This window comes from Grampus griseus (assembly GCF_964374135.1).
Source record: "Grampus griseus genome assembly, chromosome: 1".
Taxonomy (NCBI): domain Eukaryota; kingdom Metazoa; phylum Chordata; class Mammalia; order Artiodactyla; family Delphinidae; genus Grampus; species Grampus griseus.
The window spans coordinates 167,511,517-167,651,535 of NC_139017.1; the positions used below are offsets into that span (position 1 = coordinate 167,511,517).

Consider the following 140,019-nt stretch of genomic DNA (forward strand, 5'->3'; position numbering starts at 1 on the left):
TGGGGATGGGGGTCAGGGAGGAATCATCCAAAGATAGAACTGATGTGGGCCCTGCCAGAGGGTACTTGGCCTCAGCGGCAGTGGGGGTCCATCCAGGGAAATAACGCTAGTCTAAGGCAATGGCCCTGCGGTGACTGACGACGGATCTGGGTATTCCCCTGTATAAGTAAACTTGACAGACAGGCATGAATCTACCAGATTAAGACAGGGAGCAAGTTCACTTTGGATGAACTTCTGTTCCTGAGGCAGAGGCCAAGTCATGAGTCTGGGGGCTGCCCTCTCCCCCATCTGGGGAGGGGATGTGACCGCTCAGCGTCTTGAAAGTAACAGACTTCTGACTCCTGGAAGGAAGAGGGCAACCCCAACGGAATAAAAAGAAGGGAGGAGCCTCAGAAGCTCAGGCCTGGTGTTCCCAGCTTACAACCTCCGGCTCAGCAAATGGTCTTGGCTGGGGCCTAGTCACTCTTGTCACAAGGGATAGGAGGAGGCTGTCCTTTGGGGGCTCTTTTCACTGGAACCACAGTACTGATTTTATACTGAATGTGAGTGGGAACCCAGCCTCATTTTACGGCCATTACTACCAGAACCCATCTCCTCCCTGGGCAAAGCCCTGGTCCCTCGTGGGAGGCCCCAGGCTCCCATTTCCCTGGCAAGGAGAGGGGTTTGGTGACATGGGGCCCAGGATTACAGCCCTGGAGTCGCACACATTTAAGAAGACCTGATAACTGGTCTTAACCTCTGTAAGGGATGGATTTTGTTGCACAAGTTATCTGTGTGGACAAGGTGTCAGGAATGTTCCCAAAGTACTTTAACATTCCTTCGCACAGCATTTATGGATCACACAGTACAAAGGTTTTTGACCCACATGTGCAGACGCCTCAATGTCTCAATTGTAGACCACAGTTTTCTCTGTTCCAACCAGTGCCCCCTGGGTAGCCCAGCTCTCCTTACTGTGTGGACTTGAAATAAATAAAATGCATTTCTTCGGATTGTATAGTACAGACTTTTCCTTAGAAAGGCGAGGTCTTTGTCCGGTTTGCCGGCTTCGCTTCTGTTTGCCAACCATACCTTCCACTGCTGCTGAATGATGAACCAGACAGAGATACTGTCCTCCGGGGCTCAGGAGGTCTTGAAGGAATTGGGTAGGTAGATTCAAGCAATGACTCTACTGCTTAAAACCTTCAGTGGGTATTTCCTACGGGAAAAAGACTCAAGTCCTTATATTCTGGCCACTCGGGTTTTCCTTCTGCTCCTGCAACGTGCCACAGGGTCTTTGCACAGCCTGTACAAGCCTCCTCGTCTTCCTCTTCTTCCTTTACCTGATTAACTCCTCAACCTTACCATCTCTCAGTCTCAGGAAGCCTGCCCTGACTGCCCCCTGACCCCTGCCCGGCCTGGGGGAGGTTTCCTGGCTAGATATTCCATAAAACTGGTCCTTTAGTTTGTTAACACTCTTATTTATGAGATTTTTGTTTGTGGGACATTTGTTTCAAATGTCAGCCTCCCCCACTAGACTCTGGGCACCTGGAGGGCAGGGACTGGGCCGTCTCGCGGCATCTATCACCGTGCCCGGCAGGCACGTAGCTGACAATTTCTGTGCAAAGGGGAGCGTAGAGGAGGTGTGACGGCCGCTATTCTGGAGGGACTTGTGCTCGGGGTGGGGGTGGGGAGAGAGGCCAGGTAGCCTCTCCAACCAAAAGACCAGCTTTCAAAGTTTTTTGTTTTGTTTCTCAATCTTGAGTCTTAATGAAAACAAGGGGCAGCGTTAGAGGGAAGCTTTGCTCTGTCCCCGGGGCTGTGATAGGCTCTGGGACAGCCTTCCCGAGTCAATACAGGGATGTGGATAAAGGGCAGCAAGGTCCTGTTGCCTTTCTCAGTAGGTCTCTAATCCCCGGATGAGGCCTCTCCTCTAGTATTTCTCTCCGAGGTGCAGTCAAGCCTGGCCTCCCCTGGGCCACCTCGGGCAAGCTGCTTAACCTCTCTGGACTGGGACTGTGGGGACTGGAGAAGAAAACGGCTGTGCAGCATCTGGCACCGAGCCGGCAGATGCTCCAGCAAAGCCAGTGCCGGTCCTCCCCGACGGCCGCCCCCGCGCGCCGGCCTCCAGCCGGAGGTTGCTCTCGGGGCCTGCCGGGCGCGGAGAACGCGCGGAAGTTCGGGAGGCACGGGCTGTGACGCCAGGGGCGTTGCCCAGCAACCGCGAACGCCGTGGCGGCGTCCGTGCTAGCGGGCGGCTGGGGCGGCTCCGGGGACTCTGGTCTTGCGGCGGCGCCTGCAGCGCTGATGCCCCACTGCCCGCGCCCGGTCTGGGCCTCAGGGACGGGCGAGCCCGGGAGCGGGAGGAGGCGGCGGCTCCGGCTCGGGTCCTGAGACTCCCCCGCGGCCCCTACCCTCCTATCGAGGCGTCCCCCAAGGAGTCCGGTCGCCCCGCCGCCGCCCCAACCCCGCCCGCGAGGCCCCGCCCCCCGGCCCCGGCGCCCCGGCGGCTCCCGCCCCGAGGTCCTGTGTCCTGGTCGCGGCGTCCACGTCGGGCCGCACCCCGGGGACCCCCGCCGCGGCGCCATGGCCTCGGAGTCGGTGAAGGTGGTGGTGCGCTGCCGCCCCATGAACCAGCGGGAGTTGGAGCTGAACTGCCAGCCTGTGGTGACGGTGGACTCCGCGCGCGGCCAGTGCTTCATCCAGAACCCGGGCGCCGTCGACCAGCCCCCCAAGCAGTTCACTTTCGACGGCGCCTACTACATGGACCACTTTACCGAGCAGATCTACAACGAAATCGCCTACCCACTGGTGGAGGTGAGGACGCCCGCGAGGCCGCCTCCGAGGACCCGCTGGGCAGGACCTGGGGGACCTGGAACCACTCGGAGGGATCCTGAGGGACTGCCCTGCCCGCAAGCAGGGCGGGAAGGCCCTTCTGGAGGGGCGCGGGTGGACAGCAGCAGGTTAGTCTGAAGACTTCTGTCAGCAGACAGCTGGAACCCGTCTACAATGTCTCCACTGCCCCCAGTGCCAAGGCTGGTCCTCACCCCCATCCTTCCAGCCTGCTTCCCACAGGAACTCCAGCCCCCAAGACCACTTGCCCTCCACCCTCACCCAACACCTTCAGGACTTCTCTAAAAGCTCCAGCCACTTCCCCAGCCTCCTCCTCTTAAGAGCCCCAGGTCTCCTCCCCCTCCCCCTCCCCCTCTCCTTTCTCCTCCGCCCCCTCACTAGTTCCTTGCTTCTGCAGAGAGAAGGCTGCTGGCCTGGCCTTGGTCCTGGAGAACTGGAAACCCTTTACCTTTGGTCTGACTTACCTTCCTCCTTGGCGGTTGAAGAACAGCGAGGCCACAACAGTTTCTGCCCCTTATAGGGCTTTTACTTTTTTTCACACTCTCACACTACGTAGCTCCTTGGCGCTGCATGACAGGGAGGTTCACATTTCACAGATGGGGAGACTGAGGCCCATAGGGAGGAAACATGGCAAGCTCCCACAGTGAGTTTCTGGCGGAGGTGGGGCTGGAGCTACTCCTGGCCCAAGGGCTCTTTCCTTGCTACCACCATCTCCCCAGCTGTGCATCGAATCGCTAGTGAAGTGAGATGTCACAGGTTGTTTCAGGAAAAAAGGAAAAGTTTGGGAAGTGCTGCATACACCCTCCCTCACTTGAAGCTGCACATTAGGGTACTTGAGGCTCTGGGGAGTCTTGCGGTGGAGAAAATAGTTTGGCTTATTTAACCCAGCATTTCCAAAAGGTATTTGCCTGTGGAACCTTTTTGTTTTGGCCGGCAGGCCAGTTAGCATCCCCCAGAGCACCTCCTTTGGCCACAGTCAAAACCGCCTGTGAGGGTGGAAGTGTTCTGGAACCCAGAGCCCCCCAGTGGTGAGGGCGTGACTGTAGAAGATGCCCAGGGAAAGAGGGCAGCTCTCCCCAGAGGGTGGTACCACGCTCTGGGGATGGCCAGGCTGTCCTACCATCCTGGTCTCCCAGGCTGGAAGGGACCAGAATCGGTCCTCTGGTCCAGCCGCCCCCCTACCCCGGGTCCTTGAATGTCCACCTTGAATGGTCCTTGGATGGCAGGAGCTCTCTCTTCCCAGAGCTGCCTGCTCCACCTTGGCTTCTTAGCTCCTAGAAGACCATTCTGCACGGTGAGTCAGAGTCAGCCACCCTGATGCTTCCAGCAACCTGCTGTAGCTCTGTCCCCAGGGCCCCTCTGCTTCCCCGTCCAGGGTCGCCCCTCAGAGACTGGAAGATTCCGAGATTGAGTTCTCCTTGGCTTTGCCTTCTCCAGGGCCTCAGCCTTGCTCATGGGTTCCCCTCCGCATCGTGGAAATAATTCCCCTGAGCAAGCCTCCCTTGGTTAAGGTTCCCAGGAAGCCCCAGCCCAGAGGGGGAGACCTAAGGAGACAGTGGCTACCTCAGATCTCCAGCTCTCACTTCTGTCCCGAGTTCACTGCTACAGGGGATTCTGTCAGACCCCTACCTCCAGTCACCCCACAGAGCCTCAAACTCAACATGACATATGTTCCTTTTCATTCATTCATTCATTCATTCATTCAGCTAACAGATAGTATTCTCATACCAGGCCCCATCCTAGGCGTGGGGAGCACCGCCCTCAGCCAGCTCATGATCAGGTGGGGGAGCAGCTAAGCTAGTAGCTACAAGCCAGGGTGATGAGTGAGAGGAGAATCCTGGGGGACTTTCTGGCAGCATAGAGAAGGCTAGCAAACCTGGGCTTGGAGGGGATGGGAAAGCAGGGAGGACTTCCTGGAAGTGGTGAGATCTAAGCTGAGACAGGGATGAGAGGAGTCAGCCAGGCAAGAAGGTAGAGGAAAGGGCCTTTCAGGTGGAGACCAGCATGTAGCATTTGATCTTCACCAGACATATGTAGAGCTGGAGGGATCATTCCTGGCGAGGAAACGGAGACCTTGAATGTCACAGAATGAGTTACTGGTGGTTTTGATCCCCAGCGCAGTGCCAGGTCCCCATGCCCCATCCTGCTGCCTCTATTAAATGAGCGGCATGTGAATCATATGCAAAGCATGGTTCAGCAACTTGGAGCCAGGAGTAGCTGCATCCTTAGGCCGGGCGGCTGTGTGTCTCTCCTGCTGGGCTCTGACCACCTCCAAGCAGCCTCCTGCCCAGGCCCTTCCCTTCAGTTCCTACTGCACGAAGCCCCCAGCACTTCGGACTGACCCTTCCCTTCCCCACCCCCACCCCCACCCTTAAATCCAGGCTCTGTTCCTGATCTCCTCTGTCACTGGGTGACCTCTTCCACTGTCCTGGGAGCTGTCCACCTCAGACCCACCTTTCAGCCGACTCAGCATGTCCTACCCTGAGCTCCTCGCCTCCACACCTGGCCCGCTGCCTGGTCTGTGGGTTCTTTCCCAGCCAGTGGCTTTGCCATTTCCCCGTCCTCCCCGCTTCACACCCATGACCTTAGAGTCGCCTCTGATGACCCACCACCCAACCCACGCGGGGACCAGGTCCCATGGCTTCTACCAGGACAGACTGAGGACGGGCCTGGTGTCCAGAGACATCGATGCAGTAGAATTTGGCCCCTGGATGGAACACAAAACTGTTCGTTTGGGAGAGGACAGAAAGGGGACGTGAGGCAATTTAGCACAGATGCTGTTATTTCAATTTCAATAGTTACGCGTTGATTTTAATGAGAAGTAGAAGAAATATTTAGCATGTCCAGCCTGTAATGCAGCTTCACGGGAATTACTGCTGAGGATGACATCAAGTTAACAGGAGAGTCAATTAACAGTTTGATTTCATGAAAATCATTTAGTAAATAATAATACGGGGAACATGGCAGAACCCGGGGTGGACAGTGGCTGGCGTTTAGGACCTGCTCCGTGTGTGCGCACGTCTCTGGTGGGTCTGGAGGTATCAGTTGATGGGTGAAGCGTTTCTGAAATCTTATGTTTTGCCTTAATGCGTGTAAAGTTGTCTTCTACTTCACAGCAGCGTGGTTCTGCAGAACTTTCTGCAGTGGTGGAAATGTTCCGTATCTGGGCTGTCCAGTTAGGGACTACCAGCCATATGTGGCAAGTGAGCACTTGACATGAGGCTATTGCTTTTGAGGAACTGAATTTCAGTTTTATTTGATTTTTTTTAATATAAATTTATTTATTTATTCATTTTTGGCTGTGTTGGGTCTTCGTTGCTGCGCGCAGGCTTTCTCCAATTGCGGCGAGTGGGGGCTGCTCTTCACTGCGGTGCGTGGGCTTCTCATTGCGGTGGCTTCTCTTGTTGTGGAGCACGGGCTCTACGCGTGCGGGCTTCAGTAGTTGTGGCATGCAGGCTCAGTAGTTGTGGCTCGTGGGCTCTAGAGCGCAGGCTCAGTAGTTGTGGTGCACAGGCTTATTTGCTCCCCGGCATGTGGGATCTTCCTGGACCAGAGATCGAGCCCATGTCCCCTGCATTGGCAGGCAGATTGTTAACCACTGCACCACCAGGTAAGTCCCTGAAATTAATTTTAATAATCCATTTTATTTGACCTTTTATTTGACCCAATAGTATCCAAAATATTATCATTTCAATAAAACATAATAATAGATACTATCATGGTATAGTAGCTATTAGGGAGATAGTTTACATTGTTTCTTCATAATAAGTCTTCGAAATTGGGTGTGTGTTTCATACTTATCGCACATCTCAGTTCAGGTGTTTAAGTGTCCATAGTTCAAATGAAATGAAACACAAAAAAATAAAGTTGTGTTTGATGGGAAAATATTTTACACTGCTTCAGTTTTTAAATGTAAATTAACATAAATTCAGTTCCTCAGTCGCATCAGGCGCACTTGTGGTGTGGCTGGTGGCTGCCCTACTGGACAGTGCATATAAAATATTTATTTTGATATAGAATCCCTTGTCAGGTCTGGGTGACACTGATGGTCCAGGCACTGCACCGTGTTGTCCCTGGGGCTTCGCGTGCCCTGCCTCTGAGGCTCCTGGTTGGGTGACTGGTCTGCCACGGCTCTCCCACACCTCAGGGGCCTCATCCTGGTGTGTAGCACCTGGCCCTCTGATGAGCTGCGGATCGTGACTTCCAGTCTTCCTTCCCCAGCAGTCCCTGGGGATCCCGAGCCCCGCAATGGTCTACAGGATGGGTCTTTCTTTTTTTTTTTTTAATGTATTTTTTTAGAAAGGGTCTTCGTTGGGTCTTTGTTTCTGTGCAGTGCAAGGGCTTTCTCCAGTTGCGGCGAGCGGGGGCCACTCTTCATCGCGGTGTGCGGGCCTCTCACTGTAGCAGCTTCTCTTGTTGCGGAGCACAGGCTCCAGACATTGTGGCTCACGGGCCTAGCCTGTCCACGGCATGTGGGATCTTCCCGGACCGGGACATGAACCCACGTCCCCTGCATTGGCAGGCGAACCCTTAACCACTGCACCAGCAGGGAAGCCCTTTCTTTAATATTTTTAATTAAAAAATTTCGGCTGCATCGGGTCTTAGTTGCAGTACCCGGGATCGTTGTTGCGGCATGCCTGTGGGATCTAGTTCCCCGACCAGGGATCGAACCTGGGCCCCCTGCATTGGGAGCATGGAGTCTTACCCACTGGACCACCAGGGAAGTCCCTACAGGATGTGCCTTTGCAGTGGAAACGGGCACAGATGCCACCTGGGCCCTGGGGGCCTGGGCACAGCTCTCTGGGCCCACATTCTAACACAGGATTCCCCTGCCCCCATACTAAGTTCTAGAATTTGTGATCTCATGAGCTGGGTGAGGGCAGGGACTAGGGTGTCTTCTTTGTTCATGGCTCTGTCACCAGCCACAGTCCCCCTCAGAGGAGAGAGTCGGTACCTATGGAAAGAACAATCGCATCAGTGAATGAAGGATGCCCTTGGGTATGCCACCTGGTTTGCCTCCTGCTTCTTCCCAGATTCGTCTCCATCCCCCTCGCCCAAGTTCCACCTGCTCTCAGCCTCTCACCTCTCTGGTCTTTGCTCAGGCTGTCCCCTCAGCCTAGAATGCCTTCCTCTTCCTGTCACCTGTTAAAATCCAAGCCACCCTTTCTGCTCCCCCTTTCTCCTCCACCTGCCCAGGAAGCTTTGCCTGGCGCTTCCTGCACCTTCTGTCTCCCCCTCTTGGCACTCCCTCTCCTTGCCCGTCCTGTACGCCATCATTACATGCACCTCCGCCTCATATGAGGATCACGTGTATATGTCTTGTCTCCCGCACGTTCCAGGCAGACATTTAGGGAGCACCTACCTCTGTGTGCCAGCACTTCGTGTGCCAGCACGTGAAATAATTCCTGTGTACAGCTCCCGACAGCCTCAGGGGAGGTGCTGTTCTTACCCTTTGTTACAGATGAGGAAGCTGAGGCTCCATGTGCCTGAATAAGGACAGGCCAAGGGCACAGTCAGTAAAGGATGGCGGCCAGGCTCTTAGCCATGCACAGGGACAGTCTCCCACCCCACCGCGCAGTGACCCCCTTGAGGACAGAGCTGTGCCGCGTTCATCTCTGCACTGCCCTCCCCCAGCCCTGTGCCACCGTGGTGGGAGAGCCAGGGAGGGGCCCTAAGTCTGTGAGTCAGGAGGCAGCCCTGCAGCCCCGGGCCTGGCCCCAAGCCTGGCTGAGCTCGGCCAGCTGAGCCCTGGGCTGTGTCCTCCCACACAGGGCGTCACCGAGGGCTACAACGGCACCATCTTTGCCTACGGCCAGACAGGCAGCGGGAAGTCCTTCACCATGCAGGGCCTGCCTGACCCACCCTGCCAAAGAGGCATCATCCCTAGGGCCTTCGAGCACATTTTTGAGAGCGTCCAGGTATGGGCCTGGGGGATGGAAGGGGCAGGGTTGGGCTCCCCAGGCGTTACCGTGAATGATCCCAGAGCACTTTTGACCTGGGCAGCGGTTGTGGGATGCGGTCAGAGCGGGCTTGACGCGGCACAGATGAGCAGACAGACGCAGGCTCTGGTTTCTGAAGAGGTGATGGGAGAACTTAAAGCTGAGAAAATTCTACCTGCTGTGTTTTCCTCCTGCCATTTTTGGATTTTAACATTTCGTATAACACTTCACATGGATATGATGACCAAGAGTGCTGGCCCAAGAAATGGCTGTAAACAATCATAGCTTCCTTTTTTAATTGAGCAGCTGCTACAGGCCAAGCATTGTGCAAAGTCCTTTGCATAATTATCTCACGACCACCCTGGCCCAGGAGGTAGCTGTTATCCTCATTTTTGAGATAGGGAAGCCAAGGCTTGGAGCCCTTATGGGCTGGGCCCAGACCAGTTATCCCAGTGTCCGGGCTGCAGGTGAGACGTGCCCTGCTGACCACTCATGAATGCGCAGAGATTCCTGCATCTGGGAAATGGCAGAGCAGGGACGAGCCAGCTGCAGAGCCCACTGTACTACACCTGGGACTCATTTTGATGACCCACAGGAACATCAGGCAACTGGAAGAACTGCCGGGGATTAGCCCAGGGCCAGTGCTTGGTCCCGGCCTTCCCCGTGGCCTTGGTCTCTCTACCTGAACAGTGGGGAGGCCTCTCCCATTTCCTTTCCCATGAGGCTTGTAGAGAGAGCATGGGTCCATGGCAGTAGGAAAATGATGCCCCTCTGAGAAGCCAGAGAGGAGGGGAGAGCTGGCCAGGCAGGCGGGGTCAGGTGAGGTTGGGGACACCTCCTGCCACGATGTCCTTTTGTGATGTCCAGGCAGCGGGTGCTCAGGTATCTGTGCTCTCCCTGCAGTGTGCAGAGAACACCAAGTTCCTGGTCCGGGCCTCCTACCTGGAGATCTACAATGAAGACGTCCGTGACCTGCTGGGTACTGACACCAAGCAGAAGCTGGAGGTGGGTGCAGCCCCGGCAGGGGTGGGTGGGGGCAGCTAGAGGGGGAGGTTGGCATTGGGGGTGCTCCCTCAGAAATATGGGGAAGGGTCCTGAGGACACAGGCGCTGGTTCAGACTAGAATGGGGAGTTTTGAACTTGAATTTTGGAGTAGTCTCAGAGTCTGTGAGGCAGGGGAGGGGTTACTGGGCCTCTCCACACCGCGCAAGGGGAGGGGAGGCCTTCTCTGGGGCAGTGCCACTTACATCTGTTGAAATAGATGGAATTTGGTGACGGATTTCATTTGAAAAAAGGGTTCCACTTCTAAAAAATTATTTTGAAAAATTCTAAGGGACTTTCAAGCTTAAAAGGTAATAGTGATCATTTTTTGAGCACTTACTGTTTACTCACTGCTTTAGGCATGTTATCCCATTTAATACTCCCAGTCACCTCGTTAGGTAGATACAGGTTTCCCCCACTCTCAGAAAGCAGAGCGAGTGTTTTGTAAAAGCTGAAATGGCATAAAGGGAAGAGTATCCCCTGCTTTCCAAAGTTTTGATTCCACTTTGCTTTTATGAAAGACTGACATTAGTACGATAAAGGCTTTTTTGGTAAAAGTGAAAATCGGATTTCTTTCCGACTTGAACTCAGAGAAAGTTGGGGATACCCATATTATTATCCTCAGTTTACCGACGTGGGAAGGGAGGTTTACAGAGGGTAATTAACGTGCCCAAGCTTCAACTGCAGGGAGCTGGGCCAAACCTGGAGTTGAGCCCAGATCTGTGTGACATCAGGTTCCTGCATCGCAAACATGCGATGGGCTCAGATTCTGGGACCTTGTCCCCCTCTGAAAGGGGTCTGGTGTGGAGGTGTCCAAAGATCGATGATATGACCTCAGAATGTTGTTGTGAGGATTGACGAGGGTAACAAGGGTGAGCTGCTGAGCAGAGGGTCAGCGCATAGTAGGGGCTCGATGTGTGAGCCCTTTCGTGCCATTGGGATTCCAAGAAAGGATGAGGAATATGATCTGGGGGTTGCAAAATGGACTCAAGACAGAAAAAACTAGGGCTGGCCCAACTGGTCACTGAGCATTGCTCACCTCGTAAATTGTCCTCAGTCTCCTGAAAGGCTAGAATCAGAATGAAAGGACATCATTTCCCAGCTGGGTGAAGCAGAATTAGATGCTTTGAGGGCTCTATCAAGATAGGCAGAATGGGGCTTCCCTGGGCGCAGTGGTTGAGAGTCCGCCTGACGATGCTGGGGACACGGGTTTGTGCCCCGGTCCGGGAGGATCCCACATGCCGCGGAGCGGCTGGGCCAGTGAGCCATGGCCGCTGAGCCTGCGCGTCCAGAGCCTGTGCTCCGCAACGGGAGAGGCCACAACAGTGAGATGCCCGCGTACCGCAAAAAAAAAAAAAAAAAAAAAAGGCAGAACATGGCTGACCCTTTGGGGAGCCCAGCGAGGTCAAGTGACCTGCCAGGACTGGACAGCCAGGTGGTGGCAAGGCTGGACCAGGTCCGGGACCTTTGGGCAAGGCTTGGTTATGTCTCCCCTCTGGGACTCTCTGAATCCTGGATGGGCCAGGTCAAGTCCAAGGAGGAGGGACTTCCCTGGTGGTTCAGTGGTTAAGACTCCTCACTCCCAATGCGGGGGGCCTGGGTTCCATCCCTGGTCAGGGAACTAAGATCCCGCATGCTGCACGGCGTGGCCAAAAAAAAAAAGTCCAAGGAGGAGCCCAATGAGGGGAGACTGACCCAGATCTGTGGCCAGCATGCTGGTGGCTGCCCCCAGACTCTGGGGCTTCTTATCTGACCAAGAAACCAATGCCCGCCTCCAGGCCCCCCACAAGAGGCCCACAACCAGCGGTGGAGGTTGAACTGCCTCCTTCAGAGTCAGAATGCCTGAGCTGGGGGAATGTCAGTCATTAATGAGCATCAGTCCTGGGAGGTTGCTGTGGAGGTTCCCATTCTGCAGATGAGGAGAGGAGGCTGGGAAAGAGGAGGTGACTTGCCTGTGGCCACTAGGTTAGGAAGCCACAGAGTCAGGGTTGGACATTTTCCGTGGCCCAACTGCCTAAATCTCCCCAGGGAACAGGCCTTGACAGCCACGGGAGGGGGCGCAGAACCAGATAAAGGGGCTGCTGCCGATGCCCCCCAGTCTTCCAGACCCTCCCTGACCTCTAGATTGGACAGGACGTTGGGATCACCTGGGTCCCGTCCCACCCCATGCATGTGGGGCAGGGCTGTTTCCCTGCTCAGATCCAGAGCCCCCCACTTGCCCCTAGGCCCTCCAGTTGTCCTGGCTTCATTTGGAGGGACTGTGAGTTCCTCTCTGACCCGCAACCATTGTATGGCCCAACTGAACAAATCCGACCCCAGGGAGCAGCCGTTTTGAAAAACAACTTGCTTGTGCTGGCCAGATAGTGGGAAAATCCTTAAAATTTTGAGCCAGAAAGACCCTTAGAGAGCTTCTAAGTCCAGTCCTCTCATGGTACAGTTGAGGAAGCTGAGTCCCACGGAGGGGAAGGGACTTGGCCAAGGTCACACAGCAAATTACTAGTAATGGCGCTAATACCAGAATATGTGGGATCTGAGTCGTCAGGTGCTTTCCTCCCAGACTTTTCCGGGTGGGAAGTATAGGAAACCCGGGGGGCAGTGAGAAGCGAGTAGTGGGGTTCCATGTGAGGGAGGAACATTCATGAGTTGAGTCATCCATTCAACAGAGACTTACTGGGAAGGCCCTGGAGGTCAGGCCACAGACTACAGCAGGCCCACAGGGGTGTGAACTCCCCCACCCCCAGTCCCCGTCCAGACCAGGACGGGCCCCCAGCCCCCTCCTCCTCACCTCCTCGCAGACACAGCAGTGCTCTGCCCTTTCTACGCAGGCACCTCCAGCCACCCAGCTGGGGTCTTTCCACTGTCTTCTCTCTCCTGGAGCTGGAGCAGCTGAGTCATAACTCAGCCCCCAGACGGGGACATGGGGACGGGAGCAAGGCACAGGGAGTTGCTCCTGCTTTTCGGCCCCGAAAGGCCAGCCTGCAGCATCGGGGCCCCTGCCAGCCCCCTCCACTTCCTCCATATCATGGACCCTAGGATGGGTTCGGTTACCCAGGCCCTGCGGGCCCAAGGGCTGGCAGCTGCCTGTACGTGGTCCAGCAGGACCACAGGCCTCAGGCTTGGTGAGCCAGGCCGCCAGTGACAGATGTGCTCAGAGACATTGCCCATGGGTGCCTGGAGCTCTCTCAGAGCAGGGACAGCTGGGTTCTGTATAACCCTCACAACAGCCTTAGGAGGAGCTGCTGTTCAAGAACCAGCCCAAGGGCACAGTCAGTAAAGGGTGGAGATAGAATTTGCACCCAGGTGGCCAGGCCCCACAGCACAGCCCAGGGCCTGGTAATTCTGCTAATGAGAGTGGTTAGATCAGCGAGGGCCAGCAAGGGATTTGGGGAAGCCGATTACACCCCCTCCCCCAACACCACGAACCACCATCACGGAACCCAGCTCAGTGCTGGGTGGCGGAGGTGGGGCCCTCAGGGGCCTCTGCAGTTGGTTCCCGCTGCAGTTGGCCCGGCGTCGGGCCAGTGGCAGGACCCCGCACCTCCATGGGGGCGTTTCCCGGCCGGCTGTGGTCCCGTCCTGCATGCGCGCCGCGCCCCCGCACTCGGCCGCATCCCAGCTGGTTGCCATGGCGACCGCGCTCCGCCTGGCATCCGGGAGGAACAGTTACCAAGGAATGCGGGGCGGGGCTGGCGCCTGACGCTCGGGAGGTGGGTGGAGGCCGGAACAGCAGGGGAGGGGTGGAGGGATCCAGAAGGTCGGGAGGTGAGGGGGCGAGCCCTCCTGGGCCTAAAAATAGGGTGGGAGGGAGACCCCTACATTAGGTGTTGCCTCCCCTGACCTCCTTTCCTGCTCGTGAGGTTGCTCAGGCTGGAGAGGACGGCCTCATCCTCTTGGTATCTGTGTTCACCGAACCCCCTCCAGAAACCCCCACAGAGCTCCTTTCACATCCATTCTCTTTTCGATCCTCCCAAAAGTCTTGTGGAAATAGGATTTATCATCCTCATTTTACAGATGAGGAAACCGAGGCCGAGAGAGGCAAAATGACTTCCCCAACTAGCAAGTCACAGAACCAGGTTTCTAACCCGGGTCTGTCTGACTGGATAGGAAACTGCGTTCTTCCTGAGGCCAGGAGCAGCCATCCGTCACCTGCGCCTAGCATGTACCAGGCAGGCGTCTAGCCTCTGAGAGTGTGGCAGTGACCAAAGCAGGCACACAGCATCCCAGGCTACCATCAAGCCCTGCTCTGTTTGCAGGCTCTCCTGCTCCTGTCCTTTGAGCTCCGTCCTCACAGCCACCTTCTAGGTCAAGGTCAGCCCTTTGTCGTATCAAACTTCAGTTACTCCAGGATGCTGCAGCCTCTCTCCAAGCCCTGCCTCTGGAGTCTTCCACTGCCGGTGACCCCAGTGCTGCCCTGCCACTAATAGCTGTGTGACCTTCAGAAAGCCACTTAACCTTTCTTTGCCTCCGTCGCTTATCTGTTCCGTGAAACCCAGTCCTTCGGTCTGGGTCTGGCTCTTTCTCCGGACTTGGGGAGATAGGGCAAGCCTGTGCTTGCCCCCCTCTGCCCCCCGCCCTGCTCTGCAGCAGGGGCCCAGCCCCACCTGGGACCCTGAAGCTGCCCCGGGGCAAAGCATCTGAGCCTACTCTGGCTCAGACCAGCGGACAGATGACTTCTGTCCTAATTCATTCTGCTCTTCCCAGAGTGGTTTTATTTCCTCTCACATTGCTTTTCACAGCTCTGTGTCAGCAACAAAACGGCTCAGCTGCCTGGAGAGCAAGCACGCAGCAGTCAGATAAATTGATTTACTCGCTGCCATTGTGCTGAGGGCTGGGGGCCAGTGGGAGTTCTGGGCGCAAATGGCCCTTCACCCGCCATGATCCAAGGGTCTGGGAACATTCTTGTTGCCGTGGAGCCGCGGCAGGGAGGCGAGCAGAAGCCACGTTGGCAGGTCAGGGGAGAAGCACTCAGAGCCCTTGGGTGAATGACTACAGACAGGGTCGGCCCCCGGGAGCTGAAGCCCCAGACCAGAAGCCGCCTTCACAACCACAGCACTAACAACAACAGTGAGACCGCGGCTGCCATTTATGGAGCAGTAACCATGTGCCAGGCATCATGCCATGCGTTGTACGAGCCTTAGTTTACAGAATCCTCACCACCTCCCTAAGGGATAGGTATCTTGTACCCATTTTACAGATGTGGAAACGGAGGCTCAGAGAGATGATGTCACTGACCCAAGGTCCCACAACAAGGGAGAGGCGGGGGTGGGTTTGAGGCTGGTTCTACCTAGGACAAACCCCCAACCTGTGACAGGGAATCCGAGGTGCCAACCCGCCCTGCAGGAGGGCAGAGGTGGTGGGAGCTGGGCCCTTCCCTCAGGTTCCCCAGGGAGCCCTGACCCGTGCCTCTTGCCCGCAGCTGAAGGAGCACTCGGAGAAGGGGGTGTACGTGAAGGGGCTCTCCATGCACACGGTGCACAGTGTGGCCCAGTGCGAGCGCGTCATGGAGACGGGCTGGAAGAACCGCTCGGTTGGCTACACGCTGATGAACAAGGACTCTTCCCGCTCCCACTCCATCTTCACCATCAGCATCGAGATCTACGCGGTGGGTATGTGGGGCCGGGTGGGGACGGAGGGGGCCGGACCACCAAGCCGGGTGCCTGCTTCTAGTAGCCCAGACCCTTCACCACTCGGAGCCTCGAGGGTCGCAACTGGGAAGAGATGCTGGGGTTGCCTGGAGGAAACACAAGAGGACTGTCCCTGTGCCAGGACCCACGTTTCCAGGATAAACAGCATCATCAACAACAACAATAATAATACTGGTAGCTACCATTGAGCACTTTCTACGTGCCATGCAATGTATTTGCATTAGCTCATTTGCTCCTTCCAACAACCCCATGAGGTGGATACTCATATCATCCCTATTTTACAGATGAGTGAGGAAATCGCGGTCACACAACTAGAAGGTCTTCGAGCTGGGCCTCTATCCCAGGGGTCTGCCCCCAGAGTGTGTGCCACCCAGAACTTTAGGATTCTCCTCTTTCTTTTTTTTTTTTTTTTTCTTTTTCGGTACGCGGGCCTCTCACTGTTGTGGCCTCTCCCGTTGCGGAGCACAGGCTCCGGACGCGCAGGCTCAGCGACCATGGCTCACGGGCCCAACCGCTCCGCGGCACGTGGGATCTTCCCGGACCGGGGCACGAACCTGTGTCCCCTGCATCGGCAGGCAGACTCCCAACCACTGTGCCACCAGGGAAGCCCTCTCCTCTTTCTTTAGCATTCTCTACTCCAAAGCCATCTCACTCTTTATTTCTGGAAGAGTTACTGAGAAAAAGAAGAAGGAAAGGAACTCGTTTATTTCAGGCCACCTATAGACGCTGTGCTGAGTCCTTTACACACCTCATTCTATTTAAAGCCCACAACAGTCCTAAATGCAGGCATTATCATTCCCATTAACAGATGAGGAAACAGAGGCTCTGAGAGGTCAAGTGACCTGCTTGTTCAAGGTCTTACTTAAGTGCTTCAAGGTACCGCTTAACTGCTAAGTGGTAGAGCTGGGATTTGAACCCAGGTTTCTCTGACATCTGGGTTTTTCCCACTAACACTGCCGTTGCCTCCAAGTTTGTGGTTCATCACAAACAGAACTCTGGAGAGCAGTGGAGCAGGAAGCAGCCTCAGCCCAACTAGGAGCATACTTGTGGAGAGATCCCAGCCCAAGGTCAAGGCCTGGGTTGACGGAACCCCCAGCAGCACACTGCCCACCTGTGTGGTGACCTGGCTCCAGGCCAACCCCCTGGTGCTGGCTGGGTCAGAGTCTCCCCCAGGGGTGATGATATGGGGAGGGCGGGTGGTGTGATCACCTCCTCATATGATGATGCTGTAGGTGGGGGCAGGGACTAGGGCCTGAGAGGACAGATCAGGAGGAAGGAGGAGAGAGTGGCCCTGTGGGGTGCCTCTTGGTCTCTGCAGATGGGTTTGAAGGATGAGGCAGGCTGCCTGCAAACAGGCTTTTTAAAAATTTTAAAGATGTTTTTTATTTCCATTATAAAATAAGTTCAATAAAGATTTAGGAGTTAGAGAAAGGTAGGGGAAATTACTCGTAAACACAACCATTAACATTTAAGCATATGTTATTTTGATCCTTTTTTCCCCTGTGCAAATTTTAAACACTCTTAAAATCTTCTGTTCTATATAAAGTTTCTTCCCCATGTTTCATTTCCCATGCCATCCCTAAGAATGTTCCCACATCGTTCCTGCCATGTCTTCCTGACCATGGAAGGTGGCTGAAGGACCGCGCATCAGTCAGCACCCTCCTCTACCCGGCCCTCCACAAGCTCTTTTTTTTTTTTTTCCTACAAGCTCTTAATGCTGTTTCTGGTTTCTCAGTGTTGTAAGTAATGCCATGATGAACATCTTTGTGTACAAAGCCTTTTCTGCTTTTATTTATTTATTGTTAAAAATGTATTTATTTATTTATTTTTGGCTGCGTTGGGTCTTCCTTGCTGCACACGGGCTTTCTCTAGTTGCGGCGAGCGGGGTCTACTCTTCGTTGTGGTGCGCAGGCTTCTCATTGTGGTGGCTTCTCTTGCTGCGGAGCACAGGCTCTAGGCGCGGGCTTCAGTAGTTGTGGCTTGCAAGCTCTAGAGCACAGGCTCAGTAGTTGTGGCGCATGGTCTTAGTTGTTCCGTGGCATGTGGGATCTTCCCGGACCAGGGATCGAACCTGTGTCCCCTGCATTGGCAGGCGGATTCTTAACCACTCTGCCACCAGGGAAGTCCCCTTTTCTGCTTTTAGAGTCATCTCCTCAGATTAGATTCACTGGAGCAGGCCTCCTGGGGCACGGGTACAAACCTGTTTAAGGCTCCCGGTACATTCTGCAAAGAGCTTTCCAAAAGGGCATTTCCAAGTCCCTCCTTCCTGCTGCTCCTTAAGAAAAAAATAGCCCAAAGAATCAAGCCCCTTGCATGTCCAAGCTTCCACTGGATGCCAGCCAGACCTTTTTACTTCAGGTAGCTGTGCTCATGGGCAAAACCAGGCCAATTCTGGTTTCAGCCAGCAGGAAACTAAGGAGGAAGCCCCTGCTCCTCCCCCCTATTTCATTTGGAACCGTTTACCATGTCCTCTGGTGACAGTAAGAATTATTAATAGTATCAAGAGCCGCAGGCTGTCATTTGAGGAGCACTTGCTGCGTGCCAGGCATGACCCCGAGCCCCTCACGCCCGTGCTCTCTGTGTAATCCTCACAACAGCCCTCAGGGTGGGTCTTAGATTCCCATGTTACTAAGAGAAAGCCGAGGCTCAGAGTTAATTTCCCTGAGTTCCACAGCTGCCGAGGGATAGAATCGAGACCAGATCCCTCAGGTCTCTGCCTTCAAAACCTGTGCTCCAGGCCCCTGCTGCCAGCCAGTGCCCGGCTCCCGTCAACCCCAGAACACGGGTCTGCCCTGCCAGCACAGCTGCGGTCGCTGCAGAGCTGGGCTCGTTCTCAGGGCAAACGAATCCCTGCTGTGTGCTGGGCCCTGTGTGGACTCCGTACAAGCGTGCTGTCCGTTTGCTCCTTCCAACAACCAACGCTGGTGGGGAGCTATCGTTAGTCTCATTTTGTTGATGTGAGAACTGAGGGTCAGAGAGGTGCGTGGCTTTGCCAAGGTCACACAGCAAGTAGGAGGCAAGACTTGGATGGGAACTGGGTCCAAGGCTCTCCAAAGCGAATGTTTTTTGCATTGAGGGATTCAGCTCCCTGGTGACCCAATCATATCCCCTCACTGCCTCCCACTGCCCCCACCCCGCCCCGCCCCGCCGTTGCCTCACAAGGAATCTGTAAGAGCTGTCTCGATAGCCGTAAGAAATCCTGCAGCACTCAGAGAGCAGCCTGTGCCTCCCAGCCCCCGCTCCCTGGAGTCAGTTGGCCCTGGCTTCTGCTCTTGGAAGCTGTGTGACCTTAGGCATGTTAAATGCCCTTTCTGAGCTTCACTTTTCTCAACTGTAACGGCACAATCCTAGCACCCCCTTCATGGGGCTCCTGTGCAGCTGAAATGAGACCCTCGGTGGGTGGGGAGCACCCAGGGTCTCCTTACCGTGGGGCTCACCCCAGGGCCCTCACCCCTCTGCCTGGTCTGTCTGCAGATGAGCGGGGCAAGGACCACCTCCGGGCAGGCAAGCTGAACCTGGTGGACCTGGCAGGCAGCGAGCGGCAGTCCAAGACGGGTGCCACGGGGGAGCGGCTCAAGGAGGCCACCAAGATCAACCTGTCGCTGTCGGCGCTGGGCAACGTCATCTCGGCCCTGGTGGACGGGCGCTGCAAACACATCCCCTACCGGGACTCGAAACTGACGCGGCTGCTGCAGGACTCGCTGGGCGGCAACACCAAGACACTGATGGTGGCCTGCCTGTCGCCCGCTGACAACAACTACGCTGAGACCCTCAGCACGCTGCGCTACGCCAACCGAGCCAAGAACATCAGGAACAAGCCTCGCATCAACGAGGACCCCAAGGATGCCCTCCTGCGCGAGTACCAGGAGGAGATCAAGAAGCTCAGGGCGATTCTGGCTCAGCAGATGAGCCCCAGCAACCTGTCAGGTGGGCGGCAGGGGGAGGGAGTGGAAGGGAGGGCCCGGGATGAAAAAGGCCCTCTCCCTTTGTCTTCCGGGGCATGGAAGCAATGTCCCACCTCCTCGCAACTTCACGTGAGCATAGAGTTTTGAACAGCCGGGGAGAGCCCTGGTTGGTGACGGCCCAGATGGTTTCTGCTCGCCGATGACCCAGCATGAGGCCCGTCTGCCTGGCCTGTCCCATCAGCTGGAGGCTCTGTCCCCCGTTCCTTGCCTCTAGGCTGCACATCCGTCCTCCCTCCTGTCTGCCTGCTATCTCCATGGCAGCGTGGTGATGCTGTGCTGCTTAGCAGCTAGGTGACTCACCCTCCCCCGACGTCACACGCCCACTCCCAGTTAGGCACTTGTGATGACTGCTCTCACACCCAGGTGTTTGGCTGTCCTCTGGCAGGTAGAAATCTATACCTGGAGCATGGGCCTGCAGGGTCCTTGCAACCAAGGGACTCCAGAGTTTTCTTTATCTGAGAATCCCTTGGGAGAAGGGAGCACTAAAGAGACTGAGTCCATCTGTCCGTTCATCCACCTCCCTACCCACCTTCCTCTCTATCCATCCATTCTACACACCCACTGATCTACTCATCCACCCAGGTATCCATCCACCCACCCAGGTATCCATCCATCTACCCATCCATCCACCTACCCACGCATCCGTCCATCTACCCATCCATCCACCCATCCACTCAACCCACCTGTCCTCCCACCCACTCCGTTGTTTATCCATCCACCCACCCATCCATCCTACCGTCCACATGTCCACCTACTCATTCACTCTGTCCTGTCATCCATCCTTTTATCTATCTTTCCTCTCACCCCGCCCACATCCATTCATACCTGCTCTGTGTGTGGACCTGTGCTGGGCATGGGGACACAGAGATGAGTCAGATCCAGGCTCTGCCTCGTGGGTATACCTGGTTTCCCGGGGGAGAAGGACACTCCAGCAGAGCGTCGTGTGCATCTGGCGCAGAGATCTGTACAGGGCACTGCAGGGCAGAAGGGAGTGTGTGGCCAAGGCTACCTGGGGTAGGGTGTGGTCAGTCAGGGAGGGCTTCACAGTGGAGAAGGGGTGATTGATTGAACAGAGTCTTGGGGGATGAGAAGTCTCCTGTTAGACAGGATGAGAGTGGTCAGTCTGTGCAGAGATGCACAAGGTCTGAGGTCTGTTTGGGGACCCACAGGTAGTTCTGCCGACTGCCTGGCGGCTCGGGTGGTGGGAGATGGCTATGTAGGGGCTGGCCGGGCCTGGAGTGCAGAGGCCCTTGAACACCACTGTGAGGGGTTCCGCTTGGGCAATCTGCCTTCCTCCTCTTTCCCTCCTGCCCCACCCCTGACCCTGCTTAGCCCCCCTGATCAGTGAGGGGAAGCTAGATGGAGGAATGGCGAGGGGAACCAGGAGGGAGTTGGGGCTGCTCTGCCGGTGGCTCCCCTGACCCAGCAGCTGACATGCCTGCAGACTTCCCATGGTTATCACGGCAGCCTTGGGGGGTCAGGGCTCTTAGCATCCCCTCTTCCTGGATCTGGAGCATGGAGCCCAGCAAGCTGAAATGGCGGAGGCAGGGCAGGCAGGGAGCTGAGATCAGGGCAGTAATCACCGGTTCACGTCCTGGCTCCTCGGGGAAGCATCTTAGCCCCCCTGAGCCTCAACGTTCTCATCTGTAAAGTGGAGGTAATGACAGCACCTGCCTTGTTATTGCTGTGGGGTGGTTGAGAGGATTGCACGAGATGATTCACGTGTGGGCTTAGCACGGAGCCTGGCACGTAAGGCTCAACAGACGGTACCGGATGCTTGAACGTTATAGTTGGGTCTTGAAACCAGGTGTGTCTGACTCAAAGCTCCAGGTGTTTCCAGCACAGGCCCTTAACTGTTAGCGTTGCCCTCTCAGCCCTGGTTCTCCCTCTGGTCATTGGCATATTTCTCCCTCCCCACTTTCAGCAGAACTGGAAACATTGGTCTGTTTTCACTGGCCCTCTGTGCTCGGCTCTCCTGCCCCTAGTCCAGGCAGGCCCTGCGCCCCCATCCCACTGAAGCTGCCCTTGTCGTGGATGCCCTCCTGGTTGTTAAATCCAGTGATCGGTCCTCAGGAGTCCTCAGCTGTCCTCTTAGCATCAGCTGACTCAGATGACCCCTTCCCTTCTCCTTGAAACCCTTGCTTCCTGGACCCCCTTTGTCCTAGTTCTCCTGCCTCTGCGGCCACTCCTTCTCAGCTCCCTTGAGTGAGTCTCTCCATCCCTAACCTCCTGATGTCAGGCTGTCCCAGGGCCGGTCCTCTAGTCTTTTCTCTCTCTACACTCCTAAGGTGGGCTCATCTGGTCTCATGTCTTTATTTTTTTATTATTATTAATTTTTATAAATTTATTTATTTTTGGCTGCATTGGGTCTTCGTTGCAGTGAGCGGGCTTCTCACTGTGGTGGCTTCTCTTGTTGTGGGCTCTAGGCACGCCTAGGCACTCTAGGCGCGTGGGCTTCAGTAGCTGTGGCAGGCGGGCTCAGTAGTTGTGGTTCGCGGGCTCTAGAGCACAGGCTCAGTAGTTGTGGCGTATGGGCTTAGTTGCTCCACGGCATGCGGGATCTTCCTGGACCAGGGCTCGAACCCGTGTCCCCTGCATTGGCAGGTGGATTCTTAACCACTGCACCACCAGGGAAGCCCTGGTCTCACATCTTTAAACACCACCTCCGTGCTCATGATTCTCACAGCCTGGCTGTGTGATGCGTGTCCAGGTCTTAATTTATAAAGGTGACTGAGTGGTGACACAGAGAGGTCAATGTCATTGAAAGAAAGGGTAATGTTACTCAGTTACCCTGGAAATGAGAGGCACGCCATGCAGGGCCACAGGGGGAAGCACCAGTGTGGGTCAGGAGGCAGAGAGGAGCGAGGGACAGCCGGGTTTTGGTGGAAAGACACAGCCATGCAGGAAAAACAGCTCAGGACTGGCTAGCTTGAGTAAGCCCGACAGGATTGGGGCATAAGGGCTGTCCCTGCTTGCCTGGTCCTGGCCCCGGTTGACTTTGGGCAGGGGAAATACTGGCTGTGTGGGAGAGTTAGATAGAGGTGGGTGTGGACTCAGAATTGGTTGGTTTGCACATGAAAGGGTTGCTCCTCCGGACAAGCTGTTTACTCCCTCTAGGAATTGGCTGGCCCTGGGAGGGGCAGTCTCTTCCTGGCCATCAAGTCTCCCAGGATGTCAAAAACATCAGGAAGTAAAACCCAAACCTGATTGATAAACCATGTCGTCTGATTTCCAGACTTGGCCATCTGGCCATCTATCTAATTGTCATTCCAAACTTAACATATTGGACACTGAACTCTCGACCTTTCCCAGACCTGCTTGTCCTGCAGCTGTCCCCAGCCAGTGACACCGCTCTCCTTCCAGGTGTTCAAGCCAGAAACCTTGGGGTCATGCTGGGCTTCTCACTTTTGCTCAAACCTCAATCCAATCCAGCAGTAGATCCTGTTGTCTCTACCTTTAAAGCAGGTCCAGAATCTGTGCCATTGTCCCCCCAGTACATTCTCCACACAGCAACCAGGGAGCTCCTGTTCAAATACAAGTCCTTTCGCTGCCCTGCCCAAACCCTCCAATGGCCTGGTTTAACCCAGAGTTGAAGCTAGAGCCCTCGCCACGGCTTGCGAGTTTCCCTCTCTGACCTGCTCTGCTCTTCGCTCGTACTCTCCCTCGCTCACTCTGATCCAGCCTCAGTGGCCTCCCGCCTGTTCCTGGAACAGCCACAGCCCCTGCCTGCCCCAGGACCTTTGCACTCACCATTCCTTTCTGTCTGTCCCCAGGATCTCTGCCTGCCCCACTCCCTCACTTCCTTCAAATAACTGCTTTCCTCCCACCTTGTCTAAGAGGTCTTTCCTGTCCACACTATTAAAATTGCAGCCCTTCCCCCTGATCCTTATTTCTCAGCACCCTCCCTGCTTTCCTTCTCTTAGAAAATATTACCTTGTTAACATGTTATGCATTTTGCTTACCTTTCTCCCCCAGTTGAAAACAACGTGTGTGTGGAGTCTTGTCTGTTTTGTTTAGTGCCAAACCCCCAGGCCCTGGAACATGTAGGTGCTCAAGAAATACTTGTTGGATGAGTATATGAGCATCTTACACAGAGACATGCTTGAAATAAGTGCAGTACTTTGAGTCTTTTTTGAATGAGCACGCAGTTGCCTTTTTATGGATTTTTGCTTAGTTCCTCCAAACCATGTGCACCTTGGCCTCAACCCCTCATTTCTGCTTTTCTCCCAGCCCTGCTGAACAATCAGGTTCCCCCAAACCCCGTCCAGATTGAAGAGAAGCTGTTGCCCCCATCTGTGATCCAGCACAACACGGAGGCTGAGAAGCAGCTGATCCGGGAGGTGAGACCCTGGGCAGGTGGAGAGGGGCAGGCAGGTGGGGCCCAGCAGGAGACCGTCTCCAGAACGATACCATTTCCCCGCCACCATCACGTGGGAGTTGGTACTCCAGTCTCCCTTTGGAGCTCAGAAAGCTGAGGCTCAGAGAGGTGCCATGACCTGCCCAAGGTCACACAGCCAAGGAGAGTCTAAGCCGGGATTTGAACTCGGTTTCCTGACTCCAGAGTACAGTCCGTCCCCCGTTGGTGCCTCTGTGTGCAGAACAGAGAGGGCTGTGGGCGTCTGCAGGGCCGCCATCTCTCATCTGTGCTGCATGAAGAGCTGGCTGTGGATTGATGGCAATGGAGAGGGCATCCCTGGCGGTAGGGATGGCCAGTGCCTCGGTGAAGAGGCCAGGGCGGAAGGGCTCTGGGCTGAGAGCAGGCAGCCTGGGTGGGCCGTGGGGACCCCTGGGCACCCATTTGACTTGACCGGTGGACAAGTGGGGCGTTAGCCTCCCAGCAAAAGCTGTCACCTCGGGGCACCTGGGTCCTCCCACAACTGTGGCTTCCAGCACACTGGGACCCAGCAGGGTAGGTAGCACCCTGATTTACAGATGCGGAGCTGACCCCAGGGGCACTTACACAGCCAGACACGCAGCGCCTCCTACCCCTGGCTTAGGCTCTGTCCTGACTCCAGTCTCTGTTGATTTCTGGAGGTTCCTGCCATTAGAGGGCTGCATTCTGAGACCTGAGCATGTGGTGGGGTTTGACATTCGATGGTCCCTTTAAGTAGGGCACTGGCTTCTTCCTGGTGGAAAACCTAATGCCAGGGAAGGACAGCTCTGTGGAGACTGGGGCCTCGACGTGTCTGCAGCTGGGCTACTGCCACTCAACTATGACCTCAGATGGGAGCAGCCCTGGGCAGGCTGCACGGGCCTGGGGCCCAGCCTCTGGAGGCAGACCGGGTAAGGCCTGGGGGAGTCTCAGTCCTGTGGGCTGGAGGGCTGGGAGGAACCGACCAAAGAGCCCCCAGGTGCTGCCACGACAGGCGGAGGCGTTTACTATTTGGGGAGAGGCTCAACTGTAGCTCCTGGACGGCCCCATCCAGGCCCCGTCAAGGTTCTGGGAACTCAGCCACTCATTCTGCCTTTTCCTCTGCTGCTCTGGGAGCTCCTGGGGCAGGGGCAGCGGCAGGCTAGCTCTGGGGCCCTGGGCCTGGCTCCCCGGGGCGGGGTGGGGAGGTCCCGGCAGGAGGGGGCCTTTGGGGATGGCTGAGCACAAGCCCACAGGATGAGAGGCTGCGCTTCAGGGTGTGTTTTGGAATCTCATAGGGACAGGTGGACGTTGGTCACAAAGCAGTACGGGGAAGGGGGGCGTGGGGCAGGGGTGCTGACCTGGGGCTGGGATGGAAGCCTCCTCCCTGAGGAAGCCGGGTTGGGTGGGCGGGCATCCTGGCTGTGTGATATGCAGGGCGCTGTCGCCCCCTAGTGGTCATAAGGGAGAAGAACGCTGTTCTGGGCCGGCTGCTGGAGTAGCCAGTGATTGGAGGGTCCTTCTGCTCTGGGGATGGGGGTCACCTGCCTCCTCCTCAAGGGCAGCTTAGTGGACGCTGTGTCAGACCGCTGTCCCCTGGCGCTGCCACCACCAAGTCTATTTTATGGCCCTGGAGTTTCTTCTGCGAGCCATACTCAGAGGAAGAGTTGAGGGGGTCTGTCCTCCCTCCCGTTTGTTCTTTCACTTAAGACTCTCTGTGTGCCTAGACTGTGCTTTCCTTTCCATTCCTGAGCCAGTCAGGATGCTGAGGATGAGGGAGGGGGCCCCTGTGTGTAACAGAGGGTGCCGGGCCAGGAGTCGGCTCAGCCACGGGCTGCAGCTTTGACTCCGTGGGCTTCCGTCTCTAGCTGCACCAGGGGATTTGGACTAGAAGATTCCTAGGGCTCATCCAGCTTTTACATTCTGTGAGTCCAGTTCTTACAGGCTCTGTGCCCGGGCAGGTTGTTTAAGCTCTCCAAGCCTGTTTCCTCATCTCTAGAGTGGGTATAAGGCGGCTTTCCTGCTGCTGGAAGAGGCTGGGCTGTGTAACAGGTGCCAGCCGGGGCTCGGAGGTCTGGGTTTACCCCATTTAGTCATCAACAAGCATTTTCTGAGCACCTACTAGGCGCTGGGCGCTGGAGCCAGAGGCGCAGGTGGGCCCAAGGCAGAGTTTTATTGTTTTTAATATTGGAAGTAGCATGGGAATTCCCTGGCGGTCCAGTGGTTAGGATTCCGCTGCCAGGGCCTGGGTTGGATCCCTGGTTGGGGAACTAAGATCCCGCAAGCTACACGGTGTGGCAAAAAAAAAAAGGAAGTAGTAGAGCATGTTTTGTGGATTGTAGGGAGTGATCTAGAACCGAGGGAGAAGTCCGAGGTATAGGAGGGAGGGGGACTGAAAGAACAGAGTCCTCCTACGGGGGGTTCGGCTTTGGACGGTTTGTCCTCCGTCACAAGAGGACACAGAGCTTTCGGGCAGAGGGAGGGTGAGGGAGTTCACCTCTGCCCTCTTCAGGGCTCTCTGTGGAGGACCAGACAGGAAATGGGGGGAGCGGAGGGTTTCGGAGAGAGGGAAGGTGGAAGGACTAGGAAAGGGTGGGACACCACTTAGAGGTCCTTCTGAGATTCGGGGTCACACATTTACAGGTTAGAAAGGAAGCCTGTGTGTGCGAGTGTGCAGGCCCGTGTGTGCGGGCCCATGTGTGCATCTCCAGCCAGGTCTTGCGGGGGTGTAGGTGCCATTGGGCCTAGGCCTGGGTTTAACTGGGGTCAGGGCTGTGCTGGAGGGAGTAGGGGCGAGTGCTGAAGTGAGGGAGCCAGGGGTGCTTGCTGAGGGATGGATGTAGTGCTGGGCTCTGGGATCCCAGCTGGATGAGGAGGAAGGCGAGGGCGGGCGCAGGGGCAGGAGAAAGCAGGCGGGGCGTGGGCTGCAGGTCTCCATGAGGCCATCAGAGAGCTGCGTGGTTCTGGGCAAGTCTGGACCCTCTCTGGGTCTCAGTAACATTGCAGGTATTGCCCTGAGGCTCAATGCATCTCAACTGTGCTGCATAAACCGTTACATTAAAAATATATATTTGTTTATTTGGCTGCGCAGGATCTTCGCTGCCGTGTGCGGGATCTTTAGTTGCAGCACGTGGGCTCTTTAGTTGCGGCATGAGGGATCTAGTTCCCTAACCAGGGATCGAACCCAGGCCCCCTGCATTGGGAGCACAGAGTCTTAACCACCAGACTAGCAGGGAAGTCCCAGAAAACGTTAAATTCTAATGGTGGTCAGTCTCCTCTTCCACCCCGAGAGCCCAGGTCTTGCCGTCTGTGCTGTTGCTGTCTGTGCTGTTGTAGGAGTCTGTGCTGGTTCTGTACTTCCTGGGGGATCTGCAGGGGTGGGCGTGTGCAGGGGCTCTCCCATCTTTAACCCCGTCCCGCCCCTCTGGCTTACTGCCGCTGCAGGCCCCTCTGTCAGGAGCAGCTCCAGAAGACAGCGGGTCACAGACGAACATTAGTTCATAAAGGCCCGGCCCTCCCTGTGGGGGACGCATATCAGACACCTGAACAGCCTGCCTAGCAGTTCTGCTTCACGCACTTGCTGATTCAGCGGCGATTCCCCGAGTCCCTCCTCTCTGCTAGGCACCGAGGCTGCAAGATGGGAGGATGCGTGTTCTCTGGTGGGGAAGCTGGACGGTTAATCTATAGTCAAATAAATGCAGAGAATGATGGAACTTATGATCCAGGCTAAGAAGAAATAAGCGAAGTGACAGCGGTGGTGGTGATCTTCTGAGAGGGTAACCAGGGAAGGCCTCTCTGGGAGGTTGTTACCAAGCCGAGGCCTGAAGGGACGAACTTGCCAGGGAGTGAGGGCAAAGGCCCTGAGGCTGGCGGGGTGGGGGGCATGGGGGGGAGTGGGCGTGTCTAGGAGTGGAAAGCGCCTGGCGTGCCCAAGGGTGGCAAAGATGGAGTGGGCTGTCCAGATCACTGGGGACTAGAGGTCAAGTTGAGGAGGTTAGATTTTTATCCTCCAACACGGGAAGCCATTGAAACATGATCTATGGATGCGTAGCTGCCACGTGGAGAAAGGTTTGGAGCAAGAGTGGAGGTGGGGAACCAGGTCAGACGAGAGCTGGTGGTGATGGCAAAGATGGAGAGAGAAGCAGATGCATACAAATACATTTCGTCTTCGATGGCTTGAGGACTATTTGGTTAAAACATATTTGTTGATGCAGAAAGGTGTTCATGATCTGCTGCTTTGTGGACAACGTAGATTACAGACAGGTAGGCATACTATTAGCCCGTTAAAAATGTATAGAGAAAAGTGCAGAAGGGTCTTCACCAGCCAGGAATCATCCTAGTGCTGAGGAGGAATTTTAATTTTGTTCTTTTGGCTTATTTGTATTTTCCGGATTGTTTGAATGACAAAAGAGGATTACTGAAAGCTGCGTTTTGAAGTGGCGATAAATGCTGCCCCTCTTGTTATTCCCCCGCCTCTGCCAGGAGTACGAAGAGCGCCTGGCCCGGCTGAGGGCCGACTATGAGGCAGAGCAGGAGTCCAGGGCCCGGCTGGAGGAGGACATCACTGCCATGCGCAACTCGTACGATGTGAAGCTGTCCGCACTGGAGGAGAACCTGCGCAAGGAGACAGGTGGGCCCCCGCCCCCCAAAGCTGTCAGGAGGGAGGCCAGCCTGCTCTCCTCCTCACCCCTCTGACTGACATTATAGAGCACTTCCCATGCACCAGGCTCAGTTCTATTTAGTCCTCACAACAGCCCAGCCAGGCAGGCACCACAGTCACCCTCACTTTGTAGATGAGGAAACTGGGGCCCAGAGAGGGTAAGTAACTTGCCCATGGTCACACAGCTGGTAAAGTGGAGCCAGGACTTGAACCCAGCAGTCTGATTCCAGAGCCAGTATTCTTACCCACAGCACTGCCTCGTGATGCCTTGGCCACAGGCTGGATCGCCTCCCAAGGTTGACTTAGAGCTGTAACATATCACCCATGTTTTATGGATAAATCCTTTCCCACAGTTTCTACATTTTCTACAGTCTCTTTTCACATTTGAGACCATTTGTTACCAAAGCAACCACGTCCCCAAATAAGCATTTAATCATTAGCAAGAACTTTTACCTTCCTGGAAATTTTTATCTTCTATTTGACATTCTAGAACGTTCCATCCCACCACTATCTTTCAGACACCTGTGCTGCCAGGCAGCCCAAGACTTCCTAATACTCAAATACTGTACTCAATTACTATAACATCCACCTCATAATGATGACAATATGTTCATATCATTGGTACCGTTTATTGGGCATTGCGTGTGCCAGGTACTGGGTAGGTAGGTGCTTCTCCCGAACGCCCTCAGTGAGTTGGGACTCACCGCATCCTCACAACGCAGGTGTGCAGACTCAGGCTTGGAGAGGTTTAGGCCATGAGCTAGGGAGTGGATGTCTCTTTCAGCAAAGGGGACATCAGGACTCTCTCAGGGGAGCCCAGGACACGGTGACAAAGAAGAGGTTGAGATGTAAAGGAGCTGGTCTACTGCCCATGAGCTGGGAGCAGAAGGCCTGTGCGATCATCTCCCATCCCAGATGGCGGGGAGATGCCCCTCTTGGTGTAGACCTGGAAGAAGAGGGAAGGGCAGATTCTAGCACTTTCTGTCCTTGGGGGTGTTCCCTCCATCCTCTTTGAATATCAGGCCTCCAAGGGATTTTATTTGGTCTCGCTAATATCCATCCACAGCATTCATTATATCCCACGGCTCTAGCTTATCCTGTGGACAAGGGCCCTGAGATCCCGGCGAGGCCCCTGAGGGTCTTGGGTGTGGAACCTGCTGATTGGGGGCTCTCTGCCTTGGAGACAATAATACCTGCAGGGAAGTCAGTTTATGTATTAAGAGCAGACCCAAGGCGGAGTGGTAAGAGCCCAGCATATAATGGCCGGCTGGGGAGGCCAGAGAATGGAAAGATCATGGAGCTGGTCAGGGAAGGCTTCCTGGAAGAGGTAGAAGGAGACAGGGCTTGAGTTCTGATGCGCAGACGGGCAGAGATGGGAAGCCAGTATTTAGGGGCCTGGGAGGCTCTGACTCTTAAGCTGGTCTCTCGGAGATGGTGAGCTTGGGGCCAGCTTCCAGGGAAGGGTCCCGCCTGTCCACCCTGTAAAAAGCTAAAGGAAGGTCTCTATTTGCAGAGGCTGTCCTGAAGGCAGAAGTCCTCTACAAGGCCGAGGTCATGTCCAGGGCTGAGCTCGCCAGCAGTTCTGAGCACTCACCTACTTTCCAGTACAAGATGGCCGTGAAACCCGAGATCTACTCCATGCCTGACACCCTGCCCAGTGAGGGTGTCTTCAAGACTGAGGTTTCTTCCAGGTTTGAGGAACTGCCCAAGGTGGAGGCCTCCAAGTCGGAAGTTTCTCTTGGGTCTGATGAGTCTTCCATGCTCGAAGAAAATTTCATCTCCACGGCTTTCCCTGGGCCCAGGGAGCCCTCCAGCCTGGAGGTCCCTGTGCCTGAGGTGGAGGCCCCGAGTGGACACTTCCTAGATGAAGATGTCAGCCGGGAGGCCACGGAGCCCCTGTGGGAGGAGGAGCCCTTCCTCCAGGGAGAAGAGCCCCACCTGAGGGCCCTGGAGCTGCTTCCGGGCCTGCACAACCCACTTGCCGTGGAAGCCAAGCTGGCCAGGCTCTCCTCCACGGGGGCCGGGCTGGACGTGCCCCAGGCGGACGTACCCAAGGTCACCACGCAGGTAGCTGATGTCATGCAGGATGCCATGGGGGCAGAGCTCAGCTGGGGCACAGAGGTCATGGGGCATGTGCAGACGTCTAACCTCTGCTGCTCCGGCACTGCCGGCACCATCTCTGCGGTGTCTCTGGCGTGGCGACAGCTCAGCTGTTCAGGGGTCTGGGAAAGAGAGGCTCTGTCTGATCCTCTGTAAACCAGTAGGAAGGTTGGGATTGAGATCCCAGGCGATGCCAGCTGGGCACCTGTTTTGCTGACGGAGGGACATCTGTGCAGGGAGTTTGCTGGTTGCCATGGTTACACTGAGCTCCAGGCCTGAAAGAGCTGGAGGTGGCCTTGGTCAACCCTCATGCTGTTGTCGGGGAGGGGGTTCTGTGAGAATCCAGCTACCTTTCAGGCTACCCAGGAATCCTGAGATGCAGCTCTTCCTCCAACCTGCCCCTTTATCCTGTGCCTTCTCCCTTTTCAACCCTCTGTTTTTATGTTTAAAAATCTTTTTTTCTCTCTTCTTCCCTTTGTCCTTCCCTTCCCTTCCCTTCCCATATGTGTGATTGTGTGGGTATAAAGACCACAGGCATTTGACTCAGACCTGGGCTCAGATCCCAGCTCTACCACTCACTCAGTTGTGTGACCTTGTCCAGTCACCTTTCTGGGCCTCAGTTTCCTCATCTATAAAATGGGGATGCTGACACATGCTTCACGTGAGGTCATGCAGGTAACGCTCCTGCAACACAGCAGTGTCTCTCCTCTCTCCCCCATTTCCTCTCTCCCCTGTTCTCCCTCCTCATCTAGTCTCCCCTCCTTCCCTCAGGAAGAGGTGGTGGGGTTGGTGAGCAGGTGGGGAGCTGAAGGGGCAGGGCAGGGCAGGGCAGGGCAGCAAAGGATGATTCTGGCCCAACCACTCCTCTTCCCCCTGCCCCTGTTCTCCTGCAAGCACCCCTCCCAGACAGATCTGCTGGAGCCTGGTGACCTCAGGTCTGAAGTTGAGGCGGCCGACGACCTCCTGCCCAGGACTGTGAGTACTGACAGGCGGGGGCAGTTCCAGGGGCCTGATTCTTCCCGGATGCTTCTGCTTGTCTCCTTCCTCTCTGGCCTCAGTTTCCTCACTCGTAAAACTGGAACAACAGGGACTTCCATGGCGGTCCAGTGGTTAAGACTCTGCGCTCCCAATGCAGGGGGCTCGGGTTCGATCCCTGGTCGGGGAACTAGATCCCGCACGCCGCAACGAAGGTCCTGCACGCGGCAGTGAAGATCCCACGGGCCACAACTAAGACCCAGTGCAGCCAAATAAATAAATAAATAACAGAAACAAAACCAAAAAAAACCAAGGACAACAACCCCAGCCCTCCCCCAGCTTATCCCCATCTCAAAGCAGCGTGCAAATCAGAGGAGCCGTCACCTCTCTTTTTGTCGATTTGCCAATAAGAGGCCGCTGATCCACAGCGATTTTCAAACTTTCCTCAGCCGTGGAGCCCTTGTCTAGAGCAGAGAGGCCCAGCATGTGCGGTGGACGAGGGCCGCAGAGCAGGGGCTGGGGGCCTCGGAGGCACCATCAGGGAACCCCCCCGGGGGTGGGGGACCCGTTTTGAGCTCTGCTGCTCTCAGACCCCACCCTTGTTTTCTCTTCTGCTTCAGAGAACACAACCGGCCAAGGGCACTGGGAGGAAGGCTTTAAATCTGCCCACATTTGTGGAGAGAGAAAGCGATCTGCCAGCTTCTGGACCTGATCTCTGGGTAGGAGCCGGCGCTGCAGGTTCTTAGGAGATGGGAGACAGGGAGGTCGGGACACCCCGGCCGGCAGGTGACATTGAGATGGGACCGAAGCAGGAAGAAGGCGCTGGGGGGAGCACCAAGCAGGGGTCAGCAAGTGTCAGAGTCCTGGGGTTGGAAAGATCTTGACTTTCTCAGTGACAGAAAAGGAGGTCAGAGAAGTGGCAGTATGGATGGGGTTGTGGGGAGAAGGCAGGGAGCGGGCACAGAGGGTGCGGCAGCCCATGGAAGAAACTGGATTTTACTGCAAATGTGATGGGAAGCTGTGAAGGATCAGTTTATATTTTAAGAAAATCCCGCTGGCTGCCGTGTGTAGCCTGCATGGTGAGGGGTGGGAGAGGGAGCTGGGGGACCGTTTTGGGGGGATGTTGGTGGAAATGGTGCATTTTTGTATAACTGGGTGTGCCCGAGCCAGAAGTGATCCGTCCCAGACTGCCAGGGGCCGGGCTGCCCCCGTCTGGGATTGAGGCCGCTGTGAGCTCGTGTCCAGGAGTTGGCCTCCCGCCTCCACCTGGGTTTCTCTTTGTGCTCAGGAGGTTGACCTGGGCCCGGGAGTGACCGAGGAGGTGGTGTTGGCAGCAGAGCCCAGTGTGGGAGCCGAGGGTGAAGCCCAGGTGGCCTTAGAGGCTCAGCCTCAGTCTCTGCTGGCCAAGACAACTGCGAGAAGGGACAGTATGGAGGTGGCAGTGCTGACCGATGACCTACTGCCCACTGTGGACCAGCAGCAGGTGCTTGCCCGGTAAGCACCTGAGCCCGGGGTGGGAGGGGGTGGGAGGGAGCTATGCCCGGTGGGGGGGGGTGGTGGGACCCCATGTGGGGCGGGAGGGAGCTATGCCCTGCGCGCAGGGGTGGAGGTGCCCATAGATTCTTCCTGAGCCCCACCCAGGTCTTCTGATGTGGCTGAGCCTCTCCAGGAGAAGCGGGGCAGGGATGGTGCTCGGGTCAGCCAGGCGGCAGGGCTCTGCTCCCGAAGCAGCACAGGTGCCACCAGATCCCCGCCTGGTTTTTGAGAGGCCAGGCCTGCAGGCTTCAGGAGCTCAGGGCAGGCGATGCAGGCTTCCCCCAGGTCGCAGCCGAGCCTCCAGTTCCTCCTGATGGAAGATGTGCTCCCCCTAGGGACAAGCCACCCCAAACACACCCTGGGGCGCCTGCGGGGCCGGGCTTTCCTCACTTGCTCTGCGGCTTTGTGCAAGTCGCTTAACATCTCTGAGCCTTGGTTCTCACCACTGTAGTTGAGATTACAGTCAGGCTCACCTCCATGACAGAGTCAGCCCCACGGCCAGGGGTTCAGCCCCCTTCGGGCCCCACAGTCCACTGTTCAAACATTAACTGAGCAACTACTACGTGCTGGGCACCAGGATGCAAGCATAGATGGGATGTCGCCTTGGCCTTCAAGGGGCTCTCAGTCCAGGGGCAGGCAGGTACATGAGGTCTGGGGAGGCAGGTTCTGGAGCAGTTAGAACCAGGTTCTGTGTAGTCACTGCCTGGGTTCCCGTCCGCCTCCACCACTTCCCAGCTCTGCCACCTAGGCTGAGGTTAACCTCTCTGTGCTTCAGCTTCTCATCTATACAGTGGGTGATAGAATCTCAAGAAGCTTGTTGTGAGGGTCAAATGAGACGACGCCTACAGAGGCGGGAGCTTGGTGTCGCGCACACAGAAAACACATGGCACATGTGGCGATTTTCACTGTGTGGTCTGCAGTGTGGTCGGGGAGGGCTTCTCGGAAGAGGGGACACCTGAATAAGATTTGCACGAAGATGCCTCAGGGGTGGCATTTGAGGTACGGGGCACACCTAAGGTGGCACACAGGTGCAGGGGGTGGAAACAGTCTGGGTGTTTGGAGAAGCAGCCGCCCTGAGTTGAAGCTGGAGTGAGTTAGGGGTGGTGGGGGCAGAGGGAGGTGAGACAGGGAGGCCCTATGTGCCCCCGGGGCTTGGGCTTCATCCTGATGGGGACCCTACAAGGGTCTTAAGCAGAGCAGTGAATTGGATGTGACTCCCCTGAATCCTGGCTGCCGTCAAGCCGAGAACTGAGCCTGAAGCGGGTCTGGGCCTGGCTGCTCGGTTTGCGTGGTTCCGTCCTTTCCCTTCAGCAGGATCTCCTATCCTGTTATGAATCCTGGGAATGTCTTTAGTTACACTCCCCTTATGTCCCTTTGGAAAGAGGCAGAGTCTAAAATACCTCTGTTGTGCTTTATTAGAGAGTAGGGAGTTCTGCATAAGCCTTTGTAGTTATTTCAAATTTGTACTTTTAAAGGCAAAACTCTCAACATTTTTTTAGCATTTTAGATACAAATATTTAAAAAAACGAACTGTTCTTAATGTTCCCTGATTAAACATTATGCACTGACTGTATGGAACATTCTCCACAACCCAGGGATATTCTGATCCCTGAGGTTGCCTGGGAGCATGGCCGCGAGCCTGCCCTGTGGTGGCACCGTCAGTCCCAGGAGGCGGGAGGCGGGTGGAGCAGCTCTGGCTCCAGAGCGAGACTCTCGCCCTTCCTGTGGGGCAGAACCAGCTGGGTGGCTGAGCACACAGGCTTGGAGTCAGGGAGATCTGGCAGGAATGCCGGGTCTGATTCCGAGCCAGCAGCTTCACCTCTCTGGGCCTCAGTTTACGTGTCTGTGAAGTGGGGTTGTTGGAAGGAGTCGATGAGATCAGGCTGGACATCCAGTGCTCAGTGATCGGTAGACTGTGTCACGTTTGCTTTCTCCTCCACGAGGGCAGCTTGCAGCTGTTGGAGCAGCAGGTGGTCGGGGGCGAGCAGGCCAAGAACAAGGACCTGAAGGAGAAGCACAGGCGGCGGAAGCGGTATGCAGACGAGCGCAAGAAGCAGTTGGTGGCGGCCCTGCAGAACTCAGACGAGGACAGCGGGGACTGGGTGCTGCTCAACGTCTACGACTCCATCCAGGAGGAAGTGAGGGCCAAGAGCAAGCTGCTGGAGAAGATGCAGAGGAAGGTGAGGCCCTGGGCTCAGGCCGCGCCCCCGCTGGCCCCGCCCCCACACGCAGGCAACGCTGGGCAGGGCCTTCCCACCCGGTCTTGACACCTAAGTGTATGTATTCGGTACCTGCTGTATGACACACCCTATTCTGGAAGCTGTCACGGTGACAGATGCGTCTCTGCACTCTTGGAGCTCGCGTTCCAGGGGAAGTGTGTGTGTGTAAGAAACAACGTAGCAGAGAAAGAAGCAAGAGACTCTAGGGAGGGGTAGCCTGATGAAGAGAACGGGGGCGGGGGCAGGAGGTAGGGACGGCTTTATTTTTTTACTTTTTTTTAAGTACCAATGCCCAAATCACAAATGCAAAACTGAATTCATTTCCACAAAGTGAGTGCCCTGTGCAACCAGCACCCAGACGGAGGCACCGAGCATTAGCAGAACCCCAGAAGTTCCTGGGGCCACCGTAGATGGTGGGGACAGGGCCGTTCTGGTGGAGGTGGTGGGACCTGATGGAAGAGCTGTCTGGGCCGAGAGACCGTCCAGTGCCCGGAATGAGGTCCGAGGTTCGGGGAACAGAAAGGCAGCTACCTGGCTGAGCTTGGGGAGTGAGGACAAGAGGAGAATGAGGCTCTGCCATCTGTGACAGACACTTATATGTCCTTCAGAGCATCCTCCGGGTGACCTGGGCCTCATAATGTCCTCCTTGGCCACCTGCTCCCCCCCCATCCCCACTCAACACAGGCGACCTAGGGATCTTGCCAAAGCATAAAGATGATACTTTTTCCTCTTTAAACGTCTTTAGTTTTAAATTTTTCTTGGCTGTTTTCATGCCTTTTCTTAATACCCTTTATGTCCTTAGTTGAATTTGGTCTTTCTTGTACTTTGGTCTACATATCTTAAGTTTTTTAAAAATTCTTTCCTCGTTTTGTGTTAATGTCCCACTTGACGTCTTCCTCATTTTTGTCCATTTCAAGATTTTGGATTTCTGATTTGAAAATTTCACATCTGTGAGTGCTTGTTTAAGGAAACTTTGTCCACACTGGGGTACTGAGTTATATTTTTAATCCGTTTGGTTCCGTGTGCTTGTGCTTTGGGGGGAATTTTCTTCTGCTGAAATGCTGTGATTTTCATTTTCTGTATCTTATGGTAGCTTTGATTAGATACATCTGCTCTCTTCTGTTTACTTCATAATGTCTTGTTTTTCTGCACTCTCAGTGACAATTGAATGCAGACGTTGTTGGAGGATGGAGGGAACAAAAAGTACCCACCAAACTAAGATACCTTGGGACAGAAGAATGAGGCAAGCAGCTGCATATAATCAATGGATCCGTTGATTATAGGGTGCGGTACTCACAGGGTGGGACTGGGCAGGTGACAATTCGGGAGCATTCGCAGCTGCGCTCCGCAGCACCGAGGGGGCGTTGGGACAATTCTGTATTTACGTAGCGTGTGGGGGTAGGTACTTGAAAACAGGAAGAGCACTTTTAAATCAAGATTTATGAATGGGTAACTAGTCTTGTGCGCAGTGGGAATACGTCAGGGAAGGTCTTCGTCATTGTTTGGAGACTACCAGAGCATAGAGGCTACCTGGACCTCATCATAATTAAACAATATCTATGAACTACAAAGCCCCACACAGAAGAGATTTACTACCCTGTACAGCCCTAGGTAGGGTCCGTGAAAGGACAGGAGGAACTGAACGAGCCCAGGATGGCATCAGTTATGCTAACAGCCATACAGAGGTAAAGGTTCGGGGTGCCTAGCTGGGCTTTCCTATTTGATAGCACGCTCTTCTGGCCGTACGGAAGCGCAGCTTTACATAGAGCTTTTCATTAGTGTCCTATGGCTGCTGTAGCAAATTACCACACATTTAGTTGCCTGAAACAACACAAATATATTATTTCACGGTTCTGTAGGTCAGATTCCAGGTACAGCGTGGCTTGGTTTCTCTGCTTAGAATTCCACAAGGCTGAACTGAAGGTATGGCAGGACTGCATTTCTTTCTGGACGTCCTAGGGGAGAATCCATCTGCAGGTTGCTGACAGAATTTATTGCTATGTGGCTGTAGGATTGAGGTTCCCATCTCCTTGCTGGCTGTCAGCCATGGTCATTCTCAGTTTCTGGAGGCAGCCGGCATTTCCTGGCACCTGTCCCCCTTCAAAGACAGCCTGGACGATAGAGTCCCTCTCCTGCTTCCAATCCCTTTTTTTTAAAATGGATTTAAAAAAAAAATTTATTTATTTTATTTATTTATTTTTGGCTGCATTGGGTCTTCATTGATGCACGTGGGCTTTCTCTAGTTGCTGCGAGCAGGGGCTGCTCTTCGTTGCGGCGCGTGGGCTTCTCATTGCATTGGCTCCTCTTGTAGTGCACGGGCTCTAGGCGCGCGAGTTCAGTAGTTGTGGCGCACAGGCTTAGTTGTTCCGCGGCATGTTGAATCTTCCTAGACCAGGGCTTGAACCCGTGTCCCCTGCATTGGCAGGCGGGTTCTTGACCACTGCACCACCAGGGAATCCTGCTTCCAATCTCTTTGACTCTCCTCCTAACTTACTTCTGTGAAGCCTCCCTTCCAATGCACCTCTTCTGCCCATCTCTCTGCCCCCCTCTCCCACACTTGATTACCTTGGACCCACTCGATAATGCGGGATAATCTCCCTATTTTAAAGTCAATTGATTTAATAACATTAATTCCATTTGCAAAGTCCTTTCTGCCGTTTAAGATAACATATTCACAGGCATAACACCAGGGGATGAAAATCATAGGGGCAAAAATCTTGCCTTCCAAAGCAGTTTTTTTTATTATTATTTAATTATTTAATTAATTAATTATTTTGGTGAGAGGGGCCATTGCTTCTTTTGTAATTTTCTCTTATTTCTGCAGGATTTTTAATTTCCACTTCAAGGGGCATCTCCCACTTCTAAGTGCTCTCTAAGTGACCTCCAGAGCAGTGCCTTAGAGAGACTAATAGTTTGAGTCCTGCACACATTTCAGTCTGTCCTATCAATTTCCCAATGTCAGATCTGTTTTCAGTGTTTTCCCACCGTCAGAGTGGGGCTTTCTCTTTGGGGAGTGATTTAACTGCCTTCTGTCACCTTGTCCTTCCACTCCATGCTTTCCTGGGTGCCCTCCACTTATCCCCCTGTGGGGTGGGCTAGGAGCTGTCTGCTGAATTTATTGGTAATTTGAAGCTTCTAGTGTTTTCTGTCTCCCAGTCAGTGCCTGGGCTCAGGATGGTTTTATCTTTTCTCCTCATTGTTCTGTATGTTTTTCTGAGGCTCTCTGGGGAGATTCAGATTTAGGTATCTGTGTATATATTTTTAAAATATAAACAAACGTGTGTGTGTGTGTGTGTGTGTGTGTGTGTGTGTGTGTGTGTACACCCGTCCCTCTCCCCATACATATTCTCCCCCTTCTTGGATGAAAGTAGGTACAATACACACTTCCCCCACCTAGCTTTTTTTTTTTTTTTCACATAATGATATATCCTGAAGATCACTCTATAGCAATATCTAGAAATATTCCTCATTCCTTTTTACTGCTACATGGTACTCCACCGTGAGGCTGTATCATTGTTTACTCAAAAGTCATGATGGGTGCTTCCCTGGTGGCTCAGTGGTTGAGAGTCTGCCTGCTGATGCAGGGGATACGGGTTCGTGCCCCGGTCCGGGAAGATCCCACATGCCGTGGAACCTGTGCTCTACAACGAGAGGCCACAGCAGTGAGAGGCCCGCGTAACGCAAAAAAAAAAAAAAAAAAAAAAAAAAAGTCACGATGGACATTTCCGATCTTTCGCTACAATAAGGGGTGCTCTAGTGAATAATCTGTGCATACTACTTTTATATTTTTGGTAGATTCTTTTGGAATCAATTCCTCCAACTGGGATTGCTGGGACAAAGAGTAAATACATGTGTGATTTTGCTATATATTGCCAACTTCCCTCCATGGGGGCTGTGTCCTTTTGTGCTTCCACTAGCACGCATGTATGTGTTTTCTCACAGCCTCACCAACAGGTTATACTGAAAATTTTTTGGATTTTTGACATTCTGATAGACAAGAAGTAGTACCTCAGTGTAGTTTTCTTTTTTTAAAAAAATATGGAGTCCTCACATTATCCCCCCTAGATTTATTTATTTATTGGCCACGCTGCACAGCACGCGGGATCTTAGTTCCCTGACCAGGGATGGAACCCACGCCCCGTGCAGTGGAAGCACAGAGTCTTAACCACTGGACCACCAAGAAAGTCCATAGTTTCCTTTTTTACATTAAGAAAAATTGAGATATAATTGACATATAACATTATATTGGTTTCAGTATAGAACATAATGATTATTCGTACATATTGTGAAATGATCATCACAATAAGTCTAGTTAACATGCATCACCTCACACAGTTACAAATTCTTTTTCTTGTGATGAGAACCTTTAAGATCAACTCTCTTAGCAACTTTCAAATATGCAACACAGTGTTATTAACTGTAGTCTCCATGCTGTGTGTTACATTCCCAAGACATTTATTTTATGACTCAGTGCAGTTTTAATCTGCATTTTTTATACTGTGAGCAAGGTTGAGTATTTTTTCATATGTTTTAGGGATGTTTGCAGGTTTTATTCTCGGAACTGTGTTCACAGGATGGTGGTTCTTTTTCTTCTCTACTTGTAGGAGCTCTTTATATAGAAGTAGTATAATTTATATTAGCGATATTAACTGTTGGTCTGTGAGATAAGTTGGAAATCTTTTTTCTTCTAGTTTGTTATTATCACTTTTTACTATGCTTTATGGTATTTTTCCATAAAATTTTTTTTGGTCAAGTTGAGTAACTTTTAAATTATTGCATGTAGATTTTGAGTCATAGCTGGAAATCTTCACTTGTGTTTTCTCCTAGAACTTGTATGGGGTTTTTTGTTTTTTGTTTTTACATTTAAATCTCTGATCCACTTGGAATTTATTGTGGTGCACGTGTGAGGAGCTGATTCAATATTATCTTTTGCACCATTTTTTGAAAAGTCCATTTACTCTCCACTGACTTCAGTGCTGTTCTTTTGTATCCTAAGTTTCTGTAAGTTTCTGTACAGATACAGTTTCTGTATCTGTAAGTTTCTGTATGTACTTAGATGTATTTCTGGATTTTCTGTTCATTTCTCTTGCTCTGTCTGTGCATGGACCAGTGTCAGCTACTTTGTTTAAAATTCTGAGGCTTTATAACCTGTTTTATAATCTCATAATCCTCGCTTAGTGATTTTCTTTTCCAGGTTTTACCTGGCTATTCTTTCTTGTTTGCTTCCCCCACCCCAAATGAACTTTATAAACAATTGGGTTAGCTCAAAAGAAAAAGAAAAAAGCAGGTGGAATTTTGGGGAGAATTATGTTATATTTATAAGTTAGCTTGGGAGTATTGACATTTTTATGAAGTTGAGTTATCCTGTTCAGGAACATCCATGGCATATCTTTCTATTAGTTCAAATCAATTGTTATGTCACTCAGGAGAATTTTATAGATTTCCTCATATAGGTTTTAGACATATCTTGTTAGTTTTACACTTAGGTATTTTATTTTATTTGCTTTCCTCTATGGGGTATCCTTCTCCATTATAACTTTTTAAAAAAAAATAAATTTTATTTATTTATTTTTGGCTGCGTTGGGTCTTCATTGCTGTGCACGGGCTTTCCCTAGTTGCAGTGAGCGGGGGCTACTCTTTGTTTCGGTGTGCAGTCTCCTTATTGCAGTGGCTTTTCTTGTTTCAGAGCACAGGCTCTAGAGTGCAGGCTCAGTAGTTGTGGCGCACGGGCTTAGTTGCTCCGCGGCCTGTGGGATCTTCCTGGACCAGGGCTAGAACCCGTGTCCCCTGCATTGGCAGGCAGATTCTTAACCACTGTGTCACCAGGGAAGTCGTCCCCTCCATTATATCTTCTAACTGGATTTTGTTTGTGAAATGAAGACTATTGGCTGACAAAGGTATTTTAAAAAATCATTATGAAATAGAAGAGAACACTTCTCAACTCTTTCTATGGGGCCAGTAACTCCTGATACCAAAACCAGACAAAGACATAACAAGAAAACTATAAACCAATATTTTAATGAATATAGATAAAAAATGCTCTACAAGATACCAGCACACCAAATCTAGCAACATATCAAAAGGATTATACACCATGCTGAAGTGGGATTTATCCCAGGAATTCAAGGTTGGTTTAGCATCCAAAAATCAATTAATGTAATATCAATAGAATAAAGGACAAAATCTACATGATCATCTTAATAGATGCAGAAAAAGCATTTAACAAAATTCAAAACCTGTCATGATAAAAACACTCAGCAAACTAGGAATGGAAGGTAACTTCTTCAGCCTGATAAAGGGCATGAAAAACTCACAGCTAACATCATACTCAGTGGTGAAAGACAGAATGCTTTTCCCTTAAGATCAGAAACAAGAAAAGGGTACTTGCTCTTACAACTTCTGTTCAACATTGGACTGGTGGTTCTAGCAAGGGCAGTTAAGCAAGAAAGTGAAATGAAAGGCATCTAGATTGGCAAAGAATAGGTAAAACTATCTCTAGTTGCAGATGACATGATCTTTATATATAGAAAATCTTAAGGAATCCACTAAAAAAATCTACTGGAATCAATGAACAAGTTCAGCAGGATACAAGATCAATAAGGAAAAAGCAGTTGTATTTTTGTACACTTGCAATGAATAATCTGCAAATAGATTTAAGAAAACAATTTCATTTACAATACATCAAAAATAATAAAATACTTAGGAAAAATTTTTTTAAATAAATTTATTTATTTTATTTATTTATTTTTGGCTGCGTTGGGTCTTCGTTGCTGTGTGTGGGCTTTCTCTAGTTGCGGAGAGTGGGGGCAGCTCTTTGTTGCAGTGCACGGGCTTCTCATTGCGGTGACTTCTCTTGTTGCAGAGCACGGACTCTAGGCACGTGGGCTTCAGTAGTTGTGGCTCACAGGCTCTAGAGCGCAGGCTCAGTAGTTGTGACGCACGGGCTTAGTTGCTCCACAGCATGTGGGACCTTCCTGGACCAGGGCTCGAACCCGTGTCCCCTGCATTGGCAGGTGGATTCTTAACCACTGCACCACCAGGGAAGCCCAGGAAAAAGTTTTACAAAAGAAGTACAAAACTTATATTCCAAAAACTATAAAACATTGTTGAGAGAAATTAAGAATACCTAAATAGAAACTTCCCTGGCGGTCCAGTGGTTAAGACTCTGCACCTCCCCTGCAAGGGGCATGGGTTCGATCCCTGGTCAGGGAACTAAGATACCCTGTATGCTGCGCAGCGTGACCAAAAAAAAAGAGAGAGAGAGAGAGAAAAGGATACCTAAATAAATGGAAAGATATACCATGTTCATAGATTGGAAGACTTAATTTTGACAAGATGGCAATACTTCTCAAATTGATCTGCAGATTTCAAGGCAAGCACTCTCAAAGAACCAGATGGCTTCTTTGAAGAAATTGACAAGCTGATCTTAAAGTTCATATGGAAATTCAAGGGACTCAGAATAGCCAAAATAATCTTGAAAAGAACAAAGTTGGAGGACTCATACTTCCTGATGCAAAATTTACTACAAAGTTACAGTAATCAAGGCTGAGTGGTACTGGTGTAAAGACAGACATATGGAATCAGTGGAATGGAACTGCGGGGTCTAGAAATAAACCTCACATTTACAGTTAGTTGATTTTCAACAAGGGTGCCAAGATGATTCAATGGAGAAAGGATAGTCTTTTCAACAAATGATGCTGGGACAACTAGATACCCACATGCCAAAGAAAGATGCTGGACTCCAACCTCATGTAGTATACAAAAATTAACTCAAAATGAGTCAAAAACCTAAATAGAAGAGCTAAAAACTATAAAACTCTTAGAAGAAAATGCAGGTTTAAACCTTTATTACCTTTAATTAGGTAATGCTTTCTTAGGTATGATACCAAAAGCACAAACAACAAAGGAATAAAAGGTAAATTGGACTTAATCAAAATTAAACTTTTGTAGGAATTCCCTGGCGCTCCAGTTGTTAGGACCCCACACTTTCACTGCTGAGGGCCCAGGTTCAATCCCTGGTCAGGGAGTTAAGATCCTACAAGCCACAGGGCACAGCCAAAACACAACAAAGTAAAACAAAAAAAGAACCAGCAGGTATTTAAAAACAATTAAACTTTTGTGCTTCAAGGAACACTATCAAAAAAGAGAAAAGACATCTCACAGAATGAAAGAAAATATTTTCAAATCATATAGTATGATAAGATGCTTGCATCTAAAAAATATTTTAAAAACTTACAACTCAAGAATAAAAAGACCACCCAATTTTTAAATGGGCAAAGGATCTGAACAGACATTTCTCCAAAGAAGATATACAAATGGCCAATAAACACATGAAAAGATGTTCAACATCATTAGCCATTAGGGAAATGCAACTCAAACCCACAGTGAGATACCATCTCATACCCACTGGGATGATTGTAGTAAAAAAGACATACAATAACAAATGTTGGTGAGGATGTGGAGAAACTGGAGGCCTCATATACTGCTTTGAAAAATAGTCTGGAAGTTCCTCAATTGCTTAAACATAGTGTTACCATATGACCCAGCAGTTACAATCAAGAACAACAAAAATATATCCACACAAAAAATTGTACACTGATGTTCATAGTCGCATTTTTTATTATAGCTGCAAATGAAAACAATCATGAATGAAAACATAATGTGATATATCCACACAATGGAATATTATTTGGCAGGAAAAGGAATGAAGTACTGACATGTTCTACAACATGGATGAACCTTGAAAACTCTATGTTCATTGAAAGAAGCCAGATACAAAAGACCACATGTTGTATGATTACATTTATATGAAATGTCCAGAATAAACATATCGGTAGAGACAGAAAGTAGACTGGTGGTGATGATTGTACAACTCTGAATATGCTAAAAGCCACTGAATTGTATACTTTATTTATTTATTTTTTTTTGTGGTATGTGGGCCTCTCACTGTTGTGGCCTCTCCCGTTGCGGAGCACAGGCTCCGGACGCGCAGGCTCAGCGGCCATGGCTCACGGGCCCAGCCGCTTCGCGGCATGTGGGATCTTCCCGGACCGGGGCACGAACCTGTGTCCCCTGCATCGGCAGGCGGACTCCCAACCACTGTGCCACCAGGGAAGCCCTATTTTTCATTTTATTTTATTTTTTGGCTGTGCTGCATGGCTTGTGGGATTTTAGTTCCCTGCTAAAGGATTGAACCCAGGCCCTTGGCAGTGAGAGCGTGGAGTCCTAACCCCTGGACCACCAAGGAATTCCCAAATTGTACACTTTAAATTGGTGAATTGTATGACGTGAACTATATCTCAATAAAACTGTTATAAAAATCATTGTGAATGGTTACAAATGTACAATAATATATTAAGATTGTTACCATGAATGCCGTGTATCTACTATCTAGCTACATTCATGGAGCATAATTAATTTAATTGAAGGCCCTGTGTACCCACCCCTCCCTGATGGCTGTGTCCTACCAGACATCCTGTGTTCTCAGTTGATTACATGTGACTATCATTCCCATGAATTTATTTTTAAATTTTTAAAAAAATTTATTTTATTTATTTATTTATTATTATATTATTATTATAACTTATTCCCATGAATTTAAAACAGTCTTCTTTACTAATCAAACTGCCCCTGCTCTTTGAGGAAACAGATTGTGCCAAGGTGTCTTGGGGTTCAGGGAGGGCCTGGTTGGAGTTGGGAGTCCCCATGCTTAGGGGGCTATGGAGGGCCAGTCTGGCAGACCTGATCAAAAAAATCTGGAACCCATGGTTAAATCAAGGTGGGTCTGATTCTTAAGTCTGGTGTTTGTCACATCATAACAGGATTGTGCCAGTGGAAGAGCAAGGACTGTTGAGTCTGAGAATTTATGCCTACTGCTTCTTTAGATAAAGAGTTTGTACAGTTCTCTGAGATCCTGTAGGACTGTGGTGACTACAGTGTTATGTGTGGAGCCTTCTAAAAGGTTCCTGAATAAAATGTATGAGTGTGGGATAGAGACTGAGGGCTGGCAGTGGGGGTTGATGATAAGCCTCTCTTGCTGCTTTCTGCAGGGCTGTGGACCCTGTAGGTGCTCATTTAAACACTGAGTGGAGAGGTGGGAGGGAAGGTGAATGAATCAATGGAAGGATGACAGGACAGACGGTGGAGATCAGAATGGATGGGTGAGTGGATCAGTGAGCAGAGGATGAGTGGCTGGCCGGAGGGGCAGGGAGCGGATGCAGAGGTCAGATGGATGGTGAAATGTGTCGATGTCTTTCCTCCTCACTGCTTGTCATTCCTTGTTTTTAGCTTCGGGCGGCAGAGGTGGAGATCAAAGATCTGCAGTCAGAGTTTGAGCTAGAGAAGATCGATTACTTGGCCACCATCCGTCGGCAGGAACGTGACTTTATGCTCTTCCAGCAGCTCTTGGAGCAGGTGCAGCCCCTGATTCGCCGGGACTGTAACTATAGCAACCTGGAGAAGATAAGGCGCGAATCCTGCTGGGATGAGGATAATGGCTTCTGGAAGATCCCCCAGCCCATCATCATAAAAACCAGCCTCCCAGTAGGTCAGGAACTTTGCTGCGCTGCCCCTCAGCAGTTGTCCCCGCCCTTCTCCACAGTTTGCCCTCCTGCAGGCTGACAGGTGGCCATGCACCTCTCCCTGCTGGCTGTGGGTACAGCAGACATGTGACTCTGGGTACCCAAAATGTTGGGGACCTAAGAGTCAGACAGATGTGGGTTGGAATTCTGGCTCCACCATTCCCTGTGTGACCTTTTGGGGACTCAGTGCCCTCCTCTGTGAAATGGGGATTAATAACAGCACTTTCCTTAAAGATTGCTGGGTGGCTTAAAATGTGTTAGTACCTGTAAGACCCTTAGAGCCACGCCTGGCGCATTTTAAACGTGTGGTACATTTTCTTATCATGATCATCATTGTCATTATTTCATCCTGCAATGACCCTGTGAAGGACAAAGATGTTTTACACCTGTTTTACATATAAGGAATCTCAGGGAATGTAAGTGACTTATCCAAAATCACAGTCATAGCGGTGAGTTGTAGGCCAGGGACAGAAATGAGCTGTTCAGAGTTTCAGGCCTGGTTCACCTTCTGCTTTTGCCACTGACCTCCTATGTGACCTTATGTTGGTCACTGTCCCTCTCTGGGCTTTGGTCCCCTGATCTTCACAAAGAAAGGGTTGGAAAAGATGATCTTGAAGGCTCCCCCACCTCCACTGAGTCAGAGTAGGGCCAGACTTGCGGTGGATCCTCTCCAGCCACGTGCTGGCTCTGCCCATTCAGGGAGCAGCAGGCTCCTGCATCCCACGGGGCCGGCACCGGTCCTCACCTGGTCAGAGGGTATCCATCCAGGTCCTACATCTCTGACGATCGCGGATGGCACTGGCACCATCCCTACTGAAACTCCAGCCGCCCCATTTCCCACAGTCTGCAGGCAGAGTAGCCTTTCTCCCTGCGCCCACCTGCTCTCTAGCCTGGAGGCAGTGGAGTGGCTTCTTTGGTCTGAGCCCTCCTATTGTCTGTTTCCCAAAGCCATCCCCTTGCTTGGGCTGGGAGGTGTCCTCCCCTGGCTCCAAGCCTGAGCCAGGCCTGAGCGCCCAGCCCCCTGTCCCTCTGGCCCTCATTCCAGGCAGCAGTGACCGCAGCTTCTGTTTTCTCATAGCAGTTTCAACAGGGCTACAGAACAGATCAGCCCGCAAAACCTCCACAGCGGACAACAGTGAACCAGGCACGGTAAGGTCTCTGGGAGAGCGAGGGGAGAGCTGGCACCGGGCAGGCTTGGCCCCCAAGGTGCAGTGCGTCAGTGCTGCTGTAGAAACTGGACTCTGTTTCTGTCCACCTCATGATTAAAGTAGGGGGCTGAGCCAGGACTCTTTCTGTGTAATTCTTTGCACCCAGACCCTCCACACCCTCTGGCCCTCATTCAAAAGCCCTTTATGTGCATAAAGACCAGAGGAAAAGCAGGGGTTCAAGGCAGCCCACCCTGCTGGTGAAGGGCAGAAGCTTCAGCTTCAATCCCAGTGACCAAGGAGTTCATTCTGGTTCCCTTGGTCCCAGCTGGTACCCTTGGACTGAAAGCGTCCTCAGAGTTGCCATAAACAGTCATTGGGATTCTAAAGTCACTTTATTTCATATCTCCCTTGTTTTGTATTACAACAAATATATATCCTTAAAGGAGAGGTCAGCAAACTTTTCCCTAAAGGACCAAACAGTAAATATTTTAGGGTCTGGGGGCCACATGGTCTCTGACACAACTACTCAACTCTGCCATGACAGCACAAAACCAGCCATACGCAATATGTAAACAGATGAGCACAGCTGCGTTCCAGTAAAACTTTACAAGAACAGTCTGTGGGCCAGATTTGGCCCATAGGCTGTAATTTGCTGATCCCTGCCTTAAACCATTACAGATATTTTGGAAAACCTACACGGAAAATACGTTTGCAATCACGATAAGGCCACTCATAGGTTAATGAATTCCAGCTAAGCATCTCCTCCTGAGCAACTCAGGCTGGTTAAAGCTCTGACCGGCTGCTTTTGATGCCTTAACTTTGTAAAAAAAAAAAAAAAAAAAGTGTTGTTGTTCCTGAAACAACCATTCTTAACCTGGGACCACAAATGGGTTATATTAGAATGCTTTTAGTTCCAGTAAGCAAACTAGGGAATTTATTGGTTCATGTTAAGTGCACCAGTTTCAGGCATGGCTGGATCAAGGGGCTCAACCAGTTCTGGTTCTGTGTGTTTCTTGACCTTTTGGCTCTGTCTCACTTGGAATCCTAGGTTTGGACTCAGGCAGGCTTTCTCCATGTGGCAGGAAAGATGGCTGCTAGCAATTGGTGATCCAATAGGAAGAGAGACCTGGTCTTTTAGAGCATCTTTAAACAAGTGCTTGCGGCAAGATTCTGATTGGCTCTGCCTGGGTCATGGGCCTACGCTTGGACCGATGACTATATCCAGAAGATGTAGTTCTGTGATTGGCCTAGGCTGGGTCACATGTCCAGCTGTGCAGCAAGGGGATGGGCAGGTGGGATGGTGATATTCGGGTGCTGTGAATGAGCACCCCACCAGGGCCATGTCAAGGGGGAGAAGGTAGTTCCCTGAAGGAAGAGATTCAGGCTGAAGAAAAGAAATCCACTATAGCAGTGAAAAATTCTAGTCCTTGGCGATGAAAATGTTGGGACTCCAGTTCTCACGGTCAGAAGTGAGCTCATGAGCTGAGCACTGTATTACCTATTCTATGAACACATTGTGATGGGCTTAAGGGTGTGTAGTATCGTGCTTGCCCCGATGGACCTTGTTGTGAGCTTTGCAGGAGGAACAAGGCCCTTCGCGTCCCAAGGAAGATGGGGGTGGAAGGTGGGGAGGAGCACATGTAGGCCTGGCTGGTGACTGTGACCCTTTTGCCCCGAGCTGCCTAGATCCCACCGCAAGTGTCTGGGGTCTGAAGTGTAGGGTACACCAACGTGGGCAGTGAGGTTCAGGGCAGCCCTGCCACCCAGGCTGGCAGAGCCTGCTGAAGCCTGGGTAAGGGCCCAGGTAAGAACTGCACAAGCAAGGGGTCTTAACCTGTAAGGATTTGGAATCTCAGCAGGAAGAAGACCGCTACAGGCTGATGCTCAGTCGGAGTGACAGTGAAAACATCGCCAGTAACTACTTCCGGCGCAAGCGGGCCACCCAGATCCTCAGTGCGGATCCCATGAAGAGCCTCGGTGAGTGCCGTGCCCACCTCCTGTCCTCCAGGCCCTCCCTGAGAGCTCTGGAGGATTTGGAGTCACACAGGCCTGGGTCAGAAACCCCTTTCCCTCTCTGAGCCTCAGTTTCCTCAGCTGTAAACTGAGGGGGATATGCCTTCTCCTCAGGATCAGGTGAGATGAGGTGGGAAGTGCTCAGTACACGGCCTCCCCTTTCCTCCCCCGCTCTGTCCATCTCCCGGTGGGGAGGTGCTGAGTTGGATCCTGTGTCTCCCTGACACGCAGAAGGTGCACAGCACACAGCTTGGGCCCCGGCCTGGAGTTGTCTGGGACTTGGTCACTTGCCACCAGCTTCCTCAGTTGCCAGTGTGGTGACTTTCTCCCACTGAGCCAAGTGCGGGCAAACAGGACCACAAAAGCAAAACACACTTTTACGAGCAAGAATCAAAAATCACTTTGTTCCTCTGCTTTTAAAACTAAAATCAAAGACCACAGAGCTTCTAATAAAATACCAATAAAAAGCAAATCTCAGTTCTACACAGAGGTTATTTGAGAGACAGAATGGGTGGAGTTGAGGAATAAGGAGGGAAAAGCTGGACAGGAAAGAAACTGACATCAGTTGAGTAGTTGGCATCATGCCCATGTTGCAGGTGAGGAAACTGAGGCTCGGAGAGAAGTGGCTCCCTAGGGTTATACTTCCAGGAAGTGGTGGAGCAGGGATGTGAACCAGGCTTGTGTGGCTTGACAGTCCAGGCTGCCTCAGCCTGAGGCTTTAAAACTCCATGCTCCCAGCCCAGACCCCTTGGATGCAGATGTAGTGCTGGGTCCAAGGCCTCAACCAGAGCAGCTTCTCAGAGCCTGGGGTCCCAGCTGCGGGACCAGGGCCTCTGGCTGGGTGGGGGGTGGACCAGACTTTGCACCCTGCATGCACGGAGTCTTTTCTCTCCATCCTCTGCGCTCCTGGCTCACCAGTGCTTCTGTCCTTCTTCTCCACAGCACATCACAGCTCGCCGCCAGGCCTCAGCTCCCCACTTGGCAACAGCTCTGCCATCTCACCCACCCAGGCCCCTGAAATGCCCCAGCCTCGGCCCTTCCGCCTTGAGTCCCTTGACATCCCCTTCACCAAGGCCAGGCGTAAGAAAAGCAAAAGCAGCTTTGGCGGTGAGGCTCTGTGAACACATTGCCTGCTGCTGCCCTGCTTTTGGGCTCTGTGAGACTGCCAGGCCCCTCCGGGGCAGGCCCAGCTAGGTCTCCTCCCACCTGCCCCCCACAGTACTGGGTGCACCCGAGGGGGCCCTGGCCCTGGGAAAGCACAGTCCCCTCCCTGCTACCCAGAGAGCCCACTCTGCCCAGGGCATGAGCTCCTCGGAGGCTGGACCATCCTTGGAGAGACCTGCTCTGGCTCTCCACGCCACGTCAGCGTTTTCATCTGCCCTCCACTGTGCCCACCAGTGTTGTCCTGTGCCTCCATGGGCTCAGAAACCCCAGCCCTGCCTCAAGGCCTTCACTAGCAGCCCGATAGAGTGGGACAGTGACTTCCACATGGGTCAAGCTCAATGTCTTGGCGATGGAAAATTGTGCTTCCACCTACTAGGCCCCGCTTTGTGAGGAAGCCCTGTGGGACGGGCACAGGAGTCCTGGAGCAGCTGTTCCCGCACTGCCTATGCTCAGCTGGTCTGCGGCGCAGAGGAGGCCACTCCACATTAAGCTGCCCTAATAAACTGCCTTTAGCTGCTGAACTGCCCTTCTCTGATCCTCTGATAGCATCACTGGGGCCCCTCCCTGCCGCTGCCTGGCCTTCATGGGGAAGCTCTTTCTGGAGCAGGGATTCTTAACTGTCTGTAGGCTCCAGGGTCTCTGCAATCCCCTGTAATTGTGAGTATAAGTGCATTTTTTTTCTGGGGAGAGCATGTGAATGTGAACTGTCGTTAGATTCTCGAAGGATCTGTGACCCCGGAAAGCAGAGTCCTTGTTCTGGAAAATAGAGGCCACATCTTGCTGAGGCCCAGAGAAGACCCAGGTCTTGATGGCCCTCAGGGGCTGTGCTGGAACTGCGTGTCCTAACATGGCCAGAAATGAATCCAGGCCACCCCAGCTGCCTAAGACAGACCCATCCCCTTGCCCATTGTATCCCAGGCCTGCCCTGTGGGAGGGGCCCACAATCTGAGGGAAAAGCCTTGGCCTTTGGTGCTATCCTAAGCCTCATTTCACGCTGAGCCTCATCTGTGAAATGGGGATACCAACCTCATAGGGTTATCGTGAAGGTTAAATGAGATAGTGTGTAAAGTTCCCGGTGCATAGCAGGTGCTCCGTGTTAGTCCCCCTAAATCCTCCCCCTCCATATTTTGTATTAATTACTGTGATACCTGCCACAAGCCACATGTCTGGGCCAAGGAGCTCACGCCCTGGAGAAGCTAGGGTGGAAGGTGATTAGGAAACTTCGGAGATCAGTCTAAGGGAAGTCAGGCCGCAGTGCATACCTTGAGCGAGAGGATGTAAGATCAGGTCTTTATGGGGAACAAAGTGCCCTTGTGAAGGGAGCAGCAGAGGGTAGGGCTACCATAAAGGATGAAGAAGATCCCGGGGCTTAAGATGGGAATGTGGGAAGAGGGTTCCTGGTGGAGGGGGCTGCATGAACAAAAGGCAGGAGGTGGGGAAGCTCAGGGTATGTTAAAGGTGGGAGGAGAACTGTTCCATGGAAGCCCTGAGCAGGGATGGAGAAGCTGATGAGGCTGCCAAGATGAGTTTAGGTGGAGACCTGAGTAAATAGCCTTTGGGTGCCCCTGAGCCGTGGCAGACTGCTCAGCAACAGGCCGGCACCATCAGGTCTGAGCTTGGTGGATTGACGTGGCATTGTGTGCAGAAGGGCAGGAGGGCTGGGATGAGAGGCTTAACCTTCCGTGCAGCCCTAACCTTCCATGCAGGGGATGGAGGTAGAATCTGTTAAGGAGATGCACAGAGCGAGACTTTTTGACTTTTGCCCCCGCATTCTTGGCTTGGTGGACAAGTATAAGAGGTCAGAAAAGAACAGCTACCTTCTCTCTCCAGTTACCTTCACCATTTGCCCTGGGATTGTGTTTGGGACCCAGAGAATAGCTGAAGTCTTGGAGATGCTTGTGGTAGCTTTTACTTGGAGTCGTGGTGGGACTGAGGCAGGTCTGAGGTGAGCGGGTTGCCCCTGTGTCAGTTTAGAAGGGGCGGGGGCCAGCAGTACTGAGTGGAGGCTCAGCCTGGCTCTGCACGAAGTGCTTCAAAACCCGCCCTAGTCCTCCCACGAGCCAAGGCTGTTCCAAAGGCACACCGATAAGTAGGAGAGCTGGGCCTCGCCAGTGTCTATTGCCAGCCTAGGACAGTGGCCTGGAGTCCAGGGAAATGCCCAGGTAACAGGGCTAGTGAGAGACGGGGCTTCGAAATGAACTCAGCTAGAGGTTTTGAATGGTAGGCCAGTCCGTCGCCCATCCACACTGCCTCTAGTGTGGTCCAACAGGCGGGGGAGGACAGGCCCGCGCCAAGGCCCTGGGCCCCTGAGCAGCAGGACAAATTCCCCACCCCCTCCGCGGTCCCTGATCTTTTTCCAACCACTTTCTCCCTGGAGACAGTGGGGGTGGGGCCTTGTTTCTAGTCGAATCTGTCCTGGGCCAGTGAAGACCGAGGAGGTGGCCCGAGTTGACACCGCCACTGGCCCAGACCAGGACGAATAGGTTGAAGAGGCGGGACGCACCCATCCGTCCCAAGCTCCGGCGGGAAGCGGGCTCTGGGCTCTAGGCGGAAGCCCGGGATGGGCGGAACCAAGGGGCTAGTAACCCTGTTGATTGGTCGCGGCAGCAGAGCTGTCTCTCTAGGATTGAGCCTTTTCCTTTCGAGAGGCGGAGCCGCGTGCCCCTTTCACCAATAGGATTCAGAGTATCCGCCTCCTACCGGTGCACTTCCGGCCGCGCTCCCCGCCCCTCACCGTCCGAGCAGCGGCTCCGAACGCCCAGCCCCGACGTACTCGGATCACTTCCGGGTTGTATTCCACGACCACGGGCCGCGATTGGGCGACTGTGGAAGGAGCACTTCCGGTGTCAGGTGCTTGGGTTCTTTGGCAGGAGCAGGAAGATGGGGCTCGGCGCCGCGGTCCGTGCTTGGTCCCTCTTGTGGCTGCTGCTGCCCTTGCTTGGCCTGGTCGGCGCCAGCGGTGCCCGCACCTTGGTGCTGCTGGACAACCTCAACCTGCGGGAGACGCATTCGCTTTTCTTCCGGAGCCTGAAGGGTGAGACTGGGGTCCGAGGGGGCGGCAGGTGAAAGTCTGGGGTCGGAAAGGTCCCCAAGCCCAAGGACATTGGCTGCTCTCCCTCCCACTCGTTTTCCATGAGCTGGCTGTCCAGGTCTGACCTGCCTCTAGTGGGGCGGGAGGGTGGGGCCGGAGAACGGTCATGATCTGTGCAGCGGTGGTTTCCCTTTGCGTCCCCGTCTGCCTCAGCTCGCTGTTTTCTTCTCCAGATCGGGGCTTTGTACTCACATTCAAGACCGCAGATGACCCCAGCCTGTCCCTCATTAAGTACGGGGAGTTCCTCTATGACAATCTCATCATCTTCTCCCCTTCGGTAGAAGGTAAGGGCTGCCGGTCGCTCCCAGAACTGGGATTCGAGGCCCAGGACTGATTTATCCCTTTCTTCAGGATCTTGGGCATGTTCTGGGATGGGGTGAGTCGCCAGCCCTGGGCGCTGCTGCCAACAGAGAAGAGGAAAATGTTTACTTCTAATCTGGGCTTAGGAGAGGACATCTTCTTTCCAAAAGACACAGCTGAGGATTGTGGGATCAAGTGTTGTTGCAGACCATAGAACTCCGGGCTCGGGATTCCCTGGTGGTCTGGTGGTGAGGACTCTGTGCACTTTCACGGCCGAGGGTGCGGGTTCAATCCCTGGTCGGGGAACTAAGAGCCCACAAGACGCCCGGTGAGACCAAAAAAACCCCCCCAAAACCCCTCCTGGCTCTGCTACTTAGGGAAGGGAGTTTTCTCTGTTAAAGGGCCTGATAAGAAAGATGGACACTCCCCCCCCCCCCACACACACGCCATTGGGTTTGCCTGTGTGGAAAGAGGAAATGGCGTGCTATAAATATGGTTTGCTGTTAAGGGGCACTGATGGTAGTTGATCCTAAGAATTCAGATGGAGTCATAGTTAGGCTGAAAAGAACCTTTAGTGATTACCTAGTCTTACCCCCTGTTTGAGGCTGGGTGGATATGTCCAGGGCTTAGCAGAAGGCTGGTTGTTGATCAGAATGAACATCTTCACTGAATTTTCCAATTGACATTCCTGTGATAGAGAGCTTACTATCTTATGAGGCAACCCACTCCACCACTGGATAACTCTGTTAAGAAGTTCTTATATTAAACTGGAATTTGTCTCCCACTTCCTTCTTTGTTTATTTGGGGGCAGGGAGGGAAAGGGTTTCTGATACTCCCCAGGGCCTTAGAGAATAGGCCTAGTGCTTATTTTGCTTACAGACATAGCCTTCACATAATCAGGGCCCATTCAGTTGTTTCTTCTCCAGACTATATATCCCCAGTTCCTTTGGCTGTTTCCCTTTTGTCGTGCTTTTGTGAGCATCCCAGTCATTCTCTTCTTTAGTGGCTTCAGTTTATCTTTTTCTCAGAGGACACAAGTTGTCCCTGTCTGGGGTAAGACAGTACTGCCATCTCTTCCTTCAGCTGATGAAGCTTAGGAAGGCTTTCACTTCACTGGCATCGACTTTATTCTCTGTGGTTTGTGTGAGACGGGGTTCTGCCAAATCCCTGACGTATTTTCCCCAAGTTCCCTTTACTTATCGAGCTGCCCCCACCTCCCCTGCAGCATGTGCCTTTGGAATTGGCTTTTTGGAGGCAAGTGTAGTTGAACCAGTTAAAATCTTCAAGTCACTAGGCAGGCGAATGGAGCCTTTAGCAGATAATTGGCGTTTGCCAGGTTGCTGCGGTGGTGGAACTCTGAGATTGGAGCCTGCCCTTGAGGAGTTTTTCAGTCTGTCTGTGAGGAAGTAAAAGTAAATAAAAATAAGGACTTGAAAGGAGTTACCAAACCACGTGTTGGGATGTCCAAGATGGAATGGAGGGGCCGCCCAGGTTGTGCTCGGGAGTGTCTCTGAGAGGCAGGGAAGCAGTGGCAGGTAGATTGGGAGGAGGCTGAGGTAGGCTGCTGTTGGTGGGAGAAACGGCAGAGCCTAAAAAACTGCTTCACAGATCGCAGTCAATTCCATTCTCCCTTCATGATTTTTACCATTTTCCATGTCATTTGTGCTAATAAAGTTTTTCTTCAAATTGACCTGCTTTAAAAAAAAACAACACTAAAACACCAGTTTAATAGGAAACTAGTAATGAACCCATTATCACCACTGCAAATGGAAAGCCAGTGCCATCATTTGCAGTCAGTAGCGGGTACCTGTAAATAGAATGAATGCAGTGCCGTCAAGTTCTAGCTGATTCTCAGTCTGCTGAAGGCTTTGGGCCCGAGATGTCCTCTTAAAAGAGGAGGTGAGCTAGTTTAGAGAAGCGTTAAGACCAGTATTGGACTGTGACCATTCTCTTTGATCGAGAAGGCTGGAAAAATAATTGGAAGGGGAACAATGTCTCTGAGACGCAGTGCTATTTGAAGCCCTGCCCCACATCTGTTGTCACCCTGTCTGCCCTGCAGGGTGGGGAACGTTGTCGTAGGAAACCCTCCTGGGCGCCCGGGGAGGAGGCTACCGTGCTGTGGGCTGGGTTCAGGGTAAGAGTTTGGCCCCCACTCTGAGGGCCCTCCTGTGCTACCACCGTGGTCCCCTTAGGTGTGAGGACGCCGGCCTGGTTTCTGTCTCCATGTGGAGATCAGTGGGTTCCTTGCCCTCTCTGGGATCCGGAAGCTCCCAAGGCACATGCAGTAATGGCTACAGGAGAAGGATCCTTCGCACATCCTCTGCACCCAGGAAACACTGGGTTGTTTTACAGATGGGGAAACGGGCTCAGAAAGGTGAAGGGATTGCCTGGATCTAAGCCCGGGTATCTTAATTTCATAGCCTGTGTTACTATGCTAGAGTTTCAACGGCAACACTCTTGATGTTTTGGGCTGGACAATTCTGTGTTGTGGGTGCTGTCCCGGGCCCCTACGCATCAGACGGCAGTAGCCTCCTTCCCCCTCGTGACGAGAAACATCTCCGGGCATTGCTCTGAGCAGCACAGTCGCCTTGCTTGGGAACCACTGTGCTGCACCACGAAGCTGTCTTTGTGCTGTCTGCGGATCTGCCTGGCCTCTCTGGAGGAGGGTGGATGGGGCTTAGCGTGCTGTGAGGGGTTGAGTCTGCAGACACAAGATGTTCCGTCTATGCCTGACGGAAAGGCACGACGCTTTTAGTTTTTTCTCCTGAAAATTACCCCTTAGAAAAGAGGGCCGTTCTCCTATTCAGATCTTCACAAAGTTATGTCGTGGACTCATTTCTAACTGCCCGGTGGATGTAATGGACAGACTTCTGTGTCCAGTCCCAGTAAATGGTACCTGCAACCTTCCAGTTGCTCAGGTCAGAAATCTTGGGGGGTTGCCCTTAGTGCCTCTCTCCCTCTCACACCCCACATCAGGCTTGGCCTTCAGAATGCAGGTGTAGGCCCATGCCTCCTCCCCATTTCCCCTCCCCACCTCCCCCTCCACCCCTGTGGTCCAGTCACCACCCTTCACCGCCTGGGTGATCACAGTGGCCTCCTAACCCATGACTCTGCTTCCACCCTCACCCCCTGTACCCGATTCCCCACCTAGCTGCCAGAACCATCCTTTAAAGATACAAACAGATTACGTTGGTCTCCTGCTCAAAGCCCTCCAGTGGCTCCTCCACGTGGCCATTGTCGTCACGGGGCCTACAGAGCCTGCAGGAACCGGCCTGCTCTGCTGCTTCTCGCCGCTTTGCTCTCTCCAGTGGAGACCTGCTCCCCGCCTCGGGGACCTCGCCCCTGTCCTTCTCGATGCCTGGGATGCTCGCACCCGCATCTGCCCAGCTCGCTCTCGCACCTGCTCAAAGGCACTGTGCTTTCCCAAGGGCTTCCCTGATCAGCGTGCACGTATTACAGCCCCTCTCCCCCCTTTATTTTTCTTCTCAGCACACAGGAAATAATTTTCATGTAATGGATAAGTGAATTACTAAGCACTCCCGCCATTACTTTATGTTGAACGTCAGGGCGCACTTCGGGGAAGACTCAGGAGCCTGCGGTAGCCCCACTCAGTGCTAGTTCTGGATGCTTGCGGCTGTCCCAGCTGATTGACCAGAAAGGGTGTGCGCTCACAATCACAGGTGCTGGAAATTAGTGCACCTTTTTGGTGATCACTTTAAAACAGTATGTGAAGAGGTCCTGTTATGCCGTCCTGGATCTAAATCTGTAGAATTAATAGGGAAAAACCTCTCATGTCAGGCAGAGGAGTCCTAGTGTCAAGTGACAGCATCATCCTCAGATTCAAAAGCGCTGTTTCTCAGATGGCTTAGACGGAAGTGAAGTTGATGGGCCCTGGAAAACTGTTAGGTGACCCCAGAAGTGGCTCAGGTGAAGACAAAGATACTGATGTGAAAGGCGCAGGTGATAAGTTTGAATGAAATTGTTTCATGAGATGTGAGTGGGAAAATGCGACATTTCTAGATGAATAGTTTATGTGTGACTTGAAATATGTATGACTAACTTGACAGCTATAATTGGTAGGTGTTTGATTATTTCATTCATACTTCTAAAGGTTTATGAATTTGAGTCATTAGTTTTGGCTCTTCACACTGGGGAAGCTGGGAGAATTGCCCTGTGTCGGGGTGTGCATGGGAAAGGTCCCTCTCGTTTTGGGCCTCCAGAGGGTGCTATCCTGTGATTGACTGCGGCTGGTCTGCGGGCCACCTTCCCCGCCCAGATGTCAGAGGAGCAGTTAGAGGAACCTTCTGGGTCACGGGTCTGGTGATTCTTTCAGATTTCGGGGGAAATATCAACGTGGAGACCATCAGTACCTTTATCGACGGTGGAGGCCGTGTCCTGGTAGCTGCCAGCTCAGACATTGGTAAGTCTGACCTGGGAAGTTCTGGTGTTTTCCACCATTTCTCCAGGGAGCTTAGAAAGCTTTACAAATGGAAGCTGACAAATTGGCGCTCACGGGGGGGCCTCAGCCAGGGAGGGAGTGAGGGAACGCCAGTGCCATCTGGCCCCTCCTGTGCTTTCCTGTGACCAGAGCCCATGAGATGAGAAGTGGGTCCTTTTAAGGACTGGGGTCCCTGTTTGTTTGTTTTTCCCTTCTTCTGTTTTTGTCTTTTTCCTTTGTTTCTTTCGTGTTGTTTTGGTGGCTCTTCTTTTACGAAAAGAAGGCAAGAGGGGAGGTTTGACAGATTATTTTTGTGTTTCTTACATCGGACATTTTCAAAGATACGTAGAAGCAGGGAGAGGAGAGTTCCAGTGTTCCGAATCCCATGTACTTACCACCCAGCTGCACCAGTGAACACCACTGACCAGTCTTGTTTCATTCCTTCCAGTGTCGATAGGTTTTTAAAACCATATTGGGTGGGGTTCTTGGTGGGGCAATGATGAGGAAGAGAGAAACCTCGTAAGCCCAGGCTCATCCAGATCAAGTTCGCCCATGCCAGTTACTTCGCTTCCAAGGAGGTTTTTGCGCAGAACCAAGGTCACTGTGCTTGCGGAGGGACAGGGCCAGGTGGTGGCACTTGTCAGTTCAGGCTCCGACTCGCGCAGGCAGAACACCGTGCTGTTGCCCAGGGGTCCAGTGGGCGCTGCGCCCAGCCTGCTGAAGCTGCAGGGCCCTGGGGCTGACTGGTACAGAGCGGCTCGTGAGGACGCTAGGACGAGGGGCACTGCTTAGCCCAGGGCCCGCCTTAGGGTCGGTCAGGCATCTCTTGGGTCTGTACTGCAGGTGACCCTCTTCGAGAGCTGGGCAGTGAGTGTGGGATCGAATTTGACGAGGAGAAAACAGCTGTCATCGACCATCACAACTATGACATCTCAGACCTTGGCCAGGTAATCAGGCCTGTCACCTTCCAGGTTTCAGGGCCTAATAGCAAAATTCAGCCTAGAAACCGGGAGGGCATCCGGAGAGGCTCCGTGGCTTGGGGCGCCTTTTCCTGACCCCCATCTTCCCTCTGCCCCTGCAGCATACGCTCGTCGTGGCCGACACGGAGAACCTGCTCAAGGCCCCGACCATCGTGGGGAAGTCGTCTCTGAATCCTGTCCTCTTTCGAGGTGTCGGGTGAGTGAGCAGCGAGAGGCCCGCAGAAAGCCCGGGGGAGGAAGGGATCGCTTTCTTTTGTCAGGAAACAGCCCAAGCTTGTGACTCTTGGGGGCCTTTCCTTCCCCAGAGGATGTGGGTGAGGTGAATATGTGACGTTAAGAGTTAGGCTCCGTTGTGACAGCAGGAGGAGTGCTAGGGGATTGGCTGTTAGAAAGTAGGGTTAATTCTTAGGAAGAAATGGCTCCTGGAGGGCCCCAGGTCCTTTGGGCTGAGTCCCTGGGGTCCGGGCTGGCCCTTCTCTTGTCCTTCTCCAGGATGGTGGCCGACCCCGACAATCCTCTGGTGCTGGACATCCTGACGGGCGCTTCCACCTCCTACTCCTTCTTCCCCGATAAACCCATCACCCAGGTGAGGGGCCTTCGCCGCCGTGAGGCCTCCCGGCCCTGGGCCTGGTAGCAGAGCACATTTTGTTTGAAAACGAGAAGCAAGGAGAGCACCCTTCTCTGAGGCAATGAAATGAGAAGTTGGTGGGAGGGGGACGAGGGCAGCCACAGCGGGGTAGCGGGGTGGGTCTCAGCTTCTGCCCTCAGCTGGGGCCCAGGCTGGCCCCTCGCCCTGGCTCTCCTAGCTGACGGCCTCGTGTCGTTCCCAGTACCCCCATGCCGTGGGGAAGAACACCCTCCTCATCGCGGGGCTGCAGGCCAGGAACAACGCCCGGGTCATCTTCAGCGGCTCCCTCGACTTCTTCAGCGACGCCTTCTTCAACTCGGCGGTGCAGAAGGCTGCGCCCGGCTCCCAGAGGTAGATGCAGGGGGTGCTTAGGGGTGAGGTCTGGGCGGTAGGTCTGCGTGGATGGGGAAGAAGGAGGCTTTTAGCTAGGAGTGTCAGAGGCTACGTTATCTTCAGGTGCTTTAAAATTATTCGAAGACTTTATATTGTTGATGTTGGCAGTCCAGACTTTTCAGGATAGTGATGGCTTCTCTGGAGATGTTTCAGTAATTGTGTATTTATTGTGCAGGTGACACCCAAAGCAACACCTCACACCTATCCTTCTGTGCTCCTGTTCGCCAGCATCCCTAGATGTGTATGGCCTCTAGGCAGAAATTGGCTGTGTATGGTTTATCTTGGTGGATAGTGGTTGGTTTACCAGGCACCCCTGGAAGGAAGCTGGTCCCAGCGCTCCAGCCTCTCCTGTTTCCCCTTCTGCAGGTATTCCCAGACAGGCAACTATGAGCTAGCTGTGGCCCTTTCCCGCTGGGTGTTCAAGGAGGAGGGTGTCCTACGTGTGGGGCCTGTGTCCCATCATCGGGTGGGCGAGACAGCCCCACCCAACGCCTACACTGTCACTGACCTAGTGGTAAGAGCTCCTTGGAGCGGGAGGGCCCCCGGGTTTTGGCCAAGTTGATTCCGGTCAAAAGCACTTACTGAACATTTCTGTGTTGGGCCTGAGGGGCCTAAACAAGGCTGAATAAATTCATCTTCACTGTAAGAAAGTCAGTTGAGGTGCGGAGAGCCTGCCTAGTAAACCCATACCCTAACAGGTGGCCTTTGGAGGAGGTGTGCTTTTGCTGTGCGAATGCAGAGGTGGGAAGGGCTTTGCTGATTCACTCTGCTAGGAGCGGAATTCACATGAGAAACCACATTTGAGTTGGGTCTTGAGGATGAATCCGTCAGGAAGAGAAGTAGGGAAAGGCGAGAGCAGTGAATATGGAAGCAGGGATGCCCAGGAGTGCCCGGTGCTTTCGGGAAGGGCGGTGTTTGGGTGCGGGCTTCCACGGGCTTGTAAAGGGGTGCAGGTACGAGTCAGGGGGGTGAGCCGGCTGGGTGGCGTCCTCCATCACTGTCCAGGGGCGGTGGGTGGGGCTTGCCCGGGTTTTCAGAACGCCTGGTGGTTCCTGCCAGACTCACTGGGGATTCAGTGCAGCTGAGGGCTGGGGGCGTCCCCCAGTCCCCGGCCACCCCGGCCAACCAGCCTCTCCCCTCAGGAGTACAGCATCGTGATTGAGCAGCTCTCAGACGGCAAATGGGTCCCCTTTGACGGTGATGACATCCAGCTGGAGTTTGTCCGCATTGATCCTTTTGTGAGGACCTTCTTGAAGAGGAAAGGTGAGTGCAATTCTTGCAAGAGAGAACTCTGGGAAGCCTGTCCCTGCCTCGGGCCGGCTCTCGTGCGGCCGACAGACACTGTGGGAAGCCCCTCCTGGTTACGTGTCTCGGCTCTTCCCCAGCTGGCAAGTACAGCGTCCAGTTCAAGTTGCCTGACGTGTACGGCGTGTTCCAGTTCAAAGTGGATTACAACCGGCTAGGCTACACGCACTTGTACTCCTCCACTCAGGTAAGCCAGCTTGCAGCCCCGTCCCCAGCCAGCGCCTGCCCCACCTGGGCCTCCGCGTGGCCAGGGCCTGCCACCTCTGTCGTGTCGCAGGTGTCGGTGCGGCCCCTGCAGCACACGCAGTACGAGCGCTTCATCCCCTCGGCCTATCCCTACTACGCTAGCGCCTTCTCCATGATGGTGGGGCTCTTCATCTTCAGCGTCGTCTTCTTACACATGAAGGAGAAGGAGAAGTCTGACTGAGGGGCCGGCGCCCCAGACTCCTTTCAGCAGACGTGGAGGGTTTTTATAGGACTGCTTTTTCTCCCCTTTATGGTGGGTCTTTTTGGGGGGTTTTGTTTTTTTTAAAGCCACGGACAGTGGCACAGCTTACCTCAGCGGGAGATGGAACAATGAGTACCAAGGGGTGGGGGGGGTTAGGGAATAATTTCTGAGTTTTTCCACCTTGAATGCTAAGTGTGTTTTCACATGTGAAGTCAACTCTCATTTCTAAAATAAAGAGAAACATCGCCCTCAAACTTCATCTGGCCCCCGTTGTGCTTTGCTGATGGTGTGGGTGCTGCTGAGAAATGACTGGATACAAAACAGTAAGTGGGCTTTTTTAGTTTTGCTGAAGACTGGAAATGACAGAGCTTCTAAACGTCAAGGGATAAAATAAGGTTAATAAAGGCCAGTGGGGAAATCACTGAAATTGGAAATCTAGGAAGCCAACAGTGCTTGACTTTGTAACAGAATTATAGAACTGCTTGGTTGAAAAGAACCTTAGATTATGTTCACCTTGCTTTAGGCAATAGTTGTGTTCCTAAAAAGCATGTGTAAAGTTGTATGTAAAATCCCTTCCCCGTCATTGATCGTTTCTTGTCTTTGTGGCGTAGGAGTCACTCTTAGAGCCAAGTATTCAGTTCCAGGCACATACACGTTCTGCAGTTGTAAATATGCATTTAATTCTTCACAATTCCTGTAAGAAACACTCGTCAGAAGGGGAGAATTAGCAAGTTTAAAACACTACTGTTAATTCCCATTTCATCAGTCACGTTAGCTCCGCTAGACTCAATTCAGTAGCTGGACGAGCTCCGTGGCGATGCTTCCTCCGGAGCACCCTCAGAGCTGTTCCAGGACGCGTGACTGAAGTGCAGAGGCTCCCACATCTCAGGCCTCACTTCCGCGTTTTTCACTCTGATACCTGCATACCCTGACCTGTGCGAACGTTTGCCTTAGCGCAGGTAACACGCAGACTCTAACGTGGAACGCAGGTCTGACCCGCCTCAGCTCGGCCTCACCTGCTCGGTCACTAACTTTTCAGAGGTCTGTGAAGACAGGACACGAGCTTAAGGTGGGACTTTTTGGTCAGCAGCTTACACCCGAGTAGCTCCTTGCCTGGGACAGCGGGCTCATTCCTTTGGATTTGTACGCAGAGAGCTGGTCACATATTTAGCGCTGATACACAAAGGGGCCTGGGGATTAGCCAGCGTTTCTTTTTAGCGTTAGTCAGGCCCCCTGAATTCGTCCAGACGAGGGGTTGGCAAACTTGGCCCGTGGGTCAGTCTGGCCTGCTGCCTGTTTTCTGTAGGCCTGCAAGCTAAGAACAGTTTTTACGTTTAAGTGGTTGGAAACAATTGAGACTATTTAGCGACACGTGAAATCCAAATCTCAGTGCCCCTCAATGAACTTTATTGCGAAGCCGCCACACTGACTTGCTTGCTTACGTATTTAAGGCTGCCTTTGCGCTGCAAGGGCAGAGTAGCTGCAACAGCCTGCGTACTGGCCCTCTACAGACAAAGTCTGCCGACCTCTATCCAGACCAGTTTCTTCATTTTAGAGGTAAGAGAACTTCAGTCCACACAGGTTACATGATGCATCAAAATCACACTGCTTGAGCGCGTCAGCAGCTAGACTGTGAACTCGAGCTGTTCCTTCCGCTTGCCAAACCCGAGGCCTTCTCTCTGGCTGGCTGGCCCACCCTGCACCATCTTTTCTCCTGACCGACTCCCACACCCCTCACCTAGGAGCCCCTCCCTCAGCATTCACAGACCATCACGACACAGATACTGGAAGTTCTTTTAGTAATTCATTCACCAGCTCCATCAGCTATCACAGCGCCGCTCTCCACGAGCAGAGGAGGAGGGCTGCCTGACTCAGCGCTTCATACTCCAGGTTGGCCAGGAATAACATCTTCATTCTTGTTTCCACACAGTTCTTCTCTGCAAGCCTGTTGGCCAGCAGAGTGGCGGCTGACTGTTGGAGGAGCCAGCCAATCATCTTGTCTGGTTTCAGGTCCTTCAGGGCTAGAGTACGTTCACCCCAGAGGCTTAAATGAAGCAGGTTAGCAGCGACTCGGGCAGATGGCCTCTGTAACAGGAAGGGAAGCTGATGCTTAGAACCTGTGACAAAGTCTTCACCCACAGCCTGCTTTGTTAATGCATCCTCGTTGCAGGGCCGTCCCTTCTCTGACCCCGAGCAAATTCTTCTCCACCCTTCTCTCTCCTACAATGCCCTGCACTCACCTGACAGACACACACTCCTGGCTTTTCCATGGGTACAAATTGGTGGGGGGCGGGGGGCAGTGTGCATTGCTGGAAGAGCCTCCCCACCCTGGAAGGCCCAGGAGCCATGTCTGGGGTGAGGGGAGTTGTCACGACTTAATGACGGGCAGCAGCGAGCACCTACCGTGACCGTGACAGCCTGCCGCACACGGTGAGGGGTAAGTGGTAGGACAGGAGTTTGAGCCCTGGTCTGTCCAGGCTGTTGCCACTAAACATGCCACCTCAACCGGACCTGCCACTCCAATCCAGGTTTCAAATATGTTAGCCTTTGTAGTAATTTCACAATGTCCAGATCTCTTAGGAGACGTCATCACATCTGTCTGATTAGATCTCAGCTGATTCTTTAAGCTACATCTTCATTAAACATTTCTTAAAACTGCATCTCTTTCCCTCTGAGTAACTTTAAGCAACTAAAACCAAGAGGAGTTGAACTGCTGGAATCCTGACTAATTTGGTGGCCAGCTCCCGTACTCCTATCTATACGCAAGTCTCCTATACTTGGCCTTTACCTTTGTAAGACAGAGGAGCCGCCTGTCACTCTAGTGCTTGCCCAACCCTGACCTTTACTCTGGAACATGAACCGAGGTTTCTATCCACACAATCCCTGTAAGCCTGGGGATGGCCTCACCTTGCTGGCGTCTCGCTGGAGCAGCGACCTCACCAGCTGTCTCGCCTCCGGAGGCACCGACTCGGGCAGTGCTGGCAGCTGAGCTTCTTGGTAACTGCGGCTTTCAAGGTGGGCCCTGCCCTGGCCGTAAAAGGGATTGGGGAGCCCGAAGATTTCGTAGGCGAGCGCTCCCACCGCCCAGGCATCAGCCTTGCTGTAGTCGATCACTGCCCGGGGGCCAGGGCAGGCTGTGGACACCTGCTCAGAAAGCAACCGATGAGCACTCATGCTGCTGGTACTTCTAACTATTCATGCTCCTGCACAGCACCCAACTCACAGACTAATCTGAACTCTGTCCCAGGGAACCCAGAACCTGAGGGAACTGTAGCTCAGATGCAGGAGAATCTGCTCAGCTCTGCTTGGGGCTGACAAAACGCACATCTCCTGGAACATCAGATCCAGATTTAAGCAAAGAGGCAGGGAAGGGACTTCTGATACATTGTGGGTCAGAGAAGATGAAAGTGTTGAGTAAACAGGAAACCTGGTGGGAGAGGCTCTGCTGACGGCACCCGACACGCTCAGCAGGACTCACCTCAGGGGCCATCAGGCAGCCGTTTCCACCACGGTCCACATACCAACTGGTGAAAGGCAACTGCAGGCCGACACGCTCATCAGCCAGGCAGCAGCCGAAGTCTGTGATGACCAACCAGGGGCAGCCGTCTGCAGACGGACAGGCAGAGGTGAGTGGCCGAGTCTCCCCCACCAACCCCCACCCCCACCCCCGCCCGAGGTCCTATGTTTCCACTAAAGCCACCCTCTGGATGTGGGTACGAGGGGCTCACAGGGACTCCGTGTTGACCCAGGAGCACAGGCCAGCAAGGCCTGGACAGCTGCCCACTCGCCGGAGAGCTGAGCGGGGCCAGCCACACAAGTACAGATGTGCCTCTAGGAAATCAAGATCCCCAAGCAAAGAACGGGATAAAATTTGTCCCAATCTAAATAATCTAGTAATTGGAGCTCTCCCAAGATCGAAGGAGCAGCTCTTGTTTTACTGATCAGGTGGTGCTGGCTCAAATGACCGCCAAGAGCCTTTGAACTTGAAACCTCAAATCCAAACCTAAAAAACAGGTGCGTTATGAATTAGTTATTTGTAAAAGGATTCATACAGACTTCCTTTAAAAAGCCAGTTCCTCTAGAATTGCATATTTAATTATCTCAAATCTTCTAGTTCAAAATTGACCAGCGGTATGGCTCTCTTTTACAGGATCCCCAGGCAAGTGACCATCCAGCTTCACTTGAGTGCTTCCAGTGACGGGGAGCTCACTGCCAGGGGCAGCTGGGCTGACATTCAAGTAGTGCTCACTGTTTGAAAATTCTTTCTTATATTAAGCTAAAGTCTACCTCTCTTTCACTTTATTCAAGAAAATGTCCACCACTGAGGTTTCTGTTCTGTTAGCGGACAACCGAAAGGAACCTGGGAACCGTTAACCACCACTCCACGGGTCCTACACAGAGAACAAAAACCTCCATCTTGAAGGAGGGAGTGCTCATCTCTTGTGTACAGAGCTAAGACACAACAACTTAGAACATAAAAATCAAAAAAGACCCAAAGGCTCCTAAACGTCCCCAGACCTAAAGTCCAGTGTGCCCTGGACCGCCTGGAGGTGCAGCGGGGCAACTACCTGCGTCTGGCTCCACGAGGACGTTGTCGGATTTCAGGTCTCTGTGTGCGACGCCCTGCTGCACCAGGTGAGCCACCCCTTCCAGGAGCTGCAGAGTCATCACGGTGGCCAGGCGGGGGCTCGGGCTGTTCCCACGAAGATACTGGCGCAGGGTACAGGAGTAGCTGGCAGAGAGGGCAACAGGGCCTCGGCTACTGTGCACCAAGGATCCCGAGCACCTTATTTCCTATTAGAGTGATGGCCTTTCCTCTTTTTTTTTTTAAATTTTATTTATTTATCTTTTATTTATTTTTGGCTGTGTTGGATCTTTGTTGCTGCACACGGGCTTTCTCTAGTTGCGGCAAGCGGGGGCTACTCTTCATTACAGTGCGTGGGTCTCATTGTGGTGGCCTCTCGCTGCGGAGCACAGGCTCTAGGCGTGCGGGCTTCAGTAGTTGTGGCTCGCAGGCTCTAGAGCGTAAGCTCAGTAGTTGTGGCTCGCGGGCTCTAGAGCTCAGGCTCGGCAGCTGTGGCACACGGGCTTAGTTGCTCCATGGCACGTGGGATCTTCCCGGACCAGGGCTCGAACCCATGTCCCCTGCATTGGCAGGCGGATTCTTAACCTCTGGGCCACCAGGGGAGCCCCTCCTCTTCTTCCTGAACATTTTGATTTCTTTTTTCCCCAAGTATCCTTTCTGTTCCCACCCACCATCTTGAAATTAGGAAGTAAGAGCTGGGGCCTCACATATTAAAAGTAACAGTACAGATGCTTGTTTCCTTAAAAACCCATACGGCAATGCCAGGGGTGCAGGGACGGAGGAAGGAGAACAGTTTATGTTAAGAAACCAGGTGAGGTGAGCATAGAGGGGGCAATAGCCAAAGGTACTAACAGCACTAGGGGAAAAGTATGTTCTGACTCAACACGTGTTTCTGTTTTCATGAAAAGTTGTCCTAAAGGGACAACTGGCCTCCCAGAGGGCGGGGATCCCTCTTCCCTGCAACCCCAGGCTCCAGGCATGCTGCTCACTACAGGGCCTGCCACACCCGACACTTACTTCTTCATCACAAGGAAGAGTGTCCGCCCGTGGCCCAGGCCTTCGGGGTGAAGGCGCGGGGGCAGCACGTCAGGGTAGTCGAGCAGGGCCCCTGGCAGCAGTGGCACAGACGACGTGAAGGCGCGGAAGACGCGGATGACGTTGGGGTGTGCGGCCAGCTGCTTGGGACCCCCCTTGGATCTTCTTTTTCAGACAAGTGGGACAAACATGAGGCCAGTAGCAGATATGACACTTGGAAATATAACAGTCTAAGGCCACATTCAATACTGACATGCATTTATGCGCCCAGCTCCTCGTATCAACTCTGCCCCAGGTGCAGAGCCTGGTTTTGGAAGGAAAACCCACAATGACTCATTGCATTCAGTGACTCCACCAGTCTGTCCACTGTCCATCCATCCGAGGTGGCAGAACACAGTGGAGGAGACCCTGGAATCAGACTGCCTGGGATTGAATCCCACCCCTGCCACTCCAAGTCCTTGGCCAAGTTGCTTAACTTCTCTGGACTCAGTCTCAAATGCAAAAGGGGGACAAGGTGGTAACATACCTCAAGAAGTTGTTAATGCTTGTAAAGGACCTAGAATCTCCTCGATTCCAAGTTCTAGCATAACACTTGGCATGGAGTATGAGTCCAATAAACCTTTGAGTGAATGGATACACATGCAGTTCATAGTAGAGGATGTCACCTGCTGCCATGCCCACACCTACCGCTCAGACACAATGGCCACGTTTGGGATTGCATGAGCAGGGCTGCAAAACCACCTGCCCCTGGCTCAGAGCTGCTGGGACTAAGGGTGAGCACCTACCCCAAGGGCAACAAGCCTGCAGTCATGTCTGAGGCCCAGTGGCTGGCAGGAAAAGGGGAGAGTCTCTCTTTGTGGAGTGAGTGAAGAAATGTGGCAGTACCTGGGCAGTCAGCAATGGAGCTGAGGGTGAAAGGATGCTGTTACGGAGCAGGACCCTACGGGGCCTTCCCCCGTATCCTCTGCTTTAGCTCCTCGCCAAAGTACCTGGATAACAGTATCTGATGCACATTCCTGAGCTGTTTTACAGATGTGACAACCCCCCACCAAATGGAAGGTGCTAACTACTTGATGACCACGGGCTCATGGCCCCCAGACCTACTGGCGCCTAAGGATTGATAATGTTAACCCCTGTGACACCACCCTGTCACCTCACCATCAACCAGTCAGAGAACTGTGCACGAGCCAATCACATACCCTGTGACCCCCTTCCCCTCCCCTCCCCGGCCTTTAAAAACGCTTTGCTGAAACCCTTGGGGGAGTTCGGGGTTTTTTGGGCATGAGCCTCCCTTCTTGCATGGCCCTGCAATAAATCTTTCTCTGCTCCAAACTCCGATGTTTCAGTATTGTTTGCCCTCACTGTGCTTTGGGCACATGAACTTGAGGCCTGAGGGAAGCCAGAGGTGTAGCCATGGGTAGGAAATAAGGACGCTGGGTGGCAGAGGAGGAGGATGGAGCAGAAGCCCAGAGACATCAAGACAACACAGAGAGTTCGACACATGCTCTGTCTTCAGAGCTGCCTCAGTTCCAAGCTTTGAAGCCGGTCCACCATGTGGCCTCGTACAGCTCCTCTGGATTCCACCCAAATGGGCCCCTGTCCTAGGCGATCAAAGGAATCAAAGCATTGTTCCTAGCCTGGGCCCATTAGGGCCAGTGGGAGAGTCAGGATCACAGCACAAGGCTGTCAGTGCCACAGTGGGAAAGCGCTGCCTGGTTGTCACGAGAGCCCAGAGGAGGCGTGTGGCTGTGCTGGGGAGATGCGCGTGTGTGTTTGTGTGTGTTGTGTGTTTGTGTGTGTATATAGAACTGGAGCAGGACCGGAGTGTGTGTGTGTGTGTGTATAGAACTGGAGCAGGACCGGAGTGTGTGTGTGGTGTGTGTGTGTGTATAGAACTGGAGCAGGACCGGAGTGTGTGTGTGTGTGTGTCTAACTGCACACACAAGAGGCCTGTGTGCATCTGGTAAGGGCATATGAATTCACCACGGTGGAGCATAGGGTGTGAACGGGAGAAGATCAGAAATCAGGTGGGAGAAGCAGCCCCAGGAGCAGATCACAAGGGCTGAGTCTGAGGTCCCTAGAGGAGCAAGGCTAGGAAGAAATCCACCCAGTGCTCTCAGGGTCTTAGAGTCTTTCTCCTGAGACAGAGTTGATGTCATCAGTACTTTAGGTAACAGACCTTCTGCCATATTCATCTAATCATTCCGCAGACATTCACTGAGCTGCTGGGTGTACACAGTAAACAAACATAAAAGCCCTGCCCTCAGAGAGCTTTCAGTGCAGCCACAGAGACGATGAATAAATAAGACAAAGACATCTACGATTTAAGGACAGATGGAGATAAATGCTGTGAAAAAACTAAAGTGGGTAGAATACTGGAGAGTGACAGGTCTGCACGGCAGCACCATGTCAGCTGGCTGACGCTTCCACCACAAAAGGAAGCACCAGAGGATAAAGTTAGACCCTAGGGACCAGCTGACACCCACCCTTCCCTACAAAGGAATCCGGAGAAGAGGAGGCCAGGGCTAAGCCCACCAAGCAGCTACTTCCCTAGGCCTGCACCGACCGTCAGTCACACTAGAGCCTTCCAAGCCCTGGAAGGGGTCTTCCACGTATGTTTCCTTAAGTCCCCATTTCCACCTTCTTGCTTCTGATCTACAGACCAACCCTCTAGTAAGTCACCAAAAACGCAGCGGGCCACCTCTTCCTGGGGGTCTGCAAATACTAAAGGGAGCACGGCGTCTCCTCTGGCACAAGTATTATCTTTTACAACCTGTGGGTTTGCAAAGCCAAGGTGAGCTTCGGCTGCCATCCAGACTCTTCCCTCTGTGGAGGGAGCCTCTTTTCCTACTTCTCTGCCTAGCTAATGGCTATCCATCTTCCAAGAGGCAGAACAAACTGTCCCTTCAAGAGGCCTTTCTGAATGGCCCCGAACGCCTGCAACACACGCACCTCTGGGCTCCCTCAACACCTGAGCGTACGCTATTCTAGCACTTACCACGCTAGACTCTGCTCCCGACTTCTCAGGCTCCTCTGTCACATGGAGAACAGGCCATTAAAAAAAAACCTCTTGGCACTATCGGGTCACGGCAGCTGTTCGTGAAGTGAGTGTTGCCTCCGCTGGGGACAGAGTTTGATTTGTTTCCACCTGGGCACTACTTAGGCATCAGAAACCAGATCCATTTCCCATGGTTCTGAACTGGGCAGCTCTGGACGGCCTTCTCTCCCTACTCCAGCGTGAGTCGGCCACCTGCATCTTCCACCAGAGTCGGACCGTCTACAGTCTTTCCCAATTATCCACCAACTGAAAATCCATCACTGACTACATCATTCAGTGAGAATTCATTGACTACTGTGTATCGTGTCAGACACTGTGCTGAGCAGTGAGGGCACAGGTGGGGATTCTGCTCTGTGTGGTGGGCAGATGGGTGCTTACCTGTGAGCGACTGCTCCATACTCCCCGGCCAAGGCCACTCGACTGGCGGGGACGAGCTCCTGGCTCATTGTGCTGAAGATGGCTTCGCTGGATGAGCCCGCCTGGAACACATCCATAATGGATCCAGGGTTACACAGGCCCAAGCAAGTCCAGGCCCTCCTTATAACCTGGACCAGGACAGCTACTGCCTAGGATTGGTTTTGACCTTCAAGCTAAGATAACCTCTCTGAAGTGGGAGGCCAAGTTGAGTGTCTCCTGGGAGAGCGAGGGCAGAGATGCCATCCATGCCAACCCAGAGGACGCTCCCCACACCTCACACTCTTTGACAGCTCAGGTGCCCACGGCAGGAGGAGGGGTCAAGATGATCAAGGCAGGGGCCCTCCTTCCTGCCATAGGTGCCTCCGGTCACCACCAGGCTCAAACCTGACCACCGAGCACTAACGCTCACCCTCGCAGGCTCCCTTCAGCAGACAGGCCCAGCCCGACAAGCCCCCGCTGGATAAACTCGTGCCGAATCACAGAACAGCCCTCTTCATCACCCAGTAAAAAACACAAAACAAGGAAAAGCACCTTATTTCCCTCATTTCATTATGAACAGCTCTCAGGACTTGTGAAACCTGTCAAGAATCCTTTAAGAATCAAGTCTTTTAGCTTTTGTGAATGCATTTGCTGTCGTGCCCCAACCAGTGGGAGTTTTGATACTAAGACTGGATGTTTCCTAGGTCGAGGACTTGGCTACTCGTTAGCTATTAGCCCAGCGTGGAAGTATAGTCTAATAACCTCCATTCCCCAGATCGAAACCTGAACCTGCATCCTTCAGTGTCCAGCATGAGCTGTGGGGCTGTGTCCCACCTTAGCCTTGGAAAGATGCTCTGGGCAGGAGGAAATGCATCAGGTCTTGATGAATTTCCTAACCTCTCCTCCCACCGCCCCCCCATGTAATGGCAAGATAAATTACTCTAAATGGACAGAAGTCTTTGTTTTCAGGTGGGAAAAATACTCAATTTCCCAAAGTGTCGAGTTCTGCAAGAGTTGAGAGCAGAGAGGCGACAAGCAAGCCTTGGGTCTGCAGGGGCGGTGGGAGGCGTGCGGCCCCTCGTGCCCAGCGTGGCAGGTCAGGGAGAGAGAGGCCGGTGCAGACTGCAGCCCTGAAATCAACTGATCGGCCTGGACACTTTAGGAACTTGCTACTCAGTGTGGCTCACGGCCCAGCAGCATGGGCATTGCCTGGGGGCTCGTTAGTGGCGGGGGTCGGGTGGGAGTCTCAGGCTCCACGCCGCAGCAGCTGCCCACGATCTATCTGCCTTCTAACCTGACCCCAGGTGATGCGTGGACATATTACAGTCTGAGACATGCTGCTTCAGACTCTTGTGCAAGAGCGTGAGGCACCTGTACTGTGGAGAATCTGTGTTGTTTCCTACCTACTGCCTGGGAAAAAGCGCCGTGAGGTTCCCCCAAGATGGGCATTTTGAGAAACGGCGACTTTAAAGATGGAAGGCCCCACTCTTACCGAGATGTTCCACATCATCTTGATGGCCAAGGGAAAGGCAGGGGCCAGTGGGGCTTGCTCCTCTTCTCCTCGTGGAATGATCTCTGGGCCTCTCCCTGGAAGAAGCCCGATACTCCCTGCCACCTGCTGGTTCTGGGGCAACACAGGCATGGTGGCCTCATAGACAGCGGCACTGCAGCCCTTGCCAATGGACTTCCCGATCAGATACTCCTCCAGCCGGAAACCCTGCCAGCGTCTAGCGTCCAATGGGTCAGGGAGCAGCTTGTTTTTCTGGGTGAAAACTGCCTGTGAAGAAAAAAAGCAGGCACCGTGAGCCAGGGAGCCCAGTAAGGCTTCAGTGAAGGGATGCGGAGGTACAGTGAGGCGAGCTCTTCACTGACAAGACCAAGAGCCAATAAAAACACAACCAAGTTGGGTTTCACTGCTCGTCCTGGGCTCAGGCCATCCTGCTTTCTCTCTCATTACTCAGAATAATTTTTCTCGAAGTGTCACTTCACTGCAGTCACCGAGACAGCCCAACACAGAACATGAATTAGTTAAGAGGTCAGAACTCTCAAATTCTGCAACGGGCACATCACTCCTTTGCTGCCTGTCAAGCTCCCAGCACAAGCTTGGGGGTTTCTGATTATGGAGACGGCTCCTTCTGCAAAGACCTCGGCAGGCAGGTATTGGACGGTTACCAAGAACTGTGTATGGGCAGAAGCATGTGGTCAGCAGCCACCCCTCCCACTTGGGAATGACCTCAGGCTGCTTTTGCAGGCCAGGGGGTAAAATGAGGGGGCTCCCTGGAGCCGAGTCATCAGGTCCTGTTGTTGGGCTGCAGCCCACAGGCCTGCAAGCCTTGTATCTGCCCAGCCTTGAGACGACTGAAGAAAGAGCCTGGAGACAGTGACAAAGGCATCAATGGTTTATTGGACGGGGCATCTTACACGTCTGCAGCATAAGGTCCTGGAGCAACATCCCAACGTGTGTGGCAGACAGCAGGCAGGACATGGCAGCAATCTTCACTAATCTTCACTAGTCGGGGGAGAAGGAGGCTACCATTTATAGGAAAATTGGTATCAGGTTGGCTCATCAGTTACCAGGGAAACCGGCGGCTGGGGCACGTCCCTCACAGCCCCTCACGTTAATGACCATCAAGAGGACAGATGTTTCCCTTTAATAAACTAGCAGGTGAAGCTGTTTTGGCCTAAGGCTTAGAACAATCATTAGCTGGGGCAGGGGGCGAGCACCTTCCCGTGAGTAGGATGTAAGTGAAGCAGGGACTGGTCCAGCAGGGGATGTACAGAGAGCAAGAGGACGGCCATCTTGAGTGGCCTGACCATACATCTGTCTTCCTGTCTCTACCTCTTAGGAATCTGGTGGGCCATTCTGTTTGCAGAAAGGAAACAAGAATACAAGAGTTCGGAGGGACATAGATGGAAATGCAGGTGCTGTGGGGATGCAATGGGATCGAGGCTATTTCCCCCAAATCGGGGTTCTTGCCTACTCCAGGCAGGTGACATCATTTCTGCAGTCACCCAAACTCTGCCTTCCCCCTCAAATCCCATCTGACCTGCTGACCCCTCCCTCTTCATGGTTAGTCACTCAGCTCCAGACTCTCCCACTCACGTCCTCCCTTCACCTGCTTCTGAGCCGGATGAAACCACACTGCTTTCACGTGTCACTCATCAGGTTCAAGAACCTGACAGGTTATTCGGTACCTTGTCCTGGTACTTCCTACATGGGAAAATTGTTCTGCAGGCTGGTCTGCACTGTCCGTGCTGGTCTCTCACATGCCTCTCCCTGAACCTTTGCTCAAACTATTCCCCTCCCCCGCCCCCATTTCTATTGTCTTCACTCTACCTGCTCATCCTTACTCATCCATCAAGTCCGAACTCAAGCTCCTGCTTCCCCTATAACCAGTCCTGACAGCCAGCCCACAGCAACCTTTCCTCCTGGAGGATTCCTAAAGCACTGAGAACCTATGAGCTAACACACCTCGTATGATAACTTCTAATGTTTTTTAAAAACGAAAGTCTGTCTTGCCTTGCCAACTAGTTTCCAAACTCTGTGGAGTGGAAGCAATATCTTGTAGAGTAATCCTTTAGCAACCATGGTTTTGAGAATGAGATACATGTTTTAAAACTTTTAATTTTGAAATAATTATACACTCACAGGAAGCAGCAAAAAAAAAAAAAGTACAAAATGTCCTGTGTACCCTTCACCCAGTTTCCCACAAGTGACATCTTATAAAAAGCACTAGTACAAAGCCCAGGAAAGTGACAACATACACTACTGTTAACTAGACTACAGACCTTACTCAGTTTTCACTTTTTCTTTTTTGGCCGCGCGCAAGTGGATTCTTAGTTCCCCGACTAGGGATGGAACACGCGCCCTCTGTAGTGGATGCGCGGAGTTGTAACCACTGGACCACCAGGGAAGTCCCTCACCATCTTTTCTGACCTGCATTCTTTCATGTGTGCACGCGTGCGCACGTGTAACTCTATGCAATTTTATCCCCCGTACAGATACATGCAATCACCACCACAATCAAGACAGCGTGTTCCGTCGCCACAGACTCCTCTGTGCCACTTCTTTGTATTTGGGCCACCCCCACCCGTCCCAGTCCCCTGGCAACCAGTGATCTGTTCTCCATCTCCACAGTTTTGTCATTTCAAGACTGTTATATAAATAGAATCGCACAGGATGTAACCTTTTGGAACTGACTTTTTTTCACTAAGCATAATGCCCTTGAGGTTCATTTAGGTTGTTACCTATCGATGGCTGACTCCTTGTTATTGCTTAGTATTCCACTGTATGGCTGTACCAGGGTTTGTTTAACAATTCACCTGCCGAAGGATGTTTGGGTTTTTAATATTTTGCTATTATGAATGATGCTGCCGTGAACATCTGTGTTTAAAAATTATTCTTAAGAATAGTGGTAAAATACACATAATTGGCCATTTTAACCATTTTAAGTGTGCAGTTCAGTGGCACTAAGTACAGTCACACTGTTGTGTAACCATCACCACCATCCATCTCCAGAACTTTCTTCATCTTGCAAAACTGAAATTCTATACCAATAAACAGTGACTCCCCAGCCCCTCTCCCCAGCCCTTGTTCACTTTCCATCTCTATGAATTTGACTAAATACCTCATATAAGTGGAATCATACAGTACTTGTCTTTTTGTGCCTGGCTTATATCACTTAGCATAATGTCCTCAAGCTCCTCCACGTTGTTGCATGTGTCAGAATTTCCTCTCTTTTTAAGGCTGAATAATATTCCATTGTATGTATATAGCACATTTTGCTTATTTTTCACCCACTGATGGACACTTGGGTTGCTTCCATCTTTTGACTACTCTGAATAATGCTATGAACGTAGGTGTATGAGTATCTGTTCAAGTCCCTGCTTTCAGTTCTTTTGAATATATACTCAGAAGTGGAATTGCCGGGATATGGTAACTCTATTTTTAATTTTTTGCGGGAACTGCCATACTGTTTTCCATAGCAGCTACTCATGTACAGGTTTTTGTGTGAACATAAGTTTTCACTTCTCTGGGTAAATGCCCAAGGCTGCAATGGCTGGGTCCTACAACGAATACATGTTTAGCTTTGTAAGAAACAGCCGACTACTTTCCAGAGTGGCTGCACCATTTCATATTCTCACCATTGGTCCAGTTTCTCTGCATCCTCACAGGCATTTGCTACTATCACTGATTTTAAAATTTTAGCTGTTCTGATAAGCATGCAGAGATATCACCTTGTATGTTTAACTTGCGTTTCCCTAGTGGCTAGTGATGTTGGACATCTTTTCATGTGCTTATTTGACATCTGTATCTCCTCTTGGTGAAATATATATTCATGTCTTTTGCCTATTTTATATAGGCTTTTTTTTTTCCCCAAATGCTTTCCAAATGCATCTAAAGGCACTGGTCAGTGTTCTACCCCAGTATGACACCATACAGAATTTTAGCACTAGAGTTGCCAGATCTGGTGATTTTCTTTCAAAAGAAGCCAAATGCCCAAATTTTTAAAATTAATTGGCAACTAATTAAAAATTTTAAGTCACAGAAAGGTGAAGTGTGAGGAAAGGACATGGAGGATGGTAAGCTTAGGGGGTCAAGCTCCTCGGTTTAAAAACAGCCTCCCTAATTTTAAGTAGGATTTGTCAAGTTGGCCGACCTTGGCTTCTGCCAGTTGAGCTGTAGCAAAAGACAAGTACAGAGGCTGGGGACTAGGTCAGGCGTCACCTGCAGCCCCAAAGGGGACAGCGCAAATGTGAGACACTCTGGTGATGAGTAACACGAACTGGGCTGAAAACCAGGAAACATGGGAGACACTGCTTGGTTTTCAACCAGCTGTGTCCTTGGGCAAGTCACCCCACCTTCCATGACCTCAGCGCTAAGCTGTGAAATGCAGGGGCTGTACTAACTCAGTGTTTCCAAACCCCAGGAAGAACGACCTCCCTGGAAGAAGAGGGGATCCTGCCAGCAGATGGCCTTCAGACTTGAACTCAACAATGGTTCTTCCTTGGGTGTCCAGCCTGCCCACCTACCCTGCAGATTTTGGACTTGCCAGCCTCCAGAACGGCAGAGCCAATTCCTTCAAATAAATCTCCCTTTTTATAAACACATCCTATTGGCTCTGTTTCTCTGAAGAAATACAGATTTTGGTTGAGCAGAAACAGAATTCTCTGAGCTATTTAAAACATTTAAAAAGCCCAAGAACCTCTGTGTCTCTAGTCACCTCTGATAACTCTATGCAGGTTAACTAAAACCCATTAGGTCTGCTGTTTTCTCCTGCTGTTCTTGCTTTTTACTGTGGCTTCAGTTATGTCACTAATTGACTAAACTGGATGCAGCCTGGCTGGCACAGTGGTTTAAGGGCACAGGCTCTGGAAAGTCAGACTTGGGGCACTGCCCTTTATTAGCTGTGTGACCTCAGCAAGTTACTGCACCTTTCACCTCTCTGAGTATGTTTCCCCATCCATAAATTGTGGATGACAGGCACCTCAGGAATAGAAGTGTTATTATGATTTAGTTGTCCTTAAATTTTAGAAAATTTATGGAAAGTCATTGGCCTCGGTGCAAGAGGAGCTATAATTAACATATCTTTTAAAACATGCTGAGGAAGGGAAGACAGTAAAACAAAAGTGAGGTCCTGGCCGAGTACGAGGAGATCAGTGACAAAGAAAATGAGTCTTAACCAATGACTGCCCAGAAATTCCAGCTCCAAGATAAACCTTGAGGGGCTTCCCTGGTGGCGCAGTGGTTGAGAATCTGCCTGCCAATGCAGAGGACACGGGTTCGAGCCCTGGTCTGGGAAGATCCCACATGCCGCGGAGCAACTGGGCCCGTGAGCCACAACTACTGAGCCTGCGCGTCTGGAGCTTGTGCTCCACAACAAGAGAGGCCGCGATAGTGAGAGGCCCGCGCACCGCGATGAAGAGTGGCCCCCGCTGGCCACAACTAGAGAAAGCCCGCGAAAAGAAACGAAGACCCAACACAGCCAAAAAGAAATAAATAAAATTTTTTTAAAAAGCAGAGTGTGTTAAATATTACAATTAAATCTTAAAAAAAAGAGATAAACCTTGACCCAGGGCCCCAAATCAGTACATGCCTCCCAGCCCCGCCCCTCACCACACCCACACGCTTAGCCCACGCGCTTAGCCCCGCCCCCCAACCTGACTCCCGCCCGCCTCTGCTCCGGCCCCAGCTTCGGCCCCCGCCCGCAGCCAGAGCTCACCTGGATCTCCTCACAGGCCGAGGCCGCCCGACGGCCCTCCGCTTGCTTCTCCTCTATGAGACCCAGACCCAGCCCGAAGGCCAGAAAGACGGCCCGGCCGCAAGGGCCCGCGCCGCCCCGGGGCCGCCCCACGAACTGCCTCTGGAGCCGCGCCGCCAGCCCGGCCACCGACTGGCGGAAGAAGCGGTAGCGGCCGGGAAGCCCGAGCCCGAGCCTGCGCGGCTCCGCGCCGGGTCCCGCGGCCTGGCCCGGGCGCTCCCCGCGACCCCAGCCCGCCGCGGGGCCCGGCCGCTCCGGTCGCCCCCAGCCGTAGCTCGGGCCAGGCTTGGCCGTGAAGCGCAGTAGCAGCGCTCGGCCCAGCTGCAGGCCCCGGCCCAGCGCCTGTCGCACCGCCATGGCTCCGCAGCCAGGTCTTCCCGGCGCCGCAGGCGTCGGTGACGCCGGACAAAACAACAAACTTCGGGGGCGGCGCCTCTGCGCAGGCGCGGTCGCTAATGGGCGGGGCCACCACTCTGGCGGTTTCCTGGCTGGGCGCGCGAGGGCGCTGGTTAGTTTCTTGCGCTTTTGTACCCAGGGTTTAGGAGTCGCGTGTCAGGGTGGTCCTCAGTGTGAACATCGCTGGTTCTGGGCAAAATCGAATAATTAAGAAGGGAAACATATTTATTATCATCCACCGTGCCAGACTCTTTACATTTGTTAATTTTCCCACCAATGAGATAGGAATGTCATTTTTATAGATACGAAAACAGGCATGGAGAGGGCAGTGAGGGACCCAGGTCGTATGTGTCAGAGCTGAGGTTAAAGTTCACGTTGCCCTGATTGTTGGGTCCTTGTCTCCCAATGCCCTTAGGCTCCTTTCAACAAGCGGTCTCTGCTGGCTTCTTAGGACTCCAAGAGAAATCGCACCCAAAGGCCACATTTTTCAGATTAGTGAACTGAGTCCCCGAGACGTGGAGCGACTTGCCCAATGTCGCACAGCTTGTTAGTGGCAGAGCCCTGTTACCCAAAGCTGCTGTTAGAAATGGCCGATAAAGGGATTAGTACTGATTTCTTTTTTCTTGCCTTTTTTTAAATGGGAATTTTCAAACACAATATTGGAATAGTATAGTGAACCCCATGTACCCATTACCCAGCTTCAACAATTCTCAACAACTGGCCGTTATTTTATTCATCTATGCATACCTTCCTATGCCCCATTCCCCCAACTTTAAAACAAATCCCAGACATCGTATTGTAATGACTTTATATTGTAAATACCTAAATATCTATTGCTAAGTGATAACTCTTTTAAAGAAAGCATAAACAATATTATTATCACCTCTGAAAATATTAACATTAGCTCCATAATATCATTTACTATCCAGTCAATATTCAGATTTCCCTGCTGTTTTGTCTTATTTTACAGTTATTCAAACTGGGATCCAGACAAGGCCTACATGATTTATTTGGTCAGTGGGTTATTCTTTAACAAGGGACTATGCCTTCCCCAGGCTAAGGAGGTATATTTTGTGGTGCTGCCATTTTAAAAACGTTGCTGTAATCATGGCTACCTCTATTCTCTTTACCCCTAAGGATAGTTGTAGGTAAGAGGCCCTGGAAGAGATGTAGAATGTTTTTGTAGGTGTAGCCCTGTATCTCTGTGTGTGACAGGTGAGCTTCAGGGCAAGGAGACATTTGTCTGGCCTGAGACCCACCTCAGCATTGCTTGGGTAGAAAGGCACAGCCTAATCCATTTATTTTTGGGCTCATTTGCAACATTCAGCACAGCTCTGGTTCTGTGCTGTATAGTAAGTAGGGATAGGAGTAAATACGAATAATAAGGCAACTGCAAAAAGATCCATCTTTGAATTGGTGAATTTAAACATATTGAAATATATATATATATATAAATATATATATATATATAAAGTGGGGAGCTGGTAATTTTACTTTTTATTTTATGTATGCATTTACCTATAGAAATGCATACATAGTTTCCCCAAGAATGTTTATAGCAACACTATTCCATATAGTGTAAAACTAAAAACAACTCAAATGGCCATCTACAGTAGACTGGATAAATTGTGGTATATTCACCCAATGGAATACTAAACAGCCATAAAAGTGTCTACAGCTGTAGGCAACAACATGGATATATGTTATAAATATACTGATCAGTTAAAGAAGGCAAACATAAAAAGCAATAAATATTACGTGATTCCATTTATATAAAGCTCAAAGGCCGACAAAATTAATCTACAGTGTTAGAGGCCAGGATAGTGGTTGCCCTTGGAAGGGTAGTTGCTGGAAGGAGACTTGAAGAGGCTTTTGGAATGCTGGTGATGTTTTCTTTCCTAATCCGGGTATGCTCATGTCATGAAAATTCACCTAGATGTACACTTTGATTTGTGCAATTTTCTGTGTGTAATATTTCTGTAAGCATTTTACATAAAGCTTTTTAACATAAAGCGTTTTTGAAAAATTCAGTCTATCTTGTCCCTCTCCCCTTCCCTCTTCCCACTGGTAACCACTAGTTTGTTCTCTAAATCTGCAACTCTGTTTCTTTCTTGTTATATTCACTAGTTTGTTTTATTTTTTTAGATTCCACATATAAGTGATATCATACAGTATTTGTCTTTCTCTGTGTGACTTATTTCACTAAGCATCATATACCCTCCAAGTCCATCCATGTTGCTGAAAATGGCAACATTTCATTCTTTTTTTTCGGTAGAGTAGTATTCCATTGTATATACATACCACATATTCTTTATCCATTCTTCTGTTGACGGACACTTAGGGGTAGGGGATTAAGAGGTACAAACTATTATGTATAAAATAAATAAGCAAAAAGGGTATATTGTACAACACAGGGAATATAGACAATATTCTGTAATAACTATAAACTGAATATAACCTTTAAAAATTGTGACTCACTATGTAGTACAACTTATATAATATTGTACATCAACTATACTGCAATAAAAAATTTAAAAAATAGACACAAAAAAAGAAAAGGTGGAAGCAAATTTAAAAAATAAAATAAAATAAAGCATTTTGAGGGAATTCCCTGGCAGTCCAGCGGTTAGCACTCTGAGATTTCACTGCCGAGGGTCCGTATTCAATCCCTGGTCGGGGAACTAAGATCCCGCAAGCCGCATGGCGCGGCATGGCCAAAAAAAAAAACTCAGTCTAACTCATTCATGTTCTCAAATTTTTTTGAAAAATGAACTTAGTTTGAATAGTGTGATAAAGTTCACAGAATTTACTTAATTGTCATTGCACTCAGTGGTTTCAAACAACAAATACATTTTAATAATGAGCTTTGTTGTATCATAGGCCTTGAGTTGAACTTTGCTCTGCTGTAGCACATATCTCAGTCAGCGTTTTCCTGAACGAACAAAGGATGGGACTTTCCACTGTTTATGGCCAGCCAACATTAGGGAGCATCTTCACTTTGATTCTTCTGATGATGGTGTGATAGAAAAGGCAGGACACCAAGAGAGAGCAAGCAAAAGGCTTCACACTCCTTCCTTCCTGCTTAAATATGAAATTAAGGGACATGTAAATAGCAGGTGTTGCTGGAGGGATCTTCAATTATCTGAAGAGTTCTGGTCCCAGGCTTGCTTGGCCATGGTGTGGACCCCTGGCTGGAGACAGGTGGCCAACTGTTTCAGCAGTTTGTGTGTTCTGATCTCTCCTACGGGGAGAAATGGCAGGCTCCTTGTCATATGCAATCATATTTATTTGGGAGAGACATAAATAAATAAGTAGATGAATTTCCTTCCAATTTATTTATAGAGGCACATGGAAATCAGATATTATCTTTAATTTTTTGATCAATCTCAGAGAATTTTAAATTACAAATTTAAAATGTTCCATTGAAATTGTCCTTTGGAGAAAGGTAAGGAAGAGAAGGTTGGAGAAACTTCACACTCCAGTGATCGCAGGCTCAAACATGGAAACTTAGTCAGTTGGGGCAAAGATCTCCTTTAAAGTTTAAATCTACCCATCTGCTGTGTGTCATTATCATTACAGCTCTTTAATGTTTACTGAGAAGGAACAAGAAGTTCTCTGAGATATTTAATATTTTAACGAAAAGGATTTTCTTTACTCTCCTAGGAATGTAACCTTTTACCATAAGGCTTGTAATGACTATGCAGCTTGTAAGACATTCACTAAGGGGACATTGCATTGATGTTTTTGAGTTAAAGAGTGCAGTTGTTATTGGCCTTTGGGTTTGTTTCCCTAAGCAGCAAATAAACCTGCTGAACCTCTGATGCTTAATCTACCCACGTGTAGAAATGAAATGTCCAGGCTCATATTAATTAACCGTCCATTGTAGACAGTGCAGTTTCTTGTTCAACAGAGAGCACTGGACTCATTCATTTCTCCTTCTGTAGAAAAATCTAAGGTGCTTGTGACACGTCTAAACCAAGCACAGCGTGAAGCTCAATTCTTCAGCAGACCTCTGTATAGAAAGGGCAAGCAAAACAAAACAAAACAGAATAAAAAACAAAAGAAAGGGCAAGCAAGTGGATTTCTACACAGAGAAGCTTCCAGCAGGGATCACAGGGTTCCATGCTCTCCCTTCTCAGGGTAGAGATACAGCCTTATTGTGTGGGCCCCAGGGGCTGCCTTTCGTAGGGATCACGGCCCTGATTCCACTGTCCTCATCTGTCCTCCTGAGAAGGAAGTCTTCCATGGTGGTACCATGTCTCAGGTCTCAGGGGAATCATCCTGAGGTTCTCCCATAATGGTATCCCACGCAGGTGAATTCAGGGATACGGCATATGCTTTTCTGCTAAAATATCTGTTTATACTGCAGATTTAATATTCTGTCTGGGAGTAGTCTCGTTCATTCAGAGAATATTTGTTAAACATCCAAGGCAGCCTTTACTATGCTCAGCCACAAGAATCGGAGGAGAATGGGAGGGGCTGCTGGAGAGGCCACAGGATCCTTTTCCGGTACACACTCTGCTCTGCGGCATCCTGTGTCTTCATTGTACCCTTTTCCCTCCAGGCAGCAAGACTGTATGTATAGTTTTGATAAAGTGCATAATATTCCTAAGAAGCATCATTTAACCTTCCCCCAAAGGACATGGGGGCGAAAAAGGCTGATGCTTATATAAAAATGGAAAAAGGCAAGACTTAAAAAAGAGAACTGTTGAGGGCTGTTTGACCTTCCCTCGTGGACGATGTCCTTTGGCACCATTTCAATGCTCTTTGTCTCCTCCTGGCAGGAGACAGACACGTTTTCCCAGGGCAGCAACATCTTTTATCCACAGACCATTTCAGAAATGTTATCTGTGAATTGCCAGCAGAGGTGGAAGGGGTTTTTGCTAAAATTGTTGACAGAGCAAAGCTGCTGCCCGATCAAAATCCAGCTACTTGGAACTCCTGGGCTGTAGCTTTTAGAGGTTAGAATCCGACAACGGTGGGCAGAGAGCGAGATTTCACTGGGAAGAAGTGTCTCTGTTTCGCCTGGGCAAGGTGGATGCAAATGTGGTGGTGATGGATGGTGGAGGTGCGGTGTTGTTGAGACATTCAGACAGTCTGTGGTTTATGCAGTCCAGTAAGTTTGCTGCCCTGCGGTGATTATTCAAAGTACAAATATGGCTATGTCACTTGCTGCTTAAAATCCTTCACAGGCTCTTTGCCCTTGCCCATTGCTCTCAGGATAAAGCCTAAGCTCCTTAGCCTGGCAGAGAAGGTGCTTCACTCTTTGGCCCTAGCATCTTTCTTGCCGTCCCCCTTCCCTGCCCTTTGTGGTCCAGCAATACCGAATTACTTGCAGTTGTCCCAAGCATCATGCTGATCCCTTTGTCTTAATTTACCTCTTTGAAAGAATCCCCATTCATACTTGAGGTCACCTCCTCCAGGAAGCCTTCTTTGACCTTTCCTAGACTGGGCTAGATGCCCCTACTCTGTCTCCCCTTCTAAACATTCAGTTCTGTAAGGACAGGGATTGTGATTTTTAAACCTTAGATCCCCTAGCACCCAGCATGGGGCCTGCTAGATCTCCAGCCCTCCCAAGGGGGTGGAGAGAGGAAGGGGCTGGGCTATCTTTCAAACTCAAAATCACATGACTCACTCCACCTTCCCAGGGGTGAGCCAGAGGAGAAACCAGAAGGAAACAGGAATGTCAAATAGCTCAATCCCCGCCCACAACAGAATCAACTGCTGAGTTTGCTCTCTAGAATTTACACTACAGTATTGCTAAATGAACCTCCTTTCTACAAGCTTCTTTCTTTTATTCTTTCTGTTTTTTTTTTAAATTAAAAAGTCTTTTAAATAAAAGTAATATGCATCCTCGGTTTAAAAAAACACTAACAGTATATAGAGATGGGCTCATCATGAAAAGCAAAGGTCTCCTGTTCCAACTCCCTCTGAGCCCAGAGGCATGCTATTCTACTCCTTTGGCTATTCCTTCTATGATTTCCTTCAGTTCTCTACTATCTCCTGATTTGGCAGACTGAGCTATTTAAGGCGCAAAGCTGACCATGTCACCCCACCCCACCCCGTCTGACACTGATAGATGCCCTTTGGAATAAGGTCAACTCCTTAACAGGGCCAACCAGGCCTGCTTCTTCTGGTCCTCCTGCCGCCCTTACCCACTTTTCTGTTTTCTTCTTTTTTCCTGTCTATGTACATTTTCAATTTTTACATCTTTAGAGTGACACCCCCTCCTCCCCCCCAACCATGGCTTTGTGGAATCCCCTCCCCTTGACTGTGGGCTGGACTTTAGTGACTTCTTCTAAGGAATAGAATTTGGCAAAAGTGATGGGATGTCACCTTCATGGTTAGGTTACCAAAAGACTCTGGCATCTGTCTTGCTCCCTCTTTTGCTCTCTTGCTTGCTTCTTCTGAGGGAAGCCAGCTGCTGTGTTGTAAACTGCCCTGTAGAGAGGTCCAAGTGGCAAGGAACTAAATGGTAACAGCAACAGCCCATAGGAATCCTGCCAACAACCACACCTGTGAGCTCTGAAGTGGATCCTTCCCCAGTCAAGCCTTTGGATGAGCCTGCAGCCCCAGCTGACACCTTAACTACAGCCTTGTATGAAACCTTGAGATGACCTAGATTAGCCTAGAGTCCTGACCTGCAGGAACTGTGTGATAATAAATTTTTGTTGTCCCAAGCTGCTGAATTTTGGCGTAATTTGTTACACAGCAATAGGTAACTAACACAATCAGTATGCCATTTTTTTTTCCTGTTCGGTCATAGAACAGGAAACAGGTTTTTAATTGCCCCTCGCTTAACTTCCCCTTCCCATACCCCCTCAAAAACTATTAACAGACCAGGTGTTCCTTCCACGTCTGTTTCTGTGCTCATATAATTGTATAAAAAATACTGTGTGTGTGTGAGACTTATTAGGCCATTCCATTATTTATTCTTTTTTTTTTTTTTTTTTGCGGTACGCGGACCTCTCACTGCTGTGGCCTCTCCCGCTGCGGAGCACAGGCTCCGGACGCGCAGGCTCAGCGGCCATGGCTCACGGGTCCAGCCGCTCCGCGGCATGTGGGATCTTCCCGGACCCGGGCATGAACCTGCGTCCCCTGCATCGGCAGGCGGATTCTCAACCACTGCGCCACCAGGGAAGCCCCCATTACTTATTCTTGAACAGCATTTTCTGGCTTCATTTCTGACACAGGTACCCAAAGTACCCCTGGCATCCATCAATCATAGTTGTGCCCTCTTCCCTCCCAAAAGGAAATCCTAAAGAATCTTGTAGTTTACATAAGCAATTAGCAGCAGCTGGCAAGAGCCACAGAAATATACATGCTTCCATTGGAATATGTCCATGGGAATCTGGGACTCAGCTTTAGGGTCCTAAAAAACACAGACAGCCCTGAACAATAGAGCACATGCTGCTCTGAAATCACAGCCCTCAGAACAGTGGGGCTGCAAAATGAAAGTGCTTTTATTTTAAACAAACTTCCCAGCTTCTCTGCAGCCAAATGAGTGTCATTCTTCCAAGGGGACATTGTTCAAATAATTTCTGGAATCCTTTGCAAATTGCCTTCCCCAGTCTGTTTCCATGAAGTATAAGAACACTGGGCTCCGTCCTCCAGACAGTCCTCATTCTTTGACCCTCCCCAAACCGCATTCCCTAATGGGCTGACCCTTCTCGTGCCCTGGCTGAAATATCCCCTCCTCAGGGCTGCTCTGCCCATTCTCAGGCAAGCTCCACTCCTCCTGTGACTTGCCCCTGGAGCACTTTCTTCCCCTTGGGTGGCCCTTGTCATGAAGTACTAGAATCATTTAGATGTCGTTTGCCACAGCTAGACAGAACCCTGTGAGGGCAGGGATTTTATGTCTTATTTACTATTGTATCCCCAGGGTCAGGTCCCAGCCCTGCAACACAGTAGGCCCTCAATAAACAATTGTTAAATGAATGTAAAAGCCTGTTTGCAAAACTCAAATCCATCATCAGAGGACCCAAATTTGTCACCCTTAATAAAAGGAACAGCTGGCATGTATCAAGAGCTTACTGAGGACCCAGCACTGGGCTCTCAATAGGGCATTATTTCCTTTGATCCACACGACAATGCTGTATGCTGGGAACTGTCATCCCTGATTTACAGATGAGGAAATTGAGACTCAGAGCAATGAAATCGCTTGCCCAAAGCCACAAGGTTTGGAGGCTGTTCAACTCTGAAGTTCAAACTTTTAACCATTGTGCTATACGATTTTTTTCTTGTTAAATAGAAAAAAAAATGTTTTGGAAATTTAAAAAATACAGACATGTACAAAGGAAAAAAACCACTAATCTAGACTCGCATCAAGCAGAAGTTTAACTGATGTTAACATCTTGGCCTATTTTCTTTCACCTTCCTTTCTTCTTTTTCTTTCTCCACTCCTCTTTATTGAGAACATTCAGAGGAGTATGCTGGAGGCCGCAGCAGCCACTTCTAAAGAAAGGCAGGATGGCAGCAGGTAGGTCTGGGTGTGTAATGGAAAAGCCAGTCTTAACGGGCAGTAACCCCTGCAGATGCTCTGATCTCAGTAGAAAGGACTCCCAGGGAAGGGGTGAATTACCTGTCCACTTCCTGTGTCCCCAGCCACTTGCTTGCCTGGGAAAGAGGAAAATCTACACCCTATTCATACCCCAGCCACCAAAGCTCACCCCAAGGCCAACTCCTCCAGGGAGGACACCCAGAGCTGTCAGCCCCCTTTACAGGGCCAGCCTAGCTCCTTCCCTTATTCAGCCCTCACCTCCCTAATTGTACCAACAGACAGTCCCCTCCCTGACCCTCCTCACTCCCCAGAAGGCAGCATGCCCCCCGCAACTATGCCCACCCTGCACTTGGTACCCGCCTGGACCACAGTGTGTATTTCTCTGCATTAGTCCTGTTTACACCTCTCTCTCCCCATCAGACGGCAAGTTTCTCAAGGGCAGAGACTGTTTCTTATACATCTTTCCCTCTGCAGTATTTGGCATATAAAAGAGACTCAGTAAATAAGGGCAGCCAGACATCAGCTGTGGGAGAATGGGAAAAACACTCAGAGTCAGACAGACCTGGTTCCAACTCCAGATCTGCCACATCCCAGCGCGTGGCGAGGAGCAGGCACTGTTTCTAGACCATAGTGGGAGTTACAGGACCTGGATTCTGGTTTGAATTTTGCTGCAGTCCTAAAGCAAGTTACTCAACCAGGGCCCTCATCTGTAAGAAGGGGGAGATAGCTACTTCGCCGAGTTGTCAAGTACTTTAAATACAAAATAATCCACGCAAAAGTACTTGACACAGAGTAGGTCCTCATAGAGACATTTGCTCTGCTGTCTAGACAAACTCACGCCTCCCCCTTTATACTTGGGGGTGACAGCATCCAGTGCCCGGGTCTAACTGAGCCCAGAACGACTCTAGGAACGGCCGTTGGCAGTAAGATCCAGCCCAGCGGCCTCCCATCTGGAGAAGGCAGGGGCAGGAAGCCCAAAAACTCTCCACACCAGCTACACAGGTCCAAGGTGCCTGTTTCCTCTCCCAGAAGAAAGAATCCAGGTCTTTCTATAAAGACGAATCACCCTGCCCCTCCTAAGAGCTACAGCAAGGACTGAGACAACAAAACGTGCTCTCCCGAATCAGTATGTTCTGTAATGTTTATAATTAGAAAAGTCGCTCAGAGCAGGATAGAACCTTAGATAGGATAGAACCAAGCAGGATAGCACAGACTTGGCAGGACGGAAGAGAGGGACGGGGGCGCTCTGAGTCCTAGGGAGGACCAGGAGGGTTGCAAGGAGGGGCTGTAGGCCCAGGCTGGAGGGAAACCCTGTATCACTTCAGTAGAAACCCCAGTGCTTGAGTGTAATTTGGAAAAGTCATCTCTGCCCAGCGCCTGTGGGGTTGGGGACCACTAGGCAGGCGTCCCCAGGTCTGTGAGTACATCTTCATGAAGATCTCTGGGTGGCTGTCCCCTTAAGCACGTGTGGGAACCCAGGGTCTCCCAGGCGGTGGGTGTTCCCCGTCCCTCACTGGATCTTCTGCAGGTCCTCGGGCCCAAAGGAGGCAGGCAGCAGCTCCTGGACTGTCCTGACAACGTACGTGCCATCCGGCTTGGTCATGTAGACAGCCCAGTCAGTGCCAAACTGGAAGAGACAAAGCCAGTGTGAGGGAAGCAGTGTGGCCAAGGGGTGAGGGCTGAGGGCTGACCTGGGTTTGAATCTGGCTCTACCTCTTACTGTCTAACATGCGTCTCTGTACCTCGGTGTTCTCACCTGTAAAATGGGAATGACAATAATCATACCTGGTGCATAGAGGGAGGAGCCCATGAAAGATGGCACGTTAAGCAGTTAGCACAGTGCTTGCACGTTGCTAATGGGCGATCAATGCTCCGTTCTCTGATTAAGGACTCACCCAGGGCTTTACAAGAACAATATCTAACCCCTGGGGCCAGATCCCGTCCTGCTGTGAAAAAGAACAACTAATATCTGCTTCCCTTAGAGCCTCTCCATAAGTCCTGACAGCCAGGAGAGGTGGCATGCCTGCCTCAGTCACACCCGACATGGAACATGCAGGATTTCGCCATCTACCCTTTGAGGGAGGGGGATAGTATCCCCATTTTACTGATGAGGAAACTGAGGTTTTGCAGGGTAACGTCAGGAAAGCAGAGTTTTAGCCCAAATCTCTGTCCCCATCTTCCTCTTACATGCTGGCTGTGTGATGTGGGGCAAATGATTAAACTCTTTGGGTCTCTGTGTGTGTCTTGATCTGTGAAGTGGTTTTAGAGACAAAAGACTTATTAGGCAGGAAGATAGGTGTCCTAGGTGGAGAGTTAAATCAGCTGTGGTGTAATGGAGAGAGTCCTGGAGTTGGAGTCAACAGCCCGAGGCTCTGCCTGGCCAGTGCTGAGTCCTGGAGGTGCCTGCAAGCGGTGTCTGGCGCGTAGTAAATACTCCATCAATGGAAGCCATTCCTACTGATGACCTGTGCTTCCTAGTGACCGCTCAGCTTTGCCGTCTGCTGTTCATGCTTCAGTCTGAATCACCAACTTATTACCAGGCACAATCCGTCTCTGGCTTTTTATTTTATTTTACTTTATTATTATCTTTTTAAAGTTTAATTTTATTTCTTTTTTATACAGCAGGTTCTTATTAGTTATCCATTTTATACATATTAGTGTATACATGTCAGTCCCAATCTCCCAATTCATCCCCCCCACCCCAACCACCCCCGCCACTTTCCCCCCTTGGTGTCCATACGTTTGTTCTCTACATCTGTGTCTCTATTTCTGCCCTGCAAACCGGTTCATCTGTACCATATTTCTAGGTTCCACATATATGCGTTAATATACGATATTTGTTTTTCTCCTTCTGACTTACTTCACTCTATGACAGTCTCTAGATCCATCCGTGTCTCTACAAATGACCCAATTTCTTTCCTTTTTCTGGCTTTTTAAAATTAATGTTTTAAGGAAGGAAATTTTTCTGCTTGGCAGGCTCTGCCTGAGGGTATGGGTGTGAGTTGAGTGGAGGTGAGTTTAAGCACCACCAGGCCCCTGGCCCCCAAGCTTCAGCTCTTATTATTTGCATCTTGGTTTCAGCTTTGCCTCTCCCTCCTTCAGCTTTTCCATTCCCCTTCTCTCATCTGCCAGCATCTAATCTGTTTGGAGAAAACAGCAATGAGCAATTGGACTGAGGCGGGGCCTCGGGAGTCAGGGAGTTGGCATTCTGGTGTGCTTTCCTTATGTGGCCTTGGACACGCCATGGTGCTGGGCAGCCGTTTGTGCCCCTCTAACGGGAGATGAAGTGCCTGTTGTGAATTCAGTGCCTTCGTGGTGGCATTTTTCATCTGGATTTGGGACATGAGTTCTGCTAATTGTGCCTGATTTGCAGTCCTGGCAAGAAGCAGAAGGAGGACGGAGATATTTGCATGTTCGAGAGATGCTTTGAAACCCCCAAGGCACAAAAGCAAAACTGAAGGAAGCCCCACTTCCCCCCATTTCAGACAGTTCCCAGAGCAGAAGCCCCCATGGAACAAGCAGGTCCTATGCTGCAAAGCATCATTATATCTCCACTGGGGCCGAAAATAATTTGTTCCATTTATAGGACCGTAAAGGCAGGGAGGCTTCCGCGGGGCGCGTGGGCTTTGCAGTCAGCCTGAACTGCGGTGAATGCCAGCTCGCCACTGACCGGCTGCATGTCATTTCACTTCTCTGAGAAATGGGGGTAATGACCCACACGTCTCTCCAGGTGGGGGGGGTGGAGATTAAATGAGATGCTGTATTTACAGGGGCCAATGACGTCACATCAGAGCCCAAGGGCGTGGGGATTCTTTAAACTGGTGACTTTAGCCTCTGGGGACTCTGGAGGACACAGGCCCCTTTGCGAGTCCACCAAAGCCACGGACATCCCCCCTCCCCCAATGTACGTTTACACATCAAAGACTTCACTGAGCCCAGATTCAGAAGCCACGGCCAGATCCACCCCTTTGTTTTTAGGATTGAAGAAACTGAAGTCTTCCACCAAGAAGATCTTTGTAAAAAGTACATCAGATCCTTTAAGTTCCCTCTTAAAAACAACCAGTGAATTCCCTTTATTCTTTTCTTCCCCCAACTTTTGTTTCAATGTCATAAAATCATTTTAACCATTTTTAAGTGTATGATTCAGTTCTCTTTATTCTTGGAATAAAACATACCCTCCATTCACAGCCTACTGCGTGATTGGCCCCTGCCCACCCCTCTGACTTCACCTCCTATCACCACGCACCCCAACCCCTGCCCCCGTGTTCTAGCCTCTTTGTCCTTCATACGACTCATCCAACTCACCAAGTATATGGGCGTTAAACTTGCTGCTTCCTCTGCCTGGAAATCTCTAGGCCTTGGTCTGCCTCATCTTTTCTCATTATTTATATCTCTGCTCAAATGCCGTCTTCCAGGAGAGGCCCTTCCTGGCCATCTAAAGCAGGGGGTTGGCAAACTTTTTTCCATAAAGGGCCAGGTAGTCAACAGTTTAGGCCTTGCGGGCCATAAGGTCCATGTTGTAACTCCTCATCTCTCCTGTGGTAGGACCAAAGCAGCCAGAGACAACGTGTGAGTGAGTGGGTGTGCCTGCGTGCCAATAAAACTTTATTTACAATGACAAGCAGCAGTCTGGATTTGCCCCTGGGCTGTAGTTTGCTGCTCTGACACTGACCTAGACTCAGCTGCCCCTTCTGTCACTCTCGACTCCTTTTTTCTGCATTCTTTTCTCGGTAGCCCTCATCCCTCTCAGAAACTCTACTGTTGATTTATTTTGCTCCTTGTTTGTCTGTCTCCTGCACTAGACTATAAAGTCTGTGAGTGCCGGGCCTGGCCTGTCTTTTCACTGCTGTCTCCCCAGAGCAAGGTCAACGCCCAGCACAGAGCAGACACTCAGTAAGTATTTGTTGAATGAAAGAATAATTTCCAGTGATTCACGCAAGCTTGGGAAGGCCTTAGGAATCAGCCAACTCAGCAAACAGGACAGTTGCTGTGTCTCCTCGCTGGCAGCTTGGCTCAGCTCCCAAGGCCTGGGGAAGAGCAGGGAGGCATCCGTTCCAGAAAGAAAGGGAAGCTGCTTACCTCTCTCATGACCTGCCGGCAGGCCCCACATGGGGAGATAAAATCATCTTGCAAGTCACTGCGGAAGCAGAGAATCAAACACAGATCAGTCTCTTCGGAGGCCAGAGGACAATTGCTAAAATTCAGGCCCCAAGTCCTGCCCTCCTCCAGATTAAGTCAAATCCCACCAGGCAGTTCCTGGCTCACAGGTGTGCTGCGTCCTAGAGGCTGAGAAGAAGCACACAGAGCTTTCCGCACTTGCAAGAGGCAAGGCCACAGGCAGGACCATTACTTTCATCAGTGAGTTCAGTAAACGTTTAGTGAGCACTTACTCTCACCAACGCCACAGGGACACAAAGGTTAAGGAGAATTTGTCTCTGGCCTTCAGGAGACTGCTCAGCCCAGTGGGTGACATAGAAAACTAGATGAGTTATCATTTCAAACAAAATGCAGTAAGAATGCATGGTAACTAGGAGACCCTCCCTGACTAGGGAGGGAGAGAGAATATTTTATGGTGGAGGTGGCATTTGGCCCGGTCCTTGGAGGAAGTGTAGAGTCCATACGTCACCATTAGTGAGCACCTGCTCTGCCCCAAGCTCTCTACCAGGCACTCGATAGACATTATTTCATTTAATTCTCAGTATAACCTGAGTGTCAGAATGACCATTTTACCTTCAAGAACATATATTCAGTGAGATGAAGTAACAGAGTGCTACTCTGAAGCTCTGGGGTTTTCTGTGTTGCAGGCAAGGGATGTAGTATGTGCAAAGGCCCTGAGACATATGTGAGTCAATGAGAAAACTGGGTTCCCTGTATCGGAGAAAGTCAGAGAAGAGAAGCCTACAGCCAAGGGGTTGTCTCTGAGAGTGAAGGCAACTGAAGGCAGTCCTCCAGCCCTGAGCAGGACAAAGGATGGTGTTTAAAGAAAGAGTAAACTGTAAGAGCCTCCAAGCCTGATGAAGCACCAGAGGTTAAGCCGGTGGCCACCATCACCCTTGCTCTTCTGAGACCCACAGCTCTGTGGTACCTCTGGACGATTACAGGACTTAAAATTTGGTTCTCGATCAGCTCTTCCTTTTGCTAACTACATGTGACTTTGACCAAGTCATTTTAACCCATGCAAGGGTCATTTCTTTGCCTATAAAATGTGGGGAATAACGCCATCCACTTTGTAGGAATGCTTAGAAGATAAAATGAGATCAGGTGTGCAAAGGCCTTGGTAAGCTTTAGAATGCTATACACACACTGTTATCGCCTCTGCTAATCACTGGCACTCTTCCTTCACATATATAAGCTCTGTCATAATTTTAGTACCTTGTCATATACAGTTTTATTACATACTGTGTGCTTTATGTACTGTTGTATAATTAATTTGCCTTATTGTGTATTAACAATAATTATCATATTGTTTAATAGGTGCCTAGAATGTGCCAGGCATCCTCCGAAGTACTTTATAGTCATTATCACATGTTAATCGACGGACATTTATTTATTGAGCACCTACTATGTGCCAGGCACTGTCAGTGCTGGGGATACAGCAGTGAACAAACCAGGCAAAATTCACTGTTCTCAGGAGCTTTTGACTAGTGAGATGAGCCAGATAACCAACCAACCAATCAACCAACCAGTCAACCATGTATCAAGTGGAGACAGAGACAGATGCTATGCATTGAATAAAGCAGCTGAGGGGAGAGAGAGTGGAGGGGTGCTATTTTATTTAATCCCCATGACAACTCCCTTTTACATGTGGAGGTCCAGTCAAAGGAAGCTTCTGCTCATGGAAAGGTGGGTCCTCTCTGAACACACTCTCAGCTTCAGAGTGATCCCATGGGAACGTGAGAGGGTGGGGACCCCTGCCCAGGATGCACCCTGAGCCAGATGAACCCATCTGGTTTCCAGGTGACTGATGTTGCAGCCAGAGCCTCTCATAAGCTCTTTGGAGGCTGGACTCTGTTATTTTTTATTTCATTGCACACATGTTGGCTCAGAGTTTGCTCTATGATAGGCAAGCATGGGAGGGAGCAACAAAGACCAATCAGAGAATCCCTGACTTCAAGGACCTTGCCGTCTGGAAGGGAGATAAAATCTGTGTGCCAATGTCATAACTACAGGCAGACTGTGGTTAGGGTTACGGGAGAGGTGTTCTAAGTGAAATTCAGCCTCCCTTCCATGGCTGAGAAGGCCCTGTATGATCTGGCCCCTACCAAGCTCACCATTTCCTTTCCCAATCTTGTGACATGCATGCCCAAGGGACAGCCCCTTGGAGAGGGTGACCTGCGTTGGGGTTTTCAAGGTGGGGTATGAACATGCATTCGACTGGAATGTTGGATTTGGTCTCAGGTTCAACCACCAAAAGTCACAAGATGGTACATCCTGGCAGCAGAGCTCTGAGAACTGGGAGACAGCCCAATAATAATGGCTTACACTTACACTGCACTTCTCTGGGCCAGGCACTGTGCTAAGGGCCATATGTATATTAACTCATTTAACCCCTTATAACCTTATAAGACAGGAGCTTTGTAGGTACTCTTACCATCTACGTGTTAAAGGTCATGAAAGGTGAAGTGACCTGCCCAAGGTCACAGAGCTGGTAACCAGGATTTGAACCCAGGATCTGTCTACTCTGCCTTTGGTAGTTCTGCAGCTTGCAGAAGTAATAATGATAATGTTAAAACAATAGTTTTAATTTATTGCACACCCCGAGTCCTCCCAACAGCCCAATGGGTAGGCATCACTCTCCACTTTACAGAAGAGCTGGCCTCAGATTGTTGAAGCAACGTGCCCAAGGTCAGTAGTGGAGAAGGATTTGAAACCAGGTCTCGTTAACCCGGGAGCCTGGCCTCCTAAGCATTACTCAACGTTCCAGCCAAGAGAAAGAATGAAAAGCTTGGGAGAAGCATCCCAGAAGGTCCTGGGTGCACGGGGACCTTTTCTCCTCCCTTTCCCTTTCTCCCTCTCCGCTGCCCTTTGCCTCTTCCACCTTGTGCCGGGTGTTGACAGTTTCCTGTGGTTTGTGCTGACCTTAGTCACACACTGAGGCCAGCTTATCAGACTTGACAGGCTGGAAACCTATCGACTTTGATGATGACAGCTAGGACCCCAGTGGGGCAAGCTTCTCTCTCTGTCAGCAAAATCCCACCCGAGCTGAGCACTTTCCGCTTTACAGATCTCGAGGGGGCTCTCTGAGACGATTCACACTCATCATCGTTAACAAGGGAGCTGGCGCCTCGCATTCACCCTCTAAATCCACACTCTCAAGTTAACAAATCATTAGTGCAGTAATGACCGCTTTTCTGGCTCGGGAATGCTGGCGCAGGCAGAGTACCTGGAGAGGAGCTGTTGGGTGCTGGAAAAATGCGTTTTTTGTGTAAACAAGGACATTTGCTAATCATCACTAACGAAACTCAGTCATGCTTTTTAAGAGTAGATAATGACCAAGAGAAAAAGCCTTTCATCTGGAACATTCTAAACAGAGCAGGGCCACCTTGCCATTATCCTTTTGTTGACTTTTCCCCAGAATATCATTATTTTCTTGGATCAGGTTTGAAATTGAGTTACCCCCACCCTCTTTTTATAAAGTGTAATTCACATCCTGATCTCTGTTCGTCCGCACAAAATGTTCCCAGGGCGGCCTCATCTATTCCTCCCAAAGCCGGAGGGAAGCCAGGACAGACCTTGGTCACAGGGAGAGCTCTTGGAAGCTGGGGCCCTTCTCCAGAAGTGCATCCTTGACTTCCGTTACTCAGGGAAGAAAACCTTCAATAATGTGGACCACCTTGGGGGCCAGAATGAGGCCAAATTTAGGATCTTATAGAAGAAATGGGGGGACTTCCCTGGTGTCACAATGGTTAAGACTCCACTCTCTCAATGCAGGGGGCCTGGGTTCGATCCCTGGTCAGGGAACTAGATCCCACACACATGCCACAACTAAGAGTTCGCACGCTGCAACTAAGGGGCCCGCCTGCCACAACTAAGACCTGGCTCAACCAAATAAAAACGCATAAATAAATAAATATTAAAAAAAAAAAAAAGAAATGGGGGCTGGTTTCTGTCACACAGACGCCATAGGCCTTGCTCTCAGCCCCTACATTTCCGTCAGAAAGGTCCTGCATCTCCACCACAGTGAAGAGATCATTCACACCTAGTCCATGACCCATGCACCCGGATGTCCCTAAAGACCAACAGTTGGTCAGCCTTGCAGTCTCTTTCCGGGTGGATTCAAAACTTCCCAAGTTATTTTCCTTGCACCGTTATCTTGCTACGAGAACTCTCTCTCATAGACAATGCAACAGTACACAGAGAAGCAATTCGTCATTAAATCAGAAGCATAATGGGGTCCAAATTAATCAAAGAGCCCATTCACGTGCTTTGAATCCTGAAGCCACTGAGTCTGGGTCCAGGGCCAGTAAGAACTCAACGAATTCCCTTTGAGGGCACACACGTGGGAGCTTGGATAATTATGCCTGGGGCCTGGAGAGAGAGTTAATAAGTGCTCTTGCTCAGCCAGAACCTGGGCTGGAATCTCATCAGTTTAGACCATAGCCTGGGTTTGCCTGGGTGTCACCCCACCAGCTTGTCCTTTTATCCTGGTTCTTGCACCTAGAGGTGATTGATGCCAAGTGAAGGAGCTGGCACAGTGAAGGACGGATCTCAGTATCAGCTCAAGGAGAGCAGGGAAGAAGGTTTCCTTTCCTGGCACAGCATGGCACAGTGGAACGAGCCCTGGAGTCAGACTCTAGATATGTATCTGTCTCGGCTTCGCCACTAATTCCTAGGAAGGTTGCTCATCATCGCTGGGTCTCAGTTTCTTCAACTGTAAAATGGGTATAGTGGCCAGGCAAGTCTATACCAGGTGATTTTTAGGTCCCTCTAGCTTTGTTTCTATGCTGCCTTTCTATTGTATCTTACAGGGATTCTGTTGTGGTTTGCGCTGTTATTAGAACAAGAGCGCGCCTGCCTTTGTCTTAGAGTTGTCTTGCTTGTTTACCTGCTCTTCAGGCTCACCAAGGGCAGAGTCCATTTCTTATTTGTCTTCTACCCTCAGCACTCAGCCCAGCCCTACAGTGCCCCACACCATAGGAAGCGCAGTATAAACGCATGTTAGACGAATGAATGAATGGATGAATAACTGGTGTGTGGTGGGTGCTGGCTGAATACATGAATGAATATTGCTGTGAGCAGCCTTTCCCACTCACCTGGAGATAGCGATTGCCCTGAACTCTTTGTACCCTTCTGAGATGGCCTTCTGGATGGCGGTTCGTTCAGCACAGACGCCCAGTGGGTAGCAGGCATTTTCTATGTTGCACCCTGAGAAGAGAGGAGAGACCAGTGCTATTTGCAGCAGAGCCACTTCCTGTTGCATGTGTAGAGTAGGAGGCTTACCCCATTCCAGTGCTGGGAGGGACCCGCTACTAGGAACAAGGTGCGGGCAAGGAGAGGGCAACTTGACCAGAAGCGTTGGGAGACTCCGTGACCCACTGGTGCAGTGGTTTTTCCCGAGAACCTCCCACTCTCATCACTTATCTGATGCCTGCATTTCGAAGCACAGCCTGGAAGCAGCGACAGCATCACAGGGCAGATTAACTCAGCCTCATCTCCCCATCAAAGGTCAGGTCAGGGCCAAGGGAGATGCCAAGGCTTAAGAAGATGAGCAGAGCCCCCCACCCTGGGTCTCAGAGACAGAAGCCACAGGGTGGGGTGCGGTGGTGATCCTGATTCAAAGATTGCACCTGAGTAAAAAAATTTTTTTTAAAAAATAATTTTTGGCCATGCAGTGTGGCATGGCATGTGGGATCGTGATTCCCCGACCAGGGATTGAACTTGTGGCCCCTGCAGTGGAAGCGTGGAGTCTTAACCACTGGCCCGACCGCCAGGGAAGTCTCCAAAAGTTTTGGTGTGGATACCAGCTGTCAGAGTTCAACCAGGGTTCTCTGTGAGTTGTATTGCAAAACAAAACTGTCAAAACCAACAAACTAATGAACAAAAGCTCTCAAGCTTTGCAAAAGATGTTTGTGATTGCACAAAGGGATTCCACCCCAGGGGTGTTCTCTGGAGTGTTCCTGGGGGCAATGGGCAAGGGCTGCTCCCAGGTGACAAAGCACTGGCATAGCCAGATTGGCTGACTAACAGACTCCGCATTTTCAGGGAGGTGAGGCCATGAACCAATGGTCACAGGAGCTGGGCTTTCCCCTGACCATCAGGCTGTCATATTCAGTATGTCACTCTTCATAGCTTGCCTTCTCCCTGAGGCAGGATATTCATTGTTCCCCAGTATTCATTTTCTCCTTCTTCCTTTAAGAAATACAAGTGATTCCCATTCCCATATGGCTGATCACATGGCCACGCAGAGACTATATTTCCCAGCCTCCCTTGCAGCAGAGTACGGCCATGTGACTAAGTTTTGGCTAATGGGATGTGGCCCAAAGTGAGGTAGGAAACTTCTGGATCACATCTTTTGTAAAGAGACTGCTTGCCCTTTACTTCCTTTCTTTTCCCCTCCATAGGCTGGGTTGGGGCGGGACGGCTTTGACCACGTGCTTTATATTCACAGGGATGGAGAAGCAACAGCACAGAAGGAACCTGGGACCCTGGCCAACTCCTGGAACAGAGCTGAGTTGCCTACTTGCCCTGGACCAGCTGCCTACTCTGAATCATCATGTGAGAGAAAAAGAGAATTCTGTCAGGTATGAGTCATTGTATTTGGGGATATTTATTTTTATTTATTTATTTATGGCTGTGTTGGCTCTTCGTTTCTGTGTGAGGGCTTTCTCTAGTTGCAGCAAGCGGGGGCCACTCATCGCGGTGCGCGGGCCTCTCACTATCACGGCCTCTCTTGTTGCGGAGCACAGGCTCCAGACGCACAGGCTCAGTAATTGTGGCTCACGGGGCTAGTTGCTCCGCGGCATGTGGGATCTTCCCAGACCAGGGCTCGAACCTGTGTCCCCTGCATTGGCAGGCAGATTCTCAACCACTGCACCACTGGGGAAGCCCTTGGGATATTTTTGTTACAGTAATTTAACCTGTATCTAACCAAAACAGAAATTTGTGCTAAAAATAAGATGTACCTTTGACCAAAAAAAAAAAAAAAGAAAAATCAAAAATATGTGGTCTTGACTTAGCAGTTGGGCAATAATGTGAAAGAAAATACAGATGTGGCAAGATGGAAAGCTGATGGCCCTTGCTACTCTGCGGCAGGTTATTTGGTAAAACCCCACCCTGCAATAACCTGGAAGGCAAACCATGGTACACACTTTTCTACCTAGGACTTTTCTACCTAGCAATGTGAATCAGCCCTGTGGCAAAGATCTGATTCAGGCTGTCATTTCCACCCAGTCATTGTTTCAGGTGCCTCAAGGTAGCCACCATTAAAATGAGGCAGCAGGGCTGGGCTGGGCAGGGAAGCCAGTTAGTAAAAAAGGGAGTTGGTGGGCTTAAGAACTATTGCACAGAAAGGATTCTTCGGGTGTGCTACTCCTGTATGAAAGTGGAAGCAAACAGACCAGAAGGTTTCTAAGTTTTCGATAGATTTGGAAAGCCAGAGAAACCAAAAGTCTGGCCTACAAAAGCCTGTGATTGTTCAATTCCTAAAGAAATTTGGGGCCCCCAAGACTCCACCATCAGCAGTAAGCTGAGAGAGCTGTGTGCCCCCAAGGAGAGCATTCTCTCTGACACCCACTTCAGAGGTAAGGCTGAGGAGGATAATGGTGGAGGAAGAAGCTCCCAGAGGGCAAAGCCAGGGGCCCCAGTGGGCCGTGGACAAGGGGGTCACCCCCAGGGCAGAAAGGGGAGGCAAGGTGTACCCCGGGGCAGGGAGTTTTCACACTTCTTGCCCAGCAGGTCTGATAACTGCACGGACTGGTGGCCAACAGGTGTTCTGTTTTCCTAATGGGAGATTGGATGACTGTTAGCCTTTCCTGCTCCACATCGTGTATGGCCAGAGTGGGTGTGAAGTGGGGGGCAGATGATTATATTTTAGTTTTCAGGTCACTGGATTAGCAAGGCCACACCCAACCTGAGAAGGTGGGCTGTGCACCACCAAGGGATCCTGCTTTTAGAGCGGGATGCAGTGACTGGGTGGACTTTGGGTTGTCACCCTCAGAAAGTTTATAAGTGGGTCCTACGTGTGGGAAGAACGATGTACGGATACTTACAGGCCACAGGGGGTCTTGTGGCAAAGACTAGTCGTTCCCAGTGTTCACACTCTCAATAGAATCCATTGGAGTTTAGTTGGGCACATGCCTACCCAGCTGGAGACCATGTTTCCCAGGCCCCCCTAGAAGCTTGGGGTAGTCCTATAGGGTTAGCCAATGGGATGTGAGTGGAAGTGTTGGGTGAAACCTGACGCACACTGGGCCAATCAGAGTTGAGCACCTGACCCACACTAGGCCAATCAGAGTTCTCCTGTGTGAGGGACCATCAGTCCCTCTCTAACACCAGGAGCTGGGCCTGGGCCCAGCTAGTTTCCCTTCTTTATGGAGAACACCAACAGGAGGCAATGAAATGGACACTCAGATGAGAGATGGTGGGAAAAGAGTCCGGCCTCCTGATGCCAGCTGCCCTTGAAGCCCAGAAACACTCCAGCTCTGCCACCATTTAGTTATAGGAACCAATGCACCCTCCTTTTGCCTAAAATAGTTTAAAAAATAGTAATCCTATCATTTGCAACCCTGCAGAAATCAGTTAATACAGTTGGGATACAGGACAGGGAGCCATCAGGGAGCTGCAGCCATGGAAGGAGTGGTTGATATTCATCGACTGCCTACTTTGGCAAAGCATTTGTTCATATTCACATGTGAGTTACTGTAGCCTGGGTACGTGGCCCCTAAATGCTCAGGCTCTCTGCTAGGTCAGTGAAAGTTAAATGAATAAATGAATGAGTCTTTCTTGCTCCCTACCTAGTCTCCCCAGACTGGTTCCTGATGCCTGCTGGAAATGGCTTCCTTTAAACATACCCTTGCCTGCTCAGACCTGCCTGCCCCTCCCACCTTTGCCGACCTGTGACCTTGCTGCATTTGACTTCTGCCTCTCCCAGAAGCAGAAGAGCTGCTCCCCGCTCCACTTCCCGTCTAGCAACCCTCCCACCCCTGCCTCATCCCTGCCTCAGGGACACTTTTCCCATTAGACGTGACTCACATAAATCTTGGGTTTTGCTGATGTGATGTTAAAGCAAATGGCCGGACTGCAAAGGGCCCGGCCTCTCAGGATGATTGCCTGTGTCTGCTTTGGAAGTTCACAATGACCTCATGTAGAGAACTCTTCCTTCACTGTGTGTAAAAACTTCAACGGGCCACTTAAGGAGAGGGAGAGTTTGTTCTAGAAGGGAGTGCCCTCACATACCCTACTGTTCAAATAGACTTTTGTGGAAAGATCCGGTAGGTTTTGTTCTGCCCTGGGACCCTTTGCCCTCCTGGCTCTGAGAATTTGGGAGAGGGACTGAACCGCCTTGAGGCTCAGTGCGCTCATTTGTAAAAAGAAGATGACAGCACCTTCCTCGCAGGCCTCCAATGAGAATGAGTTGAGATCGCGCGTGTAAAGCAATGAGCACAAAGCCTGGCACAGAGTAAGTGTTCAGCAGCTGGAGCTGCTGGTTGTTTTTTTTTTTTTTTTTTTACGGTGTGCGGGCCTCTCACTGTTGTGGCCTCTCCCGGTGCGGAGCACAGGCTCCGGACACGCAGGCTCAGTGGCCATGGCTCACGGGCCCAGCCGCTCTGCGGCATGTGGGATCTTCCCGGACCGGGGCACGAACCCGTGTCCCCTGCATCGGCAGGCGGATTCTCAACCACTGCGCCACCAGGGAAGCCCTGGAGCTGCTGTTCTTAATTGCATGAAAGTCAAGGCTTTGGTGGTGGAAGGCCTGTATGACTGAGCTTCTGTTCCTTCCAGACAAGGTGTCACAGTGGCCCTGTCTCTGTTCTTCAGGCAACTTTGAAATTCTTTCCATGACTACAAGGCCCTCGTACTCTGGTGCCAACCTGCCTACCTCCTGGACCTCAATTCCTTTTGCTATCCAGCTGTTCCCCAAGTATATACCTGCCACAGGGCCTTTGCACCAGCTGTTCTAACTGCCTGGAACTCTCCTCCCCCTATAAGCACATGGCTCACTCTACCCAGGTCTCTGCTCAAACGTCATCTCCTTGGAGAAGCCTTCCCTGATCACTCTATCTAAAATTGTTTCCTCCCCCCTCACCTCCCACCCTCTTAATCCATTTATCCTGTTTTAACACTTCACACTTTCCTGAAATGAATGTCTTTAATATCTAATTCCCCCACTATCCCCCAAGTAAAAATTCCTGAGGGCAGGGACTTTGTCTATATTGTACATTGCTGTATGCCCAGGGCCTGGAACAGCCAGTGTGCCCAGGGCCTAAAACAGTGAGGCCAGCGAGGCTCTCAGTTACTTATTATCGAAAGAGTGGAATTTCCCTCTTTAGTGCTAAATCTCTGAGATGCAAAGGAATAACTGTATGTGGGGCCTCTAGCAAGTTCAAGTGTAATTTCCAAGTCTCGCTTCTAAAAAAACAGAAAAAAAGAGGAGGAGGAAGGGAGGAAGGAAACCCATAAACTGTTGATCCTGAAAGGCCAGACAATTTTGTTTTGCTTCCCTAAAGCTCAGGGCACAAAACGTCATCTATACAGGCAAACCAACTCCATTCCCTGCGTTCCCTTCACTGACTCTGAAACACACAGGAGAGACGGGCTGGGACGGCACCAAGTTAGAAATCCATAATTATAAGATTGGACCAGAAATAATACTATGATGATAGTGCTGTTATTACTCATTGCTTTGTTTTAGTCTTTTCTTTCATTGCTCTCCTTTTATCTGCCAGGCACTCATGGAACACTTCATCTGCATTCTGTTGTTAACCTTTTTAACAACTCTGCAAGGCAGATCCTATTCTAACCCCATTTTACAGAGCGTAAATCTGAGGTGGGGGTCAGGGAGTCAACTCACATCCTGACATGACAGATACAAAGAAGTGTCTTTCTCTGTGGCATTTCAGTGAGGCCATGTTCTGAGCAGGTTTGTTGCTTAAGGCAGGGCTGGAGTCAGATGTCATCGAGACATCAGCCAGGGAAGAGATTCACAAGGAGGTGACTGGGACTCAGTCCCCCAGAGAAGAGAGCACTGCCGGAGAGCACGTCCCCCTCTCTGCGTCTGCTCTGCCTTCCGAGGGATCTTAAGATTCGAGCGGGGGTTCATCACACTCAAGCAAGTGGGCCTCGGCACCTTCTGGAGGGCTTCTTAAAGATTTCTCAGCTCCACCCCTGGAGCTCCTGCTTTAGTGGTTCTGGGTTGGAGCCTGTTAACTAGCACTTCTAACAAGTTCCCAGGAGGTGCTGAGGCTGTGGGTCTGGGACCACACGTGGGAATCACTGGACTAGAGAACTGTCACGTTCGCGTTCTTGAAGAAATACTCCACTCTCTCCATGTTCCTGCCTCTGCTGCAAGCGCAACGCACAGTTTCACGAATGGATCCTATTCCAACTCAGCTATAGAGACGAGGGATTTTAGTGAAGCTCATCTTTGTAATAAGCTGCTTTCGAGTGACAGTGCAGAGGACCAGTGGACGAAGCTGGGGTGGGAGGCACAGCGGGAGCGAGGCGTGGAGGGTGGGCAGGGCTGTAAGGAGAGGAAGCTGGTTAGGGAAGCCTGCTTTGACTCACCTAGAAGTGCTATGGGTGGGTCTGGGAGCCTGCGTTGGGTTGAACGCTGTGGAGTGGGGCCATATAGAGCTCCAAAGGGTGGTCCTAGGGGAGAAAGGGAGCCCAGGGAGGGAATCAGGGGCTGGTCGGGGGAAGACAGATGAAGGATTAGGTTTAAAGGTTGAGCCAAGAAGAGCTGAATTCAGCAATTAACGAGGATGTCCTTAAACGTTTTTTTTTGGTTTGTTTTTTAACATGGTTTTTTCCTCGCAAATTAATTACACGTGATCCAGAAAAGTGCTCTCCCTACCTCCCCGCCAAATGGCAATGAAACATACGGAGTGCTGCAAACCCTCTGCGGAAAGGGAGAGACAGACCACCACCCCAAGAGCACGAGCTGAAGGAGAGAAACTCCCCCATCCCTTGGGTGATGCCCGCAGGGTGGTCCTCCATGAGTCTCCTCCACGCCCTCCCACCCGGCAATCCACCATCTCTGGCTGGGGGCCCCGGGCTGACTTCGTCCCCCCAGCCCCCTTGTGTCCCATCTTAACTCTTCTCTCTGTGTCCTCACTGCCCCGTCCCCCAGCATCTCTTTCTTCTCCGGTGAGCTCCTCCTCTCTCTTTCGCTCTCCCCACAGCAGTGACAGAAGGTAATTGTTGTAGTTATTAACTACCATCCTGGTGGCCCAGCTGCGAGGGGCACAAGGCCCTGGCCGGGGTCAGGGGTAATAGAAGAAATAAGATCATCATTATGAGATTGTGACAGCAAAGCTCTCAGACTTGCTTTTGAATTGGACAGAACACCAGCTGCCTCTGAGGGTGCAAACTCCACGGAGGCTGGTCTTTTGTTCAGCTGGAGACAGTTACAGAACTGGGCAGACTTGGCCCGCTACGAGTTGTAAACTCAGTGTCTGAGTTCAGCTGTGCCCTCTCTGCCTCCTAATCATCTCTAATTCACCCCCTGATGCCCTATCAGGTTTCCTCTGGTTGTTCAAGGTCCCTCCTCTCCAAGCCCTGCCTCACCGCCATCTACCCTCCCTTTCCTTCTAAGTGAGGAGATCCAGGGATTCTGGTAAATGCCCTCCATCTGTCCCCCCTCCTCAGCACAGCTCTCTCTGCCCCCTTCTGTGTATCCACATATCCTCACGCAGCGAGGGGCAGCAGGAAAAGCAAGGAATTTGGAAGCAGATAAATCTGACCCTCAGTTACCTCATTCATAAAATGTGCGTTTGGCTCTTGGTTTGGTCTGCTTGGCACCTCCGCAGTCCTTCTTGTGGTAATAGACCCACCCACCCTGCACTGAGAAGGAATATGTGTGTGAATCAGCTGGCCCCATCACGCGACCCCATCACGACAACCGTGATTGGCCCAGGGATGTGCATGTGATTGGAGATGGACCAATCAGAGCCCTTCCCTGGAATTTTTCCATCTCGAGCTAGTGGGGAAGAGTTCTTTCCTCTTTGCTTTTTAAGACTGTAAGAATGTAAACTAGGGATGCCTGCACTCATGTTCCCTGATGCCTGGAGAAAGCCCACCTTTAGGATAAGAGAAAGAAATCAGCATCCAGAAGGCTAAAGAAGAGCATGGTGGCATTAGAGTTCCTGGATCCAGCTGTCCCTGAGGCAAGATCTACCCTTGCCCATTGTGGTTCTGGTTGGTTTCTGGCATTGGCAACTCAAAGTGCTCTGACTAAGGCATGTGACACTCATTGTCTCCTGTCATGTGGTGGCTGTGAGATTACAAAAGATCTTTCATAGAAGTGCTTAGAGAATGCTTAATCCATTGCAGTTATTAATATGGCTGTGGGTCCCTGCCCACCATGCCCCCAGCACAATCCTGCTCTGTCTCATCCTTTCCCTGGTCTCTGTGGCTGGAAATCCTAGAACCATGTTCCTTTCCTTTATTCTAATACTGCCCACCCTAGACCCAGTCCATTAGTCCTGTATAATCCCTCTCAGATCTTTCCTTCTTCTTCGTCCCGTCTGCCGCTGTCCTAGGCCAAACCACTCATTCACGCATTCAACGAACCTTAACTATAGGCCGGGCAACATGTTGTCAGTGAGTAAGACAGACACTGTCCCCCTGACGCTCTTTCCTCTGTCCCAGTCTTCCTCGAGTACCTGCCAGCCTCATTGTCCTCAAACCCCACTTTCCTGTGACTCTTCTCGGCTCCCTACTTGCTACCTCATCAAATCTCAGTGTCTCTACCCGGTCTTCAGAAGTGCTCCGCAATCTGCCTGCAAATCATCACCACCCCCCCATTAACAGTAGAAGCAGCCGCCATTTGTGATATTCTTATTTGGGTCCAGAAACTGTGCTATAAGCACTTTAGCTCCTTTAAAGGCATTAGCTCGTTTAAAGCCTCACGACCGGGGGTGAAATTCAACATCTTTAATGACTAATGCAGCCCAGGCACCAACAATCAGGGAGGACCGCCAGGCCAGAAGCACCAGCTTTGTCCACAGCCGTCCTGAAAGGCCGGTGTTGTGATCTTCGGTTTACAGATGTGCAAGCTGAGACTCAGGAGGGTGAAGGGTCACACAGCTGAGAAACAGCAATGCCAGGATGCAAACCCAGGAGGCTTTAACTCCTCCAGGGCCTGTACCCCATCCCATAAGAACTCCATAAGTGCCCACCGCATAACCCTTTTCCCGGTGACATCAGGTCCTTCCCTGCCCTTTACATAGGCCACACCTCTGCTCACTTCATCCATTCTCTCCTACAATCATTGGTTGAGACTCCCACTTTGAGCCATGGCCTGTGCAAGAGGAGGGGACCTCCGTGGGGGGCAGGGACTGTCATTTCTGCTCACAGTGGTATCTCCAGCACCTGGTACATCACCTAGTAATTGGTGCTCGGCAAATATTTGTTGAATAAATAAATCAATGCAAGGATGGGGAGGGCCCCTCTCTGTACACCATCGGAGGGGACATGGAAGCGCTGGAAGGAATCAATGGCTGATTGAGTGTTCAAGGCCCTGAGACATGGGGTTGGGGTGGATTGCAACGTTGTTTGAGGTGGTGGTTAATGTTTAATGCTCATCTGAGCCCCCGGGCCAGGACTGAATTTCCACATGACACTCAGAGATTCTTTGTTCCCCACAGGAAAGCAAACTTGGGAGTCAGGGGAGCTCTGGGTTCCCATCTCAGCTTGTGATCTTGGGCATTTAACCTCTCTGAGCCTCAGTTTCCTTCTCTGCAAAGGGCCGATATAATAACTGCCTTGAAAGACTGGAAAGGTTAGATGGATAACGTTGAGTCATGGTCCTTTCACAGGGTAGCACACGCTCAAGGTGCTGAAAGATGTTTAAGACCCAGGTGACTCGTGAAACCAGAAAGAACCACAAAAGACAAGAGATAAGATGAACATCAAGGGACCACTATAGAGGGGGAGGTGTGGCTCCCAGCCAGACTCGCAGCTGAGCAGCGGTGGAGGCAGGGGCTCACACCTGGCCCGGGAATGCTGGGGGTGTGGGTGTGGGTGGGGTTACCAAATTGCTGCGCAGGCGGAAGGGGGATTCCTGGCAGCAGGGCTGGGGCTTCCCATCTATCACTCTGGGCCAATTCTCATCTGCCCTGGGGGCAGGGCGATGGTGGGAATGGGAGGGGGGAGGGGCATGGCTTCCCGGCCACCTCCACGCCCCGTTCCCCACTGTCCTAAAAGAGGATGTCCCTAAGCTTAGCAAAAACAAGTCTGAATTTCTGTTCAAGTGAGCTTTTCTATAAAAACAACAAACCAAAGAAAAGGAGCTTAGGAACAGATTAGTGCCAACTCAGATTCCTGTCCCTCCCTCCCCAGGCTGGCACTCAGGGCTGGTTACCCAAACTCTGACTGCCTTCTTTCCCTTAAGACCCTCTGTAAGGCCCACACCCCACTAAGGAGTAACCCCTGGATTCCTCGATTTCACCCCCAGCCATCCCCCTGGATGGTAGGTGACAGGAAGAAAGCAGGGCTTGAGGGACCCTAGCACTGGTCACAGCAACCCGTGTGACCTTGAGCAAGTCATGTCACCTCCGGACCTCGGTTTCTTCATTGAAAAAATGGGCATAACACCTGGCTCAGCGCGTGGGCGGTGACGACTTGCCTGTAGCAGTGGAAGCCTTTGTAGGGTGCCAGACGTAGAGGAGGGCTCAGAAGGTGTTAACCTTCTCCCTCCCAGCTCAGGGACTGCAGATGCTCTGCGTTTATGGCATCCCTTTCTTACTTCCCCTTCCCACTTCCTTCCCCATCTCTCCTCAGCTTCCCAGTCCTCCAAGAACGGAAAGCCACTGGATTTGAGCCGAATATTCATCCTCACTGTCTGGGACAGAAAGCAGGGCAGGTGGCAGAGTTACAGGAGCGGCCCAGGGAAGAGGGGAGAGAGTGCCCCTCCTTCCGCCCTTCCTTCTTGTCCTCCTCTGGCCTCCCACCCAGGCTGCCACGAAGGGGGACCCCCAAGGCACCGCCCTTACCGGAGAAGATCCTCCCGTCCCCGGTGAGGAGGGCGGCCCCCACGGGGAAGCGACTGTAGGGGCAGTAGGCGGACTTCTTGGCCTCCCGGCAGGAGAGCAGCAGCCGCTGGACGTGCTCGGGCTCCAGGGCGGGGCTGGGACTCTTCTGGGCCATGTCGGTCCCCTGGGGACCCGCGGAGGAGTGGAAGGGGAACTCCCAGCCAGTGTGGGCTGGGCCCCACCGCGACAGCAGCTCCTCCCCCGGGGTGTGTCCCTGCCTAGAGTCTCCCAGGTGCGTGCCTCTGGGGATGCTGGGCGGGGCCAGGTGAGGGAGAGGAGCCCCCTTGGTTTGGGGACAGAGGGTGTGGTGTGTGTCCCAGTGTGGAAGGATGCCACTGTGTCCACGTGTGCTTCACACTCTCCCTTGGGGACCACTCCCACTGCTGACAGACTGATGGGTGAGAGGGTCAGGGGATGGGTGCTACTGTGATCTCAGCTGGAGGGAACCTCTGAGATCATCTACTCAGGACGCCTCATTTTTGTTGTTGTTGCTGGCAAAATAGACATTGGGCTGCTGGTAAAAGAAATGAGTTTGCATCCTGGCTCCACTACTTCCCATATGTACAACTGTTGGCAGGTGACGTGCCTTTCTGAGGCAGTTTCCTCATCAGTACAGTGGGGATAGTGACCATCTCTGTCCTGCATTCTAGGATTACAGAACAACTCGAGCTTTGGAGTTTAGTAGACCCTAGTTTGAATTCCAGTTCTGCCATTTATTAGCTGTATGACTTTGGGAAGTTAATACCACCTCTCTAAGCCTCAGTTTTCTCATCTGTAAAATGGGTGCACTAACAGTATCATGTAGCATTTGTAATGAGGATTGAATGAGATACAATTTGTTACCGTGAGCATGGTTGGAGGATCCCATGACGTCATGATGTAAGCATCCTTTGTGACTCCATGCAAATGGGGTTTTTGTCATTAAGTGACCTGGCCAAGATTACATAGGAAGGGCAGAATACCAGTTAGGGCATCCAGAGGCATCCAAATGTCCCCAGACCCGCAGCAAACAGGAGTGAATCTGCAGCTTCTCTTAGGGCTTAAATGGGTGGTGTGGGGAAAGGGAAAGGGAGGGGAGGTGGGGAATGCAGCAGCAGGTCCATGCCCTGCACGCTGGCATCTCTGGGTTCTGCAGTGTAGCATCTTTGTGTCCTGAGCCTGGAGCTCTCAGCCACGTGGAGACACAGGCAAACACCCAGCTGTAGAGTCTCCCCTTCGCCTTCCCTCCCTTCCCTCCTTCAGATTCCCCACACCTCCTTTCCACACATTTGGCCCTCAGAGAAGCAGCTGGTTCCCTCCCCCTCTGTCGCACTCTCCTCCTGGATTTATACCTTCGGCATCTAGAGCAGTTTCCGGGATCTGAGGCAGGGCTGGTGGAGGAAGCAGCGAGAAGGCTCTCCTGCCTCTTCTATCCCTGTACAGCACAGGCACCCCAAAGGCCCTTCCCCCAAGGCTCGAGGAAAGAAAGCAAAGGATGTCCTGGGACCATGTGCACCCACTTGACATGGGAATAATTCTAAAGCTTTTGGTGGCCAAGTAGCATCACAATTGGGAAAAGACTTACGGTGCCCTGCTGGCCTGCCAGGCCTGTTAAGAGGCCTCACTAAGCAACCCTGCATCTGTTCCCTGCCCTGTCTTGACTCACCCCAGCTCAGCTCAGCCCAGCCCTGCCCAGGCCAGGGGCTGGACTCCTTGGCTCCACGGTACCAAGAGGACATGGACGACCTCCAGGCTACTGATGGCCCTTGGTGCCTTCAAAGCTCTTTACCTACCCATGCCATAAAGGGGGACAGTGACCATTACAAACCCAGCTGTGTGGAGCCTGAGAGCCAGCAGCAGCTCTAGAATTCCTTATAGAGGGGGCTTGGGGTGGTCATCTGGATAGAAGGAGAGAGTAGGCCTGGAAACTTGGTTAGAGCTAAGTTATAGATCAACTATAGATAAATATGTATATAAAAACATTTTTTTTTGGCTTGCAGGATCTTAGTTTCCCAACCAGGGATCGAACCTGGGGCCCTGTCTATGAAAGCTCTGAGTCCCAACCACTGGACCACCAGGGAGTTCCCAAGATGAACAATATTAATGGCATTTTCTAAACATGCTTTAATCTCCACTTCACATAAAATTAAGAAAACTTAATTGCCCAGATCAAAGAATAGGAATATCGAAGAAGATGTTTTGAGTGACAATGGAGATTATCAAGGTCACCAAAGCCTCCCCAACCTCCGCCCCCAGGCCTTTGCTCAGTGAGAAAAACCACCCAGAGTCCCCATGTTAGAGTTCAAATACCATTCACTCACTTATTCATTCAATAAACAGTTACTCATGATCATAGCTAACTCTTTTTTTTTTTAAATAAATTTATTTATTTACTTATTTTTGGCTGCGTTGGGTCTTCATTACTGCGTGCGGGCTTTCTCTAGTTGCAGCGAGCAGGGGCTACTCTTTGTAGCGGTGCAGGGGCTTCTCAATGCGGTGGCTTCTCTTGTTGTGGAGCACGGGCTCTAGGCGCGCGGGCATCAGTAGTTGAGGCGCACGGGCTTAGTTGCTCCGTGGCATGTGGGATCTTCCTAGACCCGTGTCCCCTGCATTGGCAGGGGGGTTCTTAACCACTGCGCCACCAGGGAAGTCCCCATAGCTAAGTCTATATGTGAGTGTGACTTGTTTTGGACTCTACGATGTACCATCGGTGAATTTTTTCACTCCTACACCCATACCATAGCTGTCTTTATTATAACTTTATAATAAGTATTGATTTCTGGAGGCCAAATACCCTCACCTCCCCCCACCCCTGCCTGCCACTTGAGCCTTTGCTCTTCTCTGTGCATTTTATAATGAAGTTTTCAATATCCACTGAAAACCTTCTTATCTGGCCTCTGAAGGAATTTGTAAAATGTTGGAGTAATCTATTTGACTTTTTGGAAGAATTTTCTTGTAAAACCATCCTGAACCTCATGTTTTCTTTTAAGAAAAAAATTTAAACGATCAATTGAATTTCTTTAAATATTATAGAGCTATTTGAGTTTTCTATTGCTTCTTGAGTCAGTTTTAGTAAACTAGTTGTGTGTGTTTTTTTAAAGGGTTAGGGCCACTGTAGTGAAAGCCCAGAATCCTAACCACTAGGCCACCAGGGAACTCCCCTATAAAACTTTTCAAGATAATGTTTTAAATGCTTAGAATTATAAAGCAAGCCAGTTGTATTGAAATACAGTTATCAGAATAGTTAAAATATTTGTGTTCTTTTAAATTAGTGCATTAAATAACAAGCTCTAACAGTAAGCCTAATAACTACTGTGATTTTGAAGTCATGATAGGAGTAAAATGTATTTTGGAATACTGCAATAAAGTGATGTGAAAATATTTATGAGTTACATTGGTGGCAAAGTCACAGGTACTGTAATATTTCTGTGATTTGTTGTCTACCTTTATGAATGATGGGAAGGCTAAACTGTAGTTAGAAGTTAGTAAAATTAAAGGCATATTTTTTTACTTCTAAGTTCATGGGCTCCCTGAATTCTATCCAATGACTCAGTGGGAGTCCATGGGCCCTACAATAAGAGCCCTTGCCTCATTTTTTAATCTTTTCTTCCTTTGCTGTGAGTCTGTTATAAATGACGTATTACTGGCTTTAAAAATATTTCTTCTAAAAGTCTCTGTCTTTTGGTCCGATACTTAATCCATTTACACTTACTGTAATTATTGTTATATTTTAGATTTTCCCTGCCATCGTTTTTTTTTTAATAGATCTTTATTGGAGTATAATTGCTTCACAATACCGTGTTAGTTTCTGTTGTACAACAAAGTGAATCAGCCACATGCATACATATGTCCCCATATCCCCTCCCTCTTGAGCCTCCCTCCCACCCTCCCTATCCCACCTCTCTAGGTCATCACAAAGCAAGGAGCTGATCTCCCTGTGCTATGCTGCTGCTTTCCACTAGCTAACTATTTTACATTCAGTAGTGTATATATGTCGATGCTATTCTCACTTCGCCCCAGCTTCCCCCTCCCACCCTGTGTCCTCGAGTCCATCCTCTATGTCTATATCTTTATTCCTGCCCTGCAACTAGGTTTATCAGTAACATTTTTTTTTTTTTTAGATTCCATATATGTGTTAGCATACAGTATTTGTTTTTCTCTTTCTGACTTACTTCACTCTGTATGACAGACTCTATGTCCATCCACCTCACTACAAATAGCTCAATTTCGTTTCTTTTTATGGCTGAGGAATATTTCATTGTATATATGTGCCACATCTTCTTTATCCATTCATCTGTCGATGGACATTTAGATTGGTTCCATGTCCTGGCTATTGTAAATAGTGCTGCAGTGAACACTGTGGTACATCTCTCTTTTTGAATTATGGTTTTCTCAGTGTATATGCCCAGTAGTGGGATTGTTGGGTCATATGGTAGTTCTATTTCTAGTTCTTTAAGGAACTGTTTTCCATAGTGGTTGTATCAATTTACATTTCCACCAACAGTGCAGGAGGGTTCCCTTTTCACCACACCCTTTCCAGCATTTATTGTTTCTAGATTTTTTGATAATGGCCATTCTGACCATTGTGAGGTGATATCACATTGTAGTTTTGACTTGCATTTCTCTAATAATTAGTGATGTTGATCATCTTTTCATGTGCCTCTTTGTCATCTGTATGTCTTCCTTGGTGAAATGTCTGTTTAGGCCTTCTGCCCATTTTTTAACTGGATTGTCTGTCTTTTTGATATTGAACTCCAATGGCTGTTTGTATATTTTGGAGATTAATCCTTTGTCTGTTGTTTCATTTGCAAATATTTCCTCCCATTCTGAGGGTTGTCTTTTTGTCTTGTTTATGGTTTCCTTTGGTGTGCAAAAGCTTTTAAGTTTAATTAAGTCCCATTTGTTTATTTTTGTTTTTATTTCTGTTACTCTAGGAGGTGAGTCAAAAAAGATCTTGCTGTGGTTTATGTCAAACAGTGTTTTTCCTATGTTTTGCCCTAAGAGTTTTATAGTGTCTGGTCTTACATTTAAGTCTTTAATCCATTTGGAGTTTATTTTTGTGTATGGTGTTAGGGAGTGTTCTAATTTCATTCTTTCACATGTAGCTGTCCAGTTTTCCTAGCACCACTTATTCAAGAGGCTGTCTTTTCTCCACTGTATGGTCTTGCCTCCTTTGTCATAAATTAGATGCCCACATGTATGTGGGTTTATCTCTGGGAATTCCATCCTGTACCATTGATCTATATTTATGTTTTTGTGCCAGTACCATACTGTCTTGATTACTGTAGCTTTGTGGTATGGTTTGAAGTCAGGGAACCTGATCCCTCCAACTCCATTTTTCTTTCTCAAGATTGCTTTGGCTGTTTGGGGTCTTTTGTGTTTCCGTACGGATTGTAAAATTTTTTGTTCTAATTCTGTGAATAATGCCTTTGGTAGTTTGATAGGGATTGCACTGAATCTGTAGATTGCTTTGTGTAGTATAGTCACTTTCACAATATTGATTCTTCCAATCCAAGAATATGGTATATTTCTCCATCTGTTTATGTCATCTTTGATTTCTTTCATCAGTATTTTATACTTTTCTGAGTACACATCTTTCACCTCCTTAAGCAGGTTTATTCCTAGGTATTTTATTCTTTTTTGTTGCAGTGGTAAATGGGAGTGTTTCCTTAATTTCTCTTTCTGATTTTTCATTGTTGGTGTATAGGAATGCCAGAGATTTCTGTGCATTAATTTTGTATCCTGCAACCTTACCAAATTCATTGATTAGTTCTAGTAGTTTTCTGGTGGCATCTTTAGGATTTTCTATGTATAGTATCATGTCATCTGGAAACAGTGACAGTTTTACTTCTTCTTTTCCCATTTGTATTCCTTTTATTTCTTTTTCTTCTCCGATTGCTGTGGCTAGGACTTCCAAAACTATGTTGAATAAGAGTGGCCCTGCTGTCTTAGTTACTATAAATATCAACTAGAATGAAGTTTGACTTATACTATAGAAAACTCCAAATAATAATGGTTTAATTAAGAAACAATTTTATCTCTCTTTTAGTCTAGGACTCCATAGTCATCAGGGATCCAGTTTCCACCTTCTTAGTTGTAGCTTCCATCTTCAAGTTTATCTTAAGATTCAAGATTGCTGCTGGAGCTTTAGCCTTCACAAACTCATTCCAAGCAGCAGGAAGGAAGAATCGTGGAAGAATAAAAAGTGTGCACCTCCACTTACACTTCATTAGCCATAACTTAGTTATCTGGTCTCATTATTAGTAGCAAAGGATACTGGGAAACACTTTTTTTGGTTGGGTACATTGGTGACCTGAATAACATCAGGGCTATTTTATTAAGGAAGAAGAGCATGGTGGACTTTAGCAGTCTCTGCTTTAGTCTCCCGACCACAGGTGTGCCCAACCATCAACAGCAGTGGCTCTGAACTTTCATTATGGTACCTGACCCATAGAGGACTGGCCTGCCATCTGGTGGCAGGTTGGTTACATTGGATTCCTTTCATTGTGCAAGTGGCATAGATTTGCCCTCACTGGAATAGACATTTATTCTAGCTATGGTTTTGCATTCTCTTCTGGCCATGCTTTTGCCAGCAACATCATTAGCGGATTTACTGAATGTCTTATTCATAACCACGGTAGTCCAAAGAGCATTGCTGCTGACCAGAGATGTTTTTCAGTGAAAGAAGTAAAGAAATTGGCGGACGAGTATGAGATTCACAGGTGCTGCCACAAACTCTTATCACCAGAATCATCTGGCTTTATGGGTTGGTGACATGACCTACTGGTACTTGGTTAGTATTGGCTAGAAGACAACTTTGTACAAATCTTAAGTGCTGGCCCAAGTTGGCATATGCTCTGATTCAGCAACCAATGCAAGTTGATGTTTCTCTCTTTTCCAGCATCCATGGGTCAGGGAATCTTAGGCTGGATCACTTAGAAATTTTTTGCTCCCCTTTCCCAAGGCCTTGGGCTCTGCTAGTTTAGAGGTCTTGGTATGCAAAGGAAGAATGTTTCCACCAGAGCACCACCGAGGTCCCACTGATTTGGAAATTGAGACTGACATCTGGCAGTTTCAGACTCTTCATGCCCTGGATGAACAGGGAAAAAATGGTGGGTGGGTGGGGTGCTTTTGTGTTGACTAGAGTGACTGATTCTGGTTATCAAGGGGGGAAATACATTTGCTGCTGCACAGTGGGAACAGGGAGAAGAAGTGTGTCTCTGGATCCCATGGAACCCTCTGGGGTGTCTTCTAGTTCCGTGGCCAATGGTTAAAAATTAATGGAAGCAACCCAGTGTGAGTAGGACAACCATGGGCTCAGCTTCCTCCTGAATGAAGCGCAGGTGATCCTACCAGGTAAAATCCTTTGACCACATGAAGTGCTTGCTGAAGGCAAAGGAAAAATGGAATGGATAGTAGAGGAAGGATGTTATAAATGCCTCATGACCAGTAACAGAAATGAGAATTATATCACTTATCTATATATTCTTCCTTCTTTGCTATGCCAGCACCATGCATATATTTAGTGACGGTGCTAATTGTCTCTCTTTCTTCTTCTACCATTTTGTATAGGGTCAAATGTTGGCGGTAAACTGTACAGTTCAGTGCATAGATTATAGAATATGGAATATTGTGGGATTGAGGTTCAAGAAATGAACATACTCAAGCTCCCCGGAGTGGGAGCTGGGTGCAGTTACTGCTGGGACTTTGGATTTTTTTTTCCTAAGGAAAGGATAAGAATGTTCTTTTTTGAGATACCGTTGCATTAATTTGGGCAGTAACATGCTGTGGTTGTTTTATGGACGTTTCAGCATGGAAAGTAGGGTGGAAATTGATGTTGAGGAGCTAAGGAGTGAACTGTGGCAAATACTGAAGACCGACCCTGCTCAGCATCTCTTCATAATGACTTCTACTGTAGAGGCTGGAAGGCTAGAGAAGACATTACCAGGCTCTCTTGCAGCTAGGATTTCCATATGTCACCTGGCTTCTGCCAGGAAGATGCAAACAAACCAGAAATGGAAAGTAGAATTGAGCACTGGGAGGAGGTAGACACATGGCTCTTCTGGGTGTACTGCAGTGGAGGCATTTCAGTTCTTCCGAGGCAGGTGTGGAGGAAGCCCTGGGGCCAGTCCAGTTCCCACCTTCTTGGTGCTAACAGGAGTGTCAGCTGCTTCCCACCTCGGCAGCTTTCCTGACTGTGACTAGGACAGTGAGATTCTTGAGTCAGCAGTGGTGGCAGAAGCTCCCCTGAGGGGCTAGTTTTGCAATGAGGTTTGGGGATTATTCCTGGAATAGAGTCTGCTTCTCAGCCCTTCTAACGCGTTTGAAACCACCCTAATCACCTTAGTTAACCTAAAAATAGTCCCCATGCTCCAAACATCCCAGGGGAGCTCCCAGGCCAGTCCTTTCCCTACTCAGAGCCGAGGGACAGAGGAGTGAGGGCAGAGCTGGTGGGGGAGAAACAACTTCTTCTGGAACTCTCTGCACAGTGGCCTACTCTGGGTAGCACCAGGCACTTGCAGATTGATTTTTTTTTTCTTTTTTTTGGGAGTCAGGAGGGTGGGAGATAACATCAAATAAGGAGATGTACGAAGCTGTGTGGGAAAGGGGACCCAGGAGTCTTGCATTGAAATAATGACAAGGGGAGGCATGATGGATTAGTACCAAGGCCTTTCAGGGGAAGATGGGTATTTGATTCTAATGAGAGCCTCTCTTTTGCATTTTATTTAGACTCTTAGGCAGTGTGTTCATTTCCTAGGGCTGCTGTAACAAATTACCACAAACGTGGTGGCTTAATACAACAAGAATTTATTATCTCATAGTTCTGGAACCTGGAAGTCTGCAGTCAAGGCGTCGGCAGGACCACGCTCCCTATGCAACCTGTAGGGGAAAATCCTTTCTTGCAGATTAATTTTTAACATGATCCAGGGGAGTCCAAAGGGCTGAGTTCCCACCTCTGAGATCATGAGATCCTATTCCCTTCCAGGGGTCTCTGGCCCGTGGGGGAGGCAGCAGGAGAGCTGGACCCAAAGGTGCACCCTCTGTGGCAACCCCCTGTGCATCTCTGACCAAGGTGAGCAAGGATATGTCTGCGGTGTCTCCCTCCCCTCACAGGTCATGGCTGCAAGGACACAGGGGAGGAGGGGGAGGAGTCTGTCTGCCTGGGGGTGGGGGTAGCAGGAAAAGCCCCAGAGAGGAGGTGATACTGCAGCTGGATCTTGAAGGTCAAGTAGTTCACCAGTGAGTTGAGTAGGGAAGGGCATTCCAAGAAGAGGGAACAGCTGGAACAATGGCTCAGAGATGCTGTCCACTTCTGTTTCCCTATAGTGATTAAAGGTAAAATCTTTAAAGTGTCACATGTATGGGGGCTTGTTCTGGGGCCTGCAGAGGAAGATGCAGGGGAGGGTATTCTAGGCCCTGCCAGTCTCAGATAAAACACATCCCAAGTGATTGACTAGATCGGGCAGCCGTGAAATGGGGGACATCAGAGTTTGACGAGTTCCTGTCAAGTGTGCGGTCTTGCGCTGGGCGCTGTGACCCACCTGCCATCCTCACGGCCACCCTGTAGGGGAGGAGGGCTGCCCATTGTACAGATGAGGATGCTGAGGCTCTGAGAGATGAAACCTGTGGCACAGGGTCCTTCAAGAAGCAAGAGAGTGGCAGAACCAAGATCTGACCCAAGATTTTTATGACCCTAAATGCCATCCAGGGAGAGGACAAAAGGTTCAGTAAGACACGTGGCAAAAACGCAGCTGCGTTTTCCTCCTGCCCCTGGGCGGCTCAGTGGAGCTTGGGGCGTTCCCGTAGCAAACCTGGTTCTTCAAAGAGAGGGGCCTTCTGCTCTCCCTGGGGTGGGGCTCTGGGGGTGCAGAGGGCCCCTTTGCTACACAGGGAGACCACGTTCTCCTGGCTTTGCTCCTACTTCTCTGCCGTCTCCATCCTTGGCTTCTCTGCTCAGCCGCCAAGCACGGAGGGGTCTCTGCCTCTGTCTACGTTCACTCCTCTCCTCTCCCAGGTAATGTCATCCAGAATTATGGCTTGAAATGCCATCGAGGATCATCACTTCCAAACTTACGTGCCTCGTTCTTGGAAATAGTCTTGCTTATCCAGCTGCCCACGTGGCTTCTCCGTTTGGATGTTTATTAGCATCGTAACTCGAGGAGATCTGAAACAAAACTTCTGTCCTCACCCGATCCCCAACCTGTCCCTGCCCCTGCCCTGGTCTGTGCCTCAGTTAAAGGGATGATCCGTTACTCAGGCCGCAAACCTAGAAGTGACCCTCTATGCCTTGCTTTCCTTCATCCCCCATTCGCTCCACCACCAGGCTCTGGCTCTACCTTCAAAATACGTTTTGAATTCAGCCACTCCTCCCCATCTTCACTGCTGTAGCCCTGGTCTACGGCACCACCGGTTCACAGCTACACCTATGATTGGTCTTCCTGCTTCCTCTCTTACTCCCTCTCCCGATTCCATTCTTTAAAAAGGGGTCTGCGTGAGCTTTTGAAAACACAAACAACCCCGAAGTTTCCACTAATTGGAATGGAACCCAAAGCCTTCAGCGTGGCTAATGCAGCCCTGCCCACCTCTCTGGCCTCACGTCCCGTGAGTCTCCGTCACCCGCTAGCCACATTCAGCACACCAAGGACGTTCTCTTCATAGGATCTTTGCGCAGGTTGTTCTCTCTCCCGGATGTCTCTTCCCGAGGGGCCTTCAAATGGCATCTGCTTTGAGAGCCTTTCCTGACTGCATCTCCCCACCACTCTCTCCTGTTACCCCACTCACTTTCCTTCAGAGGGTGCCTCACTATCTGGTAACATTAGCTATGGGCTGACTGTCTGTCTAGAATGGCAGATGGATGTCTATCTTATCTCCTGGGCACCTATGGCCTGGCACACTGTAGAGGTTCAAAAACCATGTGAAAGGGAGGGAAGAAGCCTCCCAAAGTACAGTTCAGGGCAAACTCTGGGGCCCCAGAAGAGACCCAAGAGTCCACAGTAGATTTGTCCACCTTGGTTACTTAACCTTATATAACTGCCCATTGGGGCTACCTGGTCTCTGTCTGAAATTCCTTTCTCCCTGCATTCAAGAGTAGTTAGGTTAAAAAAAAAAAAAAAAGAGTAGTCAGGTTAAAAAAAAAAGAGTAGTCAGGTTAAAAAAAGAAAAAAGAGTAGTCAGGTTAAAAAAAAAAAGAGTAGTCAGGTTAAAAAAAAAAAAGAGTAGTCAGGTTAAAAAAAAAAAAGAGTAGTCAGGTTAAAAAAAAAAAAAAGAGTAGTCAGGTTAAAAAAAAAAAGAGTAGTCAGGTTAAAGTCCACCCAAGGCAGCCCTTAACCTCCTAATCTGCAGCCACCACAGGCAGATTTAAGGTGACCTCACAGAATTCTTCAATATCAATTCACCTTACACTGGGGTAACTAGAAAGGCCAACAGAGAGGGTCCCCAAAGCAAAGAAACTTGGCTTCATAATATGATAATAATAATGACTACACTTGACTGAGCTATTATTTCCTGCCAAACAAGATATAATGCTTTCCATACATTTTCTCATTTAATCCTCAGAGACACACCTTGAGGCTGTTGTATTCATTATCTACCGCTGTGTAACAAACCACCTTAATGTGGAGTGGTTTAAAGGAATGACCATTTTACTTGCTCACAATTCGGTAGGCCAGCAATTTGAACTGGACTCAGCTGGGCCGTTCTTTTGCTGGTCATGCCCGGGGTCACTCACGTGCAATCATCCAAGGGAACAAATGGGTTCAGGAGGTTTAACGTGGCTTTGCTCATATGTCTGGAGGTTGGTGCTGACTGTTGACCGGGTCAGGTGTCTCCAGCAGGCCAACTTGGGCTTCTTCCAGCGGATGGCAGAGTTCCAGGACAGCAAGCCCCAGTGTGCAGCATTTTTCAAGCCTTTGCCTGAGTCACGTTTGCTGATGTCCCATTGCCAGAGGAAGTCCCACAGCCAAGCCCAGAGTCAATGGGAGAGGGGACTTACACAAGGAGAGATAATTCATCAGAGGCCATTACTGAACAATCTATCATGGAAGTTAGTATGTTATTATCCATGTTTTATAAGTGAGGAAACGGGGAATCAGAAAGGGTAAGAAACATGCTCCAGGTCACATGGCTACGAAGAGGCAGAGTGGAACGGAAATCCTTGGCCCACAAGCCTCAGGATCTCCACTGCTTTGCAAAGGCAATTAAGTCCCCACTGTGAGGAACCAAATTGCCACCAAGGGAAATGATATCAAGCTCATCTTCACCAGGCTCTCAGGTACACTCCTTTTATTCCATCCAGTCAAAATCACATCAGCTGGGACTTTCCTGGTGGTGCAGTGGTTAAGAATCCGCCTGCCAATTCAGGGGACATGTGTTCAAGCCCTGGTCCGGGAAGATCCCACATGCCGTGGAGTAGCTAAGCCCGTGCGTCACAACTACTTAACCTGTGCTCTAGAGCTTGCGAGCCACAACTACTGAGCCCACGTGACACAACTACTGAAGCCGGCGTGCCTAGGGCCCATGCTCTGTCCACAATAAGAGAAGCCACCACAATGAGAAGCCCGCGGACTGCAACAAAGATTAGCCCCGGCTCACTGCAACTAGAGAAAGCCCATGAGCAGCAACGAAGACCCAACGCGGACAAAAAAATAAATAAATAAATAAGATAAATTTATAAGGACTTCCCTGGTTGTGCAGTGGTTAAGAATCTGCCTGCCAATGCAGAGGACCCAGGTTCGAGCCCTGGCCCAGGAAGATCCCACATGCAACGGAGCAACTAAGCCCGTGTGCCACAACTACTGAGCCTGTACTCTAGAGCCCACGAGCCACAACTACTGAGCCCACGTGCCACAACTACAGAAGCCCGTGTGCCTAGAGCCCGTGCTCCGCAACAAGAGAAGCCACAGCAATGAGAAGCCCGTGTGCTGTAATGAAGAGTAGCCCCCGCTCACCGCAACTAGAGAAAGCCTGCGCACAACAATGAAGACCCAACACAGCCAAAAATAAATAAATAAAAATAAATGTAAAAAAATTTATAAAACAGAAATCGCATCAGCTTAAGTTACTTAACTTCTGCTTCTCAGGCTGCTCATCTGTAAAATGGGTCTAGTAACAGCTCTCTTTTCACTATTTTGTTTATTGTCTGTTCTCGCCCTGCTAGAATGGAAGCCCCTTGAGGGCTGGGATTTTTGTCTGTGCTGTTCACTGCTCTAACCCCAGTGCCTAGAACAGTGACTGGAATAGCGTAGCTTCTCAATAAATCTTTGTTGAGTGAATAAATGGATGGATGGATGAGTGGGGGATTAGTAGCAGGATAGGTGGGAGAAGATGAGGAAAGGATAGAGCCATGTCTTTGAGAAAGCTTAAAAAAAAAAATTGAAAAGCCGCTGGCTTCTCTTCTCTGCCTGGGATGGTTTGCAAACCACCTGCTTGGTCTTCAAGCCTGTGGTGAAGCCCCTCATCCCTCATGCAAAGTCTAATCACGTGGGGCAAGGGGGTCGCCTCTTTTCAAGGACGCCCACTGTTTTGGGCTCTGTCTCCCTTAGCGTTCAGTGTTCTCTCCATCCAGCTGGCAGATGAGGAAAGCAAAAACAAGGCTTGCTCGGGGCAGGAACGTGAAAGAGGCTCACATGCCATTGGCTGGAACGTAGTCACATGGCCACACCCGACAGCAAGGGAGGCTGGGAAATGTGTAATCACGCCTCTGCAGGGAGAGGTGACGGCTTTGGGGATCATCTCGCCAGTCTCTTCCACGACCATTTCTAGCCCAGAGATTTCGTAACCTTGGAATTTTCCATCTCGTAGCACCCGCTTTCCTTACGCCACTCTACTTTTTCTTTTCCATACATGTGTCTCCTTCTAACAGAATGTATTCATTTACTGTGTTTCTTATTTATCATTGGCCTCTCCTCAATGCGGGCCCCACAAGGGTAAAGGTCTTTGGTGTTCTGTTCATCACCGTCTCCTCAGGACCCAGGACAGGGCCTGGCGTGCAGAAGGCACTCAGTATTTATCAAAAGAAAGTTGAATGGATGCGAGTGTGGCCCTCTGGCCTGCAGCCTGATCCTGAGAGCACAGTAAGCCCTAGAGAGATGGTAAGTCTCTCCTCTGCCTGCTGGGAAAGCCACAGTGGGGTCTGGAGAGTGTCCGGGCCTGGCTGAGAAAGGGCGCTGTGCCTGAGCCTTCCCAGGTGACTCGCCCTGTGCAGGTCAGCAACCCTCTTCTCGGGCACAGCTCCACACCCAGGATGCCCGGACCCCTGACTCCATTCAGGCCAAGAGGCTTACCTCTCTGGAGAAGCGGCCATTGCGGCCAAGTCACCTGTACTCCGTGCTGTCCTCATGCACAGGGCAGCCTATACCAGTCCATTTTCCCAGACAGAACCTGATTTTTTATGTTTGTTATTAAAAATATTTATTATTTTGTTTAAAATTTTTTATTGTTTTGGCCACACTGGGAGGCTTGTGGGATCTTAGTTCCTTGACCAGGGATTGAACCTGCACCCTCGGCAGTGAAAGTGTGTAGTTCCTGTGAATTCCCTGGAACCTGGTTTTTTAAATGTAAAACACAGAAGGGAGCTTGGTTCCTCTTTTCCAATTTTGGGGAACAAACACAATGGTCAGGTGGCAACTTCAGAGCATTTGAGCTATAGAGCCGTCCAGCTTCCATAGCCTTCCTGTGCCTCATTTTTGAGAGGAGGAGACAAAGCCCAGAGAGGTAAAGAGACTTGACCAAGGTTACCCAGGGTTCCGGTGACCAAGAACTCCCGGGCAGTGCCCACAGCATGCTCCCAGAGGACAGGTGTCTGCGTCCCCCTCTTGGCTGGTTTCCTTCTCTGGGCAAGTCACCAGTGATGGGAAGGGCACAAGGAGACAAGAAGAGAATGGCTTGGGGCGGTGGTGGGGGGGGATGAGGAGAGACCACCCTGAGCTCCGCCTGGAAGCACACAGTGTGATCAGGGACCAAGCAGAGAGGAGGGTAGAGGCAGCAGAGAAGGGTGGTAGCCTGAGGGCTCCGAGAGAGGCTCTGGTCCTGGCTTTGAAGGTGAAGAAAGAACGTCATCCTGACTGTTGCCTTTGAATCTTTGCAGGATCCCGACCCCCTCCCAACCTCTACGGAAGCTGGCAGCCAGCACTCTCTCCAGGAGCCAGGGCCACCAGCCTTCACAGCCCTGTTGTAGCACAGACACCTCTTGGTGCAGAGGAAGCACCACTGGACAAGCAATCAGGAGACTCGGGCTCTGTCAATTCAAATCATTACTAAGCACCTTCGACTTGCCAGGCGCTGTCTTCAGCAGGCAAGGGCTCTGCCTCATGGGGCTTCTATTCTAATAGGGGAGACTGTTGATGAACAGACAAACACATGCCTGAGATCATTACAGATGATGACAGCAAGCAGGGTAATGGGACAGATGATGGCTGAACAGGTTAGTTTGAGTCGTGGGGAGGGTGGAACCAAGGAGGGCCTCTCTGAGGAGGTGACATTGGAGCTGTGATCTGTATGTGAGAAGGTGGCAGCCATGTAAAAATCTGAGAGAGGTGTGGTCCCTCCCTGGGAAGTGGCAAGTGCAAAGGTCCTGAGGCAGAAATGAGCTTGTGTTTGGACAAATATGACCGGTGAGAGGGACAAGAGGAAGAGTATAAAAAGAGGCTCCTTCCCTTTGTCATTATCTCTGTGGGATTTGAGTACATCTTATCTCCTTATTTGACCCCTAAATTTTGGGCATCTGTAAGTTTAAACAAACCTTTCTTGGTCCTATTTCCAAATTTTATTTTAACATCTTTTGTACAGAGGACAGGATATTATTAGTCTGAGAGTCAGAAGACCTAAATTATGGCCCCAGAGTTTCCAGTAGTGAGAAGTGTGACCTTGGACAAATCCCTTTTCTCATCTTTAAACCAGGAGATTGGACCACAAGCTCTAAAGGCCCTTCTGGCTGAGACACCCCAGCACCGGGAATTCATGTTAACTCTTCTTGATCCTGTTTATTTTCAGCCCACATGTGGATCTGCTCAGCATACATCTGCTCCTTCTTCCAGGATCTGCACACATTTATCAGATGCTTTTAAAAACAAGAGACAACCTGTACAGACATTAGCAGGAGACGGTCGAATATATCATGCAGCTATTAAAAGAAGAATGAGTTACACTGAAATCCCCTGAGCTGGACGGAAGCGCATGATGTAAGTGATAAAACTAGCTGTGGGATGTTAGAGAAAGACTCCCGTTTTTGTGAAAACCAAACGACAAAATCTCTGTGTGTGTGTACGTGGGTTTGTTTATGCTCACAAGTCAGGAGAAAGGTGGGAGAGAATAAGCGGCAGTCTGCAACATTAGTTATCTAGGAGTGTGTGTGTGTGTGTGTGTGTGTGCGCGCGCGTGTGCACACACGTGCACGCTTCCTCTAAAGACAGCAGCACGCTTCCCAGAACCCATCCCACCCTCTGGGCCTGTTTATCAATGGGATTCTGGCAGAGGGTACGTGATGCCGGCCTCCGAGTTTGTGTCCTTTGGGGACTGAGGGAGGTAGAGAGGAATAGTTGTGGGCAGTGTCCACTTGGATCTTGGAATGTCCCTCTCACCTCCTGGCACCTGCGCCTCTACTTCAAAGGCTGCTGAATGATCACAATCTGAGGCTGGTTTTGGTGGCAGGAGATGCACCAGAGCTGTCCAGGGCCTGTGGGATCCAAGATCACAGGCACGATTACAACACGAGAGGCACACGCTCCAGCCTGCTGTTGCCGGCTCCTGCTTTAGGACTTCAGAGGCAGCTTGGGCTGCAAGGGTCTTCCGGGCCCTCCCTGGCCATCCCTCTGACTGCAGACGGATGAAACCAGCTATCCCTCCAGCCTACCCTGGGAGGCGGTGTGTGTGGGGAGCTTATTGTTTGAGCTGCTTCCTGGTCATGTAACTCTCCCCTCCAGGGAATCCCTGCAGATGTCTATTTTAAACCTCCCTTGCGGCGGTCCCTGTTCATTTCCTTTGCCTGGGCTCCTCCCCCCAAATAGGAACCCTTCAGCCTGGATGTTGTGGAGCGGCTTCGCTCCGGCTTTCTTGTCGTAAGGAAGTCGGTAAGGAAGCGCCCTGCCCCGCATACGGTGCTTGATGCTTTTCAAACCTCTCGTGTTGCATCCCACTTGAATGGCTCTTTACAAGAATCCTCTGAGGCAGAAATACCTAGGAGTATTGCCTCCATACTACAGAAGAAATGGGGATGCAGAGCGGTTAGGTGACTTGTCCATGTCCCAGAATGAATAACAGGCAGTTCTGGGTCTTTGACTCTTGAGAGCAGCCTGCTCAGATCCCGATCCCTCATCACAGGTGCCCCCTCCACATGGAAGGTGTCCTGGGAGATTGGCTTAGTGGCTACATTTACATCTGATGAGCCGACTCCCCAGCTGCGGGGGAGTGGACCAGGGTGGGTTCGTGATCTGGGGTGACCACCTAGAGCCTGGGCTGCACTGATCAGCCTTGTGCTCTAGCATTTGAACGAAGGCCAGAAACTGAGTGAAGAGGCACGTGGAGTCAGGGTCAGAGCCACGTGCTGATGGAAGGCATGGAGGGATGGGCACTGTGAGCTCCATCCATAGAGGGAAAACTGGGAAGGTGTGTGAGGGGCAGCCCGGGTGGAAGACCGGGTGACCTCGGAGAGGGACAGGACCTGGGGGCTTTTGGATCCCATGAGCTGCCTGGATGTCCCCAAATCAGGCAACCCTGGCAGACCCTGAAGCTTTTCAACAATCCCCCTTTTCCAGAGGTGGGGACCTGATGATAACAGAGACGGCAGGGCCAGGGCTCTCTTAGATGTAAGCGACAGAAGGCCCAACTCACACTGGCTTAAGCAAAAAGTACAGCTTATTGGCTCAAGGCGCTGAAAACTCCAGGGGCAGACCTGGGTAGGTCCAGTGAGATCCAGGGGCTCAAGTGATGCTTCGGGGCTTGTGGCCTGCTCTGCTTTTCCCTGCTGGCCTCTCTCCTCATGGTGGCAAGATAGCTGCCAGCAACACCAACACGACATACTCCCCACCTCTCAGCAACTCCAGCAGAAAGTGAGCATCTCTCTCCCCAAGAGTTTCAACAAAAGTCCCAGAACTAAGTTCCACTGGCTCTGACCATGTCACATGCCCGTTCCAGAACCAATCTCTGGGGCTAAGGATACAGGATATTCTGATTGGTCAGGCCTGGATCACACGTTCTCCTCTGGAGCCCACGTGTGTGAAGTCAGCTCTGCCCAAAGCCCAGGGACCAACAGCAGAGAATGGTGGTTTCACCAGGAGCATCAGGGCAGTGGGTCTCAAGAAGAGTGCGTTAGTCAAGGTAAGCTACGTGTTGCAAAAAAAACCCCAACATGTCAGTGGCTAACACAGTACAATTTCATTTCTTGCTCCCATCGTTAGCAGGGCTGGGGCTCTACTTCCCATATCCATTCAGGGACCCAGGCTGGTGGAGGCTCTGTCATCTTCATCATATAGCTTCCAAGGACACCCTGGGTGATGACATCCAGCCGGCCAGCAGGAGAATAAAGCAAAGGTTACATTTTGTTTGGTCCAGGCCCTGGGAGTGACACTCAGCAATTGTATTGACCAGAACTCAGTCACATGACCACGTCTCAGTGCAGGGGAGAATGGGGAGGCAGTCTCTACCATAAAGGGGAGATGGATGAATGCTGGGCAGACAAAAACAAGATCCCCCTGAGCTTTCCAAGTCCTTTAGCCTTTGTCAAGGGTTCCCAGCATGCCACAGTACTGGCCCAATCTTCCCGGCTGAGGTCTCCTTTATGATGGCTTGAACTCCACCTTCCCCCTTAATGCCTCACCTGCCCATCCTCTTTCCCTCTCAAGTTGAGAGGTGAGGAGGCTCAGTTATTCTGGATCAGCTGACAAACCCATATGTGCTTTATGGACAGGAGGCAGTCGAGCAAAGGGAGAGAGAGGACAGCTTTGGCTCAGAGACTCGACAGATCTGCGTGTCAACCCCGCGATTCTTTTCGGCTGTCCTTTACTGGTCCTTAAGCCAGCAGCCCCTTCCTCTTCTCCAGAGCCTGTAGCTAAGGGCAGACAGGGACTGGAGGGAGGCTGACCCATCACTCACAAAGGACTGGCATCTCAGCTGGGAAGACTATGTGTCAACACTGCTGCCGGCAGCAGCTAAACATTCATTCATTCATTCATTCATTTACTTCTGAGGTGCTTACTGTTTGCCTGGCATTGCGCTGGGTGCTAAGGCGAAAAGGAGACACAAAAGCTTAAGATATTAGATCTAATCTAGTGTTAAGGCGATCAGGCTTATGTCGGTTGAACAACTGGAGATGAAAATAAGACAAGCTGAAGCTGAACCTTCTACCGTGATTTAGAGATGACGCCACCCCACGGCATGAACAAGCAGCATATTTAGTGTCTCAGGGACCAGGCACCTGATCCCCTCATCCCAGAGCTGTCAGTACGGGGAGCTCCAGGTAAAATGATAATAATCAACGTAATAGCAGCAGCTACAACTATTATGTGCGTCGGGCGCTGTGCTAAATAAATTATCCAAGTGCAAAGCTTTCATTCTCCCAACAGCCATGTAAAATCTAGGCTCACCCACCCCTGTTTTCACAGATGGAAAATCAAGGCTCTAAAAGCCTTCAGAAACCTGCTCCAAGTTATAAAGTTGGCAGCCCATCAGGTGGCAGCCCTGGGAAGGGCAGTCGGGTCTATCTGCTGCTCAAGCCCAGGTCTGATGGCCTGTGTGTTAAATTAAAGATGGCATCTGCCTGGATGGTCCTCCCGCTGCCCAGACAGCGCACCTGGAGGTGGTTGGTCTCCGCCAGGAGCTGCTCTGTACTGTGAGCGGCAGCCCTTTTCTGGGGCTGGGCTAGACCAGAGAGTGTGAAGGCCCAGTCCTGGGGATTTGGAGCTCAGAGCAGACCCTGGGGACGGAGGCTTCAGTTTCTTCCACTGGCCTCATCTCTTGAGCTGCTGTTTTTCTCCCCGAGAATAGCCATCCATCTGAGCAGGGCGTCTGAGGATGGCTCTCCTTCAGCATCTCCAGGCAGAAGCCTGGCAGAAGGAACACTTCTCCACCCCCTTGGTTTCCTATCCCATGATGGCTCTTCCATCTGGCTCGTTCATTCATGTGTTCATTCAACAAGTTAATATTGAGCCTCAGGGTCTGCCCTGCCATGGTCAGGGTACTGAAGGGGGTGGGGAAATGAAGAAGGATCAGTATGAGAGACAAGACACTTCCATATAAACAGGAATCCCGGGGGTAACCTGAGGAGGACCACGAGAAAAGGATAGGCCACGTCCTGTGTGTTTGAGAGGAGAGATCACCCCCAGATTTGGCAGGAGCTGGGGAGGGGTGTGCATTAAGGAAAGCTCTGAGGAGGTGGGATTTGTGCTGGGCCTTGAAGAGAGGGTAGGATTGGACACGTGCAGCGGAAGGAAAGGACATCTGCGGTAGTGAGAAGAGCAGGGACACGGCCTGGAGGTGGGAGCACCTGGCCATGCCTGGGGCCTGGGAGCATGTCCACGTGCAGAACAAGTGCACCAGGAATCAGGACGGCATCAGCGGGCCAGCTTTATCCTCTAAGCTGTGAGCCGTGGCGCAGTCACTGCAGTCACAAGCCAGCGCCTCCGGGGTGGGATCAGGAGAGCAGGAAATAAGGCCCCAGAGGTCCCGGGAAGAGGCTGGCCCAGCTGAGACACACTGTCTGAGCTGTCCCCGGCTGTCTGTTGCTCTCGGAAAGCCCTCCATTGACACATTCACACTCCAGCGTTACTTCTCAGGCCTAGCTGACCCAGTGGACCTAAGACACACACAGCATGGGGGCTGGAAGGAAAGTTTAAAGGGCATCTCACCCAGTGTTTAAAATTCGAAAAAGAAAAACCTGTAGGGTCCCATTATTCAACTGGAATCCCATAAACCCCAAAGGGAAAACAGAGAAGATGCTCCAGTTAAAGCAGGTGGGGGGCGGCCTCCCCATTCTGTCTCCCCATCACTCCCCACAGCAGCTCCTGGGGCACCCCTGGGAAACCTAGGACTGGGAGAACTCGCCCATTTTTATTTTACAGGTGGGGAATCTGGTGCTGGAAAAGAGGCACAGGGACGCCAGATGGCTTCCCAATGCCTCAGGGATCTTCTTGAGCTTGTGTCGAAGATCGGGGGAGAAAGGCAGTCAGTGCATAGGTGGAGGGGGTCTGATTTTCCAGGATGCATCTTCCTCCTTTGGTAGCAACGATGCTTGGGGCCTGCTGGCTGGGGCTGCCCTCAACACCCAGTCTGTAGCCTGGTGGCAGTTGGCACTGTGCTGGCTCCCCTGTGGTTTACCTCATCCTCAACCCACTGTGGGAGGGAAGGTGGACCAGCTCCTTCCTCCACCACACACATCAAGAATAGAGATGTGGGAGTTAGGATTAGTGGTTAGGATTCCGGGCTTTCACTGCCATGGCCCTGGTCAGGGAGCTGAGATCCCGCAAGCTGCACAGCATGGCGAAGAGAGAGAGAGAGAGAGAGAGAGAGAGAGAAAACAACTTATAATCACCGTTGCCAGGGAGAGTGGAGTGGACGTGGGGGGAAGGCACACTAAAAATCCTAATGTAAAGAGAAGAATCCTATGGGTAAAATGGTTGTTCTTCACATGTGCTGGGCATTTTATTATCTGCCAAAGCTTTTTTACAGACATGATTCTATTTAATTCTTATAATCAGCCTGTCAGGTAGATATTAGCCCCCTTCCATTTTACCAGTGAGAAAGGTGAGGCTCAGAGAGGCTGAGCGAGTTGCCCAACATCATACAGCTGGTAAGGAGGCAGGGACAGTCCCTTCACTCTGGTCTTCTAACTCCAGGTCTGGCGAGCATACTGTGAGCAAGGAAAGGAAGGAGGCAGTTCTGTGTGTGTGTGTGTGTGTGTGTGTGTGTGTGTGTGTGTGTGTGTGTGTCTATGCTTTGCGAGGCTGCCAGAGAAGAGTGGAGGGGCAGAGGCTAAGGCTGGGAGCGTGCTTGTGAATGATTATATTGCAAGTGTTCCTTTAATTATACGCATTTCACTTGAGAATATAAGAGCCACAGGGAAGGGACTCCTGGACCGCTAGGACCTAGCTTAGTGCCTGTCCCAAGGCAGGCATTTAGTAAATTTCTGCTGCAAGCATCTGATTAAAGAGGGTGTGCTTGTGACCTTGTTTCTGGGTGAGGTTGTCTCTAACCCCAGAGGCTGCCTTGCAGCCCATCCTCCTCTCCCGGGGCTGACATCTTCCCACTTCCTTCTCTCCTTCTGTATATGGGGAGAAACACCAACAAATCCCCTGGCAATGCATAAGAGGGAAGCAATGAACATGCAGGGCATCCCTGTCACCCCCAAAACATGTGAAGTCAAGCCCAGATTTCCCCTTCAGAGTCCCCCCCGCCCCGATCCTGCCTGGGTTCCTCCAGGGTGAAGCGGCAGTGGTACCCTCTGTTCCAGCAGCTCCAGGAAACAGAACAATCCTGATTGCTGGCGATTGCAGAGGCCACTCGTCTGGGCTCCGGACAACTCTGGGATCAGTGCCCAGCTCAGCACAGAAATAAAGAAGATATCCAAGCTCAGGACTCCTGCTGTTATAATGGTCTGGACAGATCTCTCCAGCTCCTCTGAAAGCAAATTGGGTTGCCCACCCCTCTCCCTTACATCCTTGAGGAGACCCAGCAAATACCACCTGCTTTGACATACATACACATGAATCTTCTCAAAGATACATGGCTGATGAGAAGGCCCCAGCCCAGTGCCCCCTCCCTGCCAAATGTCCCAGAGACACTTGTGTTTGGTGCCCAGGCAGAGAGACATTCCGGGATGCTGAGAAAGACAGCTGACACCCCTTCCAGGCTTGGCACAGGTGACGTGCAGGCGAGGCACCTGCTACTGTCTCCTTTCCCGACATGAAGGGAACAGCTTCCTGGCAGCAGCCCCTTTGTTCCCCCCTATCCTGAGAGTTGGCTCCAGCTGCTAAAGGGGATACTTCCTGGGGTCTTCTCCTGCCCTTTAAGGTTCTGATGATAATCTTTTCACCCCCAGCAGGCCTGGCATCAAACACAACACAGGAGTGGTGACAGGCTGAAAAAGCAGGAACACTTTATTTACAGTGATCATTTGGTGACACATAGATCTTCGGGCTTTTAGTGGCCTTGCTGAGAGACACGTGGGCAGGGGCCCGCTCTCTCTGTTGGGTTACCGCATCCTCCTGCCTCATCCTGCTATGAGAATCCAGCTGCTGTCAGGACCCTCGTGCTCTGACAAGCCTCAACTTGGGGGCATCCCTCCTGTGTCCATTTTCTGGGTAGTCAGTGCGCTCAAGCACTGCCAGAGGTCCTCCTTCCCTCCTCTGGAGGTCTCGTCTTGGTCCTGGTTGTGGGGCACCTAGGGGGGAACCACACACTTCGGTATGCAGAAAGATGGGGGGTGAGGAGTCCTGTGGGGGGGTGGCAGGTGCCAGGGCACAGGCTTGGACAGCCGTCTGGTGCAGAGAGCTGTTACCTGGCCTAGCCTGTGGTTGGGGTGGTGGGAACATCCCAGTCTTCTCCAGAGTCAGAGCAGTGAAGTCCCAGAAGTCCTCCAAGGGGTAGAGAGGCCAGGTATAGAGAACTCTTCCTTGTGTGTATGGCAGCAGACTCAGTTGCCACTTTGGGCCTGGCCTCAGTTCTCCAGGGCTACTTACTCTTCCCCCTACAAGAATGCCTCCCCAGGGTTGGTCTCATCCCAGGGAGGAAGGCTAGCTTGGTCAAGGGCAGGACCACTGCCTCCACCTGGCCAAGATCCAAGGCCACCCTCCTGGATTTCTGGAAACGTCTCCCCCCCCTTCTCTTGAGAGGATGTTTGGGGAGGGAGGGCGTGGTCTATGGGTAAAGAGACTTGGTGGGAAGCGTAGGGGGCAAATCCACAGTGGAGGGCTCCGGGACACTCAGGTGGGGGGAGAGGTGAGCACTGAATTCTGCTGCTCCCCCATCTGGTTCCCCAACACAAGGGCGTGTCAGGGGTCACCGTGAGCCAGGATGAGGCTCGCGCCGACAACAGAGACCACGAGGGAGGCAAGGGCCGGGGTGCCAGGGGGAGCCGTAGCGGGCAGGGCCGGGGTTAGAGGCTATAAGTCAGGCCGGCCGGGTCTGGGGCCGCAAGTCCTGTCCCTTCGGCTCTCAGCGCGCCTGGCCCGCCCGCTCCCGGTGGCCGGCCTTCCAGCGGCGAGGCTGCGAGGGCGGCGGAGGCGCCGGGGCGCCCCGCAGGCTGCACGTCCTCAGCTCCCGGGCCAGGCTGAGCACCTCCGGCCGCTCGCTCTGGGGTGCTCCTTCCTCGAGCTCCTCCGCCTCCTCGTCCTGGTCCTCGTCCTCCTCCTGGATGCTGCTGAGGCGCGGCGCCCCGCGGCCGCGCTCGGCGGCCGGCGGCCGGTAGGCGCACTTGGCGTTGAGCAGCCGGCGCAGCGGGGCGCGGGGCACCGAGGCGGCGGCGCCCTCAGCGAGGAGGTGCTGCTGGCGCACGTGGCGCGCGTCGCTCTGGCGCTGCAGGCGCTTGAAGTCGCTGAAAGCCGCCAGCGCGGTCTGGCGGAGCAGGCGGGCCAGGGCGCGCGCCTTGTGCGCCCGCGCCAGCAGCACGGCGTGGCAGCGCAGCACCACGGCCTTGTGGCGCGCCTGGTGGCGGTAGACCCAGGCGAAGACGCGCGGGTGGCGCCCGTCCGCCGTGCAGTAGGTGATGCGCGGCAGCAGGTAGGCGTGCGCCGGTCTGCGGCCCCCCGAGCCCGCTGAGCCGCTGCGCTCGCACGGCTGCATGCGGATGCCGTGCGGCCCTAGCGTCAGCTTCATCTTGGTGCCCCCGCCCGGCCCGCAGCGCGCCCAGATCTTGCCCACGGCGTCGTCGGTGCAGCCGTCGCCCTTGGCGTGCAGGGTGACGGCGTTGCCCAGGTACCACACGGTGTAGGTCGGGTCCTCCTTGTTGAGCTCCACTTTCTGGCGCCGGCTGCGGAACACGCGACCCAGGCGCTCCAGCGGCCAGTCGGGCAGCAGGTCCGGGCAGGAGCGCAGGAAGCTGGAGAGCAGCGACGTGTAGGCGAGCCCCGGGCTCAGGCTCTTCGCCTTGCACTTGGCCTCGCCCTCCACTAGCACGAATTTGTTACGTCTCCAGGGCAGCATCGCGGCGGCGGCCAGAGGGGCTGGGGACGCCGCGAGCTCACGGGCGTCCTGCCCGGCGGCCGGGGGGAAGGGAGGGCGCGCAGAAGCCCGCGGCCCCGGGCTTTCGAGAAGCTGGGCGGCGCCGGAGACAGTCGGTGCCCAGAGATGCCCAGTGCCAGGCAGGGCTAGCTAGCTTCGCAGATGCCCGGTGCCCAGCCGGGCTGGCAGCCGAGATGCCCGGGCGGCGGCCGAGCGTCCGGGAACAGCGTCCCCCGGGAGTCGCTCCAGCCGTCCGGGAAGCAAGGAGGGGCAGGGGCTGGGCGGGGAGGAGACGCCCCTCAGGCACGAATAGGGGGAATCCCACGGCCCCCGCCGCCCAAATTGCGGCGGCAGGGAGGTCGCCGGAGCCGGGGCTGGCGGCTGGCTGCTCGGAGGGGTAGACCGAGAGAGCGCGACTGCGGTGGGGACTCCTTCACGCGTCGCGGCTCCACCTCCCCGGGCTGCCTACATCACCGGGCGGGACCGCTAGCTCTCTTGTCCCCTCCTCTCGCCCTCCTCTCTCTCCTCCCCCGCGCAGGCTAGCAGTGCTCTTCGCCCGAGACCCAGCACAGGCGCGGTGGATCGGGTTTAATCATTATCGTCGGAGGGGAAGGGGTGGAGGTAGGAATCTCCTGAAATCCACGGGAGGGCTTTGCCAACGCAAGTTTCTCAGGTCTCACTGGTGGTCTCTAAGCTCCTCCTGGAGCGTTCGGTATCCCCCTCCTCTTTCTAGGATTCCCATTGCCCCTCACATCCCTACCCGCATCTCTGAGGGTGGGTTCCTGATGGGCCGGCCTGGCTCACTTGGCCTCTTGTCTGCGCAGCAGAAAGCCAGATGAGGCGGCCGAGCAGTGCAATGGAAAAGTACTGTCGCTTGGTGAAGCGTTCTCCCAGATTCTTCCAAGGTCGTGGGCCAGGCTCCTGCGCCTGAGCTGGGAGACCAGTCACAGCTCCAGCAGCCGGTAGTGGCTCTCGCCTGGACTAAAGCCGGGAGGGTACTCTCGGAGGGTGGGGAACCTTCCAGAGTGGTCCTGGGTCTGTGGGAATTGCAGATCAAAAGCTCCTTTGGCCAAAGGGCAGCCTCTGACTCTCCCGGGATTAAATAGATCCCACTACTGTTTGTGATCACCTCTCCTCCTCCCGGCCACCACCTCCGGGGGGTTTGCATTCATTATGTCATTATCGCAGGACTACCCAGGCTCTCAGTTAAGCAACTTGCCCAAGGTCACAAAGCTGACAGGAGGTGGAACTGGGGCGCCACTCAGGCTCGGGTGACCCACGACAGGACCCTCACTCTTCTGTGAGTCCACCGTATGCTGCATATGGATGGGGCGTTTTCCACCCTCCCCTGAGACCTTCCAGTGGGGCCTCTTACTAGGGAGCGGTCCTAGTGTACTGGCAAAGAGATACTTGTCCCTGGGTATGGGGACACATCTGCCCCTTTCAGGATCTGTTAAATCACAAGCTCCCTAGAATCTCAGGACTGCTCTGATTGGGGCCCAGGAGTCTCCTACAGAGCCAACACCCAAGCCCTTTCGGTGGCTTCAGAACAGGTCATTCGAGGAGGCTTCCAGGTCAGGAATGAGCCCAGAGGCTTGGGCTAGGCCAGGCCAAGCCAGGTGACCTCCCAGAGTGGGGACAGCCTGGCCACATTCGCCCCAGGCCAGCCGGTTGGGCTCAGAATCCCTGGTGGGGGGATAAAAGCAACCCTCCCCCTCACAAGGCTGCCTCACTGAACGCTCCTAAAATGACATGCAAATAAAGACTAGGAAATGACTTGGAATTGCAGAATCTTAGCTTCAGTGGGGCCTCAGAGATTACCTGGTCCACTGCAGCCTCATTTTATTTTTAAGGTGGAAATGTCTTTATGGCTTGTTGCTGATTATAAAAGTAATACATGCTTGTGGTAAAAAAAAAATCACTCCAGAAGGACATGGAGGTCTCCTACTGTCCCCACGCCATAGCCATGGCCTTATTTCTCCATAAGAGGACAGGCCCTGAGAGGCACAAGGATCCACCCACTGGACCTCACTGCCTCGGGGTCCTCTTCCCCACAAGCATCAGGAGGCTGGTGGGAGCAGCCAGTAGCAAAGTTTCCGCTTGCAAGCCTGAGATATCTCCAAGCTTTTGGGAAGGCGTAGCCTCCTGGGGTTGCTAGAGTTAATGTATCATGACACGGGAAGCCCAGTTAAGCTTGAATTTCAGCTAAATGACCATTTCTTTAGTATAAGCGTGTCCCAAGCATTGCCTGCATTCGACCCCGTAACTAAGCCTCCTGCCTCTCAGAGAACAGGAAGGGGTGGGGCGCTGCACTTGGGAGCCTAGTGTAGGCTCGCTCACCTAGTCCTGCTTCTGTTCTGTTCCCACTGCTTTGGGAATATCCTGGCGGGGGGTGGGTGTGGGGAGGGTTACCCGGGACTGCGTTGAGATCACAGTGTGCAAGGGTATGTTTTGTTTGTTTGTTTGTTTTTAATTTTTATTTTTGGCCACGCGGCATATGGGATCTTAGTTCCCTGACTAAGGGGTACCTGTACCCCTGCAGTGGAAGTGCAGAGTCTTAACCACCGGACCACCAGGGAAGTCCTGCAAGGGTGTGTTTATGTTAAGTCCTCTGGACCACAAAGCAGCATTTGACATTGTTAGCCATTTTGTTACCTTGTGGACAACTCACCTTGGCCTCCGTTGCAGGGACTTCCTCCCTCTGGCACCGGCTCTGGGCCACTCCTCCCTTCAGGGGCTCCTCCTGACACCCTCGGGCCTGGTGTCCTGCCTTCGGCTCCTCTTCCTCTAAACTTGTTCCTTGGAAGGGTTCAGCTGCCCTAGAGCTCCCACTGTCCTTTCTATTCAGAAGACTGGAGAGGCTGGCCTGGTCCCATTCATCCAGGCAGAGCTCAAGGCTGTCCCCTCCCTTAAGTCTTCCTTCCCTTCTCTCCCATCCATGGTAGGAGCTCCCGGCTTTGTACCAGAGCAGTATCATCACTGCTTCACAGACTGGCATGTAGTTGGACTTTTTTTTTCTTTTTTCAACTTAATTTTTAGCTCTAGCATATTTATACTGGTATTAGTTGAAAAAGTCATATAACTGCCTTATAGTAGACGTGTAATTAAAAAATCAGTCCCCTACTCCATCCTTTCCCCAGTCTCAAGTCTCACTTCCAAAGACAACCCCTCTTTCATGCATTTTAGATGGAACTTCTGTCATATGCCTCCTTATTTATTTATTTATTTTTCTGTACGCGGGCCTCTCACTGTTGTGGCCTCTCCCGTTGCGGAGCACAGGCTCCGGACGCGCAGGCTCAGCGGCCATGGCTCACGAGCCCAGCCGCTCCGTGGCATGTGGGATCTTTCGAGACCGAGGCACGAACCCACTGCGCCACCAGGGAAGCCCCCTCCTTATTTTTAAATAACACACCTAATTCAGATTTCCCACTTTTTGAAACTTTATCTATTGCCTCTTTTCTATGGAAGGTGAAGATTTAATGCCCTTTCATCTACCCGCATCCCACACATTATTTTCTCTTCCTTCCTCTCAGTTTAGTTATATCATTTTGTTACTGTGGCATCAGTATTCAGTGTTCAAGTATTATGTCTATGTAACTATTGTTCATAGCTGAGCCTTGAAGTGTGTTATGATTTCATTTTTCCTTACTGGACAACATTTTTCTTTTCTAGAGGTATTTAATCACCTTATTAAAAAACAAAAACAAAACAAAACAAAAAAAACTTCCTTATGTACCCATCACTAATTCATCCCCCAACTGTCCAGCGGTACTGTAAAATGTCCCTCTACCTGGTTGAACACACCAGGTGGTCCTTAGAGACACCCCTCCTTAGGCGTCCTCCCTGGGCTCCAACCTGGACTGCTTACCCTACAGACCTGTAGAGCCATTGTCCTGGGACCTTGTTTTACTACCACCCTGGAAATTTCCTTTGATTCTTTCCTGTGTTGGATCCTGTTTTCTGGTTCCCTTGCTTTCTGCCTTCCCCTCCACCCCCGCTCCCAAACAGGGTTTATTTCCTTGCTTTGGTAGAGCATGTATTCCAGTAGCTTTGATTGCTGGTTCTCCTGGGTGTAGAGTTCTAGATTGGAAATAAATTTCCCTCAGCATTTTGAGGAGTTGACCCATGGTTGCTGTTGAAAAGTCAAGCGACATTCTGATACCCGATCCTGTGCGTGTGACTTGAGTTTTCTCTGAACGTTTTCAGGATCTCTCGGAGGTCTAAAGTTCCAAACGATGTGCATTCACTACGGGCACCTCTTGGTGAACCTTTCAATCTGGAAGTCAGTCTCCTAATCTGAAAATCAATTTTGGGGACACTTCTTTTTGCTGATTCCCTCCATTTCATTTCTGTTTTTGTTTTTTTCTAGTTTAGTTGGATGTTGGGCCTCTTGGATTGATTCTCTTAATTTTTCAAAATGTTCTTTCCAATTTTCCATTTTAAAAAATGTTTGTTCTGTTTTCTGGGACATTACCTCAACTTTATCTTCCAACTTTTCTATTTGGATTTTTTTTGGTATGTCTCTTCTCATAATTTTTCACTTCTAAGAGCAATTTCTTGTTCTTTTTTATAGCATCCTATTCTTGTTCATGGACATATTATCTCCTGTTCCTCTCAAAATATTAATTATAGTTGCTTCAAATTTTTTTAAAATTTTAATTGTGGTGAAATACACATAACACTTAACGATCTTAACCATTCTCAAGCGTACAGTTCAGTATTGTTAAGTATATTCACATTGTTGGGCAACCGATCTTTAGAACTTTTCATCTTGCAAAATCAAAACTTTGTACTAACAAAACAACTCTCCATTTCTCCCCCGGTCCCCACCACCCCCACCCCCAGCCCCTGGCAACCATCATTCAACCCTCTGTCTCTATGAATCTGAGTACTCTAGGTACATTATATAAGTGGAATCTCACAGTATTTGTCTTTTTGTGACTGGTTTATTTCAGTTAGCGTAATGTCTTCAGTGTTCATCCATGTTGTAGCATGTGTCAGTATTTCCATCATTTTTAAGGCTGAACAATAATCCACTGTATGTATATAGCATATTTTGTTAGCCATTCAGCCACTGATGGACACTTGGGTTGCTTCCACCTTTTGGCTATTGTGAATAATGTTGCCATGGACATGGGTGTATAAGTATTTCTTGGAGACCCTGCTTTCAATTCTTTTGGGTGTATAACCAGAAGTGGAATTGCTGGATCATATGGTAATTCTATTTTTAAAAAAATAAATTTATTTATTTATTTATTTTGGGGTGGGTCTGCGTTGGGTCTTCGTTGCTGTGCGTGGGCTTTCTCCAGCTGTGGCAAGTGGGGGCTACTCTTCGTGGCGGTGTGGGGGGGGGCTTCTCATTGCAATGGCTTCTTATGTTGCGGAGCATGGGCTCTAGGCATGTGGGCTTCCGTAGTTGTGGCACGTGGGCTCAGTAGTTGTGGCTTGCAGGCTCTAGAGCACAGGCTCAGTAGTTGTGGCACGTGGGCTTAGTTGCTCTGCAGCATGTGGGATCTTCCCAGACCAGGGCTAGAACCGTGTTCCCTGCATTGGCAGGCAGATTCTTAACCACTGTGCCACCAGGGAAGTCCCTCTCATTGTGGTTTTGATTTGCATTTCCCTAATTAGTGATGTTGAGTATTTCTTCATGTGCTTGTTGGCTATTTGTATATTTTCTTTAGAGAGATGGCTATCCAAATTTATTTTTTTGTTGTTGTATCGTAGGAGGTCTTTATAGATTCTGGATATTAACCCCTTATCAGATATATGATTTGCAGATATTTTGTCCTGTTCCTTAGGTTGCTTTTTAATTCTGTTGATCACGCTCTTTGATGCACAGAAATTTTAAATTCTGATGTAGTCCACTTTGTCTCTTTTTACTTTTGTTGCCCGTGTTGGTGTCATATCCAAGAAATCACTGCCAAATCCAATGTCATGCAGCTTTCCCTCATGTCTTCTTCTAAGAGTTTATAGTTTTAGGTCTTATTTTTAAGTCTTTGATCCATTTTTGAGTTAGTTTTGGTATATGATGTAAGGCAAGGGCCCAACATCATTCTTTTGCACGTTGATATCTAGTTTTCCTAACACCATTTGTTGAAACGACTGTTCTTTCCCCATTGATTGGTTTTGGCACCCTTGTTGAAAATCATTTGACCATATATGCAAGCATTTGCTTCCATCTCTATTCTAGTCCATTGGTCTATATGTCTGTCTTTATGCCAGTACCACACTGTTTTGATTACTATAGCTTTGTAATAAGTTTTGAAATCAGGAAGTGTGAGACCTCCAACTTTATTCTTTTTCAGGGTCCTCTGAGATTCCATATGAATTTTAGGATTGAGTTTTCTTTTTCTGAAAAAAAAAATACCATTGGGATTTTGGTAGGGTTTGCATTAAATCTGTAAATTGCTTTGGGTAGCATTGGCATCTTAACAATATGAAGTCTTCCAATCCATGAACACGAATGTCTTGCCACTTATTTGTGTTGTCTTTAATTTTTGTCAGGAACATTTTGTAGTTTTCAGTGTTCAAGTCTTTCCCCTCCTTGGTGAAGTTTATTCCTAAGTATTTTATTCTTTTTGATGCTATTGTAAATGGAATTTTTTTCTTAATTTCCTTTTCAGAAATTGTTCATGCCTAGTCAATAAAATGCAACTGAGTTTTGTAGTTTTGTGCGTTGATTTTGTATCTGGTCATTTTGCTGAATTTACTTATTCTAAGGTT

The 140,019-nt window shown here is 50.9% G+C and overlaps 5 protein-coding genes across 8 annotated transcripts; 2 read left to right on the top strand and 3 right to left on the bottom strand.

The window, feature by feature from the left end:
• Positions 1-2,562: 2,562 nt before the first annotated feature.
• On the top strand, positions 2,563-50,122 carry KIF17 (kinesin family member 17; the record flags this gene model as incomplete). 3 transcript variants are annotated; one of them, XM_082679178.1, is made up of 15 exons in its annotated part: positions 2,563-2,793; positions 8,601-8,747; positions 9,672-9,773; positions 15,226-15,415; positions 18,929-19,381; positions 23,650-23,759; positions 28,253-28,400; positions 29,944-30,497; positions 31,425-31,505; positions 32,794-32,999; positions 34,990-35,221; positions 45,548-45,806; positions 46,919-46,989; positions 48,848-48,965; positions 49,944-50,122. In XM_082679178.1, the coding sequence occupies 15 exons, from the start codon at positions 2,563-2,565 to the stop codon at positions 50,120-50,122; spliced, it is 3,081 nt and encodes a 1,026-aa protein (XP_082535304.1). The 3 variants fall into 3 exon arrangements, with proteins under 3 accessions (XP_082535304.1, XP_082535305.1, XP_082535306.1); XM_082679179.1 differs by having other exon boundaries at positions 46,922-46,989; XM_082679180.1 differs by lacking the exon at positions 31,425-31,505 and having other exon boundaries at positions 48,845-48,965.
• A 2,906-nt stretch (positions 50,123-53,028) lies between these two features.
• On the top strand, positions 53,029-62,140 carry DDOST (dolichyl-diphosphooligosaccharide--protein glycosyltransferase non-catalytic subunit). The gene is made up of 11 exons (XM_082650855.1): positions 53,029-53,199; positions 53,430-53,540; positions 57,890-57,976; positions 58,838-58,941; positions 59,076-59,170; positions 59,467-59,560; positions 59,805-59,953; positions 60,362-60,509; positions 61,138-61,258; positions 61,381-61,487; positions 61,578-62,140. The coding sequence occupies exons 1-11, from the start codon at positions 53,046-53,048 to the stop codon at positions 61,725-61,727; spliced, it is 1,320 nt and encodes a 439-aa protein (XP_082506981.1). The 5' UTR covers positions 53,029-53,045; the 3' UTR covers positions 61,728-62,140.
• A 263-nt stretch (positions 62,141-62,403) lies between these two features.
• Positions 62,404-78,497, bottom strand: PINK1 (PTEN induced kinase 1). 2 transcript variants are annotated; one of them, XM_082650826.1, is made up of 8 exons: positions 78,046-78,497; positions 72,315-72,599; positions 70,805-70,905; positions 67,351-67,530; positions 66,317-66,480; positions 65,227-65,354; positions 64,656-64,892; positions 62,404-63,833 (listed from the first exon to the last, which is right to left on the bottom strand). In XM_082650826.1, exons 1-8 carry the CDS (start codon positions 78,439-78,441, stop codon positions 63,576-63,578), a joined length of 1,749 nt encoding a protein of 582 aa, XP_082506952.1. In that variant the 5' UTR covers positions 78,442-78,497; the 3' UTR covers positions 62,404-63,575. The 2 variants fall into 2 exon arrangements, with proteins under 2 accessions (XP_082506952.1, XP_082506951.1); XM_082650825.1 differs by having other exon boundaries at positions 67,351-67,533.
• Positions 78,498-88,103: 9,606 nt separating this feature from the next.
• Positions 88,104-108,341, bottom strand: CDA (cytidine deaminase). The gene is made up of 4 exons (XM_082677177.1): positions 108,133-108,341; positions 97,234-97,345; positions 92,060-92,117; positions 88,104-88,607 (listed from the first exon to the last, which is right to left on the bottom strand). Exons 1-4 carry the CDS (start codon positions 108,284-108,286, stop codon positions 88,491-88,493), a joined length of 441 nt encoding a protein of 146 aa, XP_082533303.1. The 5' UTR covers positions 108,287-108,341; the 3' UTR covers positions 88,104-88,490.
• Positions 108,342-131,218: 22,877 nt separating this feature from the next.
• On the bottom strand, positions 131,219-133,326 carry FAM43B (family with sequence similarity 43 member B). Its single transcript, XM_082679440.1, has one exon. It carries the CDS (start codon positions 133,276-133,278, stop codon positions 132,292-132,294), a length of 987 nt encoding a protein of 328 aa, XP_082535566.1. The 5' UTR covers positions 133,279-133,326; the 3' UTR covers positions 131,219-132,291.
• Positions 133,327-140,019: the final 6,693 nt, after the last annotated feature.

Bases quoted from the DNA above. Each gene is read 5' to 3' on its own strand.
- DDOST (XM_082650855.1), top strand. From the start codon at position 53,046: ATGGGGCTCGGCGCCGCGGTCCGTGCTTGGTCCCTCTTGTGGCTGCTG. The intron at 53,541-57,889 runs GTAAGGGCTGCC...TGATTCTTTCAG, and splicing joins CTTCTCCCCTTCGGTAGAAG to ATTTCGGGGGAAATATCAAC. The intron at 58,942-59,075 runs GTAATCAGGCCT...CTGCCCCTGCAG, and splicing joins ACATCTCAGACCTTGGCCAG to CATACGCTCGTCGTGGCCGA.
- PINK1 (XM_082650825.1), bottom strand. From the start codon at position 78,441: ATGGCGGTGCGACAGGCGCTGGGCCGGGGCCTGCAGCTGGGCCGAGCG. The intron at 67,534-70,804 runs GTAAGCACCCAT...TGTCTGAAAAAG, and splicing joins TATGGAGCAGTCGCTCACAG to AAGATCCAAGGGGGGTCCCA. The intron at 63,834-64,655 runs GTGAGGCCATCC...TTCCTGTTACAG, and splicing joins TCCAGCGAGACGCCAGCAAG to AGGCCATCTGCCCGAGTCGC.
- CDA (XM_082677177.1), bottom strand. From the start codon at position 108,286: ATGGCCCAGAAGAGTCCCAGCCCCGCCCTGGAGCCCGAGCACGTCCAG. The intron at 97,346-108,132 runs GTAAGGGCGGTG...CTCTCTTCTCAG, and splicing joins GGACGGGAGGATCTTCTCCG to GGTGCAACATAGAAAATGCC. The intron at 92,118-97,233 runs GTGAGTGGGAAA...CTGCTTCCGCAG, and splicing joins AGGGCAATCGCTATCTCCAG to TGACTTGCAAGATGATTTTA.
- FAM43B (XM_082679440.1), bottom strand. From the start codon at position 133,278: ATGCTGCCCTGGAGACGTAACAAATTCGTGCTAGTGGAGGGCGAGGCC.